The sequence below is a fragment of the Triturus cristatus genome, chromosome 12, assembly GCF_964204655.1.
Source record: "Triturus cristatus chromosome 12, aTriCri1.1, whole genome shotgun sequence".
Lineage (NCBI taxonomy): Eukaryota > Metazoa > Chordata > Amphibia > Caudata > Salamandridae > Triturus > Triturus cristatus.
In genome coordinates, this window is record NC_140595.1 from 678,938,559 (window position 1) to 679,082,737 (window position 144,179).

The following is a 144,179-nucleotide window of genomic DNA, read 5'->3' on the forward strand; positions in this document are numbered from 1 at the left end:
TGGAGAGGGGACGCAGACGGAGCAGCAGAGTGTGTAGCGCGGCAGGTGGCGTCCCCTTGACGTTTTTCAAAATGTAGAGGAGGTGTGGGCCAGGTCGTCGTGGCCGCCTTCTAGGGCAGAGGTCTTCAAACTTTTGTAGGTTGAGCCCCCCCAGCTGAATTTTTTTTGATGTTGGGCCCCCCCCACCAAATTTCTGGAATGTGGTACACTACATAATCGACCGCCACGCGCATATCACGAGCCATATCCGGCAAATAACGTGCAACACAATAAGAGTGCTAAGTAAACTGCAGGTTTGTGAGTGAGTGTGGTGAAATGACAGAGGCTTATTACACAGCTCAAAACACAATTTTCCAAGATAAAATGTGCGCAAATTGTTTTTACTAGGATGCTTTGTTTTACACATGACAGATTAATAATAACACCACCAACATAAATGTGACGGGTGTACCGGTTTTCAGCCATATAGACTGTCAATCTGTGGATGGATTTTTGCTACTGCCATCCTCAGGTTTTGCTCCACATCCAGTCTTGAACGGTACTTAGTCTTTAATACTGAAAGTCCTGAGAACCAAATCTTGCATAAATAGGACGAACTGAAAGGCAAGAGAGTTTTGATAGCAGTTTCTCTCAAAGCTGAATGTTCTGCAGACATTTTCAGCCAAAACAGTGACTATCAGATTTTTCAAGCACTCCCTAGCTCAGAGTTGGTACATGAGAAACAATTCTTCTCTAGAAACCATTAACAAACGTTTTAGGCAGAATTATAATGGGATAATTGCCCACCAACCAGTTATGGATCCGAAGACAAAGGTGAAAGTCCATAGAGAGGGCGCTGACCGAACACCTAATTGAGAATTCCTTAGTGGTACGATAAGTTGCTTGTCTGAAGCAGTGGGGGTTTAGGACACATCAGACTTATGTTTTAAAAAAATAGAACTGATAATAAATTAATAATGTTGCCTATTTTACTTCAGGGCAATGTTGTCTGACAGACTTTGTGGTGGCAGGGACATGTTAAGGATTTTGGGTGCATTGGGCCAATACTATTTTGGGGGCCCTTGTTCAGAACAGCTTTGAGATTAAATGATTCACTTTCAGCTCTGCCATACCCTCTTTAGCCAAGCTACTAACGGAGCACAGGCGCTATGGTCGAAATTCTAAAAGTGTTTACATCTAATATTCAGAGATAGTGATGTGTGTTTTCACTGTTGTAACAAAGCAGCAGCCCACAAATTTTACAGCAAATAATATCTGTGATATCCTCCAATTTCTCCTATATGAGGACCCGTTTTGATCTAAAATAAACTTTTTTATGGTTGTTGCATAAAACAAAAACATTTCTCTGCAAATAGTAATAGACTCTCTCACATCAATCACATTAAAAAGAAATGAAACAAAACGGTATTAACAAGAATCTGTTTAGGAATTATTCCAGGACATCAGTGCAAAAACAGAGCTGACTCTGTCAAGTGGCCCCCTGAAAGGCTGGATTGGAGTGCATGTAAATGTGTCCTTTTGTAATTTAGGAAGAAAACCTTGATGGGGCACGACATGCCCATACTTGTGTGCAGGGGCGCAACTAGACCTAAACTTCGGGTGGGGGCAAAAACTCCAGGCCAGGGCTGGCCCTAGCACTGGTTGCATACAGTGGAACGGTCAGTTTTGGTGCCCCTCCCCCATTTCCTCCTCCTCCATGAATTTCCTCACTACCACTCCCCAACAATGCACCTCATCCCTCTATAGCACCTTTCTGGCAAACATTACATTTTTTATAGCACTGCTCATTGTTTACTCACACTCAGTTCTTTGATCTGCACGGTACACATTCTTTGTAGCAAGCATATTAAACCTTTGCGCTGTGTGGGTGGCAGGAGTACCCATGTGAGTGCAGGGTGAGCCATGCAACAGTGTGAGAGTAGGGTAAGAGGAGTGACTGCAGGGTGAGTAAGGTGACCATATGAATTTGGGTGCGGATGTAAGTGCAGAGTGCGACAAATTAATGTATGGTTAGTGATGGTCTTATTTGAGTGAGATTGCAGATTGAGCAGTAAGGGGGACAGGTGAGTGAAGTGTCATATGAGTGCAGGGTGAGTAGTGTGCTTGTGTGACTGCAGGGTGAGGTAAAGGGTGAACAGCGCAAGTGCATTGTGAGTGCAGAGTGATCACTGTGAGTACAGGGTAAGCAGGTGAATGGTGTGAGTGCATCGGGATCAGTGTGAGGGCATTATGATCACTGTGAGTGCAGGGTGAGCGTGAAAGTGAAGGGCCAGAATGAGGAACGAGTTGTCTGAATGCAAGGTGCATTCCCAGACACTTGAAGTAACTCATCAGGTTATTGATGGTGGCCAAGGGTTTAAGATATAAGTTATACTATTGCTATTATGGCATTAACCAGGGATCCGGGTGGAGGAAATAAATTTGTTGATCTTATAAAAAACTTCCAGTTTTATGATTAGGGTTGCCAGCTCATTATTTTGATGTCCCAGGCAGTACAAAAATAAACAGTCACCTAAAGCTGTATTGTCAGCACTTGTGTGTGCATACCTTGAACAGAAAAAATAAATAGAAACACTTTTAAGTGTGTTCTAGGGCTGCCTGAATGATCCATGACTGATAATAAAATGGAACAAAGACCGGAAAGTCACATTACTACTGTAAACATACTTCTTTATATACATATTTAGTATCAAGACAATCAATTTACAGGCTGTTTAAACTACACATGGCTGGCTGGCATTTTTCTTTTGGCAACCTGAAGCCCTGTGGGCGTTGCGGGCCTGCCTGTGTAAATTGAAAAGAAACGTTGTCTCCTTTTGCTAAGAGCTAACCCTCCCAGGGCGGGTTACACTTGTAGAGTTGAAATGCTTCAGCTGCAGTGTGAGGCAAGGAGTCTCCTCTGCTATGAAATCGAACGTGAAGGAACAGGACTGTCTGTCCGTTTGTTTTCGTTTTTAGCAGGAGACTCCCTGCCTCCCACTGCAGCTGAAGCATTTCAGCTCTAAGAATTAACCCCCTCCTGGGACAGTTAACTCTGCTCTTTACATGACAAAAGCACGGGCACGTCGTGCCTTATCTATTTCCCCTTCCTCCCCCCTCCAACCCTCTGTTACCGGAGCTCTACAAAGAAAAAATTCCCATTTGAAATGGTTGAAGACTTGCGACGTGGGACAGCAAAAGACCAACAAAGGGAAGATCTTAGTGTGGAGAGCGCGCCCCCCCTGAGATGGTGTCGCGCTCCCCTGCGGGGGGCGGCGCGCCCCACAGATTGAAAAACTCTGCTCTAGGGCTTCAAGAGGCTGACCAGAGATTGTCCACCATGGAGTGAAAAGAAGGTCGGGGCAGGAAGTTAAGGGCACAGAGGCAGGCCCGATCCGCAGAACTGAAGTAGCTGTGACACGTGACGTGATCCCCGGGCTCCAGGGGGCGCCTCCGGTCGGGTGCGGCCGACGCCAATCCCGCCGCAGGGTCTGGTGAAGCAGGGTGTTGTGGACCTATGGAGGCCAGGGAAGGCTGCAACACCGTAGGTAGTCACAGCAGATGCGGCGGGTGCTGATGGGCCCTCGTCTTCCAGCCAGCGGTTCTGGTGTAGGAGGTAAAGCATAGGAGCGCGGCAGGCTCGGCGGGCCCCCCGCCGGTGAAGTGCCAGGATGAAGGTTGGCAGAGCAGAGAAGCAGACTGAAGCGGCAGGTCTCCCGCAGGCTCTCCAGCAGGTCAGCAATCCCGGGGCAGGAGGCGGGTGAGCGGCAATGCAAGAGGGTCAGTTAGCCGCGATGAGGAGGGCAGATGGGTGACAGCAGGAACCGGGAAGCGGGCCTAGGTACCGGGCCCCGCCGGGGGATGACAGGCCAAGGCACAGCGCGGTCTGAGGGTGTCCCGTCGGCAGTCAGTGAATCAGTCTTCACAGTCCGGTATGGGCAGGGGTTCCGCATCTGCCCAGGGGGTAGCAGGCGAGTGGGTCTTCTAAGTGGCTGAAACTGGTCTGCGACGGCAGTAGGTGGACTGGCAGCAGTGGTTGGAGGGTGAGCACCGGGCGGAGCTGGGCCTCCAGGGGGCAGCGCACTCACCAGTCAAGCAGGACGTAGGGCCTCAGGGTAGAGGCACGGGTCATGGAGAGCAGCCTCTGGGTGGAGAGCGGGTCTGCAGGGCCGTGACAGGTGGATGTGGGCTCTGCCGTCGCCGGGCGCACCGCGCTGGTTTTCTAGGCAGCAGCCTGGGCATCGAATCCTCGATAAGGTGGTCGGTCTGAGGCCTCCGCGATCACAGGCGAGTGTGTGGCAGCAGTGCAGGCGCAGTATGGGTCTATGGGTCCATGTGGTTGTTAGCGGTGCTGGGTTGCGATGGCGGCTGCCATCTTAGGCCATTTGGCTCGGAGAACTGCACGGGTGGTTTCAGGAGCGTGTGGGCTGTTGTTATGGCCCCTGGTTCAGCATCAGGCAGCAGGCGAGTTTCATCATCCAAGCAGTGGCATTTCCAGTACTTAGGGGCCGTTGATGAGTAGGATATTGAAAGGATTGTGCCCCGAGCAGCAAGAGCCTCACGCACGTGCAGCCATCTTGCTTGGCACCCTCTAGTGCCCCCCATGTATTTGCATTTTTTATTTAAATATTATTCTCTATATTGGGGCAGCCCTCTCAATCTCTGCAGCACACACTGCGCTACGTAAACACCGGCTGCAGTCAGTGCTCCTACTCAAAATCCGCCTTTGTCCCTTTCAGACAATCAGCCGGCCATGGACGAGGGGGAGGAGAAAGGATCTGTAAACTTCTCTGGGACACGGGTAAGCTAAGCACTCCCCATACAATAACTCAAAATTGGAGGGGAAAGGTGTGTCTTTGTTTAAATAGCAGAAGTTTGTAATATTGAATAGATCTTCGCGTATGTTCCTCTTCATTAGCTTGCCGACTGTTTCCGCGTGTCCTAACTATACATTTTAATTACTATGGGGCACTGGGGCAGTGTTACACTGCCTTTTTTTTTTTGTTCACAGCAGCGAGCCGTGGCTGCTGAGAGTTCATCATGCATGTTCCTCTTCATCAGCTGAGCGCACGCCCACATGTTAATTTTATTTCTAAGCGTGACTGGTGCCCACGTCTTTTTTTAGTTTAAGGAGTGGCTGTGGGGGTGGTTTAATTTTTTCTTGACCCTGCTGCTACACACCGACGTTTCATTTCCCCTCGCTGTGCTTGGCCGGCTTCTCATCTGGTCGTTAGACAACATTCTGGACTTTCTCCCTCCACCTCTGTGCTGGGCGGACGGCATCTCCTGCTATCTGGGTGCACATGTGCCAGTGTCTGCCGGGGAGGAGCAGCAATGAGCGTCGCGCGACGGGACCCCTACCCCTTTACTGACCACCACAGCAGCCCCAGGATCGAGGGACCGTACTGCTTTTATTCTGGCTTGATCCTCCGCCCCCCCATGGGTTGTGGCCGGGCCTCGGAGAGGAAGCCCCGCCAGGATCTTCTTGTACCAGGTCCAAGGACCTCAGACATGTGTTGTGGGCGGGAATGGGACAATTGAAGGCAAAAAACCCTAGGCACTCAAAAACAGTCACTTAAATTAGCAACTCATAGAAAACAGGAAGACATGATAGAGAGAACTCAGTGTGAACACATAGTAGCTATATGAAAACATATAAAACATATATACATTTGTATTTGGTTTGTTTTAAAAAGGACTTTTTCCGAAAATATTCAGACAATACATAATAACAATACAACATTGTGGTAACAAATCGTATAAATCATATAGAACCCAATTTAATCAAGGAAGGGTTAGACAAACATCAATACATTTATATAAATCTAAAGTCAAAAGTGGTGGCTATGAGATGGATCTTCTGGGCGGGAATGGGAACAGGCGGGGAGGGGGTGCAATAATGAGAGCTGTCACACTTTCCTGGTGAAAAACATATTTTGTCAAAACTATTAATGAAGATGTCAGTAACAACATTTCACAGGCCTTGTTTACGTAAAATGAGCAACGTGGGTGTGGAATAACCAAAAAACAGGCAGCCATATTTCAGAAACCTTCAGGTCTCTGTTAGAGCAAACTGGGTTAAAGGGATGTAAATATGATGCTTCTTAAGCTCTCTATCAAACAAATTCTAATGCACACATTTTCTCTCAAACGCATGCACCCAATTTATACTCACGTACACACTTTTCTCTTGCACAAGCTTTCAGACACCCCTCCTTTTCTCTCAGTTTCACCCTCACAGACACATACTCTCGCTAAAGCGCTCTCCCGCACACCCTCAGCTTCCTCTTTCTAATACATTCCATCACCAGTGACCCTCGACATTTTGAACAGGTGAACGAAAACAATACCTTTTTCCATTCTCCCCTTAAATATGTTGCTTTAGGGAACCCTCAACTTTTGGAAGAATTCCATGTTAAAGAACAGTAGATGTTGTACTGCCCAGTATAATGTGCTGCATGGTTAAATACTTATAAGGTCCCAAAGGAGAGACGGATTGCATTGCAAATGCTTGTTTTCATTCCTTTAACGTTCTCTGGGTCTCTCTGTTCTTATTCATTTAAAGTTTAATTTTTGTGTTTCGCTTAGGGTGACCAACCATCCGTAAATTTCTCGGACCGTCAGTAATTTGGATCCCTTTTACAGACGCCTTTTGTCCGTAATTATGGCCTTTACAGGGAGCAGCACTACTCCCCTGCGAGAAGTCTCAGCCCCCTGATGGGGCCGCCTCGCACTCCTCCTGGAGCACAAGCGCAGCCCCACACCGCCTACTGTCATTCTGTATGTCGGCTAACTGCCACATACAGAATGAGAATGAGGCAGTCTGGGCTGTTAAAGCATTTGGCGGCCTCCTCCTTCCTCAGTGTACAGCAGGTCATTCTGTTAGATGGATAAGAGGTAAAACGCCCATGCTGCATTGTGAGAAAACAGTTTATATAAAGAAGCCTGTGAAACAAGATAAAATGAACGGGTTATAGTTCTTTCACTGTCTCATCATTTTAGAACTGATGCATTTTCAATATTATATTTTAAAAAGCCATGGTCGCTGCTTTTTTATTTTAAGCAACTAACAACCACTGACAAAGCCAACAGTCTTGGCTTGTTGTTGGTGTAATGTAACTTGCTGTATTATATATCTGGATGCAATGACAGAAGCAACATAATGCCAGTCGGGCGGAACACTGTGCTAAGCACAGATTTTTAGCCTAGCTGTTTTAAGCCACGCCCTTAATTACATTGAACACCCCCTTTTAAGAGACCCCCCAGTTTTTTTGCCCCACTTAAAGCCCTGGAAACAAAACCATGTCACAGTCACCTGACGTCCTGGCACTGTGCAACATGCATGACTCATGACTTCTACGTTTTCTGATTGCCTATGTGCAGGGGCATAGTGAATCCTCCCACACCCCATCCCATCCCATGCTTTAGGAACTACAGCGTGGTGAAGTTCTTGATGAGTCTCTTCTGTCTGCAATTCTGCAGACAAAGGCTCAGCTCATAATGTGAAAAGGTGGGTGAGTAAATAAGTGAAGAAATGTGTGAATGGCTGGATGGATTAGTGAAAGGATGAATGAAAGGGTGAATGGATAATGAAAGAAAGGATGGATAGATGAGTGAGTGGATGGATGAGAGAAAAGGTAAATAGATGGATGTATGGGTGGATGGGTAGATGGATGGGTAAAAGTGTGGATAGATGAGTGAAAGGGTAGATGGTGGGCGAGTGGATGGATGAGTGAAAGGATGGATGGATGAATTGATAAGTGAAAGGGTGGATGTAAGGATTGATGATTGGGTGAAAGGGGGTAGATGGGCAAAAGGATAGATAGATGAGTGAAGTGAAGTGAAAGGGTGGATGGATGAGGAAACGGATGGATGAGTGAAAGGATGGACGAGTAATTGGGGCAATGGATAGATTAATTGATTGGATGAGTAGGTGGGTGGGTGGGTCGAAGGATGGGTGGATAAGTGAAAGGGGGATGGGGAGAGAAAGGGAGGATGAATAACTGAAAGGGTGAATGGGTGGAATGATACGTGACTGGGTGGATGCATGAGTAAGTAAAAGGATGGCTGGATGGGTGAAAGGGTAAATGGCTGGATGTATGAGTGAATAGATGGAATGGTGGAAGAGTGGATGGATGAGTGTATGGATGGATGGGGTAAAAAGGTGGATGGATAAATGAGGAGTGAAAGGGTGGATGGAGGGATGGATGGGTTAAATGATGGATGCAAGGATACATGGTGGATAGGTTTGCAAATGGTTGAATATGTTTGGATATAGATGGGCACACAGATGGAAGGACAGAATGAATGGTATAAGACTGAAGGATAGATAAAAGACTGATTACACCTTGTAGCACCCATTAGCTTAAGTAACATTTCCTATACATTGACTTTCACGTTTATATGAGTCATTGTCTCTAAATGATGTGTGTGTGATGTAATGCACTCCGACACCCTGTCCTAGATACTTCGGATTAGTAACACTATAAAAGTAATTAAATACACGAGAGACGGTCTATGTGAAGATGAGGGGCACCATTGGAGGGTGGTAGCAAGGCCAGACTGGCCGGACCAGGCATCGGGTGTTTCTCTGGGAGGCTGGAAAGGGGGAGGGGCGATTTTGTTACTGGGGGCTGACCCTGCAAAGTTCCTTGTATATCCAGTGGTTTTCAATCAACAATAAAAGCGGCCTCTCTTATATTCAGGTGTGGTTCACCATTCTTTGGTGACTAATGTACCTGCTGGAGCGAGATGCAAGTTTTTATTCATCTAAGGTGACAAGGTGTGGGCATACTGAAAAACCGTGAAGTACACGATTGTCTCAAACTAATATAAACTTATTTTGAGGTTGTCTATTTACTTTCCTATATACTATTGTGCGACCACCTCTGACATGTCTGTAAAACGTACTTTTTGTCCCGAAGTTTTGTCCTGAATTTTGACCTCCTGTCCTGAATTTTTGTACTGAATTTTGAACCTTTGTCCTGCATTTTTACACTCACCGTCCTGATTTTGCACCTGTTGTGTCCTGCTGGACAAGTTCTAGTGTCTCAGCAGACACAGAGTTGGTTAACCAGTCCCTTGGGGGAGTGGACACATATGCACCCCACCCCATCCATCACAGGCGTCCCGAGTGACGTGAGCCTGTTAATAAAAGGGCCCGGGTGCACGTGCTCGTGGCCAGTTGATTAACTATACCCCCGGTGTCTGTGTCAGTTATTTAGCAGCATGTGGGCCTAGGGCCCACAACACAACAAAGGCGACGAGGCGGATCTGACCCCGTGTGCCTGAGGAAAGAGTTGGCCACTATCCACCCTACCCTATAGGCCGTGCTTTCGGCGGATATCACCTGTGGAAGAAGGGGAGGATGACAAATTTACCCCCGGTAGATAGCCTGGTGATGAGATTTGAGCTCTAATCTGGCGCCTCGCCATTAGTATGCGTCTTGCTCTATAGGCCCCATCAAAGCATGCCCCACTTTCCCCACTCCCTGGGCGAACAGAGAGCCCACTTGGTAACGAACTATGGGAGGGTCTTACTAATCGGCGACTTCAACTACTGGGCCAATGACACCCTCGGCGGCCCCAAATAGATTGAGCTAACCGAGCTACTCACCGAAATAAACATCACCCAACATATATCCATGGCTACTCATATTAAAGGACACATTCTCGACCAGGTCTGGTCCACGAACATCACTCTGTCTCCTGTCTCAGTCTCACCCTGCACCTGGTCTGACCACCATCTTATCCATTTTTCTAGTCTAAATAACGCCATGAACAAAATCCCCAGCCGAGCTAGTTGTACTTGAAGAAACTGGACCAAACTTGACAAACCATCTTTTTTTGACTCCCTCATTAACTCAGCTCCTCTGGGTAATCCCCTACTCGACCTAGCCAATGCCCAGCTTACCAATTGGTTACTAACCGCCTGCGATAAGTTTGCTCCCCTCCGGAAGACCCACGCGCCCCGCCCACATGACGCTCAAAAATGGTTTTCAGGTGAATTAAAACTTCTAAAACTAGCTCTTAGACAATTAGAAAGTGGCGTAGCAATTACAAACCTGAAGACAAACAATCCTACCTTACCTTTTCGAAATCCTACAAAAAAATCCATCTCAGTGGCCAAAGCTGTATATTTTTGTACAAAAATCTTGTCTGCAACCAACCGCTCTAAGGAGATCTTTCGCATTGTTGACGAGCTCTCCAACCCTTAAAGAACCCTGTGTAGGCCCCCACCCTCTCAAACCTTTTGCAATGCCTTAAATAGCTTCTTCATTGATAAAATTAAGAAAATCAAGTACAGCATCCCTGCCAGTCAAAACTTGTCTCTTACCCCCACTCACATCACCAACAACAGCTCCCTCAAGCATTTTCCCTTACTAGCTGATCACACCTTTTCTAAACTTCTTTCAAAAATCAAATATGGCTCACCCACTGATTGTTGCCCTCCTAGCATTCTGAAGGAAATCTTTACTGCATTTCCAGGCCATGCTCTAAATCTTTTAAATTAATCCTTACTTCAAGATGCCGTCCCTGCCATCTTTAAAGAGGCCATTGTCGTACCCCTCTTAAAGAAGATCCGTCAGTTTTGACCAATTACCGGCCAATCTCCCTTCTCCCTTTTCTGGCCAAGCTATTGGAAGCCCATGTCACCAGCTGTCTCGCTGACTTCTTGGAGAAATCAGAATTTCTCAACCCTCACCAAGCTGGCTTCCGCCCGGCATACTCTACTGAGGTGGTTATTCTTACTGTACTGTATAATGGCTCTCCACAGGCCCTCGTCCTACTTGACCTTTCCGCTGCCTTCAACACGGTCGACCACTGTCTCTTGGTCGACCGTGTCAGGGATGCCGGAATCTCAGGCCCTGCCCTAAGCTGGATCAACTCCTTCTTGGAAAATCGTTCTCAGGCTGTTCGCACAGATCAGTTTAATGCCCCTAGCGTTAAATCTCTTGTGGAGTCCCCCAGGGCTCCTCCCTCACCCCCTTGTTGTTCAACCTCTACCTTCATCCACTTGTCCGAGCCCTGGAGGAGCGCAAAGATTGCACTTTCAATTACGCAGATGATTTCCAACTCATCTTTCCAATTAGCAATACCCCCGAGTCGATCCATGTTTTTCAATCCACCATGTTGTTCATCAGCCAATGGATGAACAAGAACCACCTGAAACTTAATCCGGATAAAACGGAACTCATCCTAACTGGTGGTATTGACAAAAATCTCTGGGAACCCCACTTCTGGCCCGGAGAACTAGGTCAGCCTCCTGTTCCCTCCAGCTGGGCTAAAAGCCTTTGGGTGACTATCAGTCAAGATCTCACTCTGAAGCCCCAGATTAGTTCTGTAGTATCCACCTGTTTTTTTCAACTCCGGAAAATAAAGAAGATTTGTAAATACCTCACTCATGACGCTCGAATCCAGGTAGTCATTGCTATGGTTATGTCACATGTCGACTACGCCAATTCCCTGTACTTTGGCATCCCTCTCCATCTCTCTAAACGGTTACAGTTAATACAAAACCAGGCAGCACGTCTGATTACTCATCTACCCAGGCATCACCACATCACCCCCATTTTGAAGCAACTTCATTGGCTGCCAGTTATCTAGCGGTGTGCCTTTCAGATCGGATGTCTCATTTTCAAATCACTCAATGGCATTAGCCCGAAATTTGTCAATAACATTAAAAAAATATGCCCCCACTCGCCATCTCCGCTCACAAAAACCTTCTCTTGACTCCCTCTTTTAGACTCAAACGCACCGGCGGAGTCAGGTTTTCAACCTTGGCCCCCTCGTTTTGGAACTCTCTCCCATCTGAAATCCGTCTCTCCACCAATCTTCTCGCCTTCAGAAGTCTTTTAAAGACCTGGCTTTTCCGACAGGCCTTCTAACTTCTCCTCTGGACCGTACTCCTGCCAAACTAGCGCCATGAAACCTCCCTGGTGTACGTGCGCTCTATAAATTCCCATTAACATGACATGACATGACTCTGCAAGAGCACCGCTGTTATCGACTGCCCAGAGGAGGTGATCGATGGCTCGGCTGCCGCCACCGCCTACCCTGTGGAAGCAGGCACATCGCCCCACATAGAGAAGAGAACATAGTGAGAAGCTGCGCCATTGACGGAGAGAACACGCTTTACCTTGCAAGTATGACCAGGCGCCAGCTATGCCACACCCCCGCTTGATGAGGCATCCGTAAGTTGCCCTCGCCTCCCACCAGTTGCCCCGGCATAAGGGCCACCTCCCGGTACACGCTCAGCGAGGTGGTAAACAGTGGAACGGCCATCCGCAACTTCTACAGAGTGCAAATGAAGGTGGAACCCCGCTAGCAAAGGGAGAAGAATAAGCCCATAATGCAAGACACTGCCTGCTCAATTAAAGAAAACACTTACCAGGGCACAGTGTCTGTGGCGGCCCTGACCAGGAATAAGGCAAGCACAAAGACTTCTGCGACCCTGGGGAGAAGACCGCAGCGTCACCTAGCTGCCGGATAACTACACCGGCCCCATCTGCCTGCTGCGAGGCGGCTAGCGCAGCAACAAAGAAAGCTGCACAGTCATGGTAGCATGACGGGGCGCACAACAGAAGGTGCCCCCTTTTAACGCGGCTTCTTTAAAGCCCTCCTTCTGGACACAAACCAGCCTTGCAGCTCCCGCACCCTCTGCCTCGTTCGCGGTGAAGAGGAGATTGATAGCAGCTTCGGGAGAGCAGCTGTGGCCGAAGACACGTGTGCCTGTGAAGACTGCTGCAAGAGCGCACGGCTCAAGAACAGTCCAACGCTAACTCTTGCGCATCGAGGAAATCCCCAAAGTGATGGTGTGAAGACAGGAGCACGGATCAGCCTGCAGCTGTTCCATCAGCTCCTCCCTGCAGCTGCGTACACAAAACTGCAACAAAAGACAAGGCCCGCAACAGTAGCACGGTGGCTGGGGCCCATACTCAAAGCTGACTCAGCAACGTGTCGTCCACAAGAGAGGGCTGCCACAGGCTGAGAATGGAGGTGGTTTCAGGGCCACCTAGCTGCAGCCCATTGAACTGCAGCACCAAAGGAGTAAAATGAAGCAACCCAAACCCCTAAGGAGGCATCCAAATGGCCCCAGGGCCAAGCCCGCAGCATGAGGAAAGCGGCAGAGGCACCTCTGAAAGCACCCACAGCGCCACCTGGTGGCCTCAGTCCCACACTGCACTCCGAGTTGCCACACAATGGAAAATGTGGAAGGAGGCCGAAAGACTCACAGCCAGAACTGGTGCTGAGTACACCGCATGCCCCAGTGGTGAATGGACATCACCGCAAGACAGAACGTGGGTGCGCAAGGCACCACAAGAGGACACCCGTAACGAACAAAGAGCACAAAGTCAGAGGTGCGCAAAAGGATGCACCAGCGAACCTGACAGCAAGGGCAGGTGCCCAAGAGAGAGATAGACCTCTCCACAGACAAGACGCAATGCTGAAGGCAGCAAGGAGAGCCTCCACATCTCCACTACTCCAGCAAAGCCCTGCAGTGGGCCAAACACATCACAAGTGTCATTCCTCACACTGCCTCAAGACAGAGTCGCCAGTGGCCCAAGACAGGCAAGAAAAGAGTTGCACACTTCATGTGGCAAGTTACCACCACCCAACATTGCTCCAAGGTCACGCAACACATGGCTGGATGCCATATGCGTACTGCAAGCATGGAGCGCATCACTGAAAGTGACTAAACCTGCTAAGAATGCCTGAACAGTGGCAGACACCACGACCTGAAGAAGAAATATAGAAGTCAAGTGGCTGTACGAAACCCAGCGACTGGAAGTCTCACCAGCATGGTCCAGAGACAATCAAAGTTGATAGGCCCAGTTGGCCTGATTGGAAGAAGGTGCATGCGACTACACCTGGAAGAAGAATCGAAAAGAAGAGTGACAATCCTGTCACCATAAAGACCCGGACAAACGCAAGTGCGCTGGAGAGAACAAGAGGAGAAGCACAAGGACTCGTACCACCGTAAGCCAAGAACGCACCCAGAGACACCAGACAGCCACCAAGGCGGACAGACGGCCCTAGTGACAGCCCCATGGGAGAACCAAATGTAAGCCGCCGCAACCGCAAACCGCGTCTCTCCCCAACCCTTCCCAGTGCGACCATCCATCCTAGAATGTCGGCAGTCAAAGTCGAACGGCATCCCTGCACCTGACCGCAGATGCCATGGGTGAAGGAACAGCCTCAGCAAGGCAGAGGCAGGTAGCTGCAAAGTCCCTCCAGAAATCTCCTCTCCAAGAAGATCACCACCACCTGTTATCCGTGTCCATTGGCAACCACATCATCATTGCCATGTGCATGACACCGCACCCAGCAGGAAGTGTGGAAGTGTGACTGGAGGGCCTACATTAAGAATATGGCAACCAACGAAGTTCAGGGGGGAAAGTCGTGAGTGGCCGGTCCGGACATTGAAGAGAACTCGAGCCGCTAATAGAGCGTATCCCGGCACACCAACAGCAAGCGAAGTGGGTGACAACCAGAGAATGAACTGGCGAACGCCCAGCGGGGGACCGAGAGTAAGCCGCAAGCCTGCGCGAACAGAGTCCCATGCCTCATGTTTCTCAGCATATCCATCACGTCACCATCCCCGCCATCTTCGTAGCCCAAGAAGTCCAAGTTCAAGGATGCAGATGCCTCCCAAAGGAAATGGAAGCACCTGGCCACCCTCACTCACGGTGATTGACTCGAGCGAAGGCTTGCAACCATCACGGCAAGCCATCACCAATTGTTGTCCAGATTCAACACACGGCTGGCAATGCCATCGCGCCAGTCCTCGTAAAATGCGTCATACACTACTATCTCAGGAGTACCAATGGACTGGAGTTCTACACCGTTGCTAAACCGGCCGACAAGCAAAAGCAGAGGCTACCTGCTAACCTGGCTTACACCGGAACGGCAGCAGCGAGAGCATGTCTTGACCAAGACTCATCCACCCCTGAGGGTTGTGAGAGCGACTAGGTACTGGCTCCTCTGTGGTTTTGCAGCTGCCTCCAGTCGGCACAGACGCAGCCCCAGTGCAGTCCACACACAGTCCCGTGGTAACCCCGACCAAGGGCCTCCCCAGGCAGGAGAGTTGGACGAGACCTTGCCCCACCAACGGGTTACTGGATACAGAAAAGTAGTCTAACAGAGACTTCAGTCGATTCAGCAACACCTTTGTGAACTTTCACCATGTACTCCAACCATGGTTTTGACGCACCCTGTCTTATTGAACTGTTAGAACCCCCCCAACCACAGACCTTCTTGAACATCTGCGGAGTGGAGCAACATCGGAACTAAAGACATGTTTTCATCGGTATGCTGCTGGGATGCAGCTGACGTCTCCAAGCCATCAGTCGTGTCCTGAACGACTCAGGTTTAATTACGATTGCCAGCGAAGAGTGTCCTGCTGCACTCAGTCACCAGCCCCATATCTGCTGTATTCCCGCTGTCCGACTCGTGAGGCTGATGGACCCTCTGGTGTTTAGTTGAATGTTTTTTACCCCTACAGGTTAGGCTATTGATTGTTTTCATTAAAATTTGGGAGGAATGTTGTGTACTTCTAGTGTCTCAGCTGACACAGAGTGGAGAGCATGTGGTCCGCCGGCTAGATTGCCGACGTTGGTGCTGGAAACCAAGGTCCAAACCCCGACTTTGGTGCTGGAAACCAAGGTCCACGCCCCGGGGTCGCGTCCACATCCTGTGATTATGGGCAAATCACTTGATCTCCCCGTGCCTGAATGTGTCCTTGTGTAACTTAACCGGTGCTCATGTAAATCGCTTCAATACCTTCGGGTCGAATTAGCGCTACATAAATCTGCAAAAAGAAAAAAACTCCCTTGGGGGTAGTGGACACACATGCACCCCACACCCATCCACCACAGGCGTCACGAGTGACGGGAGCCTGTTAATAAAAGGGCCCGGGTGCAAGTGCTCATGGCCAATTGATTAACTAATCCCACCCCCCTGTCTGTGTCAGTTATTTAGCAGCATGTGGGCTAGGGCCACACAACAGCAGCCATGCCAGTAGGTCACCCTAGTTTCGCTCACACATCTACCCGATTCATCTTGAAAATCAAACGCAGCACGGGCAACACCGAGGTTATTTACGAGTCTTTGAGAAGACTAGCCATATTCAATACTGAACGGCTGACAATATAAACTGAAATCGTTTGGCATAGCACATGAAAAGCTTCAGGTTAGTTACAAATTCAGAGAAACGGTGGGTGCATTTCCCAGTCTCTATGCGGTCTTGGCAACCACCAATAAGAGAGAGGCCGATTCAACGCCCTCGTCCGACGACTCCTCAATCGCATCAACTGGGGACCTATTACTCGGACCTTCCTGCCTCTGGGTAGGAGGCGAGCAGCCTAGGACGCCTACCCGGCCACAGACAGAATGTCACTCATTGCCCAGTGCGCGACTAGACCGTCCACCTCAGCCGGATGTTCAGCTCGCCAAGGCTGGCGAACCCGCTGACCCATAGGAGAACGGATCGGTCAAATGCCCATGCGTGTTTATTTACCAGCCATTCAGCACTGCGGATTCTGTATAACGCGCTAGGATTGGATTGGATCAAACTCTACCATCGTAGGTCACCTGCAAATTAGCAGATAGGCCTGCCCACAGACCGAGCTCAGAATGTATTGAGCTGTCGGATTGGTTGTTAAGGCGACCCGGAAATGTTAACATTACGGACAAATCATATCCGTTTAAACAAACCGCTATGGATGACATCCGAGAGGTTTCTTCCTTGGACTGTCAAAAGTAGTGCACAGGTGGTCACTGTGTTAAACTGGTGTGGAATATTCCGTTGATTAGGTTCCGATATTGTGAGGTCTAGTTATTGGAAGAATATTTTCTTAACATGGCTGCGGAAGTGACTGGGAAGCTCTCCAAGAATCTGCTGCGGATGAAAGTGAGTAGAGCGCATCGCGAGTAGTGTGACGGGGCGGTGGGACATGGGATACTGGAGGTTGCAGGACAGGTGGAGGCAATTTGTTCATGTAAGGAGTGGTACAGAGTGAGCTTCTTGGGAGAGCATAATGGGGAGCGTACAGAGTAAAGCACATGGGACGAATCCCGTAAATGTGAGGGATATCACGGACACAGCTGTTGAGGTCAACGCGTGTTAAAGACACCTTGAGCCTATGGGTGCAAGTATCTAAATGTATTTTGTAGTATGTATGAGGACCAGGGCTTTAAGTGTGATGAAAAGTGTGTGTGCGTGGGAGGGCGGGATTAAGGGGTTCCTAAAAGGGCTGTGTCTTTAAAAAAAACAGTAAACAACATTTTAGTGATTCCAATAATGTTCCACCGGACCGGTACCTCTTAGCTTTCTGTTATTGCATTAAGCTATGTAACACAACAAGTGATACATATCTAAAACCAGGCAGGACTGTTGGCTGTGTCAATGCTTATTAAATACTTAAATGAGCATCAAAAAAGATTTTGTAAATAATGTTGAAAATGTTTCAATTTTGTAATTGTCAGGCTGTGAATTAAACTTTACTGAGACCTGGGGGAAGTCTCTGGGACTCAGTGAACACTCTGTTTATTAGTGTGGACTCTCTCAATGCTTTATTTAGAACACGAAGGCCAGCATTAGTCGTCATGCGACATATTGCGACATTGGTGCAAGATGGAGGACACTGTAAGCAGAATCTAGGTTGGCGTAATTTCAGTTTATAATGCTTTTAATATGAAAGAAAAAAATGGTCCCACACCGTTATGTTCACTCTGTTATATCTGGATGCCCTATTTCTCTCCATATCTTGTCCATCGACATTTGTTTTACCTCATTTCTTTTCAGCATCCTCTCTTCACACTCTCCTGGATGCACTTTCTCTCGTCTCTTTCACTTCGACCCCCCCAAACACAACGCACCAATTCACTTGTAGGCACAGTTTTGTACTTTCGCCTTGTTAGTATTTTGACAGCTGTGTACCTCATTCATAACCATTTGCCCAGGATCACAATTACAACCTGAATTGTTCTGTCTGCTCTACAGAGAGGTCAAGGGTTGGATGACCATGTGTTCTGAACCCTTTTTAATCCACTCAGAGGTTTTGTGAGTTGCACTGCCTTTACCCCCAACTCCAAAGCTTTGTTGTGGCCTGTGATGAATTCGAAAGGATCGTGTATCTATTGTTTACATATTTTTTTCCGTGCTTCAGGGGGATTGACAATATGGATAAGGGTTGCCCTAAGGGGACATGCTAGATTACTGGGGACATGCTAGATTACTGGTGACTGCGTGTTGTAACGGAAGAATGGTCCGGATTCTGATGGTATCTTCATGTAGCTTATTAGGTAACAAATAAATGAAGTAAGGTACAGATGAAGGAAGAATGGAACAAAGTAAAGAACCCCAACAGAAGCAGCCTCCTTGCTGCTCAGCCCTACCCTCAACTGACATTCATGCACGCATACAACACTCTATGACATCATACACTCATACTAACATTCTACACCATCCACTGGCTGAGCAGCAAGCTGGGAGCAGATACCACACTTCTTCCCTCTTTAATAAAAACACAAAAATTGAAAATGCAAGGAATAAGCATAATAACAACATTACAGGGAAGAAGCAAGCAGTCAGAATGTCAATAAACATAAGTAACTAAATTAGAACCTATTGCAATTATTATGATAGAGGATTCTGCAATAAAGCAATGGAATTAATTTGCAGACTAACAATGAGAACATAAACACATAAATAAGGAAGAAAGGGGCAATGAATACCTCGACAAAGAATAACAGGAATATCCAAATAACCCACACCCATCTTCCCCCTTTAATAGAAGAACAAAGAAATAATGTGTAGGAAGAGCAAAAGAAGAAGAAAAGTAGGAAATGTCAACAAGCTAAGGAGATACTAACAAAGTACGGAAGACAACAATAGCGTAGCAATAGAGAGGAAACACACATAACTAAAAGGAATTTTATGCTACGAATCACCATCAAACTACCAGTTGGCCATACCAGAATGAAGATGGCAAGAAGAAACAGCAAAAGAAAAACAGACCGTGCTGGTCAAAGACAAGAAAAACACTCTCAAAATGTATAAGAGACGTGTAAGGAAAACTCATTTTGAATTAGAAAATACACATGAGAATAGTAAAATAGTAAAGTGATACAATGTAAAATCAACGTACAGGTACCATGTAAGATGAATATACAGTGTCATAGATCCCAAGAACAAGAATATGTAGATAAGATACAAGAATTAAGAAACATAACATAGGCTATTACAACACAATTACATACATAACCTATGCCTTAAAGGAAGGCACTGTAAGGTAATGCAACGTAAAGTAATGTAAACCTCTAATGTATGTAAGAAACATTGTGAGTGACGAATCACAAACAGGAAGCTATGGCACATGTAAAGTGAGGTAACACAATGCATAACAGAGTAGGCGACCTGACAAGTCACGAAACATGGCAAGGTAACATACCGTAATGTGTAACAGTGTAAGTGACCTGACAAGTCACATAACATATGAGCAAAAATCGCTGGTAGATATCAATAAGGAATTCATATGGAATTTTTAAATCAAGTAACATTGCAATAATACTAATAGGAACAAAGAAGATTCTCCCACAAGAAATTGAGAAAGTAAGGTATACAGCCAGTAGGCTATTAAAACAGATGCACTAAGTCATGTAAATACTGGCCCTCTCAAGTACTGTAACATAATGTAAAATAAGTACTAACAATATGTGACAATATATGTCAGCGTAAAATGCGAGAACACAATGAATGCATGTTGGAAAAATGATTCATAACAAAAATGATATATCTTTAAAACTTAAAGCAAAGTTCCCCAAAAAATAATAAGATAAAACAAATAAAGTGGTCACCGTAGTCATCGCAGTGAGCAGCTGATGCCCAAATAGAATGGAACAGTACCGGTAAAATTCTGAAACACAAAGAAGTGCAAGATGGCAAAGTGGTTCATATGAGAAATGATAACATTTAAACTTTAAGCAAGGTTCCAAAAAAAAAAATGAGATAAAACAAATTAAGTGGTCACCGTATTCATCGTAGTAAGCCACTGATGCCCAAATAGAATGGAACAGTACCTTGCCATGGATTTAGTGGAAAGTTGACCAACGAAGACCTCGTCGAGCAATAAACAACAGTTTGAAGTAAACTCAAACACATGAACTTTTTTCCTAGAACAGATGCAGTGATGCTAGATAACCGCTAGATGGCGCTGTTACGTGGTTAATGAAACTGCAAATGCTGTACTTATGATGTTATGACGATGAAAATTTTTGGTCCAACCAACTGGCAAGAAGACTGAAATTACATTAAAATGTCGATCACAAGCTGGAAACCCCTCAGCATTGGCCCCAGCAAGGAACTGGTAGTGCTTCATGTGGAGTTGAGGACGAGTGACGAGTTTGCCAATTGCTTGAAAACGTGGTTGGCAATGGTTGGCAGCACAATTGCTGATCAAGGAGCTCCAGTGGTGCCAGACAAAATGGAGGCACACAGCGCGATGGCGCGCCGGGTTGCTCCAGGCACGTCGATGCATGCTGGAATATAGAGGAAGGAATGCAGCTCTGAATGCAGGAGACGTCATGAGAAAACGGAGGCAGCAGAAATGTCAGTGAGAGCACGAGAGACTGTGCGTTCGAGCAGTATTTGAAAATATGACAGAAGCGGTTCAACTGCCAAGGAAAGGCGCGTACAGGAGGCCAGGCACAACCAAGAAAAAAGAACTAAGTACTCACAGCTAATGTTCCAAACACCGTAAACCTTCATCTCCAACAAATGAAAGCATGCGTGTGCTGATGACCTCGTCCTTTAGTTGTATTAATCAGTTAAAATGGGTCAGCCGAAGTGAAGCACATTAGGGAAATTAGCAGTTAATTTAAGCCTTCAGTTCGTAAAACAAGCAGCTCATATTAAATATGTTACTCTTCTCTTCACAAACGGGTGGAATAGTCCCAACCTAGTTGCGGCAGGCAGGCAAAACACAATAAAAATAAATAAAAAAAAGTAACCAAATTCCTTGGTTGACACAACGTATAGCGGACAGCAGTTGCAGTTAGGAGAAACAGCTGGGTTTCAATCTTTGCTCACGAACGCTATATATCCTTGCAGCAACCCCAGTGGAGTCAGCTGTGAGCAGGAATCAGAAGAGAGGAAGGAAGGTTGGCATCAGGACGGCAAATAGCAGAAGGAGCAGGTAGACAGCAATGCTGGTTTCAAAAAGTGCATTCACAAGGTAGTAGCATAGTGCTCCAAGGCAGCAGTAAAAGCAGTATAGAAAGGCTTCATGCGCGTAAATAGGAGGAACACTCTCGGGCAGGTTACAGTAAGCAGATACCAAGCAGAATTGAAGCAGAGACTGGCACATAGGTGTTGAGGGCGACCGGTGGGAGGTCACTGTTGGTTTGTAGGGTGCCAGAAAGCTTCAAAGTTAGCAGGATGCCAGAAGGTTTTCAAATTCAATAGTAGTTACAAGATGCTCGTACCTTGGAGTTGCTTTAAATTTCAGTAGTCCTTTAGGAACACATGTAGGTTCTTCAGATCGTCGCCAGTGTTGTAACGGAAGAATGGTCCTGATTCTGATTGTATCTTCTTGTAGTTTATTAGGTAACAAATAAATGAAGTAAGGTACAGATGAAGGAAGAACGGAACAAAGTAAAGAACCCCAACAGGAGCAGCCTCCTTGCTGCTCAGCCCTACTCTCAACTGACATTCATGCACGCATACAACACTCTATGACATCATACACTCATACTAACATTCTACACCATCCACTGGCTGAGCAGCAAGCTGGGAGCAGATACCACACTGCGGATTGTAGCTTTCAAGCAATAGTGATAATCACTGGGGTGATCTTGCATATTGTGAATGGTTAAAATAATAATTTTACTGGGACTCCAAATGCGTTTCCTCCACTATTTTGTTTTATTTCTAAATATTAGATGATTCGGCACACCACATATCTTCGCTTGGTGGGGGATTTCAATGTCCGCCTCCCTCGGTTGAATGTAACATGTAGGATGATGACTTGTGCTCATTTGATTGCCAGTAGTAATCCATAGTGTGGAGTTGGCTTTTTTTTCTTACTCAGTTTGTCCTTGTTAATGCTTTAGAGATTGTCAGGTTGAGTGAGTGCACAATTTCCACTTTTAGTGGTAAAGGTAGTTCCTCCATAATTGATTATATTTTTGTTGCCCGCAGTCTGGAGGACATACCTGCTCATGGCTCAGTGGTCCTTTCCACCTTCAGAGATCACAACCCTATTGAGATTTCATTATCTATCTGTTTGAAGGACAGGTTTAGGGTGGATGTTTGAGCTTGCAATCTACAACCCTCAACCAACAACTTGAGGGTGGCATGGAGAATATGGGACCCTGATCAATTCTTTATGTCTATAATTAGAGCAAAGCAAACCGGAGATGATGGATGGAGCACTGAATCATTTTAGAAACTCGCCCTCTATCACAGATCTGGGTTTAATCCGTCATCGTTCTATAGCTCACTTCGCCACCCCAGTTCAGACCCAGCCATATGCAGATCAGTCTTAACCCTGTTCCTCATGGGAACAGTCTAGCCCGAACTGCGAAGCAAAGTCTTCCCTGAACCGGAATCCAGCATCCTGGGACCGGTTTCCGGGTAACGCCCAATATCAGACAGGCTAGCTTGAATCCAATGGCAAAGTGAGCAAGGGCACCACCATCAGGACTGGGCCTTTTACTGTGTCCTTACTGTAGAGCTTGCATTAGCCCTTTTGGAGAACTCTTTGCTTAATTAATCTAAAGAAAGAGCAGTTGTGGGACGCCAGCTTTAGCAATGGCAGGCTCTTTTTATTTTTGCTATTTGCTGTGCTTTCACAAAAGCACCACTCGCAGGACGGGCCGCGCTGCTCGCGCAAATTGGTTTTTTTTTCATCATGGCAGCCATGCGTCTTTAAATTTTAAAAAAATATATATATATGTACATTGAATCATGGCCGCCCACGTCTTGTTGTGCGCAGCTCGCCCTACTCTTTTAAAAACATTTGTTTTTAGATTGCTTCATGTCGGCTGCCCGTCTTATTGTGCGCAGCTCGCCCAACTCGTTTTGATATTTTTTAAAATTTAAAACATTTAAATCACGGCGGTAGTTCGTCTTGTGCGCAACTCGCCAACTCCATTTTTTTCTTATAAAACATTACATCATGGCCGCCGCACATCTTAAGAGAAGGAATGTCGTGATCCAGTCCCTGCTGTGAGTCCTTACTCATGACCAACTGCTGGCACTCACAGCGCCACATTGCTTTTTTTTTCTCCACTTTTCGGCTTTTGTTAGATTAATTTATAGTGTGCCTACTTGTGTATCTTACCAGTGCAGAACAGCCCTCCAGCGTTGAAAAGTGTTATACATTACTTACCTTCACTGTGGCCTCGCAATGAACATAAATTACAGACCCTATGAAGGGCCGACCAAAGGTATCCAGTATTACAAATCGTATTAATAATCTGACAGAGTTCAAAGAGATTATTTACTGCAACCTTCATCCCAGTAAGTAAACCTTATAAACTCTGCTCTCTAAATCCTCGATAAAAAAATGAAGTTGAGAATGTTGTCCTGCAGCATCTGTGGCTCCAGGACAGGGTTACTGTTTTCCATACAGCTCCAGTGTTCAATTTTTCTGCTCAGCACGCTGGAAACCGCTCTGAACCCGAAGGCAGGAAAATGAATCAAAAGTGCTGTCTGTGTCTTGGTGCACTGTGTTTAGGGGATATGATCACAAGTAATTTGCTGCATGCTTCCAACAGAAAGAAAGACCTTGAAGAAACAAAGTTTAATATTAGAAAGCCAAACCTAGATTGCCAGAGAGTGCACAGTACACGATCTGCAACAACACCTGCTCATACCATCCCTTACTGACTGTAAAAACCACGCCCGCCTCATGATTATTAATATTATGACAATTGGAAGTCATCTATAGTTTGGTAATGGCATCTTTGGGGTAGGTACTTATGAGGCAATATGCTCCTATTTTTAGGTCTCGCCTGGCGTAGGCTGCTCAGACATGCGCAGTCTCGCTGGCGAGATTTTATGTTTTTGGGTAGCTTTCACTTGCGGGGTTTAAGCCCCACCCCTCTTTTCCATTGGCTGGCGTCACCGTTTATGGTAAACGGTGGCCAGCCATTGGTAAAGAGCTTCCAGTGACGTACACATTTCTCTTTTAGAGCCGTCCCAGTTGGACTGGCTGCCCCGACTTACTGCTGGCGTAAAAGGTTTGTTATCTTTATGGGGCCAAACACATGGCCCCATAAAGATAAGAAACCTTTTAGCACAAAAGGAAGTCAGGTGAGCCAGTCCAACTGGGACGGCTCTAAAAGAGAAAAGTGTACGAACGAAAAACGTCATGGCGAGTGTTTTTTTTTCTGGGTGTATTACTTCAATTTGGTTCACTGAAACAGATCATAACCACAGCTACCAAAATGCATTCGTTCCATAAACACAAACTCCGTATTCCCTGTGCCATGGAAGCATCTGCTAATCCTTTTCTGTTCCCTTCCCCCACCCAGGAGGTTCCTCCTGACCCTAAAGCTCCTTAAAGACTCTTCCGTTCTTTGTCGCTACCCCATCCCCCATGACCTCTGCGCTACAGGCCCCCATGCGTCAGCCATCCACTGGGGATCTGACCCTTTAAATCGCTGCCATCTTCACTCGCCTCCCTCTGACAGGGTCTGTCCCTGCCCACCCTTCCGGGACCCCCGCAAAATCTAGCTCCCTCTACCCTACCTGTGCTGGGTCCCTCCCTCTGGCCCCAGGGGCTAAGAGCACCCTGTCAGCAGTTGGTCAGCATATCAGAAGGCCACAGCCGAGCAGGAAAGTGCCACGCCAGCAGCAAAGCTCTGGCATCCATTGTACGCGCCTGGGCGCAGCCACACTGGGGATTAATGGGATCTGCGCGGGCAGCGAGACTGAAGTATGAAGCTTGGACGGGGTGGCTGGTGAGGGGCGGAGGGAACTCATCTGTCCCCAGCCATACGTTTGACCTCAGAGCTGTCGAGTGATCCTGTCACATGTCACGTGAAACACATTTACGCGGTGCTGCTTTTTCAGGGCGAAGCGCCTTGCATTCTGGGAAGGGAAGTGCAGGCTCGCTAAACATTGACTTCCACGGAAGTATGCACGGTTGGAAGTCGCATTTGGCTGGGTCCTTGGTATTAAGCGCAGAGAAGCCCAAAGCTCCTGGCCACTGGGGCAGGTAGGCGATCCCCACTTTATATTATACTAAAGTGGGTTAGGGAGGGGAGGGGTCCCTGTGCACGAAGAAAGCTGTCGGATTAGGACGACCACATGTCCAGTCGAGTAGTTTAGCAGACTGCATTGACACCGAAATTCGTTTTCCGCTATTGCTTTTCTAACGGCCACATTTTAAACATCATTTCTGGAAGTTGTCTTTAAAACGTTAAAGTTTTTAGCTGCGCCTGCTGTTTCTTGAGCCGCACTTCAGGCTCATGTAAAAGTGCTCTGATACATTCGGGTTGAGTTCGCGCTATGTAAATCTATATAAAAAAGAACACGATTGATAGAAAACAAAATGGGAGGTGACTGGATCGTAAATGGAAATTTAAAAACCTGAGTGAGAACTAGAGGGTAAAAAAAGAAAATGAAGGATGGAAAGAGCAGATTTTATTAAAAATTAGAAAAAAAGGAAAAGAAAGGGCGACTAAAAAGGATGGAAAAGAATAAAAAAAGACCTGGAGAATGAGAGGTTGAATAAATAGGGACTACAATTAACAAGCATTGAAAATGCAAGAGGTCTCGCCTGTGATTAAGTTAAAGCCATTTGCTTTGCTAATGGTATTGTATAGCAAAGCAAATGGCTTTAACTTAATAAAAGGCGAGACCTATTGCATTTTTAATGCTTGTTTTGTAAACTCTTCATTCAGGGCTATTAAGTGGGCCGGGTCTTGCCGGCGCTCAGCACTGGCAGTTATGAAACGCAGGTGATGAGACCTGCCCTTATCGGACTGTCCATGTTTTCCCTCACTCTCAGGTGAACAAAAAGTCTTTAACTCTGCAGCAGTCCCACCCTTCACTGCCTTTGATGTAACTTCGAAGAGACTACTTGTAGTTCTTTCACAGTCTCAACATGTCAGAACTTAAGCATTTTCAATATTGTATACAACAAAGCCGTAGTTGTTGCTTTTTTCCTATGCAACTAGCAACTATTGAAAAAGCCAGTAGTCCTAGCTTGTTGTAGGTGTAATGTTACTTTTATTATTTATCTGGATGCAGTGACAGAAGCAGTAAAGTACCAGTCGGGCGACACCCTATGCTAAGTACAGATTTTTAGCTTTGTGTTTAAAACTACGCCCTAAAGTGCATCGGCCACACCCCTTTGACAGCTTCCCCAGTTGTTTTATCCAAATTAAAGCCCTGACTTCACTGAATCAAACTTGCCGCATGACCCTTTGATCTTAACAATGTAACTGCAGGAAGTGCAGAAAAGGGCAAGTATCCTTTAACCCCTTCAGCGCGGCGGGAATTCCCCCGCGGTGCTGAAGGGTTCGAGCGCGGGCGGGGCCATGACGGAACGGTTCCGTCATGAGCACAGCGCAACCGATGCTCATGACGGAACCGTTCCGTCATGGGCATGGAAGGGGTTAAATTTGGAGAACCGTTTACCTCTCTAGTTGCCCAAATGTAAATCACCTAAATTATAAAAATCTTTAGATTTGGCAAATAAAAATAATTTTCGACAATCAGAGAGACAAAGGTATCCCCCTTCCCATAGCAGGGAAGGCATGTGTCTTGTTTATCTGCACAAAACTGCATTCAACAGAAGAGATTAGTGCCCTACAATGGTATGTAACAAGTATTTGTGATTATGATGCCAACACATTGCCACCTGCTTACTTCCTTCTTGCCTAGAACAAAGAAAAGGCCAATACTTTACTAATGGGCTGGCAACAGAAAGTGTCCCCTCCGGTGCTGCCAGCACCAACCAAGTCTGTTAAACTCCTGTAAAATACCTGGCAGTAGAGCGTTTCGTTACAGGCAATAGCTAAATAACGGACAAATTCTAATAGGGGTTTTAACTCTGGGGCAAACAATTCTATCGTGATTTGGATGCTACAAAAAACATACAAATAAGATCAATTTTTGGCAAATCTGAACCAGTCTGCCACGCAGTACACACACTGCAGGACCAGTGGTATAGTTCCCTCTGATGCAGCTCTAATAGTGAAATCATACACTGGTCGCCAACGTATGGATCCCGCTGTGTGGCCGACCCAAATTTAGTTTCAGCCACATCATTGCCACATTTCCACTGGTGTCTGTAGATCCGTGCACATACCTCAAGCTGAAAAGGAAGAAAGGACGAGTGCTGATAATAGGAAAGAGTTTAAAGACTAACAGTCCTAAATCTGATGAAATGCCAGTGAGGTCTCCCATAGTAGCACCAGCAAACTGCTGGCAACTTTTGGGGACTTTGTTACTATTAGGGTGAGCTGCAGATATAACATTCCTTGCTTCCGGGAGAATCAACTATCACCCATGACACCTAGAGTAGGGTGTTGCTGGTCCCCCGTTCTCCTCCCTGTTGTATACTTTTTTTCATTTACTGTTGCCTGCGTATATTTCCGTCACTCTGTCTGCCTCCTTCACATATCAAGCATTTGCAATGCAATAGGTCTCGCATTTGCTGAAGATTGAGCTATTGGCATTGTAAGTAACAATGCCTTTTGTTTGTGTGGGTTTTCAAAACAGATAAATAAAAGGCGTTGTAATTTACAATGCCAATAGCTTAAACTCTCGCAAATGCGAGACTTATTACATTGCAAATGCTAGTTAAGAAAGTAGACAGATCAGCTCCAAACTACTATCGCCCTATTTCTTTAATTGATACCGCTGTTAAAATTCTGGGGAGAACAATTTATAACCGGATTAGATAGTGGGCTGACGATGAGTCTGTGCTATACCCCTGTCAGTACGGGGCAAAGTGGGAACTATGGAGCATTGCCTCAATTTGAACCTGGTTTTAGGAAAGTATATGGTTCCTAAAAAAAAAATTTTTTTTTTTATCTAGCATTTATGGATCTCTTATCAGTCTTCCACTGTGTAATTCGGTCACAATTATGGTCTATGCTTATCGATTGAGGCCTGGATATTAACTTAGTCCAATGTTTTGGCATATCCACACAGTGATAGGAGGACAATGGTCCGTATTAGTGTGCATGGTGCGGTATCTGGAGATGTAGCCATACACTGGGGAGTAAGACAAGGGTGTGCATTGGCTCCCCTTTGATTTGTTCCTTATATTAATGAGCTTCATCTTTAAGTGTAGTCACCAAACATTAAGGGGAAGCCACTACCGACATTGATATATGCCAATGACGCAGTGCTCATGGCACGCAATCCCAGGGCACTGCGTCATCTAGTGCATGCTATTGTGGACTTCATGGCCTCACTCGATCTGCAGACAAACTTTACAAAATCTCATATTATGTCTTGCAGACTGAAGGTTATTCCTGTGCTATACATGTTGATTGGCTCTCAGCACTGCAACCACACAGGTACTTTTCCATATCTCTGTGTGATTCTTTTCGGCTCGGGTCTTGGTCGGCTAATACTGTGCACTGCAATATGAAATTTGCAATCGCTAATGGTTCTTTCTGTAGCCTCCCCAACCTGCGGGAGATGGCTCCCTTAAGCCTCTTATGCAAATTTACAATGCGCAATCTATACTCATTGCCATGTATGGCACAAAGGTGTGGGGTTTTTCTAATTGCAAGGCTATCCAGTGCAAGGAAAAACAATTGTGCAGAAAACTCTTGTCAATTTCTGTCTCACACTATATCTGTCACAGAGAGCTTAGTCTACTTTACCTAGCTGATGATCGATCAGGGCTCGCCCTGTTGTCGTGTGCCTTGCAATTTGGAGGAATGCCGAAGCTGGGCTAACGGAAGACATCATTTTGGATTGTCTTTCTTTGAATAAGGGTTTACTTCTTCCTTGGTTGACCTATGTGAAAGCTGAATATTGCAAAATTGGAATGGAATCTGTTTTTACTGAACCCTCATCTTGTATTGGCATAGATAAAATGATAGTAGCACAAGCACTTTATGACCACAAACAGTCACAGCGTGTAATGGAAATGTCAGTGAAGCCAAATGTATCTTGATATATTGGAGTTTGTGAACTATATTTTATTCTTCTGAGTATATTTGGCAGGCACGGAGTAAATGGGAATGATCCTTGATATTTTACTTTAGATTCGATACGGTTAAATGCCTGTTGTGTTTCTCCCAGCGCTTTATTAATAATTTAGAGGTTGTACTATGTCCCTGTGACAATCTTTGAGGTCAGTCAAAGCTCCATTTCACCTTTTTTTTGTAAATTTTATGTAAGGTATACACAATTGTTTTTAATCCCGGTTTAGAAAAAGTATTTTCAAAGTATTGAACAATGTAGGCCTGCACTTAGACTTTTACTGACCCTATCCAATGCTGAAATTGTTTTGTATGTTGAGGCTTTTTAAAATTTGCTGTGCAAGCTCAAAGGTCTATGTTGTCCTAAAATTATTTTAATATATATTGCTTGTTTTAATTTTTTAATCTGTTGCTTGATCTGTTTTTATGAAATGTTTGATGTAATATTGTATGTGCTTTTATGGTTGTTAATATACTTCAGAATAAAGCCATTATTGAATTGAATTGAAATAGCCTCAACTCCAAAGCTCTCAGTTGTGGCTTGTTATGAATTCAAAAGGATTGTGTACCTATTGTTTACATATGGGGCTGGACACTATACATTTTTTATAGGCTGATTGTTCCATATTGAGGCCTATTGAAAACTTTATAGATGTAAAGGAATCACTCGCTTCTTAGGAGGGCCCAAATGTTGATGATTCAAGATATCGCCTGCATTTGTCATTTCTCCTTTTTGGGCATCTATGGACATATGACTATTTCACCCACTGCAGAGAGAATATAGATTGGGAGACAACAGATGGGTTTACTGAAAGAATCTGAAATTGGTTGTTTTTACACATATGTTGAGTCATTTTTTGTGCCCTGTACGAGCACCTGCCTCACTCAGCACTTATGAAGCACCTGATTATTGGATTCAATCATATATTGTCATGAAAGTACTATGAATACATGGCATTTATTTAATAATTGCTTTGTCTGGGCCTACATGTTTTCCGAGACATGCCTATGTTCAATTGTAATTGATGAGCGTTTGTACAATTTCAGATTGTGTTGATTAGTCGCGTATGAGCATTTATGCAATTTCAGATTTTATTGATTCAGCATAAAATTTCATCCGACAGAACCATAGTTTAACGTACCATATGATACCCAGGTTCTGAGGAATACATGGTTACCCCATTTTTGTTTAGTGATACCTAAAACAACATCCATTTATATTGAAATATCACACAGTCTGGCGTACTCACTCCTGGGGATTTGGGTGCCTGCAATCAACACCCCTCTCATCCCCCCGCTGCGCACGGCAGGAGTTGGGCACATGGGGGGGGGGGGGGGGGGGTTACAGGGCCTTGTCGCAGGCCAGGGCCTGCGGCCAAAGCATCACCACACACGGCTGGGGTGTTGGCTGCCCGTGGAGGGGTTGAAGGCTGAGCTAAGCCCTGCCGCCAAACCTACACTGTGCTCGGGTGGGGGTTGGCGTTGCGTATGATAATAAAAACTTCCTTTACATTAAAAAAACCCTAGAAATGCATGGAAAAAACTAAAGGCTAAAGTGATGTAATAGTTGGGTATGGTAAAATCCCTTACTTTGCATTAAAAAAACCTTAGAAAGTCTCCGGAAAAATACAAAGGTTAAAAGTGTGTTATATTTGGGTGAAAATGTCAGTTAAAATATACTTTTTTTTAAAACTAACAAAACCACTGAAATTCACCAGTTATAGTTATCTGTAATAACTATAACTTGTGCCGTCGCCATTCACTACTGATTACCTCCCATATTACATCACTCATGACATGTTCCATGATATCATTGATAAGATCACTGCAACATCTGAAGTGACATCATTTATGAGAAGACTGTTCATGAAGGGGGAACACGTTTTGGTTACTTTAGGGCTTGAGTTGTGATTCTGACCCAAATGCAACAAACCACTGAAATTCATCACTTTTACGAATATGCACAACACACACCATAACCTTTGCTAACTGCCAAGTTGCTGTTGTGATTGTTCTTTACTATGTTTCTATAACATTGGAAAATTGGTGTTTTGACGTTTGTGTTCGTAACCATAATTGACAAATAATGTTTGAGCCATAACCAAGATTTTACTGTGTTTAATTTCCAGTAAATTCAATTTTTAAATGATGTACTTATTTGCCTTTGGTCATGTGACTAACCCCCGCTGCACACATCCTTTGGCTGTGGGCAGCAGGGGTTGGGAGCAGCCTTGTTGAGTGGGCTAATCTGCAGCAGTGGGTGGTTGGCTGACTACAAGGGCACATGGCCTCTGGACATGTGCAGCCGGGGGTTGGGAGTAGGTCTTGGCCTGAGGTCACGCCCTATGGCCAACTCTCACTTCCATATGATGGGGGTAGGCCCTGCTTTCAACTCGCAGCAGAGGGTGGCCAACTATCACATAGCACTGTCTTCAGCCATGCGCAGCAGCAGTGCCTGCATCCAACTTGCAGTGGGGGCGAGTGCAGGTACTGGTCTGTGTCCTTCTCTTCGACTATATTACACCCATTTGTGGGGGGGGGGGGGTTAGTCTATCTCTGTGGCTAGGCATCTCATTCTAACTTCTAACCGCTGCCAATATGGCTACCTCCGACATCCGCCAACATCGTGGTTGCCTCACTTAGGCTCATGTGACCCCCCACGACGTGCTGACAGGCACGTCCAGAATTGACGAGATTGCTCTCAGCTGAGCCCGTCTCGGTTTACTTAACTGTGATCGGCCCGTACCTCACTCTCCTCTGGGCAAGCAGAAGGAAGCATGGGTTAACGTGTTACACACCTTGACGATCCATGTAAGTACTATGATCCCCAAGCGGCTCGTTCTGATTCCACAAAAACGCCTGCCTACCTTTTGACTGTTTTCCTTACATTTACCTCTTCAGAAAAATTTGCTGCAGCACTGTCTCGTTCCTCTGCTGTGACCCATTGTGCACAATATTCCTATTTGGAGGGTAAAATCATATCCCTGCCCTTATTTTGGTCTACTTCTTTGTGTTTTTTACGTGTGTGTGTCTGTCAATTGCTGTGTTTTTTTTATCATCATTTCTGCTGCCTAGTCACTCTCCTTATTTTACGGGATGTGTGACACACTACAACACAGGAGCTTTGTATTGCTCTTCGAGCATGTTTCGATTTTGCAACATAATATTGCTATCACGTAGCTCCTGTCAATTGCTATGGGTGCGTACAAATAAGTACTAATATAGACTGTCTTTTCTTTCATGTTGGATGTTGAGACCCCATTTTGGTTAATTGATAGTCGGGCACCTCTGTGACTTACCTCCATCTTTTTGGCAATTACTGGATGCCAAAACATAACCTCCCCCACCCCCCACCACCCCATTAACCTGACTACGGGTAGGGATTCTCTCCTTTTGGTCCTGATGAAACACCATGATAAATTGCTTTTCTTCACAACTAGAAGTAAACAATCTACACACTCCTTTTATCTTTACCCAGGGGACCCATGATTAAATATAACTTTGTAGTAACCCTTGGGTAGTTTTAACTCACAACTTCACTTATCTCCCACACACCCGCACTCACCATCACGGCTTGTTTTTATTCAGAGATCTTGGCTAAAGAGCCCTCTTGCGGGGCCTGTGGGGTATTGCAGTGCCGACCCCATGAGGAGCTAAGCTTGATGATGAAGGATGACACCCTTACGAGTGTGTGAGGGCACTACTTCCTAATAAGGAAGACTCCTCCTCTACCACATCTCTGACCTGAGATGCAGTACCACAGGAACAGATACCCCGTTATTATTGCCACAGTTGTTTTTGGGAACAAGTGTTCTAGAACATTTATTCGCTCCCTCTCTTGTTGTTATTGAAGGTACTGGTTTGTGGTCAGGCCTTGCACCCAAATCACAACTTCTGTGGCACATGACCTTCGGCTGTCCGCCTGGGTTTGTAAACAGCTCCCAGAGTCTGGCTGCACTTATGGGTTGGCCCACGGAGCTTGACCTCTGGCTAGGCTGCTTTCTTTTCAGATTTGCAACTCTGAGGCAAGCTTTGCAACATTAAGCGTGCCTTGGGATTGCCGATATAAAATTTTCTAGGTGTCATGAAGGAAAGTTTCAATTTGATTAAGGACCTGGAGGGGACGATTAGGCTGTGCTTTCTCCACTTTTATTTCTCCAGCAGCCATAGAAAGAAAAAGAACTCTCCCATAAATACCACAGAAAGGCATAGAATTATATTAGCCAATCACAGAGCAGTCCCCATCCTAAATCAGTGTTTGTAGCCTCATGTAGCCCCCTCTTTTTTTGTGCAGCAAAGCCAAATCTGTGAATGTCTTGTAATCCTGTTTTTAGGTCTCGCTGAGCCCAGCGCATGCGCTGGCTCGGAGAGACATTTTTTATATGGCTTTTTTAAGTGCTGCTGGCTGGCCTAGCGCTTGCGTGCACGTGAGCATGCACATGTTTTGCCGCCATGCGCTAGGCCAGCCAGCAGCACTCTGGAACGCCATTAGCGTGTCATCGCGATCACTTTCGCTTTCACAGCGATCGTGATCGCGATGACTTTCGTAGCATTGTCTGCGCGCGCACACAACTCCCACTTCTCCCCCTCTCCATATCGCGTCTCGTGGCCCCGCGCGCGGCCAATGCTTGTTTCTCATTCAGGTATGAACAAATGTTTTGAGTAAACTTCATGTTCAACCTCAGGAGGTGTAAATTAGTGACTTTATCGCAACATTCCACTTTTGTGATGAAAGTTGCAGAAAGTGTACTGTATCTCTAAAGTGCAAGTTCGACTTTAACTATCTATTTAAAATAACTGAATGCATTCATGCCAACTTGAAGAACAATCTCTCCGTGTGCCGCGGGACGGGGTCTCGTGCCAAGAAGTACCTATGAAGCACTTTTTAACCCCACCCCGCCCCCAAGCCACTGAGCATCATGAGCATATTTAAAGTAAAGAAGGGCCAACATCCTATTATTCGTTACCTGCATACTTGCAAGGTGCCACCGTGCGACACACGATATGGACTCCCTTCACCCGGTGAGGAGCAGATATCCCAAGGTGGCAGGGAAAACGAGGCTTTGAACTGCCGATGTCCATTAAAGGGTATGAAAACACCCCAGGACATCGGCACCAGCCTTAGTAAGCGTTTTTTTGGGAGTAGTGGCTTGGGGGCGGGGTGGGGTTAAAAAGTGCTTCGTAGGTACTTCTTGGCACGAGACCTCGGCACACGGAGAGATTGTTCTTCAAGTTGGCATGAATGCATTCAGTTATTTTAAATAGATAGTTAAAGTCGAACTTGCACTTCAGAGATACAGTGCACTTTCTGCAACTTTCATCACAAACATGGAATGTTGCGATAAAGTCACTAATTTACACCTCCTGAGGTTGAACATGAAGTTTACTCAAAACATTTGTTCATAGCTGAACGAGAAACAAGCATTGACTGCGCGCGGGCCGCAAGACGCGTAATGGGGAGGGGGAGAAGCAGGAGTTGTGTGCGCGCGTGCGGCCAATGCTACGAAAGTCATCGCGATCGCTGTGAAAGCGAAAGTGACCGCAATGACACGCTAATGGCGTTCCGGAGTGCTGCTGGCTGGCCTAGCGCATGGCGGCAGCGCGCGTGCATGCTCACCTGCACGCAAGCGCTAGGCCAGCCAGCAGCACTTAAAAAAGCCACATAAAAAATGTCTCTCCGAGGCAGCGCATGCACAGGGCTCAGCGAGACCTAAAAAACGCTTACTAAGGCTGGTGCCGATGTCCTGGGGTGTTTTCATACCCTTTAATGGACATCGGCAGTTCAAAGCCTCATTTTCCCTGCCACCTTGTGATATCTGCTCCTCACCGGGTGAAGGGAGTCCATATCGTGTGTCGCACGGTGGCACCGTGCAAGTTTGCAGGTATGTGAATGTAACGAATAATAGGATGTTGGCCCTTCTTTACTTTAAATATGCTCATGATGCTCATGGCGTTACGTTTTTTAGCGATATGATGCCGCACGACATGGCAAGAAAGACTTCACAGAAAACAAGGCAACCATTGGAAAGAAAAGATGAACCAATGACGATACTTCTCATAATCTTGCTTTCTCATGAATGAGAGAACCACACATTGCATGAGTAGTAAGCAGCGTCCATTAGTCTGCACAAATCGCCAGGTAGGCAAAACATAAACAAAACTAGCTTTCTTTGTGAGCAGCACAGATCGCTTCCTTGGTGTAAACGTAGTGACCATATTAAATTAAATATAACGGCACTGTACGTGGCGGTGCATAATATCCACTGCTTATATCACAGTGAAGAACTTTTGAGGTCGATTACACAGAATCACTTTACGTGAGAAAGGAGCTGGGACAAGGAAACACACATTCGTGAGACACATACCAAATAAGGTGATCATCTGTCCGTATCCTACATGGACTTTCCGCATATTCAGCCAGATATCCCTTGTTGATCTGTTAACGGATGTCAGCCATAATGTCAGTACTTCCGGGTCGCATAACTACCAATCCCACGGCTGAACGTAATCTAGAAGTCGTCTAGGTACGGATCGTAATGTGTTACGTGACATGGGATTGGAGCAAAGACTGCACCTAAGCCAATCCTAGCGCGCTTCACAGAATTTGGAAGTGCTGATTGGCTGTGGGCTTTTACATGCCGTTGTCCGATTTTTCTGTAGCATCCTTCCGATAATTTAATCACGTAGACTCGTTAATTTGAACTTAAATTATCTTTTTGATTTTCACCAAAGCCCCCCCCCCTCCCCCCCCCCCCCCCCCCCCAAGCAACCGGGAATCAAGCCAGAATGAATCTACCATTCGACTACCTGTGTGTATGTACACATATTCACTGAAAGCTCGGGGAGAGTATGTGGTCTGACGGCTAGACAGCCGACTTTTGTGTTGGAAACCAAGGCAAGGTTCGAGCCTTGGGGTCGCGTCCACGTCTTGTGAATCTGGGCAAATCCCTTAATCTCCCCGTGCCTCCCAAAAACCATTTGCAATGCAATAGGTCTCGCATTTAAGCGATTTTAAGCTATTGGCATTGTAAAGGACAATGCGTTTTATTTATATTTCAAAAACGAAAATATAAATAAAAGGCATTGTCATTTACAATGTCAATAGCTTAAACTCGTGTAAATGCGAGACCTGTTGCATTGCAAATGTTTGTTTATTTTCTGAAGAGATAAGAGACCAACATTATTTCTGATATTTTTAAGATAAATCTGTAGAAATAAGTTAACATATGAGCTGTGAATTGCGGCAAACATCAAATTCAATGATGTACTTTTACAAGATACTGCCAATCAATAAAGTCAACCGGATTAGTGAGCTGACCATATACATGATTACTGATCATGTCCATTAGCAGTACTCCCTATCCTCAGGGTGGGAAAATGATACTCTTTAAATCATTGGGATAGGAACATCCTTATCTCTGTGTCCTTAACGGAGTGTAAACTTTCCTTCACGAAAGCTAGGACATTTTATAATCTGTTTCAGGACCAAAGACCAGGATTAGCTTGTTCAAAGTTTACTTGCCTCTAATACATCCGCATCTATTACTGGTTTAATGTAAAACCGTTTAAAGGTGGAGTCTGATGACTAGACTGATGCATTCAGAATGTCTTCTAATCTTGCGCTCAGGGAAAAAGCATTAGAGGCCAAAGCTATGTTTAAAGGAGTAAGCATTAGCACTCTTAACACTAGTTAGCAGTGGTAGAGTGCACTGAGTCCTAAAGCCAACAAAAACGAATTTCAGCAAATAGGAGATAAGGCAAAAGGTTTGGGGAAGACCACACCAAAGGCTGTCAGGACTCCTCCTGTGCCCCATAAAATCACAATATCTTGGTGTACTTCCAATAACCGTACCCGGGCCTTTCCCCTAAATCTGACCCAACACTATATCTTGACCCCAATCCTTCACTATCTTACTTTCACAGGTTTTGACAAGGTGCCAGATTTCCACCTACAAACGTTGGTGTTGAAACGATCACAGCCGTTCAAGACAGTCATTTTCTAATTGAAAAAAGTTCATCATAATTAGACCCCTTTGTGTGTTGCACTCTCTTTTTTTTATGAATACTTTACCTTGATTTGAGCGTTTTACAGAAATCCCCCCCCCACCCCCATACCATAAATGCTTTGGGTTGCACACCATCATTATTAGTGTGAGGCCTTCAGTACAGAGCTTTAATCAACTACAGACTTCAGATTCGCAACGTTTTTTTTATTACTCTAGTAAGTATTCAATGTACAATATTTTTATTTTCAATAATTAAGCATTTAGACTAAAAAATACAGTGTTCATCATCCAACAAATCAAATGTCCCACTATCACTTATATAACTGCTACTGCATTGCATGTTGGGTGAGGACCCCTTTCGTTGGGGGTTTCGGTGATCAATCTACATATTTTACTCCTAGAAGCAGACCTGAGACAAGATAGTTGCTCAAGAGGTATTGGAATTTCTTGAGCTAAAGTCTATGTAAATGAGTTTACATTAAAGACTTGCCACCGTAGAGAAAGCAAAAACGAACTTATAGTGCATTCCAGAGAGCACCTGCACGTGGAGGGTCACTCTCCTCTAAAGAGGATGTGTAGATCAAGACAAATTATAACTGCGGCCTACTGAAGTGTAAAAAACATTCAAAGTAGGGAGAATATAACTGTCTGCCCTGCCCTGATTAGCAACATGAAGTAGGAGAGCTTGACCCTTTCTGCTGTTATCAATTGTTGCTGTAACTAAGCAGCTTGTTGGAAGATTATCACAATAATAGGCTATTAATGAATGCGTAGTTGTCCCTTTAACGAGGCCAGTCTGTTAGCACAGTGCCAGCCCATAAACTCTTGCATTCACAATTGATACCGACTGTTGAAAGAAACTGCAGTCTCCACAGTATGCTGGGACTGACAGTTTATGGACATTTGTCAATAATTATCAGCATCCTCCCCCTTGGGACTTTTGTGGTCATCAGTCTGACTTTTTTTCTACCGTCGGGGTTAGCTCACATTTTTTCACGAAGTAGGCTGACGACTGCAGATGTGCTTTCAGATTGAAAATGACTCCTAGCAAATGGTGGTCTTACAAACCATAGTATGACTGCAAGGGTAACATAATACTTACGTAAAGTGCTGTGGTGACTAGTTGGGCTAATCCGAGTTCCGAGACCTCTTCATAACAGATCAATTTTCAGATGCAAATTCTTGTCCTTCTATTTTGAACACGTATCTGAGTTAATTAGCTTTACTATATACTGATGCTGGTAAATATCATGGTTTTAATCACCCTGAGATTTTCCCTTAGGTAACCTCTTATCTTCAGTCTTTTATCAAACATAGCCTCTGATCATGCATTTTATTGCCCTGTGCTTGAAGTCTAGGCATGTAGTAAAGGTCGGTGCTTAGTTTTGTTATAAGCAGATAAATTAATTGTTTACCAAACCGGTTTTCTTTCTCCATTTTGGTAGATTGCTGATCCGCTTCTACTTCAGGTCACGCGTGCACTTTTGAGTTTTTCTTGTTTTGGACAGAGTGGGTGTCAATTGGTGTATCCTGCAAGTACACCACCTAACCAGCTGAAATGTATATATTTATTAGTTTCTTGCTCGCCAGTCATATTATATTGTGTTACAGTTCTAATCATGTTTCACTGTCTCTCTAGGTGATTTCTTTAGTAGGCTTTTGAGAGTTGTATTTGTTCCTACTTGCGTTACTTTCTTTGCATTTTCATGGATAATAACTTATGTGCCCAACCCTTAATTTTCTTAAAGAACTTAGCTAATGCAGTTGTCTGTGTGTATTGACTGCTGGTATACCTCATTATTTGCCTCGAAGGAGCAGGCACCGAGTTATGCTTAGTCAGTTGTTTATCCCTAATATGGCATACTCTTATTCAGGTCTCCAAAGAAAAGATTTATCTATTCTTGTTTACCAGAAGAAAAGAATGGATAATTATACCATGACTATTGTTTGCCTAATAGTTGTAGATGTTCAGATGGGCGGGTGTTTTTACAATTCAGAAAGCTTCAAGTCTTTATCATTGCAGTCCATCACAATTAACTTCATATCCTAGGTTGATCACATTTCCCCTTCACCATTTTCCTTCTGGCAAAAGCAAATTAGTGCCCGCACATTTTAGCTCAGTCAACACATATTCTGTTTTTGAAATGGACATTAAAGTTGTGATTCTCTGTAAGGAGGTCATCTACATAAATTAGGTTCTCACCACACCGGAATCTGATATTTTTTGATTTTGGAATGTCTTGAACTTAGCTGTGTAATATTATGGACCTAAACAGGTTTTACGTTTGTTTATTGCTAAAGGTAACTATATACCGCCGCTAGGCAGAGATAGGGCCCAGTGTTTCCTTTGCACACAAGACCTTCTTCTGCGGCACATGCCATCTTGGAAAAGATGTAATGAAGTGTGTTAATTCAGGTTTTGTTTCATGAATACATTGTATATTTTTAGTTGGTCCTTTCTCAAGCAATGGGAAACGTTTTGGATTTTGTTTTTCTTTTTTCTGTTTTCTCAGTAGATCCAAAAACCTAGTTCATGGTTTAAGCAGCAGGAAATAATGCCACTCATTAACAAATCATTGGGCTCTTTTGTATTGAATCTACTTTTGATTCTTTTGCCAAGGTCACAAAACCTCAAAAGACCTTTCTGGAGATGTAAGATTTCTCAGTCCTTGCAGGCCACTGTAAAGGAGAAGGCCCGGAAGATAGCTTGGGTCGTCGAGACCAGAATGCCTACAGTCTACGCCACAAATTGTATGGAGCTCTGCTCCTAAATAAGGGCCTGCCTCAGCGCCTACATATGTTGTTCTATTAGTCAGAGTTTTGCTGTCACAGAATGTATGCAGAACTCCAGAATCTCCACCTGCCTTTAACAGGTTCAGGACTGATATTTTCTCATGGATTTCGAAACCTAGTTCCTTAGGAGGTACTAGACATAGGAGGTGAAGCAGCAGTTCCTCTTAAATGAGAATCATGTTGTCCAGATAAACGATTATGCTCACACTTTTTGCCTGCAAAACTTTGGTCACCAGTTTCTTCAACTTCCAAGAGGACCATGGGGTCTGTGACAGGCCATAGGAAAGCACAGTGAATTTTAATATCTGGAGACTTCACTGAAATGGAGAAAAATACAATAGGCAAGGAAAATATGGGCTACTAAGTGTCTTTGTGGTACGTATAGACTATCTCGTCTGTTTCTCTTAACAAATAACTTCTATCTCGATGGATGATTGCTCACCGGCCTTACAGGATTTGCTATGTCTGATGTGAGTCGATGGCCTGCTGAGGGAGTGGGAGCTGCAGCCAAGTGTGAGTGGACCAGCTTGGACTATTGGCTGCTGGAGATTTGTGAGTCACTACCTGTTGGAGCAGTGCTTGGCCCTGCTGGGCCTCACACGGAGTGGCTGCTGGGCCCTCTTGCTCGCGGCAGTGGAGCACAGGCCCGTCAGTGGTCATGGTTCTGGGCAGTAAGGAGGGCACCAATATTGTACATCTTACCCATATCTTCCTCTGTGAATTTCTAGAGGCTGCACTATCCAGTTAAGTAATCCCAACAACAAGACGGTTACTTGAACTATGCCAATTCAATGCAATCGTAGTCTGAATGGCGGTTATCACTTTGAAAATACACGTCCTACAGCTTATACCACCTACTGTAGGTGATTGTCAGACAATCACCAAGACTGGGTGATAGAGAACAATTGCATATTCCATTAATTTACCTCTGAACAATTTTACTAGTTCATTTATGTAGCTGAATGAAATCTTTATTTTAACTAATAAATTGTAAACCTGATTTTAACTTTGAAACATTGCTTCTGTAAACTGCTTGCATGCAGTTGTAACTGTTCATATGTAAGATGCTATCATGTTAAACATGTCATGTTTGTGCTATACAAAACTGAAAAAATAAATACAAGTAATTAAAATATTCTGTTTATGCATTAAAGGGGCAGAAATTGCCTGATGCAAAATTAGCAACTTACGCTTGGTTTTTCCAGCAGTTTGAGGGAATTGAAATATACTGCGCACCTTTTGATTGTAAGGGGTTCATTATTCTTCAGTGGACGCAACTGGCCACAGTGACAATGTGGGATAGCTAGCCCAGGGCAAATATGCTTGTCAAAAAAGGAGGAAGGGTGTACGATGTAACTAAAAGCTCATATGGGCTAAGCCCATATTATATAATATTGCAAAATAGATAACAAAGGCTCTGATATCTTTCATAGCTTAATGCTCAGGACGTGGGAGGCTAGATGCATTATGGTCATAATGTTGCAGTCATTATTGAATATTCGCCTAAGTAATAGAAATAGTACTGTGCTTGAGGCTGAAGTCTGCCCATTGATCCGCTTCTGAGGCTGTGGTGCTTCGATAGCTGGTAAAAGCAATCCTGGTTGCTATTACCTGGTCCTAAATGTAGGCAGAAAAAACCTGCCATACAAGCTTGATGAGGTCCATTGGCTGTCACCAGAAGGGTTCAGGCAATCACCGCAGTCTCAGAATCACAGTTGCACTAGAGGCAAAACAATCAAAGTATAGCAATGCCACTCAATGGGAAAGCTATGTTCCAAAATTGCAAAGTCTGTAACTAACACCCACATGGAGTATAACGTTGGACAAATAAACAAGATGGAGCAGACTGTACTTCTATTTATTTGCGAAGCAGGAAAGAGAATACATTTGAGATGATGTTGACACTGTGTGAACTGTGCACCATGAAAGATGATTGGATATTTTGGCATGAGTTGTGAAGCGTTTTTACTGTGCCCCATGAGAGTTTGCTGCTTTGGAGTACGAAAGTAACTTGTAAGCACAATCCTCCTATCTTGCCTTTTGACTTTTTCTATGATCTTCAGATATAGCCACAAGAGCAACTTCCATCCCTTCAGGCTGCCTTTCTTGCATTATCAGAGGATCTTGGACAAATCCCAGACAAAGGTGGTGTAGCTCCTGTCATTCTGATTGATGTTAGTGTTGCTGTTGACATGATCTCAAATAAAGGGAGGCTTCAGTCCTCCATATTTGTTAGTCTCTTCTTCTTGTTACTGTCTACGGGGTCCCATGGACTTTGTCAAGTTGAGTGAACACTTAAATATATCCCAAATACAGTTTATGACGTTCCATGGTGCCAAATCAATGCCTCCGTGCCTAAAGTGTCCTCCTTTTTTAGGGCTATGCAACATACCGCTTTAGTTGTTGTCTTTTGTTTCCAATGCATTACATATACTTAGAGAGGGCTTTGGGTCAGACCCTTGCTTTTTGTTGCATGACTTTGTTGCCTAGCTCACATCCTTCCTCCTGAATCAATGGCTTTTCCTCCATTTTCTTATGTTTCTCCCACCCATGACCCTGTTGGTCTCTTTGTTTTGATATGTTATCCTTCTACTGCTGATGCCAGACCTTGCTTTGCAGTGCATGTTTGGGGCTTTTATATTGTTTCGCTCACTTGCTGCTGTCTTTAGTCCCCCCGCCCCATCCTAAACTGTGCATTGCTGCCCACACATGTGTACATGGACACATGCTTAGTGCCTTTAAAAAAATAAAATAAATCGCATTCAAAGATGAATGTATGCATTTGATATTTCTATAGCAGAAACCTAGCTTAAAGGCAACCCAGCATTCTACACGGTCAAGGAACAACATAACATTAGCAAGTGATAGCAGAGGTACTTGGTTTTTGGACTGCACTGTGAGATAGTGCTCGTTAAATAGGTGTCTTCAACTTCTTCCTAAATTGAAGCAGCATTGGGACTTTCCTGATGGATTCAGGGATCGTGTTCCAGATCCTGGATGCATACATGGAAACGGCCTGTTACCACAAGAGATGGTTATCTTGTCTGCAAGATAAGTTGCTATGCAGGTTGTTATGGCTTTGTAAACGATGCAGCTGTTTTTTAGGGTGATGCGGACCAGCAAGGTAAGCCAATAGAGTTCCAACGGGATGAGGGGTGATGTGATCATATTTCTTCAGGCCTTGGATGATACCTGCCGTAGAGTGTTATTTTCCCGTAATTGGTGTCTGTGTGAAGTCTGCAAGGCCATAAAACATGATGTTGTCACAATCCAGATGCAAGAATATTAGGGATTGAACTGCATTTTTGAAGTTGCTTTCTGATTTAACCTGTTTCGCTATCTTTTGAAGAAACAGATGGTACCAGCCGGGAAACAACCTTTACAACAAGGTTTTTACCACAGTGTGCCTTAACCACTCATTTTTTAGCATGCATGTTTTTACCTCGTGTATGTTTTTACAATGCATACCTTTACCATGCATTTAAGGTAAGGTGGTTGTGTGGGGGGGGGGGGGTCTCCCCCCCCCCCCCCCCCCCCCACACAAAAATACATTATTTATATATATATATATAATGCATTGTAAAGGCATAAGCGCTGTAAAAAAAGAAATGCGGGGTGCACACAAATGCGTGGTGCAGGCATGCGCTGTATTTCCCTGCATTGTTTCGTCCTACAACCGTACCAGGCTATCTTTCTAGTTTTCGCAGTGTTTTCCTTGAGGAAGAGGTTGGTGTTCAGAGTGAATCCAAGTGACTTGCCTTTCAGCAAAAGTATGGGTTTGAAGCTAACAAGGTTCATGTAATAGAGACAGTTTTGCACTTTTCTTGTTTGTTCATTTTTGCAAATAACCAGTATTTTGGTTGGAATGAGTTTTGGGTAGGGGTGAAACCTCCAGGCCTGGATGATGAGAAAGCAGTTTTTGAGGTGTTGGACGTCTAAAGTAGAGAAGATCAAATTATTGGTTTTTTTCGGGGAGAGAGCAAGATGGAATCGCCCTGAGCTTGCGCTGATCGGCTGCTCACACCGGATGTGTAACGCTCGACTAGCTGTCCTGCGGTGTTCACTGGGATGTTGGATTACCGCGCTCACCATTCTCGGGATGCAGGAAGAGTGTTAAGGCTGTTTTCAAGATTGCTGCTTCACGAGGGATGTCCCATTTTGGATACGATCGCCTGGGTTAAACGTGCCATCTGTAAGACACCGGTGACCTTCTCCGACCCGCAAGCTTGGGCTGTGCTACATTTCATTTCTTCGTACTTTTTAGCAGCGGCAATCCTCTCCCCGGCCTCTCTAGCCGCCTTAAATTCAGAAAGCGAGTCCTGGAACCACCGGTTTCTTCCTTTTAACGGAAATCAGGGTGAGAGGCTACACGGACTTAGCAGAAACATTATGAGTGCCCCGGGGACACGGAGAGGCTCTAAGCAAAAAACGCTTGCAGCTGTCAAGGATCCAAAGGACGCCAACGATGTTAAAGGTGCAGCCTGTAATCCTTCAGAAGAATCTTCAAAGACAAAGCCTGAGGTTAGTGGGGACAAAAAAGTGTTGGGCAAATTATGGAGTAAATCCGGGGTAGGGGATACATCCGGAGAGCCTAAAAACATTAACACTGCACAACCCCCCTCCCCCCCCCCCCCGCAAAATTTTTCCTGGGATCTGAATAAACTCCTTTAAACCCCAGCACTAAAACTCTTATTTCCTCCACTAACCACCCACCAGCAGAGACCCCAAAGACAGGTGCACTGCAACAGGGGGACACAACAGAGGGCAGGCCCAGTTACGCCATGCCTAATAGCCCAGACATCGACACTGCTAAGATCTCTGAACCCGCAAGAATTCAAGACGGGGTCCCCCAAACCCCTTTTCTTGTACAACTACTCACCGATGCCACGACCCTTTTGACTCCGCCTTTCCAACAAACACTGGGTTCAGACAATCTACACAGTGATACTAGCTTTGGGATCCCCGCTTTTCACTCCTGACACTGGAGAAGCAGGGACTAATAAAGTCATTCAAAGTCTGGTAGTGCCCTCAGGCTCCCGGAACCCTTGGACCCCGGAGGCAGGAGCAGAACACTTCTACTCGGTCTCTGACGGTACACCTACTTCCTCTCTCGAGGATGGATCCGAGGATGCCAGTGAAGGGGACAGTGAGGATTCACACAAGGATACAGGCATGGTTTTGTGCCACAAAACATCTCTCAGCAAAAATTAACGTTGCAGCCAGCTTAAGTGGGACTACTCCGACTCCCAGATGTCATACTTACCTGACGAAGATGAGCTAAATGCTACTCAGTGGGGGAGCACAAAGAGTTTGCAAGCAGACTTCTCCGAGCCTTCTCTAGCCTCCATCCTAACATCCATCAAGGAGTTCCATGGAGAGGTTCGGACGGACAACCGTATAGCCAAGATCGCTGCTAAGAAACTACAGGGTGGGCTGAGGTGATTGAATAAGACTTGTGTCGACGTTTGTGATAGAGTTACTATGATAGAAGCACAAACTGAACACCTGGAAACTGAAGCCCTGGCCACCAAACAGGGGGAGTCCAATACAGCTTGTATGATGGACATGATGGCAAGGATCGAGGAACAGGAAAATCGCCAGCGCCGGAACAACCTCTGCTTACTTGGCGTTCCGGAGGGGAAGGAAGGGGACGATCCAAGGCGCTTTATAGTTAAACTATTACAAGATTCCTTCCCAGACTATCCAGGCTGGGATTGGGACCATGAAGTACAGAGGGCGCATCGATTCCCCTTCCATCAAAAGCGACTGCACAACAGTGGCAATTCATCAGGGGGACAACCAAGGGTGTTCCTCGTTTATTTCGGAAATTTCCTTCTCAGACAGATTATAAATGAACAGGCCCGTTTCAATTCAAAGAAAGGAGCCAACGGGATAGTATTCTTTGCCAAACCTGACTTCTGCCATTAGACTTTTGAACGAAGATGGCGTATGAGGCAGCTAATCTCTCCTTTTCCACAGCAGGGTGCGGAAGTGTACCTTATGAATCCTTCAAGGCTCAAAGTGATCTCCAACGGGAATATCAAGATTTTCCTTTCCGAGATCAAAGCTGGGGAATTTTTGGAGGAACTCAAAATCAGAAAGAAATAATATTTAACTACTTTGTTGATCACTAAATTAAGCATATGATGCGAACCCTTTTGACTGTATATGACTTCACTCGATAGTGACTTCTGTTAGTTTTCTTTTTTCTGTTTCTTTTCAGCCTCTTTGCCTTTCCACATTTTCTTTATTTTCTTTCTCTTTTGGGGAAAGAGAGGGAGGGAAAGGGGGGGGAAGGGAAAGGGGGGGGGGAATGTAAGAGGGGGCTCCTGGTCGATTCATCAAACTAGAGTAAAAGTTTTTTTCCTTAGTCCGGTGTGGCTGGCAGTCGAGCTTAGGTTGATTACCATCATTCAGGCCTTTCCTGATTGCTCAAAAAAGGGGGGCGGGGGGGAAGTGGGGAGGGTTGGGGATGGCACCTCAAGTGGGAAAGTTTGACACAGAAAATTTAAATTCTAGTTTCTTATGTCTTTCTGCGCACACACATATACACTTAAAATTCACATGTTCCAGATTAGGACACAAATTTGAGAGTTTGATGTGGTATTACTTATTTTTTTCTTCTCATTTTTTTCCCTTTAAGTTGCTACCTTAGATGTATTAAGAATTGTGTCTGTTAACATATGCGGATTAAATGATCGCTCTAAAAGGCAAAATGTTGCACTGGGGCTTCGATCTCTGGGGGGGGATATTTACTGTATACAAGAAACTCACATAGAGGGCTCCCAGAAGCATCTTCTAGACTCCTTGGGCTTCCAAGTCCTGGGGGCCACCACTCAAGGCTCTAAAACCAGGGGGGTTGGAATTCTCGCTAAGAGAAGACTCCATTTATTCACCCCGGGTCAAGTCTGATCCCCTAGGCAGATGGGTTATCACTGAGTGCCACCTTTCTAATAATACCCCTTTTACCCTTTGTTCAATTTATGGAAGCAACACAGATGATCCTGGAATCATCAACCTGATCTCAGGGGAATTAGCACACTGGCCCACCCGTATTGTTTTATGCGGCGATCTTAATCTGCATCTGCCTTGCTCCAATGAACTGTTCGTTTTGCAAAAAGAAATGAAAATTTTCTATTACAAAAAAAAAAAAAAATAGAGAAGATTGAGAAGACTTTCAGGTAGACTTGTGTATTTTAAGCACCAAGATGCTCCATGTAGAGGTTGAAGACGAATGGACGCCGTATGGAACTCTGGGGGATTCAGCAGGTGATAGGGATCTTTTTGGATGTGCGCACATGAACAAACTGATGTTGTTTGGAAGGGTAAGAGGACAACCAGTGAAGGACATTGCCAGTGAATCCCATTCGAGACTCCAGAGTGCGCATTAGGATGGGATGGTAGACTGCATCGAAGGCAACTGAGCGATCCACCAATATCAGGAGACCGGGGGGCCATCATTTGTGTTCAGGAGGGTATTGTCTAAGAGGTGTAAGGTAGAGTCTCCGTACTGCAGCTTCATCTAAAGCCAAGCTTGTATCATACAGATTGGTTAGCATTAATGTGACCTGCTTTTTCAGTGATCTTGCTGATGAATAGTAGGTGAATGCTGGGCCAGTAATTGGTGCGCTCATTGGGGTCTAGTGTAGTTTTTTTGTAGGATTCGGAGAATCTGGCCAGTCTGAGCATTTGGGAAGATGCATTGAGTGTGGGAGGTAGTGACAATGGTGAATAGGAGCATCTCCAGAGCAAGCTTTGATGAAGGACGAGGGTAAGACATCTTTATAAGGAGTTATTTTGACAGAGATGAGTATGTTTGCTAGATCAGTGAGAGATAGGGCGTTGAAGGCTGACCATTGCACGATTCTGTGGGAAGGTGTGGGCATAAGAGCCGAAGCAGGCTTGTTGTCGATGTGGTGTAAGGTCTTATGAAGAAAAAAAAAAATGTGTTGCAGAAGTAGAGGTTCATGACTTTGTACTTTTCTGGATGCCCACACATCTGTGGCAGCTCTCGAGGGATTGAATACCGCAGAAGCCATTTCCCTGATGAAAGTTATGTTGCAATTCAAAAATAAAATATGCTCCGGTGAAAGCGGACTGTTAACATACAACATTCTTGCAAAGGACGAAAATGTGACACATTGCGTAACAGTGGTGAAAAAATCTTTTATAGTCCTAAGGAAGAAGCCCATGTTAACCTAGTTTGTTTCACGTGGAACCTTGACATAATGATAGGATTAATGGTTAAGCTTAGAAAAGAAAGGAATAATAGTTTGGGAAAGGTGCCACAATTATCGTGGGATTGTTGTTACGCGTCTGTTCTAATAGAACGTTTTCAGAGAGTAAACTTCTCACCCTGCTAGCATATGTTGATTAAGCGCGTATGTGTCTTTAGGAAGAGAAGGCACTCGAGATTGGTGACTTATTGATCTATTGTGCGAACAAACCACCCACTCGCTGGTCGAAAATATATATGTTCTAGGAAAAGGTAAAGAACATAAACATTTGTTTTGACATGTAATTCTTAACAGTACTTGCCTGTGAAGTAATGTTCCTGTTGTAAATGTAGCAAAACGTACCTGAGACCTAATGACTCCAGATTTAGTGCCTACGATGGATTAAGGGTACACCTTTAAAGCTTGTCATCTATAGCCTGCAGACCACACAAAACTTCTTTCCCTGTGACTACTTCAGTTGAAGGCATAACCGGCGAGTGTTGCAGAATGGCATGTTAAGGTATGTGTGCGAAATTAATGGCCTGACATTCAAAATGTCTTTGGGCTAGTTTAATGGAAATTGAAGGATCTCTTCAGTGCTCAGCAGATTGGAAAGAGAAGACCAGAAAGGAGAACTTCTCGTTCTGTGCACCAAGGATTTGGAATTCTATCCCTGTCCCAATAAGCCAATCACCATCTTTCCTGCTTTTTGGGAAGTGACTCCAGGTTCTAGTCTTCAAATGCCCCCTCTCTGTATAACTTCCTGGCTGCCCTTAACCGTATAATCTATTTCTGAATCGTACTGCCCTCTGTAGTTCTACCCTCCCTCTGTCCATTCCATATGCTTTCTCTATAAACCCTCCACTTCCTGTCCTCTCTCCCCTCTCTTCTTGGAAGAGTACTCCCCTCCTTTATAGCTAGACTCGCGCTATATAAAACCATACGCATATATAAAGATTAGCCACTATTTTCACTTAGTCACGGTTTTTTTCCCCCAGACACCTTTTCCTTCAGACACCTTTTCCTTCAAGTAATACCTGCAGGTATTTGTGCAGCCACAACAGCGCCGTGTGTGGATTACATTGAGCAAAAAACGCACCCAGTGTGGTAATGTATTTTGCAAGGCTGCGCTTCTTGTTTATTATCTTCTCCTGGCCTTAAAATGAGGCATATTTAATGAGCAGGGAGCAAATGCGCCTTCTATGTCCATCCAGCGGCATTGTCAAGTAAAATAACCTGAGAGTACAGAACAGAAAATAAGACCTAAAGTGAATTGTTCTTTTATATTAAATCCGTCCTTGTACAAGCCGATGACGCATATAAAGATTGCTTCGTGACAGGCCATCACAAAAACACATTTTCTACGATTTGAGAAAGCTCACTGCTCCAAGTGTATTAAAAGTTATAATTAATTCACTTTTTTATCTCTCAGTTTATGCAGCGAGGCTTGGATGCGGAAACTAGAAAACAGCTGGAAGAAGATGAAAAGAAAATAATTTGTGATGAACACTGGTACCTGGATTTGCCCGAACTAAAGGAAAAAGTGTAAGAACATTTTCATAGGTTTTGTACTGTACCTTAAACGAAATCGTGCAGTTTTGGGTCTGTCCTCCCACATGCAGAACCTATAATGTTTACAAGTGAACAGGCTGAAGAACACTATTGAAGTACACTCCTTCCCTTCTTCTTTAATCAACAGTTGGTAGCGTTCTCACCGACTGCAGGTAGTACTCTCTCCTACTGATTCCTAATTCAGTTTCGTTTTTAGGTCTCGCCTAGCTATCGCGTAGCAATCGCAATGCGAGACTCTAGTAAGGGGCTCCCAAAAGTGCTCCCAAAAGTGGATTGCATGGCGAGCACGCGCACAATCGCGTGCATCGTGCCGCCATGCAATCCGTTTGGCATCGTACTTCAAAGGGTCCGCTCCCCCGCCTGGAATGCGCTCCCCCGCCCCCGCCAAGCGCGTACACAAATTTGCTTTCACTTTACAGCAATCTATTGCTAATAGTCACTCCCTGCCCGGGTTGCTGCGGGTCACAGCTCGGCGTGCAGTTGTCTGCTCTGTTGCTCTTGGCACCACCGCTCATGTCCTTCCCCTGCGCCTTTTCAGAGATGATCATGCTCTTGCTATTTTGTGATGCTTCAGAATCTCGTAGTGTACCAAGTCTTCACCATAGTATGTGCAGCCGTTCCCTTATTTATCTGCCTGCCACTTCATTCCAGCCTTCCTTTACTCCACTGCTTAAAATGGAAATACAGACGTGCAGGTACTCTCGATTTAAAATACCTGTGATTTAGAATACCTGTTTGCTCCAGAGAAGGGCTGGTACTTTCCCGTCAAATGTATTGCAGCAGTACTGAGAAATGCAGTACCTGCACTTCTTTCAAATTAAAGAAGTGCGGGTACGGAGTACCGGACAGTGCCTGCCCATTTAAATCACTTCTTTACTTCCTTGCTGTCCTTTACCCATTCTGTTCCCTCCATCCAACTTGAATTCTCTCCCTCTCATCCGGCCATTTGACTCTACTCTGACCCTAGCTCGTATTCTGCCACCTCACCCGTCTGTCTTTGTCTTCTCTGGCCCTTTTCTCCCTTTCTCGCTCTACCCTCTCCTCTGTCTTTTCTCTCCCCTCTCTGTCTTTACTACTCCCTCTCTGTCTTTGCCCCGCAGTCTCTCCCTTTCCACTGCATTATCCCCTTCCTCCATTCTAACCTCAACTCGTATACTGCAAGCTGTCCCTATTTCCTATGTTGTTGCAGTCCCTCCCCTCTTGCTCCTGTCTGTCTCCTTTCTCTTCCTCCTGCCTCTCTTCCCCCATTCTTTCCAATCTGACCCCTCCACCCAGCCTTTCTTCCCCTTCTCATTCTGCCTTTGCTCTCCATTCTGCCCCAGTTCGTATTTCTGCCATCTCTCCTTTTGTCTTCTTTGGCCTCGAGGCCTGATGTCTCCCCAGTTCTCCATTCTGTTTCCACCACTCGCCATGTATTCTGTCTCTCTTTAATTGCTGCCATTTCTTTCTGACCCCAATTCAATTTCTGCCTTAGCTCTCTATTCAGATTTCTTCTCCCATTCGGTTACGCTTCCTCTCCTCTTCTGTTTCATTGTTGCCTTCTCCCCTAACTCTGCCCTCTTTGTTCTCCCGGGTTTTCTATTGAATCTCCTCCACCCAACCTATCTCTTTCTCTTATTCTTCCCCGCTACCTATTCGGATTACTTCTCTCTTTCTTTTCACCCTCCTTATTCTGTTCTCTATCTGCATCTCAATCCATTCTCCCTTCTTTGACCTCGCTTCACTTTCACCCTGTCCATTTTGTCCCGCCTCTTCATTCTGCCCCAACGCCCCTATTCTGTACACTGTTCTCCTTCAACTACATCCCGGAGCTAGGTGTAACCAAACGCCAACAAAACCTCACACACTATCACACAATGGTTCTTGCAGCTCAAGTGATGGACTTCCAGATCCTTAAGTGTCCAAACGGTTAAAGTGCTGAGATGCTATAACAATGGTGGGCAGCGCTATACAAATGCAAATTACATCACATACTATTCTTTTCCTCATTCGATCCTGTGTACCTTCTTAACTCTCTGTAATCCTTCTTTTGTTTCTGCTTCTACAATCTAGTTCCTTTGCTGGCCCGTAACCGTCAGGATTTTTAAAATTCTTATATCTATTTTTTGGGCTTGGTGAGCCTGGCCCTTTTAGGTCCCCGGAGACGTTGCCGTCAAAACCTTTAAACAAACATTGGCATAGCCAATAGGTCTCGGTTTTGAGACCTTATCAGTGTTTAGCCATGCAACAGTTGTTGTTGCACCAAGGATATTGTGGTGCATAACTAAATACTTATAAGGTCCCAAAAGCGAGACCTATTGGCTATGCCAATGCTTGTTTTGTCTGCGAGAGGCAAGTGGTAATAGATCTCCAGCATTTAATCCTCATTCTTTCACCGCTGGGCGTTCCTTTTTCACTTTTTTATATAAAAAAAATTAAGAGCAGACTCTAGTGAAGGCAGCTACTTAATTCCTAAATTAAGTGACTGCATCCTTTTGCGTGTCGTGGGAGCTTTGAGTCAGGTCTTGGAATTGTTCAGCGTGTGCAAATATATTGGAGAAGGGGCTGATGAAGTTCAAGGATGTCACAGAACTGGAAAGTTGTTTGTTGTAGGGAGCATGCCTTTGTTCTGCATTCCCAATACTTTAATCTTCCTGGTATTATTAAACTTGTGTTTCTCACGGCATCATCTGCAAGTGTATCAAATGGCAGCATCAGTAGGAAAACGTTGTCCGGTTTTTGTGTCATGGCTTTGAAGTAATTTGAGATACACAAAGGAATACGGACCTCCCATGCATCTTAGAAGGGACAAGACGACTTCCTCGTTATAAAGCTGAGGGGTGATGGGCGGGGGGTAGCTGTGCCGTGCAATTGTGGGGGAGATGAGGGGACTTGAAAGGTGAGGGGACGGGGATTATAATAGTGCATACTTCTCATCCATGTCCTAGATGGGATCTGGTCTCCTTGATTCGAGTCCAGAGACCCATTTATGTGTTCCTTTAGCTAAGGTATTGCACAGCTTTCATCTTCGGTCTCCTGCTGTATGACATGTGTTGTTACTTTTGCAGACCAGATGTGATATAACACTGGTGTTCTATATTATTATTAAGTCGCTACCTCTTGCGTAGTCACTTTAGAACATCGAAGTTGTAAAATTCAATAAAAATAAATGTGGAAAAAAAAGATACTCGAGGGCTTTCATGAAATGTATTGTGATAGCTGCGCAGAACAAGCACTGGCAAAGCCAGTAGGTATGGGTTTAATGCTTGCATTAACACTGTAGGGAGGGGCATATGGAAGTGAACCAGCATGAGCACACACAGGGCTATAGTTGTAAAGTACTACCTAATGCGGTTCAATTTAAGCACTCGAGTGGAGGCAGACAGAGACCTCCAAATCATCCAGTAGCTTTAGATGAGAGATGAATAATTAACTGAGCTAAGCCAAGACATGATTGACAAAGCCTCGAACCAATGGATTAAAGAGACTGAAAGCCAGTGGTTCAAAGGGGCAGACCCAAATCCTATTCTATGTTTATTACTAGAAATGGGGCTGTGTTACAGCTGTGCTGTTAAAATCCAGAAATACAAATAACAAAGGATCTACGATTTGAAGTGCACTCTCCGAGGAAACTGGTCGCAGAAATACAGAATCTTCATGTTCTTCTTTCTTTTCAATCAAACTGTATACATGATTGGAATCACCAATAAGTTACACAGCCTCCCATTTTGTCTTCAAAAGTGACAAATGTTCAACAGTATACTAGTGTTTTCCTCCCATCTAATGCTTTTTAATCGTAGGTCTAAAACCTCTTGCAATCCCCGTCAATGCGGCTCTCCTCTTCCTATTTCCCTAATGTTTTCATAGCATGCCACACACATATATGTACTCCTGTGGTGCAATAAATAAATTTACAAATTAGAATTCTGCATGAAACATGTTACCCTGCACACTCTGACTCTTCAACTTCCAGTCATTTTACTCAGCTGATCAGATATCCACACAGGATGCTACTTCACCTTGCTGTTGATTAATCTTGACCACAAGAGTGGATCCATCTTTCGCACTATTAACACAAGCTTGCAAGTTTCCTCCTTTAGGCCACGTTCAAATAATCCATTTTCCATTGCCAATCCCCCCCCCCCCCCCCAATGGTCCCATCACCTTCAAATCACTCCAAATTCTGCTTCAAAGAACTTAAACACATTGTCTCCTTCCCATCAACGGGTGTAACGTTTGCTGGGTTTGCCCCACATCACCAGACAAGAAGCACTGCTATCAGCTCAAATCTATGTTATAGTGCCCGAAAACTGATCTGACTATTCCACAGATGCAATGAAAACAGGTAAATGATGGGGTCTGAGGGAAAGCTACAGGGCCATGTGGACAAGTCCCCCTACTCAATCTATATAAACATAAGGGTCCGCGGGTCCAAAAAAGAGAAAAAAGGGATAAGGAAAACTGTGTGAAAGAACACTAAGACTACTGTCTAGATGAAAGAGTCCTCATAAAGAGGAGCTAATCCCATCACCCACCGAAGTGGCATGCTTCATCATATGGGATCTCCTCTCAACTGTAACCTAGTGCGATTGAGGAGCTACAACTCCCAGCCTTCGTCAAATGGAGGAGCTCACGGATGTTTTAGCTACGCTATGAGGACTAGATCTCCTAAAGATCGATGAAGCCAACCTTTGGTGTGGTGAAAAAATAAGTGTTTCAGTGTAAATAAAAATAAAATTGACTACGTGGAGAGAAAAAACTGTTTAGTAAGTAACTCCAAGTGCCAATGTTAAAAATGTCAGTGAAGGCGCAGTCCTTAACAAATTTTCAGACACGCGTCAAGTGGTCTACATGTTTCAGCCAACAACGATCTAAAACTGTGATCTTGGCTTTCTTCAGGACCAGTGCAAATAACTGCTGTAGCTATTCAATGTGACAAATCACAAAGATATCAAAATACACAACATCCAGGAAATAAAAGTAACAATGGTACGATATAACCAACTGTCTACCTTAATGTTATCTTGTTGACATAAGAAACACTACCACAGTCGTGAACAAATTCCTGTGAGATAAAGACAAAAGCAGAAATAAATGCTATATCTAAGTGCATAAAACACACAGTTTAACATCCAATAAAGAAGATCAACAGAATGAACAGCAAACTGCTACCAATCTTACCCTTATCAAATCGAGGATAAAGCCTACCACTCCATGTCGCAACTCCGGGCGTGAGGCAACGCTCTGCGAAAAATAAATACAAAAAATATTCTGAAAGTGCCCTTACTGAATAGCAAGAGTACTCAACAGGTATGTAAATCCATCCATATGCACAAATACATAAACGAATGGTCGCATAGGCAGTACATCATAAATAGGGCTGAAAAAGGGGAAAGAAGAAAGGAGCGGTGGATGACTAACATCTCAAGTATGATACAAAATCCATCCGCCAATGTTCAAAAATAGCCAAAGCCAAGGATGCCTGTACATCCGGATATTTAACATAACATCCAGTAGACCAGACCATGGCAATGGAGAAAGGATATGATCAAGAAGGCCGGCTAAATGTAATATAGACCCTGGCAAACTGCAAACAGGAGAAGAAGGGCAGCTAAGGCAAAGAGCTCACTCATGTGTAAAGAGCGAGCCCTGCCCAAAAACATAATAAAATATCGTAACTTACAAATCAGTGTATAATTACTCCCTGAATGCATGCAGAGCCAACCTGTTACGTTATTAGGGAAACTAGTTCTAAGAAACTCAACCCAGGCAGCTGGCGTGCAACAGCGGATTCCAAAGATAGTAATAAAACTGTAAGCCGCTACCTACCTATCCGTCGTTACCCCGGGCTTCCATCCTGGTTGCTCCGAGCGGTAACCGGACACCGGCAGGACGCGACGTCTTTATGTCGAAAAGCTGATTGTAAACTTCGGGACGCGTGCGTGGTGACGCAGAGATGCGTGAACAAGCATCCAATGGAAACAGTGAAAGGGATTAGCACGGCCCCTTGCGTCAAAGTAGAAGGGAAATGTAGTCCGCATACGAGACTCATCCATTGTGAAACGGCGAAATGTAAATACTAAGAAATAGTAAATATTGAGTCAGTTTCACAAACAAAAAGAAAATGTTTATATCGCACGACCAAAGCGGAACATCTACAAGAGATCCGCTACCGTGACTAATAAATTATGAATCCCCAGTGGGAAACGGGGGATAGATGTTACTATCTTATGCCCATTCAAGTTCTAACAATCCATATGGAGCAAATATTGCCGGTTATAAAAAAAAGTCTTTCAAAGAAAATGATCTGTCTCTGCCAATAGAAGTATCAACAAGACTAGCTGTGCATCCATGCATGCCTATCAACGTAATTGTGAATTTCAAAATAAGCTCAAGTCTAAACCCAGCTATTTTGCGTATGTAGAATGCATGAGCTTGCTACAAGTTCAAAGCATGAATAACAAGAGCCGGATCATGCGTTATAGAGCAATGTTGTAATAATCACTAACCTATAACAAAATAACTCAAGATAAAATCATTAAATGCTCATCCCCATAGTCTTGAAGAGGAAATGCATAATACAGGTGTCCATCCAGAGTCTCATTGTACCAAAATCCACGGAATAGCATCATTAAGCCCTGACTGATCACTCCGTAACTTAAAAACCCATCGTTGTTCTTTATTAAAAAGAAATTTAAACACATCCGTGACATGTTGGGAATGTACGGTTGCTCAAGGACAGTCCATGCAATTTGTTCTAGGCTGTGATTTAACTCCAAGAAATGATTGGTCAAGCATGTTGAGGACTTTTTGCACCGAATGGTACTCTTGTGTTCCATAATCCTCTGTTTGATTTTTCTTGTAGTCATACCTACATAGTGTTGAGGACATGGACATGTGATAAGATAAATCACTCTTTCACTGTTACAATTCGTGTGTCGAGTTTGTTTCCATGACCTACCCAAGCCTAAATCTATCTCAGTGGTATGCTTTGTTTGGGGACATACTGCACAATTCCCACAGGGATGGTGTCCCACAACAGGCGGGAGATTCCACAAAGTGTTAGGTTTAAAGTTCATTACATTTCTTGGTCTTGTGTGCACTAAGGAATCACGTAAATTGGTCCCTCTCTTAAAAGAAAACAGAGGCAGAGATAATTTCTCATTTCCCACATTTAAGATACGCCAATGTTTTCGTACAATTCTCTGGATGTGATTCGAGGAGGTACTAAAAGTGTTAACAAATGTCAATCTCTCAAGCGAGGCTTTGGGTGTAGTGGCTTCTAACAGAGCCTCACTGTTGTTGTTAAATGCTCGTTTGTATGATTGTCGTATTACTCTGTGAGGATAATGTCTAGCACGGAGTTTACACGACAAAACCTCAGCGTGTTTTTTTAAATCCTCATTTGTGGAGCAATTTCTCTTCAAAGCATACCACTGAGATTGATTTAGGCTTGGGTAGGTCATGGAAACAAACTCGACACACGAATTGTAACCGTGAAAGAGTGATTTATCTTATCACATGTCCATGTCCTAAACACTATGTAGGTATGACTACAAGAAAAATCAAACAGAGGATTATGGAACACAAGAGTACCATTCGGTGCAAAAGGTCCTCAACACGCTTGACCAATCATTTATTGGAGTTAAATCACAGCCTAGAACAAATTGCATGGACTGTCTTTGAGCAACCGTACATTCCCCCACATGTCACGGATGTGTTTAAATTTCTTTTTAATAAAGAACAACGATGGGTTTTTAAGTTACGGAGTGATCAGTCAGGGCTTAATGATGCTATTCCGTGGATTTTGGTACAATGAGACTCTGGATGGACACCTGCATTATGCATTTCCTCTTCAAGACTATGGGGACGAGCATTTAATGATTTTATCTGGAGTTATTTTGTTATATGTTGGTGATTATTACAACATTGCTCTATAACGCATGATCCGGCTCTTGTTATTCATGCTTTGAACTTGTAGCAAGCTCATGCATTCTACATACGCAAAATAGCTGGGTTTAGACTTGAGCTTTTTTTGAAATTCACAATTACGTTGATAGGCGTGCATGGATGCACAGCTAGTCTTGTTGATACTTCTATTGGCAGAGACATATCATTTTCTTTGAAAGACATTTATTTTATAACCGGCAATATTTGCTCCATATGGATTGTTAGAACTTGAATGGGCATAAGATAGTAACATCTATCCCCCGTTTCCCACTGGGGACTCATAATTTATTAGCCATGGTAGCGGATCTCTTGTAGATGTTCCGCTTTGGTCGTGCGATATAAACATTTTCTTTTTCTTTGTGAAACTGACTCAATATTTACTATTTCTTAGTAATTACATTTTGCCGTTTCACGATGGATGAGTCCCGTATGCGGACTACATTTCCCTTCTACTTTGACGCAATGGGCCGTGCTAATCCCTTTCACGGTTTCCATTGGATGCTTGTTCACGCGTCTCTGCGTCACCACGCATGCGTCCCGAAGTTTACAATCAGCTTTTAGACATAAAGACGTCGCGTCCTGCCGGTGTCAGGTTACCACTCGGAGCAACCAGGATGGAAGCCCGGGGTAACGATGGAAAGGTAGGTAGCGGCTTACTGTTTTATTACTATCTTTGGAATCCGCTGTTGCACGCCAGCTGCCTGGGTTGACTTTCTTAGAACTAGTTTCCCTAATAACGTAACAGGTTGGCTCTGCATGCATTCCGGGAGTAATTATACATTGATTTGTAAGTTACGATATTTTATTATGTTTTTGGGCAGGGCTTGCTCTTTACACATGAGTGAGCTCTTTGCCTTAGCTGCCCTTCTTCTCCTGTTTGCAGTTTGCCAGGGTCTATATTACATTTAACCGTCCTTCTTGATCATATCCTTTCTCCATTGCCATGGTCTGGTCTACTGGATGTTATGTTAAATATCCGGATGTACAGGCATCCTTGGCTTTGGCTATTTTTGAACATTGGCGGATGGACTTTTGTATCATACTTAAGATGTTAGTCATTCACCGCTCTTCCCTTCTTTCCCCTTGTTCAGCCCTATTTATGATGTACTGCCTATGCGACCATTAGTTTGTTTTTGTGCATATGGATGGATTTACATACCTGTTGAGTACTCTTGCTTTTCAGTAAGGGCACTTTCAGAATATTTTTTGTATTTATTTTTCGCAGAGCGTTGCCTAACGCCCTGAGTTGTGACTAGGAGTGGTTGGCTTTATCCCCGATTTGATACGGGTAAGATTGGTAGCAGTTTGCTTTATTCATTCTGTTGATCTTCTTTATTGGATGTTAAACTGTGTGTTTTATGCACTTAGATATAGCATTTATTTCTGCTTCTGTCTTTATCTCACAGGAATTTGTTCACTACTGCGGTAGTGTTTCATATGTCAACAAGACGACATTAAGGTAGACAGTCGGTTATATCGTCCCATTGTTACTTTTATTTCCTGGATGTTGTGTATTTTGATATCTTTGTGATTTGTCACATTGAATAGCTGCAGTAGTTATTTGCACTGGTCCTGAAGAAAGCTAAGATCTCAGTTTTAGATCGTTAGCTGAAACATGTAGACCACTTGACGCGTGTCTGAAAATTTGTTAAGGACTGTGCCTTCACTGACATTTTTAACATTGGCACTTGGAGTTACTTACTAAACAGTTTTTTCTCTCCTCATAGTCAATTTTATTTTTATTTACACTATAACACTTATTTTTTAACCACACCAAAGGTTGGCTTCATCGATCTTTAGGAGATCTAGTCCTCATAGTATAGCTAAAACATACGTGAGCTCCTCCATTTGACGAAGGCTGGGAGTTGTAGCTCCTCAATCGCACTAGGTTGCGGTTGAGAGGAGATCCCATATGATGAAGCATGCCACTTCGGTGGGTGATGGGATTAGGTCCTCTTTATGAGGACTCTTTCATCTAGACAGTAGTCTTAGTGTTCTTTCACACAGTTTTCCTTATCCCTTTTTTCTCTTTTTTGGACCCGTGGAACCTTATGTTATATATATATATATATATATATATATATATATATATATCAATCCAATTGCACGTAAACAAAGCACACTCAGAGTCACGGGTATTCCAAAGTGGCAGCAGTTTATTCTTCGCTACGCGTTTCGACACACAGAGTGTCTTGATCACACGAATCTACGAACATTTTGGATAAATTTAAATAAAGTTCAATGAAGTGAATTCACACAAAGCATGGTAATAGAAGTGGGACTATCCCTTAGTTAGTCAATTCCGATGTTTTAGTGCGGCAGACATATTGGAAAGTCCAAAATCAACGTTTTTTAAATTTACAGATTATAGTCATACTTCATTTGTTAAGCGAATCGCTCAATAGACACCAAAAAATTACTTGTGTTGTGGGAATACACGTTCGATATGCATATATTCACATATTTACAGTATTTACATTAGCGAATACATTGCTGTACATTAATTTCAATATCGTTTATGTCCTATTTCAAGGCTGAATAGCCGTTATTGATATAGTAATCATTCCGTGTGACAGTATGCAATCGACACATTATGGTACAAGTTTTATTTTGCCCCGGTGTATCCTTTACACGCATTTGTATTCAATCGCTCTAGTGGCAAAGTAAATGAAGGGTCTATTGTTCATGTATTCTGGCGGTCTAGTGCCGAAAGGAGACTATATATCAAAACGTGACATTGATTTGGCGTTAATCAAATATTTGCAACATCTTACGAGACTAAAATTAGATTGCAGGTTACTGTCCCAACTCAATCCATGACACCGTCAAATGTGCAAAATAAACAAAAGAAACCAAAACTAAACAACATAACCAATTCTATTTCCAAAATAGATAGAAATTCATAAAATTCTCTTATCTGTGTACAGTGCAGTCCCGAGCCCGGGGAAGAAAAGGTTAGGGAACCCGTGAGAGGTCAGACACGTAGTGGGCCCCTTCCTTTCCTCCTGTAAAAAACACAAATAAGAGATGTATAGCCATTACTTTCTCGAAGAGAAACAAGGGGACAAAAGTATCCAAAAGAGAAACGAAAACAGCATATTCATAAGATTTCTCATAATGCAGTCGCAATATTGGATGGTTGTTTAATCTATATGGAGATGAGAGGCTAGTTCCTCATCCAGATTATGACCTCCAGGGAATCTAGTCTCCAACTCAAGTATCCATTTGGACTCCTGTTGTCTCAATCTGAGGTCTCTATTGCCACCTCGTGGATTAGAGACTATTTGTTCGATGGCAAAGTACCGTAACAAGGAGTTATTGGATTGATGAAAATCCAAAAAATGCCTAGCAATTGGGTATTGGACATTTACGTTGGTAATTGCACGGAGATGTTCCATCACACGTTTCTTAACCATGCAAATTGTACTCCCCACATACCTGCGTTTGCAGGGACATTCAAGTACATATACGATACAATTACTGCTACATGTTAGAAACTGGTTGATTTTCCATTTTTTGTTTCTCCCCGGGATGTCAAATTCTCTCACAGAGTGACTGAATTTGCAGGCTCTACAATGCCCGCAAGGGAAGAACCCTTTAAGATCATGGAAATGATGGCTTTTGTGTTCAGTTATATCCCCTCTTACCAATATATCTTTCAGACTTTTGCCCCTCTTATAGGTGATCAGGGGTCTTTTTCCTATATCTTTCCCTATAATGGCATCAGTCTGGAGAATTTTCCAATTCTCGGTAAGCAATTTACACACTTTTCCTGATCTGTTGTTGTATGTAGTCACAAGTCTGATGTTACTATCTGTGTTTTCAGGGTCATTAGTTTTTTGTTCCAGTGCCTTAGTTCTACTTACACTTTCAATTTTACGTACTGCATTATTGAGGACCCATTCAGGGTAGCCTCTCTGGCGAAATCTTTCAAGCATGTTATTTTTTTCTTCCGAAAATTTGTGGTCTGTGCTGCAATTTCTCCTTGCCCTGAGTAGTTCCCCATATGGAATACTCCACTTCAAAGGTTCAGGGTGGCCACTCAGGGCATGGAGCAGGCTATTCCCAGCTGTGTCTTTCCTATATAAACTTGTAACAAGTTTCCCATCAATGACCTCAATATGGGTGTCTAGGAACTCCACCTCCCTTTCACTGATGGTAAATGTCAGTCTAATATTGTATGGATTAGTGTTGAGTTCATTGATGAACTCAACAGCTTCTTGTTTGTCACCACTCCAGACAATAAATAGATCGTCGATATACCTGAGCCATACTGTCACTGACTCAAAGTATTTCGTGAGGGATGGATTTGATTGAATTTCTTCTTCCCATTTTCCTAGGAAAAGATTTGCAAATCCAGGTGCGAAGCACGTTCCCATAGCCGTGCCTCGCACCTGCCTGTAAAGTACCCCATCAAACATAAAGATGTTATTTTTTAAGCATATCATCATCATGTCAGCCAACATGCGTGTATGTTCGAGATAAGTGATGTCTCTAGTGCCTAAAAAGTGCATACAGGCTTCGACTCCCTGGACGTGATCTATTATAGTATATAATGAGTTCACGTCCAGGGTAATCAGGTGGTAGTTCTCGTTCCATGTGATTCCATCTAATTTGTTCAGGAAATCTTTGGTGTCTTTGACAAATGATGGTAACTTTGAGACATAATCCTTTAAAAACTGATCCACATATTTGGATACATTTTCGTTAACACTGCCCATGGAGGACACAATTGGTCTCCCTGGTGGAATAGTGGGGTGTTTATGGAGTTTAGGGAGAAGATACAGAATGGGTAATTTCGGAAAATCACGTTTCAGAAAACAGTATTCTTGCCATGAGATGATACCCAATTCTTGCCATTCCGATAATCTTTGCCATGTTGTAACTATACTAGCATTGTATGCTGCAGTATCACATATACAATAATATTCATTGTTACTAAGTTGTTCTTTTGCTTCATTGATATACAGATCTCTACCCCATTATATACATATATATAATATTCCACAGATGGCCAAGGTCCTACGCCAACTTCAAAGCCTGCTTCCTAACCAAATAATGTATCCTTTTAACAACGTTCTAGACAAAATCCTAGAGGTCTTAGAAAGCTGTTGGAGCTTTCTCAGTCCATATGCATGGAAGCAACCATTCAGTCCTACAATCCCTTAAAAGAATATATTTTGCGAGATACCTTCAAAGGCATACCAACTCATATGTACTCTACATAGCTTCATTCCTTCCTCAGAAGTCACCCCAGCCATGGCATTTACCCATCCTAAGATTGTTAGTTCCATTTACATCTCTGAAAATATTCTTAAACATCAGTGGGCGCCAGAAACCCTTCTTGCCTATATTTGAGAAGCTAAAGTCAGATTGGTAGGGGGTGAAGGGGTTGATTTAAATGAGGTGAGCTGAAACCCCAAGGCTGAAAATTAAAGAACTGTCCTGAGGGCCCTCCTGTCTTCCATATGAGGGAGACATGTTTTAGTGGGTAAGAGCACACACTTCTAAATACAGTGCTCCATATTTATTGTATTCTCTAGCTTCTGTATAAAAGTAATAAAAACAAATCAACTCCACTCATTCCGTCTCATTACTGTAACAACACATTTTCATTAACCCGGTTGACAAATAATAACCTTGCCATTTATTCAAACAAAGGCCTTACTGTGAGCGCGGAGGTAGACCTAGCAATTAAAGATGATTTTGCAAATGAACTCCATAATGATCTCAATTTCAAAGCACCAAGGGGTGTTTATATATTTATTTTTTTCCTTTGTGACCCTCACACACCCTATTTGTGTCATACCTCATCATCGGGTCTCATCCTGGTCCCTAAAAACCAGGATTGGCTCAGCCGTATTCCAGGGCTCATGTTAAAGATATTTTCTCTGATGGGGATCTAGATGTTATAAGATTAAAAAATACCTAGGGTACACCCCGGTATATCTCTATTATAAGGTGTCCTGGGAATGGTTAAAAAAGACTACGTAGGTGCTAACGTGTCCAACCTCCAATATCTACATGTATGTAAGAAAAGTTGTGGTACCTTTTGGGAGCATGACAATTTGCACGTTTAGAATCAATAATTCTATACATCAACTCTACGATGTACGCCAAGGTTGTGTGATTTTTTTTTTTTTTTTTTTTTTTTTTTTTTTGTTCCATTCAACCGTTTAACTTGTACGAATTATTTGTTGATCTCTTTTCCTTTGCTCAATAGCAGGCATGAATACATGCTCCCATGGCATGCAAGTACTTGTGTTTTAATGTTGTTTGTCTAGTTATGTCTTAAAGAAACCCTGACAGATCGGACTAGGGATACAGGACACAGTGACGAATAGATGTTGGGCTGCTAGCAATAATCCTGACGAAAGCCCTGGACCTTGAGAGGCCTGAGAATGTAGGCTGAAACATGTTGACAATAGTGAGGGTGAAGGAACAATATACTCCGACTTAGGACTCGCATAGTTTTTTAACCATGCCAGGGGCACCTTAAAATGAATGGATCCTGGGGTGCACCCTAGGTATTTTAACTTCTAACATCTAGACACCCATTGGAGAAAATATCTTTAAAGTGCTCCCTGGAATACAGTTGAACCCATCCAGATTTTTAGGGACCGGGATGAGGCTTGATGATGGAGCATGACACCAATAGGGTGTGTGAAAGTCACAAGAAAAATCACTAGGGGCTTTGGAATGGAGGTCATTATGGAGTAATCTGGGATTTTTCGCATCAATGGAGATAGTGTATTTTGTTTTGTGGTGGTATATAATTACAGGGAGGTAGTATGTAAACCCTTCTTGGTTGTCCAAGAAAAACCTCTCCCTCTAGAGAGTGTGTGTAACATTCCCTAGGCAGTTTGTAGACAGTTTAATTGTGCAGCGTACAGCTGTAGGGGTATATAATTGATTTCCCCTAAATTGATGTAGAGATGAGTCACATAATCCGTGGTAAACAGACAGATTTGACCTATCCAGATGAATTGGCGTCACTAATACTTTCAGCTCCATCATTGATAGGGGATAGCAATTTAGCACAAGCCCTGGCACAGATTGAAGGGTGAACTGCATTTACCAATTTGAAGAAAGACCCGTGAAGACACTTTTTTACGTAGCAATAATGACTTAGTACCCAAGGGCCAATGCTGCCCTGTCAAGGCTCCTAGTAAATAACTGACCACAAATGTTTTTTGGGGACTAGCAGTTCAGGAAGGACTGGCCTCTCATAGCATGGTGCTGTAGTAGAGACTGGTTAATATTCATCATCACAACAGCAAAGCGTCTCTCGGAAGCAATGCTGGTAAAAATAAAAGTGAATGAGGACTATCTTAAAAGCCAGATTCAACTGAGTGTTTTCAAAAAGAAAGTGGAGGAAACCAATAAAGAAGTATCAGAACTGAAATAGTTCTTAACCCAGAGTAAAATAACTAAATTACATAAAGATATTGAGAAGTTTTCTCATTCTAGGGTTTATCCCCATACAAAAAACAACTTTATTACTAAAGCAGATAAGCAGACTCACCAAAAAAGGGTGACAGGGTAACTGGATTTCTAATTCCGAATCTGATAGATGGAGTAGCGATTTATTTACTAGTGCTAAGTCCAAAAACACTCTACGGCAAGGGAGGAGATATAACACCCGGTATTCCCATCCGACTCCTCCACCGATTCACTTCTGGCCAAATCCATACAGCTCTCTGGCCCAATTGGTCCCCCACCACCTTTCTTCCAAGGAAACAAACCTTTTTTAGGAAGGGACGGCCCACGGGGAAGAAAATGAGACAAAAAGGTACAGTGGAAGGAATCCGAAGGAGTCGCAACCGGCAGCAAGTCCAAGGACCAACAACCCCAACCAGGGACCAGCAGGATATAAGTCTTGTAATCAATCTTACCGATTTTTACTTTCTCTACTCAAGAACAGGCAGTTCTGAACAATTCTTGGGTTTCATCTGGGCAGAGCAAACAGACCAATTTAAACTGCAATGTGAGATTGCATAATTTTTCCGGAAGATTTTTGTAATGACTTGTATCAGGGACTCTCCTGCCCCTCTGACTAATGACACCCATACTGACTTCAGAAGGAAGTCCTTTTTCAATCCTCCTACGACAATGATGCCACCTGATGTCATTGCCTTTGAACAAGGGGTTGTGCGTGAGATTGAGGTTTTAGATCCCAAAGCAGTACTGCATCAGAACCTTACTTTTAAAGAAAAGGGAAAGAACAGCACTGGAGGCACTTGAAAGAAGAGATGATAAAGTCCTAAAGCTTCAGATAAAGGTGGGGCTACAGTTCTACAGCCTGCAAAGAAATATCTATTGGCTGGTACCAGCCTTTTGAATGACCAGAGAAATTATAAGGCTCTTACTGTTGATCCAACTAAGGAATTGGAGGTGGAGATTAAAAAAAATATAGTTACTAGAGCGCTCGAACAGGAGTTGATTATAAAGGATTATATTATGGTTGAGAATCCACAAACACCATATTTCTACACGCTTCCCAAAAGCCACAAACAGGACGACTCAGTTCCTGGACACCCTATTGTTTCAGGGATTGGCTCACTCCCAGAACCTTTGTCAGCATTTGTTAATTTGGTTTCTACGTTCATTAGTAATGGAGATGCTGTCTTACATAAAAGTTACTACGCATTTGCTCAGTCCTCTCAAAGGAATGGATTTTGACCCTGAGGCAGAATACAAGTTTGCCCTAGATGTGGAAGCACTCTACACAAGTATTCCCAAGGATAAAAGTCTAAAAACTATTGAAGAGCTCCTAGTTCAGAGACCTTGGGACTGGAAAGCCCCTCTAGATTTTATTATGACGTTTGCCACTTTTGCATTAAAAAGACATTACTTTGTTCCCTCAAACTCACTCTATGAACACCATGGCACTTCGATGGGTAGCACGTTTGCTGCGAGCTTGACTTGCCTGTATGTACATCAGTTTGAGCAAAAATACATATGGACATACATTCCCTACTTTGATCACGTGAACCAATGACGGTGATACACAGATGATCTGTTTGTCATATGGCACAGCTTCAGAGAACAAGCAGAAGAATTTATAATTTGGATTAGCACTCCAAACAACTATTTGAGGTTTACTTTGACAATGAGTAACCAGGAATTACCCTTTTTAGATCGGAGGATTAGTTCGGCAGGGGGTAATTTGACCACAATGGTATACACAAAATCCACAGACCCTGCATTTAGAGAAAATCTACCTATAGACCAATTCCTATGGTTAAGACCGAATTGCTGCAATATGGCAGATAACAAAGTGGAGGCTAATATGTTGAGTAAGAAATTGACTGACACGGGTATCCTGGACAACTAGTAAGACCAGCAGAAAAAAGAGCATTTTCTAGTGACGGAGACAGCTTACTAGTAGATAGCAATAGAGAGGAAATGCGTCCGCTAATTTCTGTAAGCGCCTATACCAATGCTTCCATTGCTATAAATAGACTTATAACCAAGAATTGGCATCTATTTGTGAGAAAGTGCCATCTTTCTTGCATGGTATGCCCCCACTTTTTGCTGATTTGCTGAATGTACTTTGACTAAGTGTGCCCTGGACTCCTGCCAATCAGGTGCCCAGGGCCTATGTTCCTTCCCTAAAAACCTAAAACCCAAATTGGCAAACCCGGGCCACATGTCAGCCCCTGGTAAATGGTACCATAGGTACCCAGGGCCTTGTGACCAGGGAAGTCCTCTAAGGGCTGCAGCTCTCATTGTGCCACCCTTGGAGGTCCTGTACCCTAACACACATACACTGCCCTTGCAGGCTGAGTGTCTGGGTACAGGACAAAACAAAGAGTCGACATGGCACACATCCCTGTGTGCCATGCCCCACCACCTACACTGCCCTGGCATACATAAGCCACCCCTCTAGCTGGATGCCATGTGCCAGTGGTGTGGTCACAGGAGCAGGAGCCCTGTGCCCCTACAGTACCCAGGTCCATTCCTGGGCACTGTAAGTGCAGTGCTGCCATTTGAGTACATGGTGCTGAGAGCTCGTCAAACACGAACTCCACAGCACCATAATGGCAACACTGAAGACTGAGTAGTTTGGTATCAAACTTCTCAGCACATTAAACCCGCACTGATGACAGTGTGGGATTTAATGTACCAAGCACCCCAGAGGGCATCTTAGAGATGCCCCCTGAAACCTAACCTACAATCCACATCTGGTCTGAGAGGCTGCCTAGGCTGGTCACACAGCAGACATGTAGCTGGACCCCTGGGTAGGAGAGCCCCTGCTCTCCTGGGCCTGCAACAATGCACATCCTGGGCGAGGTGCTAGATCTCCTCCCACAGGATGGGCATGGGGAAGCTTCAAAGGCATGCCACCTCTGTGAGCTTCCCCAGGCCACTGCAACCCCCCACTCTGACGGGAAGCTTGGCCGGAAACCCCAAATAAGGACAGGGGATGTGCCCGCCTGTCAACCCCACCCCTCAGGTGGGGGAGGCGAGGTGAAGCACATCTCCAGGCTCTCGCCATCTTGAAGATGGGGAGCCCTGCCCAATCAGGACTAGGCCACTGCCCCCCTCCCACAGGAGAGAGGCAGGATAGGGGGTGTACCCACCCCAGGACAGGGACCCATTGGTCCCTGCCCTTCACCTACCTGTAACGCCCCTAAATCTAGTATTTAGGGGCACCCCGAACCTTCCTTCCCCAGATTCCGAAATACAAAGAAGAGCAAGAAGAAAGAAGACCTGCCCTGCAGCTGCTAAGAAGAGGAAGACACCAACTGCTTTGGCCCCAGCCCTACCGGCCTGTCGACCCTCGTACCTGCTCCTGCTCCAACCCGGCATCTCTTGTGGCCAGCAACCTCACAAACCCCGGAGGACCTGGCTACCTTTTGACTCGAAGCCCCTGGGACTCCCATGAGTAGAGGCTCTACTCAAAATCTGCTTCTAATCCCTGGCATCAGCCCGGAACCGCGAACCCTTCACACTCTGCACCCGCCAAGCCTGGCCTGTGCCGGAGTGAACAAAGACCACGAGGACGACCCCACGGCGACTGTGACCCCGAGTCTGGCACCCAAGGACTTCCCTCGACGTTCCTGATGACGCCTGCAGCCTCAGAACCAGGTGCCCCCCCCAACCATGATCAACAGAGGGTAAGATTTCCCGACACCAAAAGGCACCCCTGCACCCGGCGCCCCGCTGTGCCCAACTCCGGGGTACCTACCTATCCTCCACTTACCCAACTTACCTCTCGAAGTGGTGGTGGCACCTGAAGAATCTCCATCCCCGAGCTTGCAGTCTTTTTCTAAACCGGAGCTTTCCCATTGAAATCATTTGAGCGCCCGAAGGCTCAAAAGCACCCTGCACCCAGCCGACCCAGTGGCCCTGGCAGTGTAACCTCTACTCCTATCTACTTCCCCATTTGCTCTGAGCAAGTGACCAGTAGCCCAGCTCCCACAGCCGCGTGGTCTGCTAGTCAGCAGGCACCAACCAAGGCCCCCCTGCCTCCCATAGGATAACATTGGGCCTAACTCTCTCTGCACCCGGCTGCCCCTGTGCCGCGGAGGGTGTAACAACTGTACCTACCTGACCCTGGGAGACCCCTGAGTCTATGCCCAGAACCTTAACTTTGCCAGTCGAGTACTTACCTTAAAGCCGATAACTCAATGTTCTCCATAAGGTAACATTGACAGGTTTTTCCTGAAATTTCTTCTACGTGTGGACTTTTCAAAACTTAAAATATCCACCAAAAATCAGCCGAGTAACGAAAACGAAAATACTCACCTGCTATTAGGTGAGCTCACAGTGCTGGATCTTGGTGCCCAGCACTGACTCTGAAAAATATTCACAACCGTACTTACCAGTAACCCAATTGTCTTCCATAGGAAACCATTGACTGTTTTTCTGTGAAATGTCTTCTAAGTGTCTATTTCTGCAAAGTTTAAATATTCTTTAAAAATTGTATAAATTGTGAAAACGTAATTACTTACCTGTTTTGGATAAAGGTCCCAGTACTGAGTCTAGGCACCCAGTACTGGATTACAAAAGGAACGAGAACATACTATACCTGCAACTTGAATTTTCTTCCATAGGGAATCATTGACTGTTTTCTATTAAATATTTTCTGTCAACTTTTAAAATAGAAAAATATTGTCTAAAAATCATAACAATAACTAAGTCGACTTTTATCACTTGATTCTAAGTACTGGCCCAGGACTGAATCTAGGATCCAGTCCTAGAATTCCAAAAGTCATCCTAAAATTAATCTGTTGCAAATAACTTGAAACTTTCATTGAACTCAATGCATGATTGTGTTTAAAATTGTGTTGCCTATTGCAACCACTTGTAACTTTCTACAAAAGTCAATTGCATATTGCAAAAGTATTTATATAAAGCATCTCATCCTGAGAAAGTATTTTAATACCTATTGTTGGTTCTAAAAATAAAACAAGCATACATATATATTTTTTTTTTTATAGAAACTATTGGCCTAGAGTTCAGTTATTGAGTGTGTGAGACCATTTGCTGAATGAGTGTGTGCAACAAATGCTTTACACTGTTCTCTGATACTGCCTTACTGCTCGACCAAGCTACCACTTTAGAGAGTAAGGTTATATCTAACTTTAGCCTCTGCCAAACCTCTGGGGACTGTGGACTCTGTACACCCTGTACCTATTTGGGAACAGTATATACAGAGCCGCTTTCTCACAATAATGAACAGCAATGGTCACAATTTTGTGAATCCAATGTTTTTGTTCACACGTAATACCAGAGTTAGAGAGAGTCAGCCACACAAGGCCTAGGCAAAAGGATAGACTAACAGAATACACTGTTGAGCTTACCACAAGTAAAGGGTCATTTCCCATGTAGCCAATGTTCGGTGGGCGCTAGAATGCCAGTGTGAACAAAAGAAGTCCTATGAGTTTTTAGTCCACAAACGTAATTTATATGATTGAGTGCTTCTGTAAACTGAAATATGTGGGGATGACAACTAGAAGGGTCAAACAATCATTGAACATCACAGCACCATTAGGTGTAAATGAATGCCAACTAAATTGTAGAGGCTGGGCATGATGCAAATGACTTAAAATGGACAGTGATTGAAAGATTAGTACTAAATAGGATCATGACAAAAATCCTACCAGAACGGGAACCGAGATGGGTCTACAGATTGGGGATCTACGATAATGGTCTCCGTGATGAGATCTCGTGGACTCTATTGAACTCAACTCGATGAGTAAAGGGGTTTTTTACGGGTAGACTCCATGTTTATATGCAGGATAGTGGAAAGAATATTAGGGCACACACTGATTACTCAGTATATTAACAATAATGGCATAGTGCATTTAATGACCTAGTATTTTAAATAGTTGTTCAGCGTCTCTAGGAAGGCCAAAAGAAATATGGTCACAATGAGGAGCCTAAGCCTTTGGCACCAACAGCACACAACTCGAGGACTGAGCAATGCAGGAGATCCCCTAACAAAGGAGAACTACTGGTGACTATGAGCGAGGGACTACAGTTCCCGGCATGCCTTGATATACGTCTGCAGCATGACGCACACCTATGAACATGAAAATGTGCTGAGAACTACATTTCCCATGATGCTTTGAAACACATGTGTGGCATTATGCATGCGTACAGGAGGATGCAATGACCCCAGCGGTTACATGGAATCTTTAAAATGAAGGCAGAGTTTCTGAGAATGAGAGAAAGGGACCAAGTAGAACAGTAGTAGGTATAACAGAGGCACGGCTCTCTTGGAGTAGTAAGTGGACTATGCAATGTTATAACTGGTGAGAGACAGATGAAGGGATTAGTAATGGTGAGCAGAGCCCCAAAAAGTAGTTTTGCCATTTTTGTTGTAGAGTGTGACTACAGGGCCATTCCTTCTGGCCTGTGACAATAGATACCTTTGCGGGTAAGCATAGCTATCCGAGTGATTCGCAGCGTGCTTCATGAGCATTTGAAGAGTGACATAATTCATCATATACGCTTACGTTGGATATTGGTCATAAGCATTACAACTTGCATGTTGAGCATCAATGTGTCCATCCATTAATATCTACATGTATGTCAAAAGTTGTGGTACCTGTTACGATCATGACAATTTTCATGTATAGAATCAATGTGTCTGTCCATCAACACTACATGTACTTCAAGATCTTGTGATGTGTGTTCCATGTAATCGTTTATTAACTTGTACAAATTATTTGTTGATCTCTTTTCCTTTGCTCAATAGCAGGCATGAATACATGCTCCCATGGCAGGCAAGTAGTTGTGTTTTAATGTTGTTCATTTAGTTATGTCCTAAGTTATGTCTTAAAGTCAGATAGGACTAGGGATACAGGACACAGTGACGAATAGAGAGTGGGGTACTAGTAATAGTCCTACCAAAAGCCCCGGACCCTGAGAGGCCAGAGAACGTGGGCTGAAACATGTCAACAATAGTGAAGATGAGGGTATTGGGGACATTTTACCTGGACAAGGCACTCACATAGTTTTTTAACCATACCAGAGGCACCTTATCGTATTGTATTTTAATTGCATTTATATAGCGCTTACAACCCTGACGAGGCGTCCAATCGCTTTTCCGGTGAGTAGCCGCTACTCTGGAACCCATAAAAGATTAGTGGTGAACTAGTCTAGTGAAAATATGGAAGTAACCACCTTATTTTCAGAAAACTGCTCCAGAATTGGCTCTTCCCAACATACACACCATATGCAAACAGATAGAAATATATAGCATATCTCTCTGTATATTAAGCATTTATTTGTACTATAGATATGCACCTATGTGTATTGATTTGTATAAACGTGCAGAATTGTTTATTTTTTTTATATAGATATTCATTAGTTCTGCTAATATCTACATTATTCTGTTTTTTACATGTATATAAGTGACTGCACGAATAAGTAAATCTTTTTATCATGAAAATTTGTCTGCAATTGCTTCACTATTGATCTATAAATAAGTGTGTGTGTGTGTGTATGTATGTGAATATATGTATGTGTGTATATATATATATATATATATATATATATATATATATATATATATATATATATATATATATATTCCGATCCAAAATGCAATAAATACGCACTCTCAGAAGTACAAGGAGGATATTTAATTGAGGTACAGGCTACGCGTTTCGGAAGACAAACTTCCTTGATCACACGAAGAGCCGAATACAAAACACCCATTACATAGTGAAGGATACTAGACATAAACATAGGACAGCATAACAGCAAGTGTACTTCCGTGATTAGAAGTTTGTCGGCCATCTTGTAATGTCCACAGGTACATACATGCATATAATAAATGAAACTGGCAATAATGCATATAGGTGCATAGTGCACAAGAAAACATAGGAAATCCTAGTATACAATAGCTGTGTACAATCTTATGCTATTTCCTCATAGTGAAAGGAAAAAGTAAAGAGAAAGATAACGGGATAAGGATAACCGCCAAGTGGCTTAGCGCAACTGCATCTAAAAGCCCTAAATCCATACTCCCAATGTACCAGCAAGTGGAATAAACAGGATAGAAATCCAAATCAAAGCTGAAAGCTATACTAGCGCCAAGTGGCCTAATGCTACAGTAATGATAAAAATGACCCAACAGGTTATAACACTCTTACTGCTCAGAAGAGCAAGTGATCCAGGATGGAATCACAAATGCAAACCCATGTCTAGCACTAGTCTCAGTACTGGCAACAACAAAAACAAAAGGATAGAAAAGCACTATCCAAACTACAATAAAAAAGTGAGTAGAAAATCTTATCTCTACATGGTGATGTTTTTCTTCTGGGGATAGGGAAGAAAAGGGTAGGTGACCCGTGACGTGTAGAGAATACCCAAAGGGCCCCTTCCTTTCCTCCTGTAAAGAGAAAGAAAAAGAACAAAGTTAAAAAGATAATATAGTAGAAAAATGACAATTACAGTTGTATCATACAGTATTTACAGATTCATGAACATCAAAAACATCAAGCTATACATCTTGAATTAAGGCAAAAAGAGCGAAGAGAGAAAGAAACATGTCACTGTTCCATAAGGTGTGTTGCTAACTCCTCATCTATATTGTGCCCTAGCGGGTACTTTGTCTCAAGATTTAAGATCCATTTGGATTCTCTTTTTCTGAGTACCAGCTCCCTGTTACCACCTCTTACACTGCCCACTACCTGTTCAATAACAAAGTACTTGAGTAATGAGCTGTTAGATGAATGATACTCAGCAAAGTGTCTAGCCACTGGGTAATGGCTGTCTTTGTTATTTATGGCCCTAAGGTGTTCTAGGACCCTTTTCTTGGCCATGTGAGTAGTACTCCCCACATACCATTTCTGGCATGGGCAGACTAACACATATATGGCATAGGTGGAACTACACGTGAGGAATTGTGATATGGTATTTTTCTTGGGAGTGTGTGGTACACTGAATTCGTTAACCATATTACTTGTTTTACAGGCCTTACAATGACCGCAAGGATAAAATCCCTTTAGGTTATGCATGGATGTAAGGTGTGGTTCAGATATGTCACTGTGCATCAGGATGTTTCTTAGACTACGTCCTTTCCTATATGTGATTTTCGGTCTATTGCTAATGGCAGGACCTACTATGCTGTCACTTTTAAACTTCACCGCGATTGCGCAGATTATGAAAGTGGCCGAATTCTGACATACAGTAGAAAGTACGACCACCTCTACAATTTCCAGCCAAAAGAATCAAGTGCTGCCTTGGTAGAAGAAAGGAACGAATCATCTGTAAATATTGCCATAACTGATGATTCTGACACTGATGCATCAGTTCATACCTCAAGTACAGCCTCAGAGGTAGAAGTAATCACTCGTCCTGCGACTTTTTTAGACGAGTACCGGACCCTGAGGAGGAACAAAGAGAAGACGAAAACCATTGCCTCCCAACCAACACCAAGAGGGAGAGGATATCGAGGAAGAGGAAGAGGAAGAGGAAGAGGCAGGGGCGGAGCAAACAACGAAGGGACAGACGAAAACACAGGACACAGAAACGAAACAAAGCCAATGGGAACCAGACGTGGGGGCTCACACAAGAAGATGTAAATATGTGGGACGACACTATGGTAAATAAAACTATTGTTAATCTCACGAGCCGTACCTTGTCCAATTTAGAGAAGAAAACGCTATGTCTAGGTCTTACCTTTTGCCCTACTGCCATCTTCGACTATTCCGACACGAGAATAGACATTTTTAAGTTTATAAGGAAGTTAAAACTGAAAAAATGGCATGAACTGAAAGGGAATATGCAGGACAATGCCAGGGTTATGACTACCACTGAACAAATTGCCCTTACGATAGCTGATACCAATATGCTGCTCACCATGCAAGAACTTGAACAGAACACTGAAGGTGACAATATGAATGGCAATCATGAAATCCAAGATATTGTTATAGATAGAGCAGCTGCTACACCTTTCAAACCCCGTTCTATCTTTTATCCGAATCTCCCACACGATAGTGTGGATACTTTTCATGAGGTTGTCACTAAAGCTCTCATTGAACATAAACATGAGAAATCCAACCATAATTTTGTGTGTGGTAATCTCACATTTAAACAAAGATCTATTATCTCATCACTAGCAAATGACAAGGATATCGTTATCCGCCCTGCGGATAAGGGAGGGAACATTGTTCTACTTAGCAAATCCATGTACATAACGGAAGCACACAGACAGTTGAAAAACAACAGATTTTATGAAAGAACTAACACCAAGACTTACAATGACAGTATATTGGTTACCTGGGATAAACTATCAGCCTGGCAAAGAGAAGGAATAATTACGTGGGAGGAATACTTATATTTAAAGAAAGATTATCCCAAACTTCCGATTATATATTTCCTCCCCAAAGTACACAAAAATCCTATTGTTCCCCCAGGGAGACCTATTGTTTCATCTGTGGGAAGTGTTTTCGAAAATATCTCTAAGTATGTAGATTTTTTCTTGCAAAATTATGTTACCAAACTCCCCTCATACGTTAGAGATACTAAAGACTTTTTATGTAAACTTGAGAACATACAATGGCAAACCTACTATATTTTTATCACTATGGATGTTTCCAGCTTATATACCATCATTGATCATGATCAGGGGATTTGTGCGTGTACCCACTTTCTGAATGAGAGAAATATCATGTATTCTGAACATACTAAAATGCTCATCGATATGATGTTACTATGTCTACAGAATAACATTTTTATGTTCAATGGTGAACTGTTCAGACAGACCCTAGGGACCGCCATGGGTACTTGCTTTGCCCCTAGCTTTGCTAACCTCTTTTTAGGCCTATGGGAAGAGGAGGTGAGAAAAGATGTTGACCTCTCTCAGCACCTCAATCAGGTTAATACTTGGCTCCGTTACATAGACGATCTTTTTGTAATATGGGAGGGGAGCGAAGAAGAAGCAGTCGATTTTATCCAGCAACTCAATAATAACACACTTAATATTGTATTGACATATAACATCAACAAGGAGGAAATAGATTTCCTCGATGTCAAAGTTAGAGCTGTTAACAATACACTTGAGACTAAACTGTTTCGGAAAGAAACTGCAGGGAACAGTATCCTACACGCTCACAGTCACCACCCTGAAACACTAAAGTGGAGTATACCATATGGGGAGTTACTGAGAGCAAGAAGAAATTGCAGTACTGATACGAACTATAAAATTGAAGAAATGATCATGCTGGATCGGTTTAGAGAGCGCGGTTACCCTAAATGGGTACTAGACAGAGCTGTCTCTAAACTCAAAGATATAGACAGAAAGAGTACCCTGAAAACTAAAGAGAAGCCTGCAGAATCATCAGAGACACGAGTTATTCTTACATACAACAGTAGCTCGAGCAGAATAAAGAAAATTCTCAATGACAACTGGAATATCCTTAAAAGTGACAGCATAGTAGGTCCTGCCATTAGCAATAGACCGAAAATCACATATAGGAAAGGACGTAGTCTAAGAAACATCCTGATGCACAGTGACATATCTGAACCACACCTTACATCCATGCATAACCTAAAGGGATTTTGTCACTGTAAGGCCTGTAAAACAAGTAATATGGTTAACGAATTCAGTGTACCACACACTCCCAAGAAAAATACCATATCACAATTCCTCACGTGTAGTTCCACCTATGCCATATATGTGTTAGTCTGCCCATGCCAGAAATGGTATGTGGGGAGTACTACTCACATGGCCAAGAAAAGGGTCCTAGAACACCTTAGGGCCATAAATAACAAAGACAGCCATTACCCAGTGGCTAGACACTTTGCTGAGTATCATTCATCTAACAGCTCATTACTCAAGTACTTTGTTATTGAACAGGTAGTGGGCAGTGTAAGAGGTGGTAACAGGGAGCTGGTACTCAGAAAAAGAGAATCCAAATGGATCTTAAATCTTGAGACAAAGTACCCGCTAGGGCACAATATAGATGAGGAGTTAGCAACACACCTTATGGAACAGTGACATGTTTCTTTCTCTCTTCGCTCTTTTTGCCTTAATTCAAGATGTATAGCTTGATGTTTTTGATGTTCATGAATCTGTAAATACTGTATGATACAACTGTAATTGTCATTTTTCTACTATATTATCTTTTTAACTTTGTTCTTTTTCTTTCTCTTTACAGGAGGAAAGGAAGGGGCCCTTTGGGTATTCTCTACACGTCACGGGTCACCTACCCTTTTCTTCCCTATCCCCAGAAGAAAAACATCACCATATAGAGATAAGATTTTCTACTCACTTTTTTATTGTAGTTTGGATAGTGCTTTTCTATCCTTTTGTTTTTGTTGTTGCCAGTACTGAGACTAGTGCTAGACATGGGTTTGCATTTGTGATTCCATCCTGGATCACTTGCTCTTCTGAGCAGTAAGAGTGTTATAACCTGTTGGGTCATTTTTATCATTACTGTAGCATTAGGCCACTTGGCGCTAGTATAGCTTTCAGCTTTGATTTGGATTTCTATCCTGTTTATTCCACTTGCTGGTACATTGGGAGTATGGATTTAGGGCTTTTAGATGCAGTTGCGCTAAGCCACTTGGCGGTTATCCTTATCCCGTTATCTTTCTCTTTACTTTTTCCTTTCACTATGAGGAAATAGCATAAGATTGTACACAGCTATTGTATACTAGGATTTCCTATGTTTTCTTGTGCACTATGCACCTATATGCATTATTGCCAGTTTCATTTATTATATGCATGTATGTACCTGTGGACATTACAAGATGGCCGACAAACTTCTAATCACGGAAGTACACTTGCTGTTATGCTGTCCTATGTTTATGTCTAGTATCCTTCACTATGTAATGGGTGTTTTGTATTCGGCTCTTCGTGTGATCAAGGAAGTTTGTCTTCCGAAACGCGTAGCCTGTACCTCAATTAAATATCCTCCTTGTACTTCTGAGAGCGCGTATTTATTGCATTTTGGATCGGAATTGTTCGCCAGCTGTGCCTTACTGGCTTCACGCGCCACCGATCTACGGGCGGAGCTTCCAGGAAAGGCGGAATCCATTACAGAAAAAAATATATATATATATATATATATATATTTTCAATGAAAAAACCAAAGGTTTCACACATGTTATAGTTAGCTGGACATTTCACTCGTAAAAAACCATTGAAATTCCCCCGTTATAGTTAGTTCAGCTAACTATAACTCGCGCGCCCGCAATGCACTACTGATGACGTCACATATTACATCACTCATGACATGGTCACTGACATCACTCATGACATCACTGATGACATCTCAAATGACATCACTGATGACATCACTGATGACATCATCCAGTGATTGTGTGTTTTTCTGAAAATTAAATATGTTTTATATTTATGTATATCTCAAGGTCAATGGAAGAATAAATGGGTATATAAGTGTCTAAATGGATGCTTTTTTAAAAAAAAAAAATTTGTGTAACTGACTAAGTGTATCATAGTGAATACATGGCTTACTGAGTAATCTTTAAATATGAAAATATCTGTATCAGTTTCTTACTTTGTGTATAAGTGGCTGCATGGGTTGGTGAGTAGCTACATGAGTGTCTATATAGGTTATTAGTTGATTTTATATCATTATGAGTGTCTGAGTTTCTGTATGGTTCGGTGGGGGGTATTACTTAGTGCATAGGTGCATGAATGAGTGACTCACTGTTTGTATGTGTTGAATACAGCATGTGTGCAGGACTGTATGGGTGGATGAGTGTGTGCATGGGTGTGTTAGTGAGTGAATGACTGTCTCTATAGTGTCTTTATGAGTAACTACATATGTTTTAAACTAGTATATGTGACTATTGGTGTATATAAGTGAGTATATGTGAGAGTGAGAGATTGGAAGAGTTCCTGTATGAATAAGTATGTGTTTCTATAAGTTATTGTTTAAAAGAGTAAGTATATGTAAGTTTCTGTAGAAGTAAGTGTGGTGGTGTGTGTATAACTGTATATGCAAGTAAATGGATGTTTGATTCTTTATTAGCATGAGTGACTATGTGTGTGAGTAACTCTATGGATGAGTGGCGTTGTGTAACAGGATGTATAGGTGTATGAATACATATGATGAGTGAGTACATGTATGAGTGACTGTAGAGGACTGTTGGTGAATGACTGTATGTGTATGTGGTTCTTAGAATTACTGAATAGGTTGTTGTAACTGATATTGATATGTTCATTATTTTCAACATTTTAGTTTCTATTTTTGAATGTGTGTTTCAATGGTTATATTAGGGGAAGAGGAGGTCTGCCACTCTATCACAAGGATGATGTCATCAGTGATGTCATGAGTGATGTCAGTGACCATGTCATGAGTGATGTAATATGTGACGTCATCAGTAGTGCATTGCGGGCGCGCGAGTTATAGTTAGCTGAACTAACTATAACGGGGGAATTTCAATGGTTTTTTACGAGTGAAATGTCCAGCTAACTATAACATGTGTGAAACCTTTGGTTTTTTCATTGAATTTCTAAGGTTTTTTAAATGCTAATTCCTAACTATAACGTGTGTGAAACCCATGGTTTTTTCAGTGAATTTGCAAGGTTTTTTAAATGCTAATTCCTAACTATAACGTGAGTGAAACCCATGGTTTTTTCAGTGAATTTGCAAGGTTTTTTAAATGCTAATTTTTTTTCTTTTTTTTTTTACATATTTTTATTTTAATTTTCTATCCTTTTTTAAAGACTATGGTTAAATTTTAAAAATTATACAATGTTTTTTTTTAACCATTTTTATAAAATAAACAGGTAAGATTTATTAGTATAACATATTTTTTTTATTTTCCTTTTTTTTTTTTTTTTTAACGTGCGCGTACGGTAAGCGCACGTCTTGCTTTAATTACGTTAGATTTCTACGCTGTTTGCGTTCATTTACGCAATTTGCGTAGATGCACGTCACGCGCGCACAGCGCGTAACGCGTACGCTGCACGCGCACGTTACGCGGAAGTGAAGGGGCGTGCCTGTTTTGCGCGTGCGCGTGTCTTTTTTACACGCATGCGTACTTTTGCCGTAAGCGCTCCGTAAGCGCACCGTAAGCGTAACGTACGCGCACGGTAGATCATGTGATCAAGAAACAAGACTTTTGATTGGTTTTTACAACTTTCAGTTCTAGAACTCTCCTACACCACACCCATTCCCCTCATTTCTGCTTGTGATCCCTTAGGAGAAGGAGCTGGGTTGTCTTTGTGATACGATGGCAGAACAGCAGAGCCCTTCTGAGAGTGAGGCTAGCAGCACTACCTTGAGGCAGAGAACGAGGAAACAAAAGACCTCTTTCATATGGGAGTATTTTTCTTTTCCAGAGGGCCAGCAAAAGGTAAATGCACCCTTAGTGACTTGTAAGCGTGTACTTTCAAGAGGGAATCCCAACAAGAAGTATTCCTTCGGGAATCACACCATGTTGAGACACCTTAAGGATGTACACAGAAGGACACATGCTCGACATACTGAAGGTAACCCTTCAGTAAGTCAACCAAGCACATCCACAGCAGCTCAGCCTGGACCATCATCTGCAGGGCCGAGTCCATCTTCGGCAGGTCAGGTGAGCCCTTCATCTGTGGGGGGAGCATCTCCTTTTTCTCGTCCTCTGGAAATTAACCCTCGGTTTCTGAGGGTTGAAATACGGTGCGCCACTTGTCATGATCTAATTTGTCATAGGGAGACCAGTATTTCCCTAGTGAACAATAAAATAGATCAGCACATTTGTCGTACCGACTAATATTCCCATTCTTTCTTTCCTCTGTCCCTGCATGAACACAACGGCTCTTTTAAGAGCCAACCTTACCTTTCAACTTTTTTTTATATATTTTTTAAAACTTTTTTTTGATTTTTTTTTTTACCGTACGCGTACGGTACGCGTAATTATTATTTTTTTTTTTAAAAACCACTAAAAATCAATTATCACATTACAAGGTCCTTGAGAGACTACAATGAAAAACTGAAAATGTGATTGTGAAGAAGTGGAAAAAAGGGACCATGACATTTTTGACTTACCATACCCACTCCAAAAAATATTTATTCATTTAAAAAAATTTTTAATTGCTTTAAAAATGGTTCTAGTTTTCGAAAATTTTCTATCTCAATCTGAAAAAAAAGAAAAAAGTATTAATATTTAATAAAACATTTTATAATACACTACACCTATTTACATATTTTTCAAAAAAATGTTTTGCCTTTTTTTTGCTGTTTTCAGAATATATTGCATTTCACTATAAATTGTGAAAGCAATTGCATTCATCATTTAACAGCGGGCAAAAAAAAAATTAACAATCTCAAAGATTGTTTTAAAAAAGCCCACAATCTCTTTTTGCATAAACATAACTTTATAGAAATGCATAATATTCTTAAAAAATATCATCTAATATCAATACTTATTTCTTTAAAATACCGTCTGATATTTTTGTTTCAGAAGTATAATCACAAAAATATATCTCAAATAACTCCACAATACATCTGGTTCCATTTCCTTTAGGCCAAATAGTAATTTTAAAATTCTTTTTTGATTAAATTTCCAATGGTAATCCAATAAAAATCTAAAGTTTAAATTGTACAGATCTCACCGATTGTCTGTAACATTTTGGTTTCCGAAAGATTTATTAATAATTAAATAAGTCCACAATAGAATTGTTTACCTTTCCGCATGGCCAAATAGTAATTTGAAAAATCTTTTTTGAATAAATTTACAATGGCAATCCAATAACATTCCAAAATTTAAATTGTGCAGATGTTACCGATTTTTTCTAAATTTTTGGTTTTCCAAAGTTTCATTAAAAATTGAAAAAGTCCACATTACAATTGGTTACCTTTCCATTAGGCCAAATGATAATTTGTAAAATCATTTTTTTTGAAAATTCCAATGGTAATCCAATAAAATGGTAAAATTATTTTGTCCAGATGTTGCCAAATCTCTCTAAAATTTAGGTTTCAGGAAGATTAGATAGGAATTTGCTAAATCAAAAGGCAAACGTTGCTTAAAAATCAATTGGGAATCATTACACAGTGTCCAGCCTTTTTCACATTTAAGATAAACTGTGTAATGACCAGAAGTTACAGTAGGTCCATCATGGAAAATTATTGCAACTGTTACAAAAGTTTTTCCTGAAATTGATAATTGCTGTCCTGTAAACTTCTTTATTAAAGTATCTAATTTTGAACCATCAGCTTTACAGCTTTGCATCATTAAAATTACATACTGTCCGTATTCCTTTAAAATTAACGTTGAAAACATGTCAGATTGACACTCACTGCATTCCATGCTATGATTAGCATCTTTAATTAATTTAGCAAAAGTGACTGTTTTACTTTCTGGCAATGTTAAATAAACCTTTCAGAATCAACATTAGAGCCACATATATTATAACAGTTTTCACAACTATGTTCCCATTTATAAGAGAGACCAAATACATTTTCAATGGGAACCCCTTCTTCTTCCAGTACCTGAAGAAAAAACATCAAGAATTCCTGTGCATCTTGCTGTACATTTTGAGAAAACTGTGTTCGTCCTGAACATACATCTAAAAGTTTTCTAATTTCAGTAGCACTTTCTATTTGAGTTTTATCATTACTCAGCTTTTGAAAAAGGAGACTCAACTCAGAACAGAATCTTTTTCCCTGATTTACTATTATCTGCTCTTGCACACTTTCCAGATAAAATGCAACATTCAGCACTACATTAGCGTAGCAGTTGACACCAGAGCTATTTTCAAAATGACATCCTACAACCTGTTCTTCATTTTCCTTTTTCTTTTTGCTTGCAATTACATCACTCCTCTTTTTTTTCCTCCTCTCTACATCTTCATTACAGATATTCTCATTTCTCCTTTTACGAGAAACTACACGTTTCTCCAACACAGGATACTGACCTAAATGAGGAGCATAGCTTCTTCTTAATCTATTATACTCCTTTACACAATTTACATCAGCACTAACTTTTGAGTCATCAAAGTCTATCATGAATAAACCTGATAATGTTTTCACTCGTGACAAAGCAACATATGCCATACCTTCTTTGAACACAGTTGAACCAATGTTCACAAATGCACAATCTACAGTCAATCCTTGAGACTTGTGAATAGTTACAGCATATGCTAGAGAAAACGGAAACTGCTTCCTACGTACATATAAGTCTTTCACAAGCATGAAACGAACTGAACAACGACAAATGTCTTTAACTTCTTCTATCTGATCAAATTTTATTTTTAAACATTCAATTCCATCTTTTTTCTGATAATTAATAAAACCCACAACTCTTCCCATAGCTCCATTAACTAAACCTTTTTCAACATCCAAATTTCTCCTTAAAAATACTCTACAGTTCATGCAAACATATAGATTTTTTTCTAATCCAGCTGTTTTGGAAATGTTCTTCTCTAGTGAATCCAATTTATTTTTCAGTGTGCCTGTTAATGTGACAGTAATTCTTCCATCCTCAATTTTGTCCACTGCTTCCAATTTCCTGATATCTTCCTTTTCCAATTTCAAAAGCTCCTCATTGAATATTGAGCATTCACGTAGAGTTGGCATTAAGCAGATGACACTTTTGTTTTCTGCAATGTTCTTGTATATGTTCTCTGCAACTATTTCTTCCTTTGGAAATAAATTATGTAGCAGCCGACTCTGTAATGCTTTCGTGCCAGCTTCAGTGAGTAGTCCAATTCTGATATCTTTCAGAATACTTCCATATTCTTCATCGTTTGCTTGCCTCATATTAGTAGTAAGTTCCTTGTACTCAAAGAAGGACCAAATATTTGCATTACCGATGCTTCCCAATGACTTCTTCGTGTCTTCATGTGTCACAGTATTAAACACTGGTTGTCCTTTAACTGGAGTAAGTTGCAAAAGATCTCCAAAAACTATGACGTGTTTTCCTCCAAATAACACGTCATAGTCTGTCTTCAGAATTTGCTGCTTTCTTAAATGCACAAAGGCAAGCATTAAGTTTGATACCATGCTCACCTCATCAATAATGAGAACTTGCATCTTCTTCAATACTCTTGAAACTTCCAAGCATGCTTCTCCAGTTAGCTTGTTGTATTGTATTTTGTTCTCATGCTCCACTGGTAACATTAGCAAACGATGTAAAGTGATTCCTTTTATGTTATATGCTGCTAACCCAGTTGGAGCAGTAACCACACAAGACAAAGTAGAATCCGTTTTTTGCTGTAGGTAGCTTCTGATGACTTTTATAAGGAAACTTTTTCCAGTTCCAGCTTGTCCGCTTACATACATCCTGATTGGATGAAATGATGTGCATGAGCACTCTTTTTTTTCATGTAGAAATCCGTGATCAATTTTGTTTCTGATCTCTTCATAAATTTGTTGCTGCTCTTCGTTCAGTTGTCTTTCCAAATTGTGTAAGTCTATAAATTCTTCTTGAGCTTGATTCATAGCCGTTTCCACTTCATTCATGGCTATTGATGCTTCATTTTCAACGATTGGTTGTCCTAGGGGATCTTGACTGAGTGTTCCTGAACTTTGGCTGTCCTGAGAACTGTCTCTAGCTATTTCTGCTGCAATTGTAGTTTCCTGTTCAATTTCTTCATTTAACATTTGCAGATAAGTTGTGAATGTATTGCATTGTATGCTGTCTTTGCAAGCATTAAAAGAATCTTCATAGCTTTGAAATTCTCCCAGTAGTTCATCCTCTGTACGCCATGGTTTAAACAGCTGTAAAAGAGCCAAGTAGTAAAATTCCTTTTTGTCAGTAGTGTCGCAACTCAGCTTCCTGTGATTTATCAAACTTCCTTTTGTTTGCTTCACCAAACATCCTTCCTCACCAATGACTTTATATTTTCCATTGTTGATGTCTTCTGTGGCTTTCCGTGAATAAATGTAGTTCTGCAGCACTTCATAGAGACACATGTTCTCCAGATGATGACTTCTCTTGGGATAATATGTGTCCAACATGTTTGATTTCAAAATATCTGTACTTTCTGGGTCATTCTCGGCCAAATATTCAATTTCTCCAACAGATTTCAGTACCCGATTTCTCATTGCTGCAAGGCCTAAACTTGCCCAAATTATTCTTCTTGATTTTGAGTAGAGACTTGCAGAAGATAACCTATCTGAACATTCGTAGGATCCAATTTCTCGATGCGATAACATCTTTAAACTGAAACTGTACAGCTTCTTACTGACAGTTTTCTCGTGAGAAATCTCTTCCCACATTTCCTTCAATTCTGTTTTTTCTGATTTCGTAATGTAAGACGTTACATATCGAGCAACAGCAATGGAATTGTCAGCTACATACTGTATATCCATGTTAGCATTCCACATGGATAAAATGACTGGGTTGTAGTCATTTATATTTTTTGATTCTTCTTTTCTTTTAAGGTTGTAGGTATTCTTAGGTGATTTTCTTGTGATAGTATGTCTAACAGATGACAAACTGTTTACTCTTCCATTTGAAAGAACAGGTCTAGGAAATCCAAATCGACATTTAGTGTAGTATTTATCTTTGCTCTTGTATTTCCGTCGACCGTATTTTCCACACCGATGACTTTGGAAACGTAAAACTTGCTCCTTTAACTTTTTCTCTTCTGTGCTTTTTGGTATAGCACATGTTACATATTCTTCAATGTAAGATAACACTGCTTCATCAGCATCTGTTCCAAACTTTGGGGCATCCTTGAGCCACAACAGCATATGAATATGAGGAGCACCTCTTGCCTGGTAATCTTTTCTCCAAAAGAAATCCACTACTTCTCCTAGAGGTGGATTTTTTTTATTGCAGATGAAGGACGACATAGCCTCAAATCTATGATTGAAATATCTGCAAACATTAACCGGATCCAATGAGCACAGTTCTCCTGCTGTCTTGTATTCGATGTTGTTAATGTTTGAATTTGCCTCTCGTAGAAAATCCAGTAAATCATCCCAAGCGTACTCAGCACAGCTTAGGGTAACGAACCATGTTGGTGTTCCTAAATTCCGTAACATGCATTTTAATTCACCATGGTGTCGGTACCAATATTCATTTGTCCCACGCTGACAAGCCATCAGATTGATCAGTTGTGTTTCCAAATGATCATCTCGGTGCTGCACTTTCTCCATAAAATCCTTAGCAGACACATTTTGTAAATGTACTCCACTTTTTAAAATGTGATTTACTGCATAAGACAGTGCAGACAAGTCGCTTTCAAATAAAAGCTGGAACAAATAAGGAATACTTTGTCGAAATCTGGGATCTTCAGCATATAGTCTTGTAGTCCGATACTCAGAAGCTGGAATCTGTTCTGGACGTTCATCGTATCGTCCTCCTTTTCCTTTAGGAAACAGCTGGGGAAAACATCGAGCTTCCAAGCTCTCCTCCCATACACTCACGGGAGTTCCTTTTGCTTTCTTCATTTGAAACAGATCAATATTGTCTCCCATAACTTCTTTTGAATGAAGAGGATGTATGCTAAAATGTTCATAAATTTCTTCTTCCTTTTGACTTGTCCACTTTTTCAATTTGTCCAGTTGGTGTTTCTGTGTCTTCTTGTAAATCTTCTTCTTCTTCTTCTTCTATATAAATTCATACCATTTGTTATTCCTTTTCAAATACAAATTTGCTCTTTGTACTTTCCGTACATCTACCAGCTCCTGCCAAATCTTCTTATTCTTTGTAGGTACACCATTAACCAGAATAATTAATGGTTCAGTTTCCAAAGTATCCGCATCAATAGTTTCCATATTTTTTTTCAAATCCAAGGGCAAATACACCACTCTACCTTTTAAACCTCTCAGTAAATCTGAAGGAGGTAATTTACCAGTTTTGGGCTCCATACGTACTATGGTCTGGAACGGATGAACACATTGAATGAGTATAGACTCATATGTATTTAATTCAGAAAGTTCAGCAGGAATAGCATCCAATTCTAAATTATTATGTACAGCTCTGGTCGGCATTCTATTTTCCTCTAACTTGTTGTAACAGTATTTACAAATACGCTGATCTTCACCCAATTCAAAACAATTTTCAAGAAATATATATGTGGCAAAATCCTTCCACTTATAATTATCTTCATTTTCACTCTTTCTGTAGAGATCAACATTCCTAGTTTGTTTTCTATAATGAGTTCTGCGGCAACAAATACAAGTAATATTTGGTCTTTCATTAGAGATTATTGCAAATTTTGTTATGTGATCATTAAATGTCTTACTTACAGAGGGTTCTACATTCTCTTCCACTTCTTCCTCATTTACTGTGTCCTTTTCTGCACTGTTTTGTTCAGGACCAAAGTAACAAAACTGAATTTCATCAACAACCTTCTCTACATCTGATACCGATCCACGGAACAGAGCCCTATTCAATTCATCTAACTTTATTGCTGGACTTTTAGCAAAATACAACCGTCTCACAAACTTTCTCATTTCAGTATGATGAACAGCCAGCATCCTAAAATGATGGAAAACACTATTACACACTTTTCTAGATAGACAAGCCAGAGAATGACCCTGCAAACCAGTATTCTCTCTCACTCTGCATGGATCTAGACTTTGAAGCACCTTAATCTTTTGTTTTACACTTTTTTTACTATATTCTCTTAGAAACTCACGAAATTTATCAATCGATTCCTGACGCACAGTGCAAATACTACTACAATTCCAAGTGTACACTGGGGCTTTAGGACGTCTCCCCATAGCCTCATCCGCCATCACTTGTACCTCATCTCTTGAAACCATTATCTCCTTCTCCATTATGCAACCATTTTTCACTTCGTAAGCACGACCTCTGCTGTCAACTGCATGCAGCAAACTATTACTTTGAAAATAGCTCTCTTCATTAAAAAAAGGTTCACTACTTGAACTATGCATCCATTTTCCTAAAAAACACTTTACAAAAGTTTGTTCTGTTCACTACTCTTTTCCTTTTGCTTTGTGATTTCAGTACATTAACCATTTTATCTAATGTACGCATCCTATTCAAAATTAAAATGAATAGTTTCCTTTTTAATTCTAATGCCTTTGCTGCAATGGCTTCAATTTCTTTTTTTCTCTTATAAAACTTAGCCTTTTGCTTATATTTCTTCACATCCTTTATCAAATTGGACATAACTCTTCTCTGAAACATTTTTCTACGTATCTCTTTAAACGCTGTTTTTCTGTTTAAGTTAATCTTTTTAGTTGCAGAAGGTATATTTGCATTAACTAAATTCTCAATTTTTTCCTGTCCTTTTCTATTGAAAACATTCTTTCCAGTACAGACATTTTGTACATTTTTCCTTTTTTTTTAATATGTTCTTTAAAAAAAATTTTGTCTGCTTACCAGAAGATTTTTTCTTTTTCCCAACATGAGCATCTCCAACTAACTTAGGTCCTCCAGTTGTCTTCAAATATAGGTTTTTTTTTGTGGTCTTTCTTTACTCTGGATTTTGTAGGCATCTTAAATTTTGTTCACTGCTCTTCAGCAATACCTGAAAAAAACTAAAAAAAAATTCCTTTATTTTATTTAAATATATTACTACATTTTTTATGTTCTTTAGAAATCTTAAAATACTATAAACCCCTTTCCTATAAATGAAAATCACAATAACACCTTCACCAATTAAATATCTAAAAACAATTCCTGTGTGCACACAGTCATGCTTTGAAATTAGGCAGAAAACGAAATTTCTTTGCCAATTGCAAAGCATACTTTCTACTACTTTTTAGGCAAGTGAAAAGTACTTTTACAGACTGACACATTATGAATCCACTTTTCAGATTCTGATAAAAGCAAATGTCCAAACAGCTTTTTCAGACCAGCACCATGTGTAACCTGGGTGACTGACTACACTCCAGCAAGGGCAACCAGCCTTAGTGATGCTGAATGTATTTGCATTACTGACTGAAACCTCAAACCCCACTCGCTTGTGAATACTGTGCATGATTCCACAGGGTAAGCAGCTGGGTGTGTGCTAAGAGTCTGCTTCTGCACCAAAAAATGGCTCCCCCTTTCCATCTAATGCAACTGTGAAATCACCAGAGCAATACGCAATAAATCTCTGCCTGTAATTCCTATTTGCACACAGAGTCATGTTTTCACATTAGTCACAAAACGAAATTTCTTTGCCAATTTGAAAGCACACTTACTACTCTTTTTTTTGGCAAGTGATAAACACTTTTACAGACTGACACATTATGAATCCACTTTTCAGATTCTTAAAAAAGCACATGTCCAGACTGCTTTTTCAGACTAGCACCATGTGTAACCTGGGTGACTGCCTACACTCCAGCAATGGCAACCAGCCTTACTGATGCTGTATGTATTTGCATTACTGAGTCCAACCTCAAACCCTTAAAGTATTCTTTATTTTTACCAGTACACCTTAATTTATCGTGAAAACATAGTCCATATTATTTTACATGTTCCTCACATTTAAATTTCTCCCAAAACAGAAAATAATAAACACAACTTCAACAAAAGGAATTCCATTTCTATTATTCATTTCTTAATTTACCATATACATCCCCTCTCAAACTCTAAACTCACCTTTAAAATTAGTTAGTTGTGAAAGAAATGTGGCACTCAAACAGCAGATTATCAGAGCCAGGATCTCTGTTCTTTACACCTCTCTCCTCTCAGCAGAACCAGATAATGGCAAAGTTTCCCTCTATTTTTCCACACATATACATGTAAGTTTCAAATCTCAGTGCTTCCCCCTTTTTTTCAAATGTAATCACACATTTCTATTGGTTGAAAACCAACCCTTTTCCAAAAGTACCCTTCCCCCAACTTGACTTCTGCCTAGTACCCTTCCCCCAACTTGACTTCTGCCTGCTACCATAGCAACAGCTCATGGAACACTGCTGTGTGGAGTTAGGTCAGAAGTTCACCAAACAGTGTTTCAATTCCACAGAGCAAGAGTGCTTGACTTTTCAAACCTAACAGCAAATCCATAGTACTGTTCTTTGGTAACACATTTTTCTGTACTAATACAAAACATGCTTCTATTAATTTACACATACAGCCTAGTTTTTATTCTAGAATGGTATGAAACAGCCAATCAGTTCTTTTTTTTATAAAAAAAATATGTATGCCTCCATTTCCAAACTGTCTTTCATTTCTTTTTACCATTCTACTGAATTACACCTCCTGAGTGCATCCAGTTCTCCTTTGAAGATGTTCACAGTGTGGATTGTAGTGCACAGCTATGTCTTCTGGAGTGAAAAGTATGCAGAGAAAACAGATATGGTGAGAGACCTTGCTTTGCCAAATGTAGACATTAAATGGATTGGTCAGAGAGGGTTAAAGTGGCACCAATTGATGCCATTGGTAAAATCCTTCATGCAAATCCAACACCCTGACCTCATAATAGTGCACTGTGGTGGCAATGACCTAGGCACTTTGACTGGGGTAGGTCTGGAAATGCTTATGAAGGACACCTTTGCACAACTGTTTTCACTTTTCCCTAAAACTGCCTTTGTGTTTTCTAACATATGCCAAAGGCAAAAATGGAACTGGTCCAATCATTTCTGTCCGCAGATTGACAAAGCAAGAAAGCACGTCAACAAATCTGTTTCTGCTTTCCTCCGTGACTATGGTATGGGTTCCATTTACCACAACAACTTGCCTTACGACATGCAAGACATTTATAGAGGAGATGGTGTGCACTTCAATGATGAAGGGAACAGAGTCTTCCTCTTGAACCTTAGACTCTGCATCGGTACTTACTTGTAGGTACCACTAAAAAATCACTTCATAAACACAACGGCTCTTTTTAGAGCCCCCTAATATCTAAACTCTTAAATCTGCATTTCATTTCTTTTATTTTATTTTTTTTCTACCGTACGCGTACGTTGAGCTTACCGTACGCGTACCCCGCGATTTTTTTTAAAATCAATAAATTTTTTCTTTGTACTTTTCTGTCCTTCTTTGACCCCCTTACAAATGTTAGGGGGTCTGCAACTCTCTCCCTTGCCCCCTTTTCAAGTTATCACTCTTTTTTTTCTGAGTGAAACACACGAAATGGCGGCCGCCGCTTCCTGGTTTCGACCGATTCGAATGTTTACTAAGATCTAAGAGCCAATCAGAATCGCGCTCGCGCACGCCACCGTACGCGTACGGTAAGCGCACCGTAAGCGCACCGTAAGCGCACCGTAAGCTGGCTCAGATATATATTGATTTAAAGGCTATTTTCTCAGAATCTACTGAACAGATTTACACCAAACCTACAAAAGGCACTTCCTTGACCTGAGGACTACCTCTCTGCCAAATTTCAAGTAATTCTGTTCAGCCGTTCGGGCTGTAGCTGTGTCTAAAGGTCCTATGGAAAAATGCATGGGGAAAACGCGTTTTGGGACCCCCCTTTTTTCTCATCCCCCGCTTGACGAATCCCCCCGAGACTTTCAGGGTAGGAGCGGAGCGTAGCGCCCCACCTATTTTGAAAAATTCACGAGGATTCGTCAACCGGCGCCAAAGTTATTCAAAATAGAATGTTGCGGATTTCCTATGGAAACGTGGTCCTAACTATAACTACCTACTGGCGACCGCCAGTAGGTTATATATATATATATATATATATATATATATCTATATATATCAACAGGAACTCCTCCGAAGAAAGAGCAGAGGCCTCGGTAGGTAAAGGGAAACTTCTTTATTAGATGAACGGCATAATGCATTTCGGCTTGGTTAGCCTTCGTCAGATGCCTTGAATGTTCAGGAGGCTTGTCGCACCTGTAATTTGAACAGTCCTGCCTCTTTCCCATTGGCGGGAACTCGCTCCGCCCCCAACCGAGTGGTCGCTCACCACTCGTAGTCTGTCGGACATACGAGTCCCAAAATGCATCAGTATCAGGTGAGAGAAGGGTGGGGATGTGATGTGATCGATCCAAGTGGACAACCCCAACCAAATGTCCGCTCGCCACCCGTAGTTCATCGGAACTGCGAGTGCCCGAATACTTCTGCTACAGGTAAGTGCTGCGTGGGGAAGTTAAACCATGTGGTCAGGCGAGGTGCAGGATAGTTGACGATGACGACAAGAACCAATATCCTGCTGTTGTAACAACTTGAAGTTTCCACTAGTCCCACACCGTTCCAGCCACCCGGTCCAGGACTTCGCAGGACATGGACAGGAGAGACAATGCACCCTGCCCTCAGTGAAGTCACATACCGCAATGCAGTCGTCCTTGCTTCGCCTGTGGAGTCGGAGGCGGGCTCGGGCCCTTCCAGAACCCTGGACATGAGAAGAAAACTGCAAAAGCAGGAGCCAGTGATGTCCGAGCCAGCTTAAGGAACGGGTGCCTCTGAATCGCGTCTCCGGCTGACGCGTGCAAAATCAACAGGAACTCCTCCGAAGAAAGAGCAGAGGCCTCGGTAGGTAAAGGGAAACTTCTTTATTAGATGAACGGCATAATGCATTTCGGCTTGGTTAGCCTTCGTCAGATGCCTTGAATGTTCAGGAGGCTTGTCGCACCTGTAATTTGAACAGTCCTGCCTCTTTCCCATTGGCGGGAACTCGCTCCGCCCCCAACCGAGTGGTCGCTCACCACTCGTAGTCTGTCGGACATACGAGTCCCAAAATGCATCAGTATCAGGTGAGAGAAGGGTGGGGATGTGATGTGATCGATCCAAGTGGACAACCCCAACCAAATGTCCGCTCGCCACCCGTAGTTCATCGGAACTGCGAGTGCCCGAATACTTCTGCTACAGGTAAGTGCTGCGTGGGGAAGTTAAACCATGTGGTCAGGCGAGGTGCAGGATAGTTGACGATGACGACAAGAACCAATATCCTGCTGTTGTAACAACTTGAAGTTTCCACTAGTCCCACACCGTTCCAGCCACCCGGTCCAGGACTTCGCAGGACATGGACAGGAGAGACAATGCACCCTGCCCTCAGTGAAGTCACATACCGCAATGCAGTCGTCCTTGCTTCGCCTGTGGAGTCGGAGGCGGGCTCGGGCCCTTCCAGAACCCTGGACATGAGAAGAAAACTGCAAAAGCAGGAGCCAGTGATGTCCGAGCCAGCTTAAGGAACGGGTGCCTCTGAATCGCGTCTCCGGCTGACGCGTGCAAAATCAACAGGAACTCCTCCGAAGAAAGAGCAGAGGCCTCGGTAGGTAAAGGGAAACTTCTTTATTAGATGAACGGCATAATGCATTTCGGCTTGGTTAGCCTTCGTCAGATGCCTTGAATGTTCAGGAGGCTATATATATATATATATATATATATATATATATATATATATATATATATATATATATATATATATATATATATATATATATTAATTTAAAGTACAACACTTGAAAGCCAGAGTTTAATGCATCTTTAATCTACATATACTACCTTCCTTTATGCATCTATATATCTTCTATGTAGTTATGGATCTATATCTTTATTACTTTTGACTCTGTATATGTATTACTTTTACTTATTTATTACTTTTCTTCTAATTCAGCATATCCAATGCACTACCCTATTTTTCACCCTATATACCGCTCTCAATATATCCTCTACCTCACCTCTGACTCCTCTCAAACCTCTTTCTGCTACTCTTTCCAATGCACTACCCTATTTCTCACCCTATAACTCTATCAATTAATCCATTGCTTCCACTCTCATTCATCGCAACCCCCACGTCATTTGACCAAATCCTCAACTTGCCTTACTTGGAAATGCGGGTTTATAGTATATAGGGGGGGGGGGGGGGGGAGTGTGTGTGTGTGTTTGTATATATATATGTGTATGTATGTATGTATGTATGTATATATATATATATATATATATATATATATTTTCAGACTGCTTTGATTTTTAATTTGTAAGGACTACAACTTCACAAGACCATTGTTTTGTAATACTGGCACTGCAGCTAAAAGCAACAAGATCAAAGCAAATTTCTCATCTAGATTCTTCTTGTTTTGAATGCTGGTCTCTTTTGATTGGCCGACTTCTCTGTGGTCCTCTAATGGTAAAGGCTTCCACTCTAACACTCTCAAACAATATGTATTTTGCTTTATTCTATAAATCAGCTATGACAAGATTTGTTTATATTCAGATATTGTGTTCGCAGCTGATGTTTTGTTAGTCATTCTAAAGTCTTCCTCAAAGTCTTTAATATTTTTGTTCATAAAATAATTAAAGGCTGAGAAGGTTAGTTGCAAGGTACAGTTAACTTCTTTCAAGGTCCTGGTACATGTGATGTTCTCCTCTCCTCTCCTCTTGTATAGAGAGACACTATTGTTGGCTATGTTTAATAAGATTCTTCAGATATATCTGAGAAGGGTGGATATATAACTTGGATTCCTTTGGATTTCATTGGGACCTACAAAGATTCTACCTTTTTTCAAAATCCAATAAGATCATGCCTACGCAGCATAGGAAGGTCTGCTGTGTGATAATGTCGATAATCTGAACATTGTCAGGCTGTATCGAAGGAACAATGCTGGAAACAATTATTGTGCATATTCATTCCCTTTAGTGAATGCTAACATAAGGCTGCCTAAGCTAATGCTCCAAATGTATTCCTTAACGTTGTTGACCACCTTAGGGAGAGAGAGATACAGAGAGAGAGAGACACAGAGAGAGAGATACAGAGAGAGAGAGAGACAGACACAGAGAGTGAGAGAGAGAGAAACAGAGAGAGACCGTCCATCCTAGGGCAAGTGAATGTACACATCCTATCAGGACATGATAAAATGGTGTGTCAACTATGAGGCCCACTCAAACATCATCCTCCATAAGTAGTCATGCTGGTGATCCTTGGTGTGCATCCTAACTAGGCGTGGCAATCGAGACTTCTAGTCCAAAACTTTAAGCGATTATTCCTTGGACTGCAGGGTGCCGTTGAGGGCTCTTGGTTACCCTGCTTGTGATACCACCATTTTGCTTTGAAGACCTAAGTGTTCCATTGTAGTGAAAGTTGTTCAACCTCCCATTTCCTAGTGTTTAGGATCCGTGAAATTAGTTTGGTTGTAAACTCTTATCTGCCTCTCAAATAAAGAATGTGACATCAATTGGGTTATTCAAAGACCGGTGCCATCTTTTTGTTAATTGAATAAATTGAGTGGCAGTACTGAGAAAAATGTCATGTCTTTGTTTTCTGCTTCCGTTCCTTCGGCCGTCTTCTGTATAGTTAATGGTTTGCTTCTCTCTATTTTTTTTGCAATGGAGTTTCAACTTCACAATGGGTTCAGTGACAAAACTATGAACCAAAATGTAGAACAGACGAGCAGTGGTGATTCTAGAATGTTTGACGTTGTTGATTCTGTCAGTGGGTACTCCCAACGTGAATTGGAATGTGCATATAGGCAGTAACTGGAATAAACTTTAGTACTAGATCCGGGACTCCCAGGACATTTTGTTTGAGGTCAAGGATAACAACTTTTCATGTTTATTTTGTCCTTGGGACAGGTAGGCCCAACCCGCTGCAACACAAACTCTTTGGCTGCCAGTGTACAGTAACACATTATGGATCATGGGAGGGCGTTGTCTGCAGTGAATGTGTCCATATGTTAATGTTGTTCGCATTTGTATTTATGGTTCATTAATACAAAGTATTTTTTTAATAGAGTGAACGCTCTAAGGAAATGTCAGCTCAGACTACACTACTGAGAGTGGTACCAGTGTAAAACAAATGTTCGACCGCTTTCAAAGTTTAACATTGAAGCTACATACAGTGCTCTGAGAAAGCTCTCTAATTCGATGCAAATATCTGCAGAAGCTTGCTTTCAAAATAAAATGTTCACAAAAAAATTGTAGGTAACATTTCTTCAAAGCATCATTTAGTAAAAAGTGTTGATGCATGTTAGTTTCCCAAAAATATCCATAATGGATAATCAGTGCAACCAGTTTCAACAAGATAATGGGTAACGTGAAAATAAACAAGCAGTGGCAAAGTTAGTCTGATATTGGTGGTCAACTTTTGGTTTTGTCAGTACGTGTCTTGTTTTGATATGGTTGTTGTAAAATTTTGTTGGAGCTGCTAGGCCCTTACCATTATAGCAAACGCTGACAAAAAGCAATATTTAATAAAAGGTCTTGCTTAACTCCAGACCTAATTAGAGGCCCAATTCTTCAAGAAAGTCATAAAATTGCACCTGTGGTATATGTCCTTGTATTAGTGCCGATTTATGGCTTTCATGAATTTACAGAAGTCGTCCAGGAAATCATACTCCGAGAAAATATTTGTTAACGGCTTTTTAGCATGAGCAAATATGTAGGCATAGATTTGCTCATGTGAAATCTGTTGAGCGTTAACAAGTTCACTTTCCCTCCAACCATTTTTTTCCCAACCCTGGAAGAAGTTTTATTTCTGACATTGTTGGGTGTATATTTACAGCCTTTCTCAGTATGGGAAAAGATTAGGGAAGAGCTGACGAACCCCTAAAACATGCAATTTAGTAGGTTTGCACAGACTCGAAAGGGCGTTTCAACCCTGGAACTATTACTTAATGCTACCTCCAGCTCCAGTATATAGATCTGCAGAATGGTGGCAAAATAAGGAAATGAGCCCTGGCATAATCAGAAAGGCTAATATCAGAGCTTTTATATAATGAGATTGCTGCCATAATTTGAAGCTGCACTACATGGCACCAAAGGTAAAGTGGATATTGTTTACAGGATATGTAGATTTATGAAGTAACCTGCCCCATGGACAAGTCGAGATTTTATTAAATTCCACACCTCTGTAGCTACCAGGAAGGTAATACAGGATACTGCAGGCTATGTTACCAATAGGTGAGAGAGGAGGTGGTGCCCAGGCAGTGTGTACCAGGGATGTGGGGGTGCGGAGGGTGGGTGGGTCAAGTGCTGGTTATGGGTCTCTTTCACTTGTGTGCACACTGTTATGCTACAGCTCCTGAAGGGAATGGGGAAGTTCCTGGTCTTTCATGGATGGTGGAGGAGATTGTCTTTTACTGAGGTGGAGCACTGTGCACTGTCTTGATACTTGGGCTCTGGTGTCTGAAGAGAGCAGTAGACTCTTTTTACAGTGAGGGGTTCTGTGGCCTAGTGATTATAAGTTCCTCGGGACTTCTGCACTACATGCATGCATGAAACTTCAGTTTCCTTATTAGTCTGCTAATTTATTTAGAATTTTTATACAATCTTGACTTCATTGTTGATTGTTAGTGTCCATCATATGCTGATTTTATTTGTTCTATTTAGACTCCAATTTTACATTTGTACCATTTTCTCTTACTCAAGTTCCTACATTCCTGGCTTTCTTTTTTGATGATAGGTGCGCCATTGTTGAAGAAAGAAGTTTTGTTCCATGTGAAGACCTGTTATATGGCAGAATGTCCTTCAAAGGATTCAACCCAGAAGTTGAGGTACAGCATTATTACATCTGGGATATGTTGCATGCCTCTGCTATCTGCTTGGTAGTGATTGAAATCTACAGTGGTAGAACAGTATCTTTAAGGATTTGTGAGGGCGTGGTCGTCTGTTTCATATGCAACAACCCAAGTACCTGAAATGTACAGTTGGATTAGTTTTAGATTTGATGCTACACCTAGTATCAAAGCCAAGGAGTAGTTGTACCGTTTATGGACAGCGCTAGGATTAAGCATAGAATTAGCATTCGGCTTATATTCACTACTACTTCATTTAGTCTCAGAGTGAGGGCGCATAGAGCTAGAGTTCTATTTACGGTCCAGGTGCCAGACTTGGACAAGTTATTAGGGTTAACACTAAGTTTAGACTTTAACATGTAATCATGTTTTAAAGTGTTTGTTTCAGTATTTTGTTTTTAGTCTGTGTTTCAAGTGTTACATTTTATGCTTCGTGACACACCACCGCTTTATTAATGCACCTCCTAACTGTTATTATGACCTCAACCAACAATTTTTCCATAATAATCATCCTCTAAACATCCTATGAACATTTTCCATTGTCTGGTGGCTCCCCATTCCAAAATCCTAGTTTAAAAAAGATAGTTTTGTACAAGTGTGAGCTGATTTTAAGTTCGCTTCAGGTAGAGCCCACGTTTCCTGTTCTCGCACTGTTTATGCGTGAAGCTGTGTAAACCGTGACCTTTCAGTGTCTGATTAAAATAGAGGCAGATTTCTGCTAGCGGACTGCTTCCATTTGTGGAATGGTAATCCAAGATCAAGGTTTAATGTGTAATAAATGCTGCAGTGCTCTTGCTGATGGTTTGTGTACAGTCTGCCCTTGTAGTAGGATACAAATCTCTCCTTTACAAACCATTTTAGTCTAAACCTTTATACTTGGAGCAAGATTTTACACTCCTTACAAGCTTTTGCGTAAGGGATCACATATTGCTCTCATTGGCCCAATTGAATATGCTCTATCAACTCCCGAGGAGTTAACTCTGTTGGAAAGACTATTGCCTATGTATTCCTTTTCAATTCTAAACACAGTGGAAGCTCGGTTTCCCAGCACCACACAAAGCATCCCCGTAAGCCCTGTACAGTCTTCACTTTAACTTTCAAACGTTATTGGAGCATTTTCATGAGAATCCTCCTGCCATGACTTTAGCATACAATGTTAAGAGTAGCAATAGGAATTAGAAAGATAGTTTTCTAAGTAATTTCACAGTTTGAGTATCTTCACTAAAGATAAATGCAAACGCTATGAAGGTATTTCTGGGCATAGCTCTGCCTTTTTATCATTTTCAAAGGACTATTGATTAATACGTTTAGCAACGTCTATGTTCAACATAATCAGTGTGGTCTCCTTGCCTGTTTTCTGTAGTTCTAGCAACTTCTCAAATATTTTTCTAATGGCAAATACCTGATTGGTTAAAGTGTGCTTTGCGAGGCCAGCTTACAAACTTTATTCGGAAATTATTGAGTACTGTTACATTTATCTTTCCGGTTCAGTTCCTAATGCCGTCAGTAATTATATTTGCAGAAGTTAATGATCCAGATGAACTCTGCAGTCGCTGTTGACGAAGAAGATGATGATGGCAACGATGGGAAAATGGAAGCTGATGTATCTGACGAGGAGATGGCCCGAAGGTAACTTATGTTTTTTTGGTATATTCATCAATCAATCTGTTTAAATTAACACCTTTTGACAAATAGTCATGCAGGGTACTGCATATCTTGTTTCAAATGTCTGAAAACTCACGGTTAATTACAGGGGTATTTGCAAAACTGTATACTGCAGTGTATATTTGCTTTCAACCCCAACTGTGTCTTGATTTTGCTGAATGATGCTGCATCCCATTTACCTGATACTGTGAGTGCTAATGTCTTTTTGCTTACTGTTTGAGCAGGTGGGATTCCAATGTGTGATAATCCTGTTTAAGGCCTCTTTAGTGAACCGACCTGTGGCTTGCTCTGATGGTCATGCAGCAGACTTTGCTTGTGAAATATGAATTCCACAGGGCTGGGCCGCATTTGCCTCTGTCACATATAGAATATTTTGGGCCCTAGCTGCAATTGCTAGCTGTAATTATCTTTTATTCTGTTGCGCTTCAGTTTACCAGCTAATCACTTAACCAGGTAGCCAGTGTAGCACCTTTATCAAGTTTTTCTAAGATGTCCCATGTTATATCATGTAGGATTGCCTCATGTTCGATTTTTTTTATGGGTAATGTACTCATGCTCACCTCCAGGTTAGGCTAAACGTTCATATGATATTTTGTGGGAATATATCATACATAGGGTTCCTCAATGAATATTCAATTAGTCACTAGTTTATAAGTATGATTTTAAATTAGACGATTTATTTACTTAATGGTGGCATAATAATCTTCACTATCAGCACTAATACCTTGAGTGTGTATTAGAACTAAACACAAAAAGAAAAAAAAGAAAGAAAGTAATCATCAACGTTTAAGCACAGAAAAATGGTGCCAACTACAATACAAACAATATTGCTTCAGTCTTCCGGTTGTTTTGAAGAACAATGTGGCTGTGCTTCTTATTTTTTGTGCAGTCCACATAGGAGGTAGTCCTTCAAATGGTGTCACGTGGAGGACAACCCTACCATGGATCTATTGGGTGTGTGTCCATAAATGTATTTAGTATATTCAAGATTGGATAAGTCCCCCAAAGGAAATTGTCGATGCTTTTAGGCCTCTCGTTAGTGTGGACCTTCCCACGACTTTGGAAAAAAGAAGTACCTATTGATCAGATATGTACAAATTTAAAACCATTGTTGGCGCTATATATGAACTTTCACCTTGTGGGTAAAACCAAATAAGGGTACCTTTAAGCGGAGTCGATGCAGAGACAAATTTAAAAGCTGAAAATGTAGCTTTGCATAGACTGCACTTAAAGGTAGCCTTACCTGGTTTTCCTTCGGAGGACAGGATTGGATTAAGAGACCAGCTAGCCCCTGGGCGCTGACTGGGATGAAGCTGGGGCTGAGGCAATGACCGGAGTTAGTCTCTGAGGGCTGTTGGACTCTCCTGGCGGGGACTTTGGTGTTTCTTTGCAGGAAACTCTTTTAATAAACTTCACCCTCAATTTGACTGATGCCAGGAGCAGGTCACAGTATCGGCATCAGCTGAGCAGTGGGGGTTTGGAGTCTGCAGTTTTTCAAGAAACCAAGCAGCACAGAGTTCATAGTAATAACATGATGCCCCAACTGCAGAGTAAAACATTAATTATTCACAGAGCATCAGCGGTAAATATGTTGAACTGTGGCTGTAATTCAAGTGGATGCAGAGGATTGAAGGCGGCAGTGATGTATTTAAATTACTCCTCTTCTCGTGTGCCAACTGTGGACGTTGATTTGAAATCATGAACATTACATTTCTTTCATGGTAAAAGCGGTTTTAAAGTCATCATTGCTTATTTAGAGATTGAAGAACAAATAATGTTATTTGAAGTACCAATGAAAGGATGCATATGACTAATTAGAAAGTATCTTTTCCTTATCCATTGTTTGGCAAGCATATTTGACGCAGTTGAGAGAGTAATTAGTATGGATTGAGAAAGCGTTCTAGTTAGGCTCAGGTTTCACTCGTACAAAACCAGTGAAATTCAGCAGTTCTAGTTAGCTGAGCTAACTAGAAACTCGTGCCCCCGCAATGCACTGCTTATGACCTCACATATTACATCACTCATGACATGGTTAGTGACATCACTGATGACAACTCAAATGACATTACTGATGGCATCATCCAGTGACGGAGTTTTTTTAAAGTTTGATTGTTGAATATATATATACCAAGGTGTGTTGGTGAATCAGTGGGTGTATGAGTGCCTATATGGGTGATTCAGTGGGTGTGTACCTGACTGTATAGGTGAGTGATTAGGTGTCTGAGTGAATGTATGGGTGAATGACTGGTTATGTCTGGTTGTGTGAATATTTGTGTAAGTCTGTCAGTTGGTGTCTAAGTTACTTTATAGGTGCTTGAGTGAGCCCCTGAGTGGCTGTATGGGTGATTGATTGATTGTCTGAGTACCTGTATGGAGTCTGAGTGTATGTGAGGGGTGGGTGAGGGAGCGTGAGACTGCTTGTGTGGGTGAGTCAGTGACTGTATAGGTTAGTGTGTGTGTGTGTGTGTGTGTGAGGGGGAACTGTATGAGTGTTTATATGACTGTGTGGGTGAGTGGACTTGTCTGTGGTATATGGGTGAGTAACTGGATATGTGAAAAGCAGTATAGGTGAGTGATGGGGTATATAAGTGACTGTGAATGTGAAAGTGGTTGTATGGGTGAGTGTGTACTTGTGTCAGTGACTGTATAGGTGAATTAATGAGTATGAGTACATAAGTGGGGTGGGTGTGTGTAACTGTACGGATAAGTGGATGTGTGCTTGAATGGGTGATTGTGTGGGTGTCTGATTCGCTCTATGGGTGACTGATTCAGTGTGTGAGTGGCTGTGTTGGTGTATGAGTGGATATGTTGGTGGCTGTATTAGTGAGTGGGTATATGAGTGGCTATATGGGTGAGTGGATGTGTGTGTAGATCTATGAATCATAGAGTAGGTGTGTAAGTACTGGTATGAGCCTGTGAATGGGGTTGTGAATGGTTGTGTGGGAGTGGGTGTATGAAAGATTCTAAGGGGGTGTGAGTGGGGGGGTTAGCGATTTTGTGGATGATGTTATCAGTGATGTCACTGACCATGTCATGAGTATTGTATTATGCGAGGTCTTAAGCAGTGCATTGCGGGGGCGCGAGTTATAGTTAGCTCAGCTAACTATAACTGCTGAATTTCACTGGTTTTGTAAAAGTGAAACCTGGGCCTAACTAGAACATCCCTGTAACCTTTGTTTTTTTTCAGTGAATTTTATGGTTTTTAAAGTAGTATTGGCGTTTGCAGAGTTGTGGAGAAAGGGGGGCAGGGCCTCTGACCAGCTCCCCAGAATCCCGCTGAGTAGGACTTATTGGAGGGAACCAGAGGGGTTGTTTTCCCCCAACGACCCTCGGCAGCCAAGCAAGCCTTATCCCCCAAATAGACGCTTTGTGGGCCATGTTTGTTGTGCCGCCACCAGCCCTGAAAGACGGACTCAGGATCCCAGCCAGCAGCGGGGTGTTGAATTGACCAGCGGCCACTCCCCCTAACAGCGGGGACTTCATTAGCGGCTCGCGCCTCCCGCTTCGCGGGAGACGCTTCGTGGAGCTTGCTTGTTTTTGTGCCGCCACCAGCCCTGAAAGACGGACTCAGGATCCCAGCCAGCTGCGGGGTGTTGAATTGACCAGCGGCCACTCCCCCTAACAGCGGGAACTTCATTAGCGGCTCGCGCTTCGCGGGAGACGCTTCGTGGGGCTTGCTTGTTGTTGTGCCGCCACCAGCCCTGAAAGACGGACTCAGGATCCCAGCCAGCAGCGGGTGTTGAATTGACCAGCGGCCACTCCCCCTAAAAGCGCGGCGTACATAGTGAGTCAGGAATCCCGCCACGCGGGACGCGCGCGGGAGGCGCCGGGCTAAGCCCGGGCAAAGGACGGGCCGTCAGAGGCCAAAGAAGGCCGGGCTGGGCCACGTCCTTTAGATCATTCCATGGACATAGCCGCCGTGTGAACACTCAAACGTATAAGCTAGGGCGCAAGTGGTCACATTTTCCGCGCTGCAATTCAGTGGACTCTAAAATAAGCCGCATATATGTTTGCCTTGGTATAACGTATATTGCATTGGGGCAGATTGTTTAAAAAACTGTTGTTGTGTGTCAAGTTCGATTTGTTTTTGGCACTGCAATCTTTCCATTTTTTCTGCACACAAAAGGACGGGGTTCACGATAGTGACACGTAGTATGGAATTACCTGAATATGGTTAAATCTAAGAACTCCCAGTCGAGGACGGAGGGAGGGGTAAAAGGCACCCTTGACGCCTTTATCATAAGAGCTGAGTCGCTGCTAGCACACGAGATCCAATTGACCGAGCAGAGATTATCACTGTATTCTCTAATAGCTAAGAAGCGATCCTCCCTGGGCAATATAGCCTCTTGTCCAACGCCCTGTGGAGGGGCACATTTAACCCAACCTATTCTAGCTCACACGACTCAGACTGACATTACTGATGCATTGACACCAGCTGATTTAAGTCTACAGGGGGACCCCAAGATAGTAGGCCCAACTGGGCTGTCTCCTAGTAACCAAAATACAGCAAAGGGAACGCACAGCATAGGCGATACCCAGATGGCTACCCAACAGAGAACAGCGCATGGGGATGACTCAAGAGGGGGGTCTAGTGCCCAATTAGTAACAATGGATGTTGACCCCATACGGAGCCCCAGTAGAGAAGTAGTTACACGCTCCAAAAGCTCGCAAGTTTTGGCGGGGTTTTCAGAGTCGGATGGATCGCAACGATCAACACGTGCCAGTAAACCTAGTCGAAAAGGGCCGACAAAGTCCAATAAAGGTACCAGTAAGATCCCTGAGAATACAGGATGCCCAACCTGTCATAGTGCAAGAGGGGCGGATGGGCTTCAAGAAATCATCTTATCACTGGAAAAAAAAATGGAACAGCTCTTCCTTCAATATTTGGGTCCAGTAATGTCTAAAATCTCCAATATGGAAGGGAAAATAAGTAGCCTGGCCGACAATATTAGGGGACAGCCAACCGGGAATACCCCACAGGGGAGGGAGGAGGGGCCCGTAGTGGTTAACTGCAGGAAAGAGGATGCAATCAATATTGACCCCGACCACAGTGAGCACAGAGAGACAACCCTGGAGCCAGAAAAGACCAGTAATAAGGATCTTTGTCGCAAGGCCTCGGGTAATTTACGAACCCCATATGATCCCAGGGATAGATGCTTGGGACAGAAGGAGTCCAAGAAGACCTTTAAGAACAATAGTACGGACTGTACTCAGAGTACCCCAGGTCTCCAGATATTAGATTTACCCCCGGCCTCCTGCCCTTACTCAATAGTGCTAGTAGGCGTACCAGGAATAAGTAAAGACAGTGAAGAGTCGACCAACACACTGATAAATAAGGTCTCGCACTGGATTTATAACAACACATCAGTAAGGAGATTTCAGCATAGACACATCCTTATGGCTAGGAGGGTGGCTTGGATTGGGGCTAGTGAGAAAAAATTTGCTGGCGACTGTGTCATCGTAAACTTCAGGCACCCTGAGTTAGTCAAAGACTTGCTCAATAACCGGCATGGGGAGGGAGAGAGTGGGTCTTGCATAAGGATGCTTCCACTGTATTTCTTTTACAGGGATAGCGCCCTTGAGTTCGAGCAGAGTTTGCCCTGGACGAACAAGACTGACTGATGAGAATAGGGAATGGCCAGATCGAGAGAGAATTAGATACCCAATGGAACCTTGGAGATATAAACCCATTAGAGGCACAGGGTCAGGAACTAAAAGATGGTATACCCGTAGGGTTTGAGAGGGACGTGGAAGATGCATCTCTGAAAGTAACTAGCTCAGAGATAAGTTTCCCTCCAAGGAAGACAAGGGGAGGGACTAGTGGCCGTGATCTAACCCCCATGGAGCTGAGGATAACTTCCTGGAATATTGCAGGACTTTCAACTAAAATCCCAAACATAGAATGGCAAGATTTCATTAAAAAACACCAAGTGATCTGTCTCCAGTAAACTTGGGAGACGGACATCAGTGCGTCATTTTTGGAGGGATATAAATTGTTCTTCGTCCCGGCCAAAGGTGGCTTAATAACGTATGTGGCACTGACGCTGCAAGGGAGTTGACAAGATTTGGGGTGGGACTCTGGCTGTCTCCAGGGCATAAGATATTCTAAAAAGGGCTTAAAGCTTATTTTTATAAATGTTTATAATGCGGAACAATCCATGTTAAACTTGGCTGAGTTGGAGGAGAGATTGACTGGTTTATACGACACAGGGGACTCAAGTACCCAGTTGATCCTCATGGGGGATTTTAACAGTCATCAGTGCCCCTATTTGAAATGGGAAGGAGGAATCTGGGAGGCCTGCCCTTCTATCAAGGGATGGCATACAGAGCACTCCAGAGAGGGCATGGCACTAGGCACAAACCCACACGATGGATCTGATCGATTGTGGGTCTCCTAACATAATAACTCCCTCCCTTAAGGGACGGGGATGTGATTCAATCATCGATAATATCTTTGTTTCAAATGTATTAATTGGTAGGGTTAGCCATTTTAAGATCGTACCCAGCGCCTTCAGTGACCATAATCCGTTGGTATTGGCAATAAGGGACACTGACTCTACCACTAAAGCAGATAAAAAGGCCACCGTGGGTCAGTATAAGGCAAAGGACCAGGGTAGGAGAATTAAATGGAGTAAGATTGACGGGACAGCACTCCACAGAGCGCTCCTCGCAAATACTGATAGCCAGACCTGGAAGTGTCTGGACCCCACGGTAGAGGGGAGCGACCTAATTGCAGCGTTTGAGGGCACTGCCCAGCATATTGACAGCCTTTTGAGGAGCAAAACAAACATGCAGGCCGATCTTTGCCCCAGATGGTTCGACAAGGAATGTTCAATGGCCCATAGGAACCTGAAGCAGGCACTTAAAACAGTCCCAAAGGACAGAGGAATGATTGCTGCCTGTAGGAGTCGGTACAAATAGGCGAAAATTTCCCTACAATCCCAGGCCTGGGAGTCACTGAGAGAGGCGGCGGAGTGCCATGATATGAACAGCTTCAGGAGGGTAATAAACGACCCGTGTTTCCAAGCCCCAAATAAACCACAAGTGGCGTCCCATATTTTGCCAGAAGCATGGGTGGCGCACTTTACAAGTCTATTTAACCGGGGCAAACCAGAGGCGCAGCAAATTTTAGACATAGGACTCCCCGCTGGCGATTGGATACCTTTCACGGTAACTGAAGTAAAGCTAGGAATAGATGGCCTGGTATTGAGAAAGGCCCCGGGGCCTGATGGGATTCCCCATGATTTATTCAAAAGTCAAGCAGACCTCTGGGCTCCCATACTGACCAGGGTATTTAACACAGCTACCGAGGTGGGCATGCCAAGATCTTGGTCCACTGCCGTCATCGTGCCAGTTTTTAAAAAGGGAAACAAATGACCCGCAATGCTATCGCCCAATATCCCTTATACATGTTACGGCGAAAGTTATGGGGAGAGTAATTTTAAATCGGTTAATGGACTGGGCTGAGGAAAATAATACGACTACTGACGTCCAGTATGGGTTCCGAAATGGACCTTCCACGACAGATCAATGCCTTAATCTCTATCATTTGATGGCCAAATACACTCAGGCGAGGGAAGGTACCGTTTATTTGGCATTTATGGACCTTTCAGCAGCTTTCGACTGTGTCAACAGAAGAAAGCTGTGGGAAATCCTGGGAGCCATAGGCGTGGATCCAGGATTGATACAAGTTTTACAAATGCTTCATCACAACACGACGGCACGGGTAAGATTCACTGACGATGGGGACCTTACGGAAGACTTCCGGTGCCGGGGAGGGGTGCGGCAAGGCTGTATCCTTGCGCCCTTCCTGTTTACGCTTTACATAAATGGGCTAGACAAGGCGCTTGGAGCACTGGAAGCAGATTGCCCCTGCATTGGGAGGAGAAGTATATCAGTCCTCCTATATGCAGATGATGCGGTCCTCTTGGCACGCACGGGAAGGAGTTTACAGGTTCTCATTAGTGGATTTGTCAGGTTTATGGCGGACTTAGACTTAGTGCCCAACCTCTCAAAATCATATATTATGGAAGTGGGCAAAACGCCATCTAAGAACTACAGTTTCACAATAGGAGCTCATAAACTCAAAAAAGTGAAATTTTTTAACTACCTGGGGATTGTTTTTGATAAAGATCTCAATTTTAAGCCACTAGTAAGGCAGAAATGTAGCCAACACCCTAGCGCGGTGGGGTCGATAATGAACTATGCGACCAGACTGGGCCGCTGGTCACCCAATGAAATAGCACAATTATATAGTTCGGTATGTTGTGCAAAGACCCTGTATGGGAGTGAGGTGTGGGGTTTCACATATCTGGAAAAAATTCAATTGGAAGAAAATAAGTTTTTAAAAAGGCTTCTGCAAGTGCCAAAATGTACACCCTCCTTCATTGCTCACGAGGAGCTGGGTATTGCCTATCTCAGCGATAAGGCTTGCCTCAAACCTATTACTTGTTGGATAAAAATTTGGACAAATCCAGAGGCAAGTTTAAGCAGATTAATTCTAGAGGATTGCATGAGAGGGGATAAGGGGTCCCAAATACCCTGGCTCAAATACGTAAGGGATGTCCTGACTAGCCTGGGCCATGAAAACTTTTTTTAATGAACCTTGTACGCTAGCCAGCAGAGATAAGGGCGTCATAAAGGCAGATTTTATGCGGTATTCAGCTAGGATTAGAGAGGACAGAGAAGGGCAGAAAATCACAGTAAGGTTGTACCAGCTTACAAAAGTAAGCCCGGGTATGGAATTCTATCTTTCAAATATGTACAATAGACAGGACAGATTTTTAATGTCTAGATTTAGATTAAATCTTTTGCAACATATCCTGTCAGTTCCAGCGGGTTTTGTACATGATGTAAGATTAAAAGGGAGTTGCGGCTGCGATCTTAGATCTCCGCAAGACACCCTCCACTTCGTCCTAATTTGCCCCTTCTATGCCCACCCAAGGTCCCTGTTTTTAAAAACAATTTTAAGACGTTCTAATATAAGACAGGCTAAAGTGGCCCTTTTATTTCTCAAACTTGCCTCTGACCCTTTCACCCTATTCAGCATAGTACAATTTTTACGATTGGCAGTGAAATTAAGAAAGACCAGAGGAGAGGATTAATTATGTTGATCTAAACAAAGGGTGGAAGAATTGAAAGATTCGTATTTAGATTGGCACAATACATTTTGAACTGAGATTTGTGTATTTCATGATCTCTCCTTCCATGCGATGGGGGAAACCCTATATGGTCAAATGAGTAGAACATTGTATAGAATTGTCCCGGTTTTTAACGTTTACATTGCTGGGTTTTTTACTATTATTGTTTAAATGTGAAATGTGTATATTGGTTTGAATTTTTAATGGAAGATGGTCCGAAAATAACATGTATCTTTCATGGTTATTTTTAATATCCGAATAAAGATTATTTGAATTTGTAGTGCGCCAGGAGGCATGTTCGCAGAGTGGTAGAGAAAGGGGGCGGGCCATGAAGACATCTCAGCAATCCCGCAGTGTGCTACTTACTGAAGGTTACAGGTGGGTAGTTGGCCCACAAGTATGACCTTGGGGGCCAACAGCTCTTCCTGTTACCTCCAGTAAGTCTGATACAGGTCAATTGCTTGTAGATCTTCAGAGGCCATGCCCCCTTTCCCCACCACTCTGCAAATGCGCCTGCTGGTGCACTGCTGGTTGGGGGAAGAAGTCCACTTTAGTCGTGAGGCCCCCAGGAGGCAAAGGAACGCCACACCCCCACCAGACGTGCACCGAGAGGTGCGTTTGCAGAGTGGTAGAGAAAGGGGGCGTGACCTCTGACCACCTCACAGAAATCCCACCGTGTGCGACTTACTGGAGAAAACAGGAGGTCTTTTTGGCCCTTAAAGACCCTCAGCAGCCAAGGAGACTTCTTCCCCCAACCAGCAGAATGCCAGGAGGCACAATTGCAGAGTGCTGCAGAAAGGGGGTGGCCTCTGGCATCGTGCTGCTAGCATGTTCTTTTTAAAATAAAAAAAATTATTGGGGGGTGGGGGGGCGTCTGCCTTCCCTTTCCTGTGCCATATTTGGCCCCGGGGTCCCAGCATTTTATTTATTTTTGGTTTTAAATGAAAGGAAAAGTGGTGCCTATCCCCCGGGGTTTGCCCTTTTATTTAAAAATAGATAATAATTTATAAAACAAGGGAGAGACCCCATCCCCTTGGGCCAGGCCTCTACTATGGGTGCCCTAGACCCACTCTTTTCTTTTGGGGGCTCTGGGGCGAGCTTCAAGGCCCCTGCTGTCCCTGCCGGCTCCCTGTGTCTTAATGGAGCCGCCAGTGCTTTTGGACAGAGGGAGCTGCTGAACATGCAGCTCCCTCTGTCCAAAAGCAACTCTGCTCCTCTTCGTGGAAGCAAGAGCATTCTACATGCTCGCACTTGCACAAAGCGGAGCAGCGTTTGCTATGGCTTGGTATGTGCTCCCACCAAGCCATAGCAAACTGCAATGTCCTTGGAGCCGGCACCCAGGGACATTGCTGGAGCTGGCCCTATCTAGGACTCCAGGAGGGGAGGTCGTCCCCTGTGCGGGAGGGGGCTGTCCAGCCCCTGCACTTAATCAAAAAAAAAAAACCTGGAAGGTGGCGGTCCCTGGGGGCAGGGGGATCTGTCCAGCCCTTCACCTATTTTTTAAATTAAAGCCCCAGGATGGTGGCAGTCCCCGGAGTTGCAGGGACCAGCACGCCCCCACACTTATTTGCATTAAAGTGGTCCCCTGGACAGCGGCCTCTCCTGCGTTAATATTTAAAGCAACACCTGGGAGGTGGAGGTCCCGGGACATAACCCCCAGAAGAGGGGGCCCATGCACCCATCTCCTCCTATAATAACAAATTCGTTCAGGACGTGGCCCACCTGGGGGCCGATAATGAACAAAGCGCGGGAGCCCTCACCCCTACCCCCCCCCCCCCCCCCTCCCGCCGGATCCACAGATCAAGTTGTTGTTGTTTTTTTCCCCAAATGCTTTCTTTGGCCCGATGGGACTCTATGGGCACTCCTAAGAGGCCTGGAGGGGAGGGGGGGGGGGCAGGGTGTTTCTACCCTGCCCCTTGTCTTCCTGGTTGAAGTGTTGGAAGCCAATCATATTTCAGTAGAATTTTGGGCTACAAGATAACTATATTTTTTAAACTTAAATATCTCTGAAATTACTGAACGCATTTCAAAAGGGAAACGCATGAAATTTCAGTGTGACTCTCACTCAACTTTCGTCCAGAGAAGTCGCAAGGATGTCAGGGTGCCTCCTGGTCTCAGTCCCTGCCTCCTACCAAGGATCCAATTCCACAGCTCATATCGATGCAACAGAAATTCCTGGGCCCATCGGCAATGCTGCAATAAGTAGAGGCTTTCAACAAAGCAATGTGTGCTTTTTTGACACTCTTCCAGCTCCCTTAGATGTGCCTTCCGGCCCCAAGGATCCTAGTAGACCTACAGGTGGGCTACCATTGGCAGAGCCATCCTCTTTTCGCCATCTGTGCCTCTTGGTACTGCTGTGGAGTCCTTCTCGGCACCAGGACCAACACCTAACCTTACTTCGAATCCTGCGCCAGTATCCATGTCTGTGCCTGCCACATCAACACCATCACTCACTCTGCGAAGAAAGAACACATTTTCTTATCAGACTCTGAAGTGAACCAAACCCAAACCTTGATCCAAGTTGCGTCCTCCACAACCTTTGGTGCAGCCGGTCCAACCTCACTCTGACAGAACACTGGCTAGGACTCTTCATATTCCTTTTGCCTCAGAACACAGTCAACACGGTGATCCTGACGATGACGGGGATGATGCTTCCCAGTATTATGATGAGGACAATCTTTTTATAGACCTTCATCACACCACTGTGCTACACACCTCCCCCCTCACCGGACACTGGGTTGAACTATCCCCCTGGCCCTTCCACAGAGGAAAAACCTTGTGGTACTCCGACGGGCTTCTATAATTTTAGATCTGCAATTCCTGTCAGTTAAGTGTTGTCCTGACTGAGGTCCTACAACCTTAGCAGACTTCCTCAGAAGCGCTTCTCCTTTTTAATGAAGCCCTGACAGACCTACTAATGGGCACTTGGTCCAAACCATAAATGGACCATTCCCCCGAAGATATAAACCTGCTTCTCGCTTCATTCAACACCTTCCACCTGAAAGCTTGGTGGTCCAGGAGTCTGTGATTAGGCTAAACCAAATGCATGGATGCATTTGGAATGAGGATGTATTCCTCAGCCAACCTCACTTTTCGCTCAGTAAATGGCACCTGCCTCCTGGTATAATATTTGCATGCCCTTTGGGGTATGGCCAGTAAATCTTTGCATTGGTCCCTAAACAATACTGCATCAATTGTGCATATTGAAGATGGTAAAGATGCAGCGGGGTACGTCATCCGCTCTGGGCCCCTCCAGCTACTGCCACCAAACCATTTAGCTTGCTTTCTGCAGGACATGGCCAAGCAATTTGCAGCAGGATAAGGTATTACCTCTGCTACTGGCAGGACATCACATTGTCGGAATAGTGCAGCAACGATACGCCCTACCATTCCTGTCATATTCCAACTGCATAACGGCGGCTATTGTAGGACAATGTCATTTTTCAGCACGTGGTCTAGGCTCTTTAGGACAAAGGAGCCATAAAGAGGGTCCCAACATCAGAAATAGGGACTGGATGTTACTACCGTTATTTTCTGGTGCCGAAGAAGGACGAAGGTCTTCGTTCTATTTTGGATCTTTGCCCTCTTGATTTCTTCCTGAAAAAGGACACATTCAAAATGCTCACAGTACTGTCTGCCTTGGACCCAGGAGACTGGATGTTTGGGCTGGACCTGCAAGACGCGTGTTTTCACATTCTCATCCTGTAGTCCCACAGGCATTACCTGTTGTTCAGGATGAGCCAAGAGCAATTTCATTTATCTGTACTGTTTTTGGACACACCAATACCCCTCAGAGGTGTACAAAAGTGATGGTTGCACCACACCTTTGGAGATATGGATACCAGTCTTCTCCATACCCTGAACACTGGGTGCTAAAGGCACACTTGCCACAGTCAGTCATAGACCACTCCCAGGTGACAACTGATCTCTTAGCATCTTTAGAGTTCTTGATCAATGTGTCAAAGTAACACCTGACTCCTTCGCAGAAGCTCCTGTTCATTGGAGGCATTGTGGATAAGGTGCTGTTTTCGGTCTTCTCTCCAGTTTAACAAGTCCAGGACATTGAAGCTGTGATCTTGATGTTTCAGCCTTGGTCTTGGTTCTTGGTGAGAGTTGTCTTGAGACTATGTGGCCTCCTTCATCCTAATTGTCAACTATATCAGGTGGCACATGCAGAATATGCAGTGGGATCTAAAGTCTCATTAGGCTCTGCGCCAAGATATCTTGTCAGATTACATCCAGGTTGCAGAGGAGACTGAGAGACCTGCACTGGTGGCTGCTTGACAGCAATTGGACCCATGGCAAAAACTCTCCTACACAACTCAGAGCTTATGGTGGTGACAGATGTGTCACTGTTGCGTTGAGGATGTCCTGTGGAAGATTTAAAAATCGGAGGTCTCTGCTTTCCAGGGCAGAATCTCGTCCACATTAACCTGTTGGATTGCAGATCACTCGTTTTGTCGTTGAAGGTGCCTACTGCTCATCAAAGGGAGGCCCGTCCAGGTTCTCATGGGCAACATCACCGCCATGTGGTACTGCAACAAACTGGGCTGAATGGGATCCTTTGCCATGGGGCTCTGTGCCTCTGGCATTGGCTGGGTCGACTAAGCATCTCTTTTCGTGTACCACCTAGCGGAATCTTTAAATGCTAGGACGGACAAACTCAGTGATGCCAAGTGTACCAGGAATCGCAGCAACATGGGGAGGTGGTGCAGAGCATCATCCAGTTACGGCAAGAACCGTGGCTCACTCTATTCCCCGCCGCAAGACTGAACAATGTCAGCACTTTTGCATGCTGGAGTTCCCAAGAAGAGGCATTCCTCCAAGAGTGCAGTACACGACTTAAGTGTGCCTTTCTGCTGCTACCTCTCCTGCCCATAGTTCTAAAGATTCGGAAAAAACTGGCCCAAGTCAGCCTAGTGGCTTCGGATTGGGCCAGGAGAGTTACTGCACTTGGGCCTGCACAGGCTACACCTCCATGCAGGAATATAGAGCAACAACAGCTGGTGGATTTTGCTCTCCCTCCCGAAGTAGTAAATGTTATCCTAGTGGTCATGTGCCATGTGTCCTACAAAAACTGTTTACGCCAAACACTGGGAAAAGTTGGTACCCTGATGTAATTACCGCCATAAAGACCTATTACAGACAGAGTTGTTGGATGCTTTCCTTTGAGTGCCTTCTTAAACCCAGCAAGGACTTGCCCTGGGCACTGTGAAAGGTTACTTTTCAGCCCTTTCGGCCTTTTTGTGTTTACTGAAACTGCCCCTATCGAAATCACCAATTGTGATGTGTTTTTTTAAAGGTCTGGCCCATATGTTTCCACTGATACCTTTTGTGATGCCACCGTGGAGCCTTAATTTTGTTCTTGCGTTCCTTAAGAGCACCCAGTTTGACCCAATGCACAGCTATCCTTTGCATCTACTGACTCTCAGAACAGTCAATCTTATCAGCTCTTCATGTGAGTGAGCTGCAAGCTCTGTCCGTTCATCGAATATACACCACGTTTTCCCCTCGGACAAACTGGTGTCCTGGACAATGGCGATATTCCTGCTGAAGACTGTGGCACCTTTTCATGTCAGACAATCTATCATGTTTCTGGCATTCTTTGCTCCTCCTTACTTCTCAAAAAAAGGAGGAGAGATGCCATTGCTTGGATGCCAAGAATGCTTTTATCTTGTACCTCTATCATAGCAAGGCCAATCAGGTGGACTTCCTGGGGGTTCGCTCAAGCAAAGAAGGGTTAGGCAGTGCAGAAAAGGACCACATTAATGTGGATAGTCCTCTGTATAAAAATCTGCTATGCATTGGCAGCCCCATGAGGCTCTCAGGGCTCATTCAACCAGAACCAATGCTGCTGCTGCTGCTGCTGCTGCTTCAGCACATGATGTGTTACCTAGTCTAGACATCTGTCAGGCCGACATAGGTCTGACAGATTGTCTAACATAGGCGTCAGTCCATACATTCACAAAGCACTACTGCCTTGATGGCTATTTCCAGCGGGAAGGGCACTCTTCCTGTTCGGTCCTGCAAGATGTTCTAGTTTGTCATTTCACAGGCTCACCACCTTGGGAGGTACTTCTTTGGTATCTATTCATAAGGTGATGAATCTGCGGTTAGAAGTATTCATCAGAAGAACAAGTTACTTAGTTTTGGTGAATTTCTTTCTGATGGACACTCTATCCGGAGATACCTCATCACCCTCCGACTTCCCCATTTTATGTAATGTACTCTTCTCCGTCTATAAAAAGGTTCAATTTTAGAGATCTGCACATTATCACACCTGATTTCTTTTTGAGCTCTGCATCAGACTGTGGGTACAAAGTTGAGAAAGAAACTGACATCAGCACTCAGTAGTGGTGCATAAATGTGGCTCCGGCATCACTTCTGGGACAGGGTGAAGTTGATGCACAGCTGCACAACGCTGCCTGCTGGTGTGCGAGAGCAATTCTGAGAAACTTTCAGATCCAGTCTGGTGCCTGGGGTAATCACAAGGGGAGGAATCTGTGGTTCAAGAGTATCACGAGAAAGGACGTTACTGAAGGTAAGTAACTTGTTTTTTTTTATCTAACTTATATGATATTGTAATACACCTAGACACGTTATTCTTGTAAGAAAGGAAAGCCTACAACATCAACTGATATTAATGTTTGTTTTGCATTCAACAACGTGAAGTCGATTTTATAAAGACCATCTTCTCCTTGCTCGAGTAAAATATTTCTGTAAAGCATACCATGTTGCACTTAGCTGAAACCAAATATTCACGTACACACTTCTGTAATGCAAAACCGGTTTCTTTCATTCTGTACATTACTCTTTTTAAAAAAAATTCTCTCTTGAAATTCAATGCCTGGCTTTTTCTGTGTCCATTCCTTTGTGCTTGTATAAGTACTTGAATTCAACAAGAAACAGGCATGCATTAGAGTCTTGTACACGCATTTGTATTATTTAAATGTCTTATCAGCAGGCCCTCTAAGATACAGGAGATTAGATCTAAAAGTTGGAAAATGTGTGGGACTTTTATAAATTTCAACTGATGTCTCTGAATAGTTGCTACTCAGGGATACTGGTATGAAACTAAGTATTTTTATGAAAACGAATGACTCGTTATTACCACTAAATTGCAATATATGAGCATTTTATTTTGTTTTAAGCTGCAGACAAGACATTTTAAATGAGTGCTAAATATAGCTATCAATAGGTGATCACTTAACTGTTGCTCAGTATCAGCAGCTGAACTGCATTCCGTGGGCAGTGTGCTTAGTAACATGATCCATTTGAGCTAAACACATGTTCTGTTCAACTTTGCTTGATCTCTTTGAATGATGTGGACATTACAGCAAATTCATAACTGCAAAATACAAAGTGATTGTGGTATAACATAATATCAATGACCCAGCAGTCACACTTTGTAGCATCACAGTCAGTCATACCTTTATGAACTGCATAAAATCGTGTTCACCAAAAGGAGTGTTGGCCTTTTCTGAGTGATTTTTTTTTTGTCTTTCCATGTTTGTAGGTATGAATCCTTAGTAGGCACAATCAAGAAAAAGTTCACGAAAAAACGAGCCCAACCTGTCGTAAATGAAGAAGATGAGAACCGGAATATCAAGGGCAACAAAGCAAAGAAAATGTTCTTGAAACCCCAGGATTAGACTAATGCATCTGCTGTTTTTGTGAGTGTTGGGAGCAGGCAAATGTTACTGATGACGTCCTTCGAGCTGGATCTTGGGTCTGTCTACAAATAATGAACATTTTCAGAGGCACCTAGTTCATGTTCTGTTCTGGGCATAAGTCTTACAAAATGAGACACAAGGGCATCTGAGGAGCACTACAAAAAGGAAATGGAAAGACTGTAACTCCACTGGATGTTATACATCCCTTTTTTTTTTTTAAAAGTCATTTTATTCAGGTTGGGATTTTTAGCATTTCCACTGTAAAGTGTTTTATTATTTTAAGATGAAACCTTATCAGTGACCTGTTCTGCAGTGCAGAAATTGTCATAAGTTCAGGTAATTAAACAAATAACATCCGCTCTATAAAACTGTTTTGCATTCACAATGTTTTCTTCTTACCTTGCCTAATCTATGCAATTTAATGTACTGGGGTTCGTTATTAGTATGCGAAATGAAGAAATGCATTCCTGGGTCACACATTTGCAGCTGGAGCTAGGCATGGGCAGCGTCCGCACCAGAGCACCACCTCTAAAAAGACTCCAGTGTGATGTGGCCCAGGGAGCAGCAGTGGTACAGTGCTCCGAGGCCTAAGTGAGGAACCCCTAATACTCCGCCCCCACCCCCACATTTCCCCATGCCTCACATCTTTGGGGTGAAAGTCCTGTCCTTCAGAAATCTTACTTGGTGCACCTGCATGAGAATAGTGATTAGGTGGAGCGATTGGAGTGCCTTTAGGTGTGATGTGAGCCCTGCCCCTGTGTAAATGAAAAGCATAGTGTCAAGCAGTGCTCACTAAAACAGAAAGAATCCTATCACATCAACAATGTCCATTACTCACTGAGGATGGAAGAAGGGGGCAGTGAGGGGGGAATTTGAGCAGTGTATGAAAGGGCAGACTCAGTGAGAGTCTGGAAGAGAGATGAGGCGAAAGGGATGGCATGTAGCGATGGGCGAACCAACAAATCAACAAGATGAGCCCATAAATGTCATCAAAATTCAGAAAAGCATATTCCTTTAACACACACACACGATTTACCTTAGTACATAAACTTATATCACTCCATTGAGATATGTTTAGTGAATGTGAGAGTTTTTAAACATGAATTAAGAATCTTTTCCTGCCCCCACCCTGATAATTGTATTAGTGAGCTTAGAACAGTGCCACGGGAATATGCGCTAGGACAGGACCAAATTATGTGACGGAGTTTGTTATATCCTGCCTATTTACTAATGTTTCTGCCATTTTACCTAGCTGCTCAGCCAGTTTGAGAGTTCTCAGTGGAATGTTGGTGTGATGGAGATGCATGGAGTCTTTAAGGACCTGTGTGGTGTGGCAGTTCAAGATGGGCTGAGCAGCAGGCAGGCTTCTCCGGGTGGGGCTGCTGTATATGGACACCAAGCTGTAACGTATCTAATAAAGAAACAACAAAGATACTCCTCGGCTACGTCTGATACATCTCAACATATTTTTGGCGATGATCTGGAGACAAAATGGAAGCACGAGCCGGTTAATGCGCATGCAGCTTACCTCAGGCCTGGAGTCGCGCAGAGCAGCTGACGGATCTCCTGTGACTAGGTGCAGCTTCTAAGGTGATGGCACTCGCTTTACTCCTTGGATGCGCCTTGAGCCATCTGGCGAGCGTCACCAGTGGGTGCCGCCATAGTTTTTTTTAGTTCAAGATGCTTTGCAATCTTTATTTGTATTTTGACGAGTTTTCCAGCCGCCACAGCCTAGTGTTCATCATTTGGTTTTTTGACATGAAGACTGCAGTGGCATGATTTCTTCGACGGTAGGGTGCACAATACTGTTTCTTGCTACATAACTTCTCACTAATGTACTGAGTGTCTATTAATGGTGTTGGCAGCTATTTCAGCTTGTCTTTTCTGCCTCTTTTGAAACATTCATGTTTGCAGCATTCAAGATACTGCCCTTTGGGGTCACAAAGCTTGATAAGGTGTCTCTTTATCTGGGTTATGTGTGACCAGTGTGTAGCCTGATTAACTTTTCTTGTGTGAGAGGTCGCTTACCGGCGAGGGTTTCCTTGTTTATTGTCATTGTGTTCATCTGGCCATGTTCTACAGTGTATTATTGCTTCGTTTTATTTTTAATGTCTCTGACGCTGTCCTAACATTATTTGTTCTGGGTATATGTTTCTAATTTGCAAGCTGCTTATCCTACATGGGATTGTTGTTGGGTATTGTCTGCCTATTTTCTTATGGTGTGTGTTCGTACTGACCCTTACAGGAAGGTGATCTATTGTTTTCATGGGTGGTGGTCACTCATTCTCAGGGTTTTTAATACCACACTCTTTGGAGTCCTAGTTTTTGGTGGTTTTGACTTGTTTTAATTTTCAGTATCCCTTTCTTGAGGAATAGGAATGGGTTCTAGTCCCATTTCCACACAGTAAGTCACATTACCCTTACACGAGGAGTGGCTTAATGGGTGTCATTCCCATTTACACAGGTTATCGGTTGTAGTCCCATTTCTACGCGGTTAGTCACGCGACCCTTACAGGAGAGGTGGCTTAATGGGGATTTTTCCATTTACACAGTTTTACAGAAAAAGAAATTACCCTTCTATGAGGGATGACAAATGCAAAAACAACAGTTGATGGACAGAATGTAGAACAATGTCATACATTCACCCCAGTACAGAAATCTGGGCCTAAATCCATCGTTCTTATGCTCACCATGCCATTTCAGTTTGAACCCAGCCATATGCAAATCAGTCTTGACCCTGTGCCTCATGGGAACGGTCCAGCCCGAACTGCCAAGCCAGGTCCTCCCTGGACTGGAAACAAGCATCCTAGGACGGGTTTCGGGGTTTCACCCCTCTTCAGCCAGGATAGCTTGATTCCAGTGGCATGGAGAGCACGGGACCCACGTCTGGGCATGCCCTTCCCACTCGGGGTGACAAATGCAAAAACAACAGTTGATGGACGGATTGTAGAACAATGTCATACACTCACCCCAGTACAGAGATCTGGGCCTAAATCCATCGTTCTATAAGGGATGGTTAGATGCATTATTTGACCCTTACAAGATGGGTGACTGAAAGGATGTTCGTCCCATCTACACAGTTTGCATTGTAAATCCCCACACGTGGGCGGTTCTTTTGGGTCTCGGTCCCATTTTAGTTTTGTCCCTTACATGAGGGGTGGCAAGTTGGGTTTTAGTCCCTTCTTTACAGTTTTCTTTGTTGTTCCTTACATGAGGAGTCTATACATGGGTGCAGTTCACCCATAGGGATAGTGTCCTGGGGGTGCGTGTCACCCGTGGTTTCTCTTCACAGTGCTTTTCCCTGCTTTGCGGTGTATGGTTGGATGCTTCTTTTGCATCTGATGTTTCACTTGTCTTTTCATGTGTTGGTATCTCACTTAGTACTCGTGAGCTTTACGTTCTTGTATCCTTTCTATTTTAAAAAAAATAAATCAAGGGCGAGGTCTTTGTTCCCTCTCAAGATGTGGTGTTTTAACTTGCATCCCTGGGTTCTGGACTATTTAAATTATGTGTACATTCTTTGTCTATAGTTTTTCCCACATAGTATTATTTTAGTTTTCATTTAAAAGGAGGGGGATATGTTATATCCTGCCTATTTACTAATGTTTCTCCCATTTTACCTAGCTCTTAGCCAGTGTGAGTGTTCTGTGTGGAATGTTGGTGTGATGCAGATGCATGGAATGTTTGTGCGCCGGTGTGGTGTGACAGTTAGAGCAGGGCTGAGCAGCAGGCAGACTGCTCCTGGTGGGGCTGCTTTATATGGATGCCAAGCTGTAACTTATATCTAATAAAGAAACCACAAAGATACTCCTCGGCTACGTCTGGTACATCACAACAGTTTACTAACTCATGCAGCTAGAAAAAGGCAAATTATTTGATAGTATTGCGTCTTTATTTTGTCATTTTACCATGTTATCACTATCTGTAATAAGGTTACATCTTGGAACTAGTCTCCAAAATACAACAATAAGCAACAGAAAGATGAACAGTCAACCTTTGTGAAGTGCCTTCCACTGTGCATTAACACGTTGCTGTGTATTTAGTAATCTTTTATCTATTTGAGCTAGAAACTATTTTGTTAAAAGCTGGTAACAGCTGCAGATTATGCAGCAGATGGCTTATGTACCAAATGCGGAAAATCCATAATTATGTGGTCAAGCAGGTAAACCGGGGTTGACACTAAATTTTTCAATTTCTCACTGTGCAGTTCAGCCACTCCATTGTTATCTCTTTATGACATCAAAACTCAATACTTTAGTCTCATCCTCCAAGTATTAAAGACAGAGCGTGGATAAAGAGCAGGGTCTACATATGGATATAAGAGCACTTCACAACAGACTGTGTAATTCTTTTCCAGTGCACAGACTTGCCTGGATTCACAGGTTGCTTAGCCGAGGCTGGGATTCAAGCCTAGCTCCCCATTATGCATGGTGGGAAGCTGTAGCCAATAGGCCATATCGCCTCCTGTGAAAGTTAAGGTCATTTTGGGCTTGAGTTTCCAAGAGGACCTCGAGCTGAGCAGAGCCAGGCCTCTGGCTCAAGCTTTTATTGGCATGACCACCTAAAGAGAGTAATGTTAAGAGGAGCAGAATCCATGCAAAAATGTGACAACCTTTTGTAGAGTAGGAGGGTGTAAGGGAACAGCTGAAATAAGGTAATAGGTTAGGGGTAGAAGAGTGGTGGAGAGCAGCGTATGGAGGGCAAATGTGAATGTAAGTGAGGCAGAAGCAGCAATAAGAGGCTGGTGAAAAGTGAGCGGTTGATGTAAAGGGGGCAGAAACAATGAGAAAAGTTGAGGCACGAGAAGTTTAGAGGTTGGGTGGAAAGATGAGAGGAAAGGAGTAGAACATGGAGGGGGGAGATGGATGTAAGAGTGGAAGAATTGGAGCAAGATAATGCAGGGGTGAAGTTGATATAAGAAGGGGCTGAGCCTGCAAGAGAGGATAATAGGTTGTCAAAGAGATGAGGTAAAAATTAGAGCCTGGAGTTGGATGTAAGAGGGTTGAATCAGCAAAAAAGCAAAAGGCTGTAGTAGAGTTAAAATTGTTGTTGAACCAGTGTGTGCTGCTAATTCACCAGCTCTTTATTTCTCCTTTTACAAAAAATATAAACAGTTTGTATTAGTTATGAGATGCATGTGTCATCCTTCACAAAGGGTTCTGATCTTGAGCCACTCTTTGTCCCTGCTGAATGTCAGCCTGCTCTCTGTGTACGCCATTACTGCTCTTGACCTTTCTATTAAATCCGACTCCGAGAAAGACTCTTCCCTGCCCATGTCCTAACCGGAGATCTAGAGATCATAGTTCCTGCCTTGATCTCGCTTTGTGGTATTTTGCTTGTCTCTTCATTGGTTCCTACGAATGTAAAACAAAAAAAGTTGTGGTCGTTTCTCTGCTCAACAAACCTTCAGCTATCTCAATACTTCACGGCATCTCTTTGCTACCCTTTTTTTTATGTCCCACAGTATTTTTTATGTAAAAGGTAAAAAGCAAAAGTATATTGCGAGTCCTTTTCTTTGAATCGGGGGTAGTAGGTGATTAATTGACAACATCTATGGAGGATACCGCTGGTTATAGTTGCTGTTTCAGGATGGACTATTGTATATGGATAAGAGTTTTTTCTTTTTGAAACGTGTTTCTCCAAATGTGGCAATACCGAGCAGTCAAAGCTTACTCCAGAAGGTGCTAAAGTTATTGGAACTCTTTTACAAGATGTTATAAGAATCCTACCCAATTAGCACCTTACTCAAATGAATGATTTAGGAAGGTAGTTATGGGATGAAACACCCAAAAATGTGTTTTGTGTCGAATAGTCATTAAAATATCTCTGTGTGCAAAGTATCCTGCAAAGTGATAACGGACATTAGTCCACCCTGTAAGACTTAAGTGTTGCAAGGCACAGGAAAAGGGTCTAGTTTCAGGAAGTAAAGGCACATTTGACCGAGAGGCCTATGGAAAGATTATTATTTGTGTTTTTATTGCTGTGAATAAACCAGGTTCCTTACTTGATTAGGCTTGGCCACTGGTGCACAACTCAAAAGGCTGCTGCAGCCTTAAGGTTCATATGCATAGAGTTAGTCTTTCTGTCCTCGCAAAGCCAGCCACCTCTTTGTCTTGTACAAAATGACAATGGGCCGGCCTGGGAAAGCACAGTATGATGTGTGGCTCCTCCCACAACAAAAGATCCCAAACCTTAGGGAGTGACAGCGAGGCTTAGAGAAATGGCTGCTTTTCAGGAGCACAGTTAAAATTGGCCTCTTGTGTTAGGTGACGAGAAGAAGGGAGTGCGTACACATGGATGTAGGTGCACCAAAATGTCAGGGGTAGCGGAAGTGACATCACAAACCTTTTGACTCCTGGGTGACTTTACCGGAAGTGTCATCACATAATCTTGGCCTTCATTGCATTACAGGGAGTGATGTCACATTACCTTTAACCCGATTACATCAACAGGAAGTGACATCATCAAAGTAAGACAAAATCCCTTAAACTTTAAGTAAATTGTATTAATAAATTCAATAGAATATTATAGCAAAACAGTTGCTAAAGATGGTAGCTGTAAGTCTACTTTAGAATTTAAAAAAAATTCCCACCTAAAGAAAAAAATGTATTATGCATTAATTTTTTAAAGCAATGTATAGAAGTATTTGCGATCATTTAGCTACATTTTCATACAAATGATTACACTAATTTTAGAATTCAAACTAGGGTATTAAAATATTTTTGAATTCAGTAAATATATTTTAATATTCAATTATATTTAGTTTTTTAAGTATTTAAAAAATATGTATTCAATTTAACATTTACTATGGGATTTTATTTTAATTCCCTTGCTTCCTTATTTTCAATAGGAGGGTGTTGCAGCACCAATGGTTGGCCATGCATGGTCAAGAACTTACTACTGTTGTTTTAACAGAAACATTTACAAAAACCACTGGTAATTACTCCGGCCGCATCCCAATCCATCCTTATTTTGCACACCATGTCACCTCAGTTTGCACCCAGCTAGACGCAAATCAGTCTTGACCCTGCTCCAGTCAGAACAATCCAGCCCGAACTGCCAAGCCAGGTCCTACTTGAACCGGAACACAAGCAACCCAGGACCGGTTTCACCCTAGTTATGGGCTCATCAGCTGGGTACAGCATGAATCCAGTGAAATAAGCTTACCGTTCTACTGAGCCAGCCAAAAACCTTGCCGTTTATTTTAGATCCTTAACACAGTTTGCTTGTGCCATTGCTCCACAAAGCACTATAGCTCCTCAAGCAAATAAAATCAGCACAACTCTGTCCTTACCAAGAACGACCTTACCCTTTACACCTAATAGACGTATTATCTGATGCAGTCCTGCCCTGATGGCATGTGAAGACCGCAGCTTCCAGGATGTACTGCTGAGTGCCACCAGGGGTGAGGCTATCATTGGTGAAACAGGCGCAGCGGCACTGCAGCCCAGGTGTGTGAGGTCAACGCACCCCAATTATGGCTGTTTATTGCTATCCATCCTGGGTGAGAAGTGCAAAACGGTGCGTTAACTGCAGGCTGTTTGCTTAGTTTGAGCAGTATAACCCCAATCTCATGCCATACACGCTTAAAGCAGTACCAGAAAACACTATTGGAATTTCTTTTCTGAAAACAATGAATACAATAACTTGGGTTGATGCAAAATGAAAGGATGTGTGAGAGCACACATTTTTTCGGTGTCAAAAGCCTGAAACTTATTTTTTAATACCTCTGAACTTATCTGAAAGGCACAGACAAACGATCCATTTCAACTCGAAAACCTGGATATTATGTCAGATAAAAACAGAATCCTTTATGATAGTGGTAAACTTTTAAAAGTAACCAGACTATTGTTTTCACTGAAGATCATTGGTGTGACCTGTGTATATTCTGGCAAGGGGCACGTTTACAATAATGGCTAGATAAAACAAAGCATTTCAGTGCAGTAACTATTAAACAGGCAAGCAACATATTTCAAAACTACAGCCGAAAGTACCAAATGTAAATGTTTCCCTTCCTAGCATGAGAGGTGATCCTTCAAACTTGATTTAAGTAGTGATTCTGCACACAGACGCTGAAGATAGCATGAGTACTGAGCAAGGCTCCCTGTGGTGCTAGTCCTTGGATCTGTTACATGCCACCCATTGCCCAGCGGGATTGCCGCCGAGGTAGATAGCTGCTAGATAGTAACGCTTTGGCTCTAAAAAATTTTGGGGACTAAATTTTCACTAATTTTTTTTGGGTTTATTTGGTGATAAAATCACCAAAGGGGGGATTGCTAGAGCAGAGTTTTCAGTTTGAAAATAACTGGGTTTTGAAGCTCTGGTATGTCTATTTGTTATATTAATTTACTAATTATTAATTATTAATTATTTGTCTTGTGTAAGTGTTTATACTTACTAATCAACTCGTTTGTTTTAACAAGAGAGAATTACACGTGGGAATGCATAAGTGTGCTATTTAACAATAATGTGCATGTTTTCATGTTTAAACGTTGCTGAGTGCTGTTTATTTTTAAGCACGAAACGCTTTTCGAATTAATGCTTTTCTATGTTGCAAGAGCTAGATAATTGCATACACATAAGGGTATTAGTGGGGTTAACACTGTTCAATCACTATGCTGTGGTAACGTTGTTTTTGTCTCTTTTAATTAAGATGGTCTATTGTGGCCTATTGTGGCCTAAATAAAGATGGCCGATACGTAGAGCCTGGCCTCGAGTAGAATTCGTGACGAGAGAGAGCCTTGCTGAATATGGTCCTGAAGTCAGCTGACCACAGTCCTTGCTTTGCCTGATTTAAATTTTCCGTGAGGACAGCAGCAGTTTTGGGCAATCTCCAAATGAAATGAAGCGTCCTTGGCAGCTTTGGGAAACAAAGGAGCTTTAAAGAAAGACTCTGAACTGTGATCTCATTGCCGAGGAGACGTGGAAGTTATAAGATACAAATGTATTTTTTGGTTCCTGTTCCGTTATGTTTATTTTGTGATTTTTCCTGAGCGGAGATTTTTAAATGTAGCGATGCTACATCCTTTCCTTCTCGCTTTGCTCAGAGGTTTGACGGAAGAAGTTAATTACAAATTATGTTTTTCTTTATTCGACTTGCTATAAGAATTGTTAGCCTAGAGAGGGCTTTGCCACTTGCCATTTGCCTTTTGCCGCGTTCCGAATCTGCGTTGGTGAGGATCGTTGCTGAGAGGACTTCGTCTTGAGAGACTTTACCGAGAGACTTGTCCTGACCCGTTCTGACATTTAGCTAGAATAGGTAACTATGAGAAAAATGATTTATTCTGATTGATTTTCTTTGACTAATTTTAGATAAAGCAATATAATTTGAATATGGTGTTGGTTATTATTTCTTGTCAATTATTGAGTATCCTATTTTGATTATTATTGTATGGATTGTTTAGATTATGTTTAAGGGCAGTCTCAATAACCAGATCTTATCGACCCCGATATAGATGCAGGGTGTTTAGGAGTTTTTCTTTCCACAGGTTATTGCTGGTAGAGTATTTGAGTGTATGTTAGTGAAATGGGCCCTAGTGTATGAAGAATGTATGTGCGTGTAACTGTGAGATTACTCTATCTGTGGAAGTAGGGATATTATATGCATCCTGATCTCTATCACTGCCACCTACCCACTCGTATGTGGTCACAGCTGAAACCCATTATTTGCATTTTGTGTGTTTTAATAAAAGTAATTCAGCGGTCTACCAGTCGCAGCACATTTATGTTTTCACAGCCGAGCGTCCCACTTCAGCCCAGTCCTCAGTCTCACTCATGGTTGGTAGCCAGTATGATCAGGTAGGCAAATCTTTCATTGGAGGATGGAAGACAAAAAATGTTTTACTAGCTACCTGAGAAGTGACTTGTGGATGATGGAAATGGTTTTGCATTCAATTATCTCTTTGACCAAGATCCAATGGATTAACCGGAGGGCAGGCACAATTTGGTTATTTCTACTTAAGCTTACTATGAGTTGAACTGCATTGTTCTGGACCCTTTTGCAATCTGGCAAGTGTCTTCTCAGATATGTGGGGCATGTGACTTGGTATTTTAAAATGTAAGTCTTTACCCTTTATTTTTGCAAGTCAAGAACCACCTCCCCCAACCTACCTATTCCAAGTTGCTACATTTCCTTTCCATATAACTGTAAACCGCACAGAGTCTACTGTAGTAAACACTTTTTCTTTTGTTGCTTTAATGTATCTCTTTAGTGACTAGCTCCCAGAATAGCTTTGATAGTCTTTTTCTCCTTGGCCACAAACTGTTTTCCCTTTTTAACCATCTGTTCTTCATATCTTTCTTAGTTCATCTCTGCATCTCTTAAACAGGACGCTTGTGAGTATTTGCTGTGTTTAGGTGCTCAGTGTGCAGGTGTGGTGCAGATTTTGGTGCTTCTGTCTGCCAGTGTGTCGGTCACCTCACTTGTGTATGAAATGTGTGCTGTCTCCTCTTCTTATCGGAGTCTGTGCTTTCGGTTGTTTTCTGCAGCTCTTGCAGGTCCCTCACCCTACCAGTATGTATCTGTTGTGTTGATTCCACCGTGCTTGCTCAAAAGCCATATGCCTTATCTTGAACTTCACTGGCATAAATGGAGGTCTGTCGAGTCACTTAAGACCCGCTGGATAGTTCTGGGACAATCTGACTTGAAATTTTAATACTGCTGTGTTAGAAATGGGGTTTCTGGTTGGCAAGGGTATGCACCTAAGCTAGCAGAGCCCACCATTCTAGTCATGGCAAGTAAGTTACACACCAAAGAGAACCTGTGCTCACCCTCTGGTAGCTTGGCATAGTGCAGGCAGGCTTATCAGAGGCAATTTGTAACGCGCTTGCGCAACACACTCTCACAGAAACAGAATGAATACACCACAAAAGAGACTCCACACAAGATTATATAAAAATGTCATAGAGCACATAAAACTACATCAAAACAACAGGAATCCTAAATACTGTGCATACTATGCAGTCACTTATATAGTACTCGTTATCCTGAACAAGGAGAGACCAACATTACCTAAATCGCATAGATACTTCTGGAGATATGCTCCTTTAGATGAATATCCTGGTAAAGGGATATAAATCACATAACAGCCTCAGAAGCACCTACACTTCTATTTGGCATTTCACAGTAATTGCTCAGGATAACTCTCTGGCAGCATTAGGGCACCCGTTCTGCTGTACAAACAATACAGACTGTTAAAGTAATCATACAAATTACACTGTGGTCATAGGGTGCAGTGACCCTGTGCTCAGATTTCACTTTATATTGTATGTCCTATGATCCCTGTTGCAAGGGTTCTATGCAAGCATAAAACATAGGCGGCAGGAGCACCTGCTACACATGATAGTCATTTTTGTGGATGTCCCCTCAACCCCCGCAGGAATCCAACAGGAGGACTTTTGCTTTAGTTCCGCCCACGAAGGAGCGCAGTACAAAAGGGGGTGGTGATGGACGGAGCATCAGAACCAATCAAACACTCACACCCAGTCAACAGATCTGGGTTTGATCCATCACTGTTCTGTAGCTCACTCTGCCACCCCAGTTCAGACATGGCCATATGCAAATCAGTCTGACACTGTGCCTCATGGGAACAGTTCAGCCCGAACTGCCAAGCCATACCTTCCCTGGACCGGAAACAAGCTTCCTAGGACCAGTTTCTGGTATTTCAGCCGTCTTCAGCCAGGTTTGCTTGAATCCAGTGGCAAAGTGAGCAAGGGACTCGCGTCTGAGCATACCCTGCCAACTTATGACGAACAAAGCAGTACAAAAGTGGGTGGTGATGGACAGAGCATCCGAACCAATCAAACACACACACCCAGTCACGAAGGAGCGCAGGACACCTGCACTGCTTTCCCCCCCCCCCCCGGGTCCCCACTCACCCACAGTGCTCCTTGTAGGGACAAGGCCTCGAGGATCTGGATCCGGAAGGGAGATACCCTCACACGGGGCCACAGAGGAGGATGCTGGCAGATTGGCCTCGGAACCGCGGCCCGAATTTGTAGAATGTAGCCTTCCCTCTTGGCTGGTCTGGCACAAGGCTACACCAGGGGCAGGGCCTTGGTGCTGGTCCTCGTGCCTGGCACATCCCTAGTTGCAGAGCAGCACATCGAGGGGGAAGGGCCACCTATGCCAGACTTCCCTTTGGCCGGCGCGGTCCAGAACAGTGACCAGGGACTTCCCGCTGGTTCTCTTGTGCCGGGAGTGTTGGTGTTGGCGGACTCTTAAGCAGGATCATATTCTCAGCACACTCTACTTGCGACAGTGAAGCGCTCACCCTGCGTCATGTAAGACTAAAAGCTTGCGATGGCCGAACTCGCATGTCTCACTGCTGAGTCTAGGTTAATTACTGGGATCTTATTAATTCCCTGAGATCCCCACAAGAACAGGGAGGGGCGAACCAACACGCCCCTGGAGAGCACTGGGGCCACAAAGTGTAGATGGACAGGCAGCAGGCCAGCGCTTAAGGCAATATGCAAAGTGGCAGCACCTCCTTCGGCCCAGTAGGCCAGCAAAGCAAGTAGTCCAAATGGCATTTTCTCCTGGTTGCACAGCAGTCCTCTGGCAATATGCAGTTTGTAGAGCCAGCAGCATCTTGTGAAAAGTCCAACACAGTGTCTGTTTAGACCACGGAGCAGCAGGCAGCAAGGCAACAAGCAGAAAGTAGTCCAATTGAGTCCTTTAAGCAACACAGCAGGTATCAGGGCAACAAGCAGAAAAGCAGACCGGATAAGTTCTTTAAGCAGCGCAGCAGTCCTTTTGACAGAGGTTAAGTTTCAGATCCAAAAGTGCTTCAAAAATATGGGTCAGAGTCCCTGTACTTATACTCAGAAATGTCTTTGATGAAGGAACACTTAGAAGTGTGCAACAATCCCTTTCAAACCAGCCATGGCTTCAGATCTTCAGTAATGGGTAAATGAGCCCTTTGTGTGGAGGGCAGGACACAATCTATACAAATGTAAAGTGTGAACGACCGCTCCCAGCCCAGGAAGACTATTAGTGTGCAGATGTATCCCCCTCCCCCCATCATATCTTAAACAATGAGAAGGAGCTAAAGGTATTTACTTGATCAGTTGGAAATTCTTGCTTATCCAAGGGATATCCTTCCCAAAAAATATTTGCGTTTTTTAAGAAGTACCCTCATCCATCAACCTAGTTAGTGGCATGCTTCATCATAAGGTCCCCAACCAGGGGGCCGAATGTCGCCTGGGTGTGCGGCGACGCCTGATTACAGCGGAGCAGGGTTGTTTTTCCTTTTTTCTTTTTTTGTGTGAACGTGAAAAATTATAACAACCTCCAGGATACTAAGTTGATTTCTTGTGTAGTTCCTGGGGTGGGATTAAAAGATTTGTTTAGACTTATGTGGGCAGAAATGATCTTGTACGTCCCTTAAGATTTGTGAAAAGTTCTCAGGAAATAAAAGGGTCTACATGTTTCAGCCAATACTTGCCCAATAAGTTAGCTGTCTTCAAGACCAGAAATCTCTAGTTGAATTCTCAGCCTGAGTTTGTGAAAATGGCCACACGTGCTAAGGTGTGCTCATATGTAGTAAGATTGAACTTGCAGATCTTGTCACCATAAGTACCTTACCTGTGGGAAAAATCAAATAAAAGAGAAATGGTAAATAGTTTCATAAAAGTGTCAAAAACCAGGGTAGGGGTACCTCATCCATCATGCACCCTCAAATTAGTGCTTAATATGCACGAGTAAGAATGATTGTGAGTGTGATGATCATTCTCTCATGCAAAGGTTTTTATTTTATAATATAAAAGCAGTTGTGAATGGGCATTATGATGGTGTAAGAGTAGCTGTACGTGTTAGTTATTTCAAAATAGTCATGCAGCAATATTCCAACAGTAATGGCAGTGAATTCTAATAAAGAATGTCCCCCAATCATAACCAGCCCTTCCGGTGTTGTGGCTGTCTGGAAAGTGTGCACAGAATCAAAATGGTCTCCTAACACACGACACTCAACTTCACTCTCGCTCACAGAGGACCCCTCCATGCCAAAACTACCTTCTGCAACGCCATGACTAACGTAGCCAAATGGATGAGAGACAACTGCCTCCAACTCAACAATAACCAATCTGAATACTTATCTTCGGTAAGAACACCTCTGCATGGGACCAATCCAATCCAAAAAGCTTTATGCGATTGTTGTCATAAAAGCGCATTTACATAAAAATTGAAGTTTTTCCAAACATAAACCACTGTAAATACAAGAGGTTAAAAACATTTTAGGGGTTTGTGTAAACTGTCATGAACAATAATAAAACACATTCATGTGATTAAAAAGACTAAAACAGATGAGGCAAGTAAAAACAATTGAAATTCATGACACATGATAAAACGATGATACCTAAAGTGGCCTACAGGAGCTTTATACATACAAACATATTCTATTCATTAATACGGTATGTATTTAATAGGTAGCAGACTTCATTAACACAGGCAAAGATAAAACATTAGAGATTCTTCAGTTTGCAGGGAGTGTATATGATCTAATAACCCACGTCCAGCTCAAAACTTTGGCTTCTGCGATAGCAATACCGGGTGATTTATCTGTGTGCAATATTCTTAATGCATCACTGCTCCTTCTGATACCCAATGACCTGCAGATTGCCACACTCTGCAGGGGCCAGCGTATGCTAGGCAGACAAACAGTAGGTGGGCCAGTGACTCTGGGCCTGATAAAATGGACATGTTTTGTTGCCTATTGTGACCCATTTTGCTATGTATGATCTTATTGGTAGTGAGTCCACTCTGAAGTGGAAGTACAGCTTTCGGACGTGCGGTTTGGATATTAGATCCCAATAATGCTCCAAACATGGCCGCGGTTTGATGTCTAAGAACCCTCCCGTCAGTGTTGACGTGTCACTGTTTCTGAGTACATTTTGAGACACCAATTCCCAATATTTTTTCTTTAGGATCTACCTTGAAGGAAATAGGGCACTCTGTGGGTTTTCACACAAGGTAAAAATGCCAATGCTAACTAGGGAGGCTCTTACCTCTCGTAACCAACTGATTTTGTGGAAGCAATCTGCCTTAATTAAATCACTAAGGCTTGCAGCATAGGTTGCCAGTTCCGGTGTGCACCAGATTCTGCGCCAGTATAGAATGGGACGTAACCTGGCTATGTTAACTAGTGCTTTTCTATCGAAGTCGTGTAACAATTGGCACACTGGGGTGCTTTGCGGGAGACTGGTGATCTTTCGTAAGAATTTTCTGCGATGGTTAGCTGGGAAAGATTCTCGTACCCCCAGAGCTCTGCACCAAATAGAACAGAGCTCACAACTTTCATGCTGTAGTTCTGCAACACTGCGCTAACTGGCTTGGTAAAAGAGGTGTTGAACTCGGTTTCTTAGGTGCCTGATAGTTGCCGATGTTTCAATGTTGCCGTATCGAGCTGGCAATTCCACCACATATCGTTTTGCAAAATAACCCCCAAATAGGTGAAGGTGCTAACTTGTTCCAGGGGTCTGTTATTCATAAGTATGCCTCCTCTGAATGATCTATGCTGATTGAAGGTCATAAATTTCGTTTTAGATACATTAATTTCCAAACCCTGTCGGAGACCAAACTCCTCAAAGAGTAGCAAAGCACGCTGAAGACCGCTAGGGATTTTTGAAATGATTAACGTGTCATCAGCGAATATTAAAATGTTTTTTTCTCGTACCCGATAAAACTGGGGCGTCAGTAGAGACAGATATTAGAAACTTGCCGATTCCATTGATGAAAAGGGAGAATAATGTAGGGGTCATGACGCAGCCGTGGCGCACTCCTTTCTCTACGGTAAAGTGATTGGTGACGTTCCTCTGAGAGCCCCACCGTATTTGGACAAAATTACCCTTGTGAAGGCGAGAAATGAGGGGGAAGTAGCTCTGGTGACATCCCTAGCTCCTGGAGCACTGCCCAAAGTATGCTGCGAGAGACCAGGTCAATCGCTGACTTGAGGTCAACAAAGGCAGCATACAAGCTGCCCTTGCCCAAGACCACAGTTCGCCAGTGTATTAGCATGAACCGAAACACCTGGTCAATGGTGCTGATGTGATCCCGAAAACCTGCCTGTAGTGGAGATAAAATATCCTGCTCATCTAACCAGTCTTGGACCTTGTTTAATACCAGCCAGCCCATCACCTTTTGCATAGTCTATTAGGCTGATGGGCCTATAGTTGCCTGGAAGGGATTTATCCCCTTTTTTGTACACAGGGATGATCTCTGCCCCTTTCCAGGAGTCAGGTTCTGGGGCACCTAGAGCGATTGCATTTGCCAGTAGCACAATATACTGGTTCTACTTGGGCTTATCGTAGACGAAGATGTCAGGTGGGATGCCATCTAGGCCTGGCGCTCTTCCCCCATTACTGCTCCTAGGGCAGCATTGACATCAGCCAAAACAAAGGCTGTGTCATGATAAAATGAATGGGGAGGCTCAAGAGGGTCTCCCTCATCTGTGCTACTTGCATATTGGGGTTCAAAGTGATTAACCCATTGTCCTGAGCTACATGATTTTGTGGCGGTAATGGCTGTCCTCCCCTGTCCCATTTTACTATATTCCAAAATTGTTTGGAGTTGTTACTGGCACATGCCAATCTAAAGTCCTGCCATCTATTTTCATTCCATTGCTTCTTAGCATTTTCCTGGGTCCTCCTGTAGTTTCTCTTGGCTGTCTGTACACTGCCTGGATCCCCTGCTTTGATCGCTTCCCCCAGAACTCTACGTGGCAATCTACATTCCTCATTAAACCATTGGCTTGATTTCTTTTCTTGGGTGCTCATGGCCCTACATTGCTTAAAGAAATAATAGCGTAGCTGGGCAAAAAATGTATTATGAGTGGTGGTTATAACCTCAGAGAAATCGGGGTTAATGGAACAGGCCTCTAGCTCAGCTATCATGAGGTTGGTGTCCATAGCAATAGTGACTAACAATTTGGGTTTCTCTAATATCTTTGCCCATTTCAGTCGCCGCATTTCATTTGTGGGGACCAAATCAAGAGTGATAAGTGCATCAACTGGCTGTATAGGTTCCCACTGTGTTTGTAATTCTAGGGTCGAGTATAGTGGGTTATGATCACTCCCAAGACGTTCCCTCTCAACCATGTCCCGAAGGGCATAACATAGCTTTAGATTAATTAATAAATAATCTATATGGCTTGCACTATGGCCACTATTGAATGTGTTCGCCCCATGTCTGTCTGAAACAGTTCTCACATTTGCCGCCCTTAACCCTTTTTCTAGACAAATGGATTTAATTTGAATTGCCACATCTGACCCATTTTTTAATAGGTGCTAATTCCAGTCTTGTGATACCCCACTGGGCATCTTCCTCCCTTGCAAGATCGTGCTCCTCATTACCAAGGGGCTCAAAGGATGAGTTAAAATCACCCGCAACTAACACTAGGGAATCCAAGGAATGCAGGTCTAGAAGAGCGTCGAGAGCTGTAAAATCCAGTACTTGTATAGCGCACAAATCATCCCCAAAGGGGTATCTCAGCGCTGGGGGTCGTTGGGAAGATTAAGCGAGCTATTAAGCGAGCTATTGCCCAGAGTCGCATGGTGCTGGGCAGACCCCTGCTGCCGGAGCCAGGGATCGATCTGTGATCCCCAGCGTCAGTCGCTGTTAAAACTTCCGACCTCTTCCCCCCGCTAAGTCCCCTTGTATAGACATTGTAGATGTCGATGTTACATTGCGGACCCGTCTTCAACCGAAAGGCAAGAATATCATTGCTCTGGAGTTCCTGGATGTTACAACTGATGGCTTGACGAACCCAGATTGTTAATCCCCCCCGATCAATCAATCAATCATGGTATTTGTAAAGCGCGCTACTCACCCGTGAGGGTCTCAAGGCGCTGAGAGGGGGCGGGGGGGGGGGGGGAGTTTCGCTACTGCTCGAAGAGCCAGGTCTTGAGGAGTCTTCTGAAAGTGAGTAGGTTGTCGGTCTGCCGCAGGTGGGTAGGTAGGGTGTTCCAGGTCTTGGCGGCGAGGTAGGAGAAAGATCTTCCGCCGGAGGTTGTTCGTTGGATGCGGGGGACGGCGGCGAGTGCGAGGCTGGCGGAGCGGAGCTGGTGGGTGGGGGTGTGGAAGCTGAGTCTGCTGTTCAGGTAGACGCTACGGGAAGCGCGGAACAACACGGTTGCAGTTCGGCAAATTACGACTGCACGCAAGATGATTAAATGATCTCCGCCCAAAAAGGTCCGTGATACTGCAGAATTGACTGATCCAAACGGCTGCAGTTTGGCAGTCTAGGAAATTATACGAGACAGGACTGCATTCCATGTAGATACATGAAGTTTAAAGTGATTCTTACACGTTACCACTAGGAACGGGAATTATACCCGACACACAGTCAAGTCCAGGACTGCGTCAGGTTGCCCCACCCCTCCCTTGTCTTGAAGAAGACCCGCACGGTCAAGGCTTCAAATTTCCTTTGTGCCAATAGACTGGTCGAAACGTCGACGCCCCCTTTTTGCAAAGCCTGGGATACGCAGTTCCTCTAACGTGCCACATCAAGAATTAGATTCTGTTTTGTGAAATACTTAATTGTCTTGTGATATTCCTAAACGTGACCAGGCTCGTCTGAACGGTGATTTATAACCGTTCCCTCTGTAAAGTATATTAATGTCTGTTTTACTGTCTCTCATATCATCCCCTTTTCTCTCACTCACTCTTCAGCACTCTTGCTTTATGCACGTTCCCTCTGGAGAAACTATGTGCCAAATATCATAGAACCTATGAGATTGTGTAAATAAATGTATGGTGATTCAAGAATTGGATGTTGCTATTTTTTCATGTTATAATGTCGTATTGAATACCATGATCTATTATAAATAATTTCTGCTCAATTAGCTCAAATCTGTAGAATGATTTAACTGAATAGGATTATTGCGTTGTGTCAATAATTGGTCTGGGACCACTGTTTTCTGTACTGAGTTCACACCCAGGTCCTTGACTTTTGGGTTAACCCCATTTTTGTAATGTGCTGTTCAGGTAGGCTGGTCCGGTGTTGTGGAGTGCTTTGTGTGCATGGTTGAGGAGTTTGAAGGTGATCCTCTTGTCGACGGGGAGCCACTGTAGGTTTGTCAGGTGGGGGGTGATGTGGCTGCGGCGGGGGACCTTGACGATCAGTCGGGCGGAGGCATTTTGCATGCGCTGTAGTCGTCGTAGGTGTTTGGCTGGGATTCTGGCGTAGAGTGCGTTGCCGTAGTCCAGCCTGCTGCTGACGAGGGCCTGTGTCACCGTTCTTCTTGTTTCGGTCGGGATCCACTTGTAGATCCTGCGAAGCGTGCGGAGGGTGTTGTAGCAGGAGGAGGAGACGGCGTTGACCTGTTTGGACATGGAGAGGGAGGAGTCGAGGAAGAATCCTAGATTGCGTGCATGGTCGGTGGGTGTCGGTGCTGTCCCGAGAGTGGTCGGCCACCAGGAGTCGTCCCAGGCCGAGGGGTTGGGTCAGAGGATGAGGACCTCCGTCTTGTCGGAGTTCAGTTTCAGCCGGCTGCTCCTCATTCAGTTGGCGATAGCCTTCATTCCGTCGTGGATGTTGGTTTTGGCGGTGCGTGGGTCTTGGTGAGGGAGAGGATGAGCTGAGTGTCGTCAGCGTAGGAGATGATGTTGAGGTTGTGGTGGTGGGCCACTTGTGTGAGGGGGGCCATGTAGATGTTGAACAGCGTTTGGCTGAGGGGGGAGCCCTGGGGGACGCCGCAGATTATGTCGGTGGCTTTGGATCGGAAGAGTGGGAGGTGGACGCTCTGGGATCTGCCGGAGAGGAAGGATGTGGTCCAGTCGAGGGCCTTCTCTTGGATACCGGCTTCTTGGAGGCGTGTTTTTAGAGTGCGATGGCAGACCGTGTCGAAGGCGGCCGAGAGGTCCAGGAGGATGAGGGCTGATGTTTCGCCGTTGTCTAATTGGCACCTGATGTCGTCTGTGGCGGCGATGAGGGCAGTCTCGGTGCTGTGGTTTCGCCTGAATCCGGATTGGGACGGGTTCAGTATGTTGTTGTCTTCGAGGTGGCGGGTCAGTTGCATGTTGGCGATTTTCTCGATGACCTTCGCCGGGAACGGGAGCAGGGAGATGAGCTGGAAGTTCTTGGGGTCCGCCTTGAGCTTCATGAGGAGGGCGTTGATTTCGGCGTGCTTCCAGCTTTCCGGGAATGTCGCTGTTTCGAAGGAGATGTTGATGACCTTCCGTAAGTTGGGGGGGCGATGGCTGCGTCTGCCTTGTTGAATATGTGGTGCGGGCACGAGTCTGTCGGAGATCCTGAGTGGATGGAGTTCATGACCTTGCGTGTCTCGTCGTCGCTGATGTTAGACCAGGAGGTAAGGCGGTTGGCGTTGTTCGTGTTCGGAGGAGGGGTGGAGTCTGGCGTGGTCTGGTCGGTCATGGTGTTGAAACTGTCGTGGATGTCAGCGATCTTGCGGTGGAAGAAGATGACCAGTGAGTCGCACAGTTCCTGTGAGGGCGGGATATCGTTGGTGTTGGCGCTGGGGTTGGATTGTTCTTTAACGATGCGGAAGAGTTCTTTGCTGTCGTGTGCGTTGTTATCCAGGCGGTCTTTGAAGGAGGACCTCTTGGCTGATCTGATGAGGTGGTGGTGTCTGCGGGTGGCGTCCTTGTGGGCTGCGTGGTTGTCCAGTGTACGTTCGTGGAGCCATTTCTTCTCCAGTTTCCGGCATGCTCGCTTGGAGGCCAGGAGCTCGTCTGTGAACCAGATGGCTCTCTTGCTGGCGAGGCTGTTGGAGGGTTTCTTCAGTGGGGCGAGGGTGTTAGCACAGTCGTCGATCCACTGTCTGAGGTTGCGGGCTGCGGCGTCTGGGTTGGTGGGGTCGGTGGGTGGGTTCTGGGAGAGGGTGGTGAGCAGCTGGTCTTCGGTGACTTTGCTCCAGCCGTGGCGAGGCAGCTGTTGGGTGCGGTGGTGCGTGGTTGTTTTTTTTAAGGTGAAGTGAATGCAGCGGTGGTCGGTCCAGTGGGGTTCGGTGGTGTGGTTGAAGGTGACGTGGGTGCTTGTGGAGAAGACGGCGTCCAGCGTGTGGCTGGTGGCGTGGGTGGGTGCAGTGACGAGTTGTCTGAGCCCGAGGTTGGCGAGCTTGGCGATCAGCGTTGTGGAGTTGACGTCGTTGTTGTTCTCGAGGTGGAAGTTCAGGTCCCCGAGGAGGATGTAGTCCGTGGAGGCAAGTGCGTGGGTGCTGGCTAGGTCGGCGATGGAGTCGCTAAACTGGGCCCGGGGTCTGGGGGGGGGGGGGGGTCTGTAGATGAGCGTTCCTCTGAGGGTGGTGTTGGGGTCGGTATGGATCCGGAAGTGCAGGTGTTCGGCGGGGTTGAGGGTGTCTTCTGCGTGGGTGGTGACCTTGAGGGTGGACTTGTGGATGATGGCAATTCCTCCTCCGATGCCGTTGGCGTGGTCCCTGCGGGTGATCTTGTAGCCGTCTGGGATGGCAATGGCAATGTCTGGTGCAGAGGAGTCGTTCCACCACGTCTCGGTCAGGAAGGCTACGTCCGGGGCAGTGGCGTCGAGCAGGTCCCAGAGCTCGATAGCGTGTCTGCGTGTGGAGCGGGTGTTGAGTATGCAGCGGAGGTGGTTGGGTCTGGTCCTTGATGGGTTGGTGGTTCTGTCGCAGGTGAAGCTACAGCTGCGGCAGGAAAAGGGTCCGTGGGTGCGTTGCGGGGCGGCCTGGTTGCAGCGTTGGTCTCGGCCGGTGTTGAGAGCGTGGACAGAGTCGGCGTCATAGCTGAGGCTGGGTATGGTGCAGTGGGGTGCGCGGGGTCCAGGGGTTCTGGCGCAGGGCGCGGTCCAGGTGCGGACGGGTGCAGACGGGCTTGCCTCTGGCGTGCCTCCGGCGCACCAGCGGCGCGGCCGCGCAGCGTCCTGCATTAAGAAGGGGTGGAGGGAGGGAGGAGCAGCTGGGAGGTGGGTGGCGGGAAGCGAATGGGAGAGGAGGGGGGTGGGGCCACAGGTGATGCAGCGGCGGGAAAGGAATGCGGGGAGCACAGCAGAAAGGAAACAGGCAACAAATACAGGCAACAAATACAATAAAAATACGGGGATCAGTCACTAAAGCAGCGCACAGAGAAAACAGGCAACAGATATAATCCAAATATGGGAAACAGTCACTAAGGCAGCGCGCAGAGAAAACAGGCAACCAATACAATACAAATACGGGAAACAGGCAGCAGATCCGACCGAATACTTACCGCCCACCACTGGGCCACCACGGATGAGGCACAGGCAGGAGCCTGTGGGTGGAGGAGGGCCTCGAACTCCCAGCAGAAGCGAGGGGCAGCAGCCAGAGGACACGGCACCAACAGGGAACGCTGGGGCGGTGGGGTAGCATCCTGGCCTGAAAACAGGCCCGATGGGCGACCTTTTCCCTCACTGGTAGCTGGAATATGGAAGTTTAAGTAACCTGGACAATGGAGAGAGTCCACCAGCCAGGTTTCCTGAAAGAAGCAGATGTCGTATTGCTCAGTGAAAGTGTGCCAATCAGGAGATGTGACCTTTGACCTCAGCCCTGCTATGTTCCATGATATTACAGGTAGCCTAGGTGAGACGAGATGAAATCTGCCCATTACACCTAGTGGCTACTTTTACTCTTATGTCCGTCCTTCCCGCCAGTGGGGGGGGGATGTTGTGGGTATGTTTCTTATCACAGTTGGTGATGGGGTTGGTTCCACAAGATCTTCACACTCGCTGGCAGATGTTTGTGTTGTGTGCTCCTCGGGGGCACCAGTGAGTGATGCTAACCTTCAATCTACCTCCCTTAGTAGTGACAAACTGGGATATATATCCAACTCTGGGGGATTATATTTGAATTTGATGTTGGAACAGCTGAGGTGTTGGGTACGGATATCGAAATTTACAAGGTTTTCAACCAAATGGTGAGGGAGTCTCAGGGCAATATAGTCTAGGGGGGCATTAGGGGGAGTATGTCTCTTAGCCGTAATTATGTCGTCCTTTATTAGGGACCGACAACCTCTACCGTGGCGAATCCACTGAATGCACTTGTTTAGGAGGGAGCCCTCATCTTCTCTAGGTGATTCTCCAGGATACTTGGGAACGTTAATCATGTACACTACATTGCTCATACCTGGCATGCTACTTGCACTGCCTGCCACTCTCTGCCCACCACCTCGGGTAAGGTAAGGGATTGGGGTGTGGGTGCCACAGCAAGATGTGATAGAAGCCTTGGGGTAGGCACACTTTTACGCTTCCTTTCAGGCTGCAGGTGGCTCTTGCTAGTACTACCCGTAGTTGATACCCTAGTTAGCCCACTTGCACTTGATCTGTGCGATGTTTAATCTTTGCTATATGGCGCTTGCCGGTTACCACGTCCTGTTGTACAGAGGGACTATGTCTAGGGTAGGCTGCCAGTGAGGATTTAACCTGCTCCACAGCTTAATGTACCTTGCTTAGAGAGTCAGTAAGGTTGCCAACAGACACTTTAAGGACACTAATTTCATTCATCAGGGCGATTAGCTGAGTGGACAATAATCTTTGGAAAGAATCTTCTGTGGGCCTACTAGGTTGCCTGGCACTAGCGCCTAGAGCTTTACTGCTCTCACTGGCTTTTCCTGCTTCGTATGGGCCCGAGTGTTGTAGCATATACTACTCTTTCTGCCTTCCATGCCCACACTCCGTGCATGAGTCCTATTGCTAGGGGGAGTGGCCAGTGGGTCTTGGTGGTCTGACAAGGTAGAGATCTGTTACTACAAGGAAAGATGGCCAGGGCTTCTTGAGAGGCTGGTTGGGAAACACCATCTACTACATGAATTTCCTGGGGTTCTCTTAAAGGTTATGGGGAAGGGTTCCTACTAACTGGCTTTTTAAATAAATATGATATGTCTGCTATGTGCCTTTTACATGAGTTACTACTCAGGGCCTGCTGTATACTATTCCTGAGCGCCCTAGTTAGGTATCTAAGAGACCCTCACATTCAGATAGGTAAATATCTATTCTATCTATTACACCCAGAGTCGTTAGTCGTACCTTGGCCTTTCCTTTTTCCCTTATTCGCCTTCTTTTTATGACCATCACCCATGCCTCCTTCACAGGTTTTTCTCTTTTTCATTCTGGCCCTGAAAATGACAATTTAGGATAATATGCGTAGAACAACTGTCTGGTCGCCTGCAGGGATTGTGCCAATGTCCAATGGCCAGTGTCCTCATTACTCTTTAGCTGCAATAACTGGCCCTTTACTACAGGGATGTCTGTATACAATAAAAAACTACCAAATGTTCACCTGTGCAAAGGTCCAGATGTCAGAGGGGTTGCCCAGCCCTGCCTCCTCCGGGCTCTGGTGGGCTCATACGGGCCCACCTGCATGCCACCTGTACTGCGAGGGCCGTGAGGTGACTTTAGTCGCCTCTGGGCTCGGGAAATGCGGCGTTGGCATTGGCGCGTCTATGTGCTATGAGGCTTGGACTTTCCCAAGGTTGCTGACTGTGAGCGGCTCACGTGCTGCAGGAGCCGCGAGCTGACTTTATTTGCCTCCGGCCGCGGGAAATGTGGCGTCAGTGCCGGCGCGTCTATGCGCTGTATGCTATGAGGCTTGGAGTCTCCCGAGGCTGCTGGATGTGACGCTAGCTGACTTTAAGCAAGGGTAATACAGCATCCTCATTGGTGTGTCGATGCGCTGTGTGCTATGGGGTTTGGAGTCCCCCAAAGCTGCTGGCTGTGAGCGGCTGTCTGCATGGGATCACAGTAATGGCCTGCAGAACTCCTACCCACACAGACCTACGATGCATGCAACCTCTGCATTATCCTCGACGGCCAACTGACCATGAAAAGACAAGTCAAGGCAGTTGCCTCTGCCTGCTTCCACACACTTTGCATGCTCCGCATCTTCAGATGGATCCCAACCAACACGAGAAAGACCGTCATTTAGCCGCCACGACTTCAGCAATGCCCTCTATGCCAGCATCTTTACCCAGCTCCTCAGAAGACTCCAGAGCATACAGAATGCTACTGCAAGACTCATCCTGGATCTCCCCAAACAAACCCACACTGTCCCCCACCTGAGAGACCTCCACTGGCTCCCCATCCAGAAGATATACCAGTTCAAGATTGTTAGAAATGGGGTTTCTGGTTGGCTAGGGTTTTACCTTAACCAGGCAGAACCCACCACTCTGGTCAGGGTAAGGGTGTTACATGCCCAAGATAACCCCTGCTCACCCCCATTGGTAGTTTGGCAGAGCAGGCAGGCTTATCCCAGAGGCAATATGTAAAGCGTTTGCGCAACACACACACCAGTGGCACACTAGGCACACCACAAAATGAGACTCCACACAAGGTTATATAAAAATATCCTTTGTATTGTACATAAAACATATCAGACCATAATAACATGAATCGCTGTACCATTAGGAACTTGTCATAAAGTCACATGGATCATAAAATCACTTTGCCAACCAGGCAATAATCATAACATCACTATAGTGACGACTTATATGTTGCACACATCATAGAAACACCAACCTTGCGCACACAGGGTGAATCTTGAAATAATGCTTGTTATCCTGACAATGAAAGCCAAAAATGACATACATTAGACCACATCATGGCCTTAAATGCAGGTTAGGTCATACATAAATTAAGGCTGCCCGGACATAACATGCTGATGCTGGAAATGGGGGGGGGGGAGCACATACATCACAACATCAAGGCATGGATGTGAAGCACCTGATGAAGGCAACCCCTCATCACCAACTGTGGTCCGCAACCACATGCAGCCCTTGCTCCAGACACACTACAGGGGGGCAGAGACAGCATTGTGAAAGTCAGGCACAGCCCTATTTCGGTGCAGCTGCAACTCGTCCCACCACTCTAAATGCAGACCAGGCCTGTCCAGGTGCAAGGGAAACTCGTCCCACCACTCTAAATGCAGACCAGGCCTATCCATGTGCAAGGGAAACTCGTCCCACCACTCTAAATGCAGACCAGGCCTATCCAGGTGCAAGGGAAACTCGTCCCACCACTCTAAATGCAGCCAAGGTTATTCATTCGAGCGCTGAGTCACCCAGGAAAGGCAGGACACTCCTCAACCCTCCTTGTGAATGTCTAGAGTGAATGCAAATCCCCTTCTCCTGTCAGTCTAAACCATACGTTGAATACACAACCAGGCAGGACACAAAGAGTCATAAGTACACAAACTAAGCCGCTTTCACCAACAAGCAGGATTTATTAGCACTATTCCAAACGCTACCCCTTTCATATCAGGAACTAAAAGTGATGCACATATTAGGGAATTCCCAATGCAAACCAAGGAGAGGGTAGCCTCACAGCAGTGAGAAACCAAATAGGCTGTTTGTCACTACCAGTACATGCCACATAGCTAAGGCACATGTCCTTCCTTTACCCTACACAGCATCCTGCCCATAAGGCTGCCTCTGACCTATCTTAGGGGTGACCTATATGTAGTAAAACGGGGAGTTTTTGACGCGGTAAACACTTTAAGTGCCATGTCACTGTGGCAGTAAACTGTGCGTGCAGCCCCTGCACTGGCAGAGACCTGAGGCAGGTTTGAAAGGCAACTTCGGTGGGTGGCGCAAGCAGCACTGCAGGCCCGCTAGGCCCACTAGTACAGTTTAATTTACAGGCCCTGGGTATATTGGATACCACTGTAAAAGGACTTACAGGTAAATTAAATATGCTAAACAGGTGTAGGTCAATCTTACCAAGTTTACAAGAGAGATCACATGTACTTTAACGCTGATCAGCAGTGGTAAAGTGCCCAGTCATAAAACCAATAAAAACAGGTCAAGAAAATACAGGAGGAAGGCAAAAATACCCTGCAAAAAGGGCCAGTTCCAACAAAGATCCTCATGCATGCCTACAAAGCCCTCCACGACCTAGGACCTGTCGACATCAACCATCGACTGAACTTCCACCAGCTCTCCAGGCACCTTTGCTCCTCTTCACTAGCCCTCGAACATACACCCTGCACCCGGTGCAGCAGTGGCGGCTCCTTCTTGTACATCGCTGCCAAGACCTAGAACAACCTTCCTCTCCAGCTCCGTACAGCCTCCTTGCTGGCAGACTTCAGGAAGAGATTCAAGACATGGCTCTTCAATGAAGAAACACCACCCAGATAGCCCCAGGATGAGTGCTGCACTTTACAATTAATGAATTGATTGATTGATGGATGCACCAAGTGTAGCTGTCACCCTAGCATTGACATGTATTGAAGACCGGCTGCTAAGCACAAAGAGTCATAAGCCCAGAGGAATGCACACTTTCTAAAAGAAAGCAAAACCGAAGGGGATGATGGACGGAGTGTTGAACATTGCAAACACTCACCCCCAGTCTACTGATCTGGGTTTAATCCATCATCATTCTTTAGCTCACTCCACCACCCCAGTTCAGACATGGCCATATGCAAATCAGTCTGACCCTGTGTCTCATGGGAACAGTCCTGCTCGAACTGTCAAGCCATGACTTCCCTGGACCAGAAACAAGCATCCTGGGACCGGTTTTGGGTTCATAACCCTCATCAGCCAGGTTATCTTAAATCCAGTGGCAAAGTGAGCAAGGGACCCATGTCTGGGCATACCCTGCCAACTTAGGGCGAACAAAGCAAAACCAAAGGGGATGATGGACGGAGTGTTGAACATTGCAAACACTCACCCCAGTCAACTGATCTGGGTTTAATCCATCATCATTCTTTAGCTCACTCCGCCACCCCAGTTCAGACATGGCCATATGCAAAGCAGTCTGACCCTGTGCCTCATGGGAACAGTCCAGCCCGAACTGCCAAGCCATGTTTTCCCTGGATCGGAAACAAGCATCCTGGGACAGGGTTTGGGTTCATAACCCTCATCAGCCAGGTTATCTTGAATCCAGTGGCAAAGTGAGCAAGGGACCCACGTCTGGGCATACCCTGCCAACTTAGGGCGAACAAAGCAAAACCAAAGGGGATGATGGACGGAGTGTTGAACATTGCAAACACTCACCCCCAGTCAACTGATCTGGGTTTAATCCATCATAATTCTTTAGCTCACTCCGCCACCCCAGTTCAGACATGGCCATATGCAAATCAGTCTGACCTTGTGCCTCATGGGAACAGTCCAGCCCGAACTGCCAAGCCACGTCTTCCTTGGACCGGAAACAAGCATCCTGGGACCGGTTTTGGGTTCATAACCCTCATCAGCCAGGTTATCTTCAATCCAGTGGCAAAGCGTCCATCAATTGTGTTTCTTTTGCTTCCTTGCCCTAAGTGCGCCGGGTATGCCTAGACGTTGGTCCCGGGCTCACCGTGCCACTGGATTCAAGCTATTCTGGCTGAAGAGGGGTGAAACCCCGAAACCG

General features: G+C 43.7%; 1 protein-coding gene across 1 annotated transcript; it reads left to right on the forward strand.

The window, feature by feature from the left end:
- The first annotated feature begins 16,665 nt into the window (after positions 1–16,665).
- On the forward strand, positions 16,666–116,261 carry MPHOSPH6 (M-phase phosphoprotein 6). The gene is made up of 5 exons (XM_085637434.1): positions 16,666–16,890; positions 49,607–49,719; positions 97,304–97,394; positions 98,938–99,044; positions 115,737–116,261. The coding sequence occupies exons 1-5, from the start codon at positions 16,840–16,842 to the stop codon at positions 115,870–115,872; spliced, it is 498 nt and encodes a 165-aa protein (XP_085493560.1). The 5' UTR covers positions 16,666–16,839; the 3' UTR covers positions 115,873–116,261.
- Positions 116,262–144,179: the final 27,918 nt, after the last annotated feature.

What these genes read in the sequence shown, in the direction of transcription:
- MPHOSPH6 (XM_085637434.1), top strand. Translation starts at nt 16,840, where the DNA reads ATGGCTGCGGAAGTGACTGGGAAGCTCTCCAAGAATCTGCTGCGGATG. An exon ending in AGAATCTGCTGCGGATGAAA is followed by an intron (nt 16,891 to 49,606) that starts GTGAGTAGAGCG and finishes TTTATCTCTCAG; the next exon opens with TTTATGCAGCGAGGCTTGGA. An exon ending in GACGAGGAGATGGCCCGAAG is followed by an intron (nt 99,045 to 115,736) that starts GTAACTTATGTT and finishes CCATGTTTGTAG; the next exon opens with GTATGAATCCTTAGTAGGCA.